The 142,005-nt window shown below is 48.6% G+C and overlaps 5 protein-coding genes and 1 pseudogene across 5 annotated transcripts in view; 3 read left to right on the top strand and 3 right to left on the bottom strand.

The window, feature by feature from the left end:
* CD207 (CD207 molecule) overlaps positions 1–670 on the bottom strand; it is a 5,471-nt gene extending 4,801 nt beyond the window's left edge. Inside the window, exons 1-2 of the mRNA XM_032291812.1 lie at positions 457–670; positions 244–360 (exon numbers count right to left, since the gene is read on the bottom strand). Coding sequence (XP_032147703.1) covers positions 244–360; positions 457–529 — 190 coding nt within the window. The 5' untranslated portion in view covers positions 530–670. The remainder of the gene's footprint in view (positions 1–243; positions 361–456) is intronic.
* A 56,452-nt stretch (positions 671–57,122) lies between these two features.
* On the top strand, positions 57,123–89,744 carry VAX2 (ventral anterior homeobox 2). The gene is made up of 3 exons (XM_032291811.1): positions 57,123–57,403; positions 76,477–76,664; positions 89,065–89,744. The coding sequence occupies exons 1-3, from the start codon at positions 57,169–57,171 to the stop codon at positions 89,500–89,502; spliced, it is 861 nt and encodes a 286-aa protein (XP_032147702.1). The 5' UTR covers positions 57,123–57,168; the 3' UTR covers positions 89,503–89,744.
* LOC116560694 lies at positions 86,648–86,720 on the bottom strand (annotated as a pseudogene).
* A 2,598-nt stretch (positions 89,745–92,342) lies between the features above and the next one.
* ATP6V1B1 (ATPase H+ transporting V1 subunit B1) lies at positions 92,343–117,105 on the top strand. The gene is made up of 14 exons (XM_032291809.1): positions 92,343–92,543; positions 100,007–100,062; positions 109,702–109,800; positions 109,990–110,083; positions 110,682–110,759; positions 111,602–111,741; positions 112,607–112,708; positions 113,282–113,379; positions 114,471–114,594; positions 114,855–115,005; positions 115,263–115,345; positions 116,121–116,225; positions 116,419–116,548; positions 116,641–117,105. The coding sequence occupies exons 1-14, from the start codon at positions 92,432–92,434 to the stop codon at positions 116,802–116,804; spliced, it is 1,536 nt and encodes a 511-aa protein (XP_032147700.1). The 5' UTR covers positions 92,343–92,431; the 3' UTR covers positions 116,805–117,105.
* A 5,959-nt stretch (positions 117,106–123,064) lies between these two features.
* On the top strand, positions 123,065–129,092 carry ANKRD53 (ankyrin repeat domain 53). Its single transcript, XM_032291808.1, is given in 7 exon segments — positions 123,065–123,234; positions 123,434–123,524; positions 123,526–123,702; positions 124,010–124,209; positions 125,514–125,678; positions 126,119–126,239; positions 128,128–129,092. Coding segments are annotated over 7 exon segments (1,692 nt in total). The 3' UTR covers positions 128,896–129,092.
* A 464-nt stretch (positions 129,093–129,556) lies between these two features.
* TEX261 (testis expressed 261) lies at positions 129,557–139,340 on the bottom strand. The gene is made up of 6 exons (XM_032291807.1): positions 139,094–139,340; positions 138,097–138,176; positions 136,212–136,365; positions 133,985–134,052; positions 132,750–132,852; positions 129,557–132,324 (listed from the first exon to the last, which is right to left on the bottom strand). The coding sequence occupies exons 1-6, from the start codon at positions 139,161–139,163 to the stop codon at positions 132,209–132,211; spliced, it is 591 nt and encodes a 196-aa protein (XP_032147698.1). The 5' UTR covers positions 139,164–139,340; the 3' UTR covers positions 129,557–132,208.
* Positions 139,341–142,005: the final 2,665 nt, after the last annotated feature.

The raw sequence follows: 142,005 nt of genomic DNA, 5'->3' as shown, positions 1-142,005 counted from the left end.
AATGTGCAAATCCTGATCCCAATAATCTCCCATAATTGGAGGGAGGGAGGGAGGGAAGGAGCAGCCGCTGACCTTTCTGGGGATGGCACACCCATTACTGCATGTGGAAAGAGGAGAAAGGAGACCAATGAAAAAGCCAAAGGCAGGAGAAACCTGGAAAGCAGGGAAGTGGTCTGGATCTGGAGGGAGCTGGGTGGCCCACAGAGAGGGGCTAGGCCCAGATGATGAAACATGAGGACTTACAAAGGACGGCCTGCAGCAAGACGGAGGCGACCAGGATCAGCGTCAGGCAGATTAATGCAGCACAGACTGTGGATGTTTTCCCCGGGACCAGAGATGGACCAGACTTGGGAGGAGGCTCTGTTGGAAGAAGAAGAAGAAAATGTTGAAGGAGCAGCAAAGGGCAGGCTTGCACATGGAACTTGGAGCAGGTTCTGAGCGATGACTGTTGCTTGCCTCGGGGCCAGAGGGAGATGTTCTGTTTGTCCACAGTGAAGTGTGCGTCAGGGACCTCCCTCTCTGCAGTCATCCTGAGTGCTCACCCTTACCCTGGCAGCACAGGTGCTTCTGGCTGCCTGTCTCTCCAAGGACTCTTATCTAGAGGAAACAGGAAGTGAGTCCCACGGCAGGTCACCATGTTATCCCAACTTCCCTATTCCTGACTAGGTACCTCGTCTGGCTTAATTCCCTCTTCAGAAGTCTGAGCTTTCAGGAAGAGCTCACTTGTTGTCTTCTCTGGGGGTCTGTTACATAGATACATTAACCGTCTTGTCCCAAAGCTCTCCCATTTCTCTTGTAAGACTCTCCTCATCCATCCACCCACCCACTCATCCCGCAAATACAGACTGAGTGCCTTCTAGGTACTGATGCTGTCCCAGGCAGAGGGCCACGGTGGGGAAGAACTCACAGCCCTTGCACCAAGCAGCTCACAGTCTGGTAGGAAAGACAGACATGAGCAAATAAATTGCAAGGTGGTGAGCACAAGAGACAAACATGCCCAGTTCAAAGAAGCATAGGAAATGGAGTAATGGGAAAATAAATAAATAAACTCCAGTAGAAGAATAAACTTTAGTAGAAGGATATGAATAAAACTCCAGTAGAAGGATAAGAAGAAGTTAAAAAAAAATAACTCCAGTAGAAAGATAAGCATATTCCAAAGAATGGAGCATAAGATAGCATGGAGGCCTTGGCAAACTGTAAATAGTTGCAATATTGCTGGAATGTAAAATATACAACCCAACAGGAAGGGGACGCACATGGGGTGAAAGAGGCACCTGAGGTCTGATCATGAAGATCCTTCTGATCGTGTCAAGGAGCTTGACATCTGTCTTATGGATGACATGGAGCCAATGAAGAACTTCAGGCAGGAGAGAGACAAGGACAGGGACATTGTGGAAACAATACTCTGATCGTGGTGAGAAGCACAGACTGGGGGTGGGAAGCCTCTTAGCGGGGAGACCCGCTAGGCGAATATTGCAATAGAATATTCTGCTTCCTATTGTTAATGCGTCTTGGCTGATACAATACCCCTTTGTAATATGTAACTTGAAGATTCAAAATGTAAACCTAAGACTTGGATTCTCCTCCCTGCTTCCTGCAGCATGTGACCTTTTCAAACAAAGTAGTGACGTTCAGCAACGCAGACCAGGAATCATTCAGTTTCTCTGTTTTATCTCTCTGTCTGCACCTCCTCTCCCTTCCTTGTATCCCTAAATAGAGAGTTCCATAGGTGCAAGAAGCTAAGGGCACAGAGGAGCTGATCTGGGGCTCAATGAAGGATTAAATTTTCTCCTGGGTGGCTTCTCATGCTTTGAAGAAGTCTGCCAAATCTGAGAAATTTGGCACATGGCATGCTCTAGACAAATATTTCTTGGAATGTAGGAAAGAAGAGAGGAAAGAGGAAGGGAGGGAAGGAAAAAAGAAGGAAGTTGGTCCAGATAATTGGAGGATGGGTGAATGAATGAATGCATGGATGGAGGATGCATGGATGGATGGGTGAATGGTAAGTGACTGGGAGATTTGATAGCTGATCATGCCACTCTGACATCTACACAGTCTGCCCTGGGATCTGCCTTCTAGAAACTGCTGCTTCCTTCCACTCTCTGCAGAAGTTCTCATTCATCTTCAAAGCAAAAGCACAAGGGGAAGTGTGATTTACACCATACCCAGGAAGGAACAAAAGCTCTGGCCACAGGACTAGAGTGCTGTCCTGGGCTTGCTGAGGCTGAGCCAGTGGAGCTGGATGACAGGCTTTATCAGGGACAAGGGTTAGAGGTTACGTTAGGAGGGCCAAGGAAATACCTACCTATACTTTCAGGGGCTCCTGCTGCCTTTGGTATGTGGGAGGACAGTGGCTGCGCGCTCAGCCTGTGCGTATGTGCAGCTCATTGTAGTGATAGGCCCTCACTGCTCTCTCTCCAGCTAACTAGGCCTCAGGCTGGAGCCACTTCTTGGACTGGATGAGGGAACCCAGAGAGGACCTCACACTGGGAAGCTCTGGAAAGGAAATTGGGTCACAAAGATGGTGTCTCATTTGTTCTGTCTCAACCCTTCCTTACCCAGACTGTCTGTAACTTCCAGGCCTGCTGTCTGCTCTAAATTTTGACATTCGATAGTTCCAGACCTGAGGGCCTGGCTCCACCTCACTGCCTGCCTCTGATCATCCATAAAGATTCCTGCTCTCTTCAGGCTGCTCATCTGGTTGCAGAGCCTTGGTTCCATCAAGGCTTCGACAGGATTAGAATGTTCCACTTCTGGACTCTCACGTTCAGGACCCAGCCTAATTCCAGCGTCATCTCTGCTAGCCCTTCATCCCTAGCCTGTCCTATTTCTAGGCCTGGGGATAGAGAAGAGTCCAAATTACTGAAGACCCTGGTAGAAGGGGCCTTGCAGGGGTCCTGGTCTCCTCCTGTGGCATTTGAGGGAAAAAAGCCACCACGCAATGTGCCTTGGGAGTGTCTGGTCTCTTTCCCTTTGGTCAAGAAGTTGGGTTTTCTCTGCTGGTTTGTGGCTTGAGTTACTCTTTACAGAGCCCCAGAGGCCTTCTCAGTGGTCCCAGGAAAGGATAAGGAAGCCTCAGCAGACTGGGCCCATGACATAGGAAGGGGCTGAGGCAGGGAGAATTTACTCCAGATAATGGAAATGAGGCTTGGGTAGGGAGAATATTGCTAGGCACAAGGCTGACCCAGCATGAGGAAGGTGAGCAATCCCCTTGTGCATGGAATCCTGGGCTGCGGGCCCTCCAGGGTTTCAGAGGAGGTGGATGTAAAAGCCCCAAACCATCAGAAGTTTCATTTCCCACTTTGTGGAGAGGGAGTCACGAGCCATCTTCCCATGAGAATGCTCATCTGCAGGTATTTTCTGAGCGCCTCTCCTGTGCAAACCTCTGGATGCTCTATCTGGCACTTGGCCTGGCAGGAGAAAAGATGGAGCAGCAGGCAGATGCCTTGGCCACACTCTAGTTAGGAAGGTGGGCAGTTCTCCTGGATACTCTGGTGATGCCCTGCTCTTCCAAACATAAGAGGAACTCTGGCCAGACCTAGTGACCAAAAAATCACCCTGGTGATGAGAACGGGAAGTCTGCGTCATTTTTTAAATTTCTCCTCTTCCTGTGCTCCTGGAGTTCTAACACTTTCTCTGGATAAGGATAGAGGAAGAAAACAGCTTGGCCACTTTTTCCCCTTCTCTGGTTGGTACTATGGTCGGAGGACCATGGATTTCTTCAACAAGACTGGAAAAGAGACTGGGATTGTTTGAAATGCTCCAGCAGTGCTGAGAGTCATCTTCATGGAGTAGTCATCCAAGTCCCTCAGTCAAGTCATGGAGGAAACTAGAGTGAACACCAAATTGTGGAGTAGGGACAGGGAAGGAGAAGAGAGGGAGGAAGGGAGAATGATTCTGAAATAGAGGAGATCACAGCTGGTCACACCTGGCTTGCAGGTCTCAGAGGGACTCCTGTCTGTGATGTGATGGGGCATTTGGCCTACAGACTCCAGAAAATCAAGGGATTCCATGCCACCCTCTGGATATATGCCTGGGGCACAGGAGACAAGGCAGAGAAACCAAGGAGCATAGGTGGCACAATTCACTCCTCTAGAGTCCTGCTGTGCCCTAAGTACCAGGATACAGCAAGGAAAAAGACAACCTGCCCTCAGAAATGGTTTTCCTGTAGTTGAAAAAATATGACATCCTTAAATGCTGGGGAAAAGGGAAGATTCCCCCAACACTACAAATGACCGATGACACTATAGAGGCTCCCCAGGTCTCCCTTGACCCTGATAATGGGTTCTTCTTTGATGACATTATATGAGGACAGGTCTCTTTGGAATAATGACAATGAGCCAGACCCTACTGATCAGGGTATTTCACCCAGTGCTGTCATAAATACTGTGATATGTATATGGGTGGGCAAACTAGCCACATGCAAGAACTGCTGTGTACCTGGCAGAGGAGACTGCTCCAAACCAGGTCATAGGTCAAGGAACGCTTGCCTATAGCCTTAGTGGGAGTGGCAAATTTATGTTAGAAAAGTAATGAAAGGCTTTTGGGGGAAAAAAATGTGCATAGTTTCTTTTTAAATCTTGTATTTATTATATAACTAATGATATTAATGATAGAAAATAATCCTAGTAAGAAAAAAACCCACCATAGGGTGGGCACGGTGGCTCATGCCTGTAATCCCAGTACTCTTGGAGGCCGAGGTGGGTTGATCATGAGGTCAGGAGTTCAAGACCAGCCTGGCCAACATGGTGAAACCCCATCTCTACACAAAATACAAAAATTAGCCAGGCGTGGTGGTGTGTGCCTATAGTCCCAGCTGCTCAGGAATCTGAGGCACAAGAATCACTTGAACCTGGAGGCAGAGGCTGCAGTGAGCCAAGACTGCACCACTGCACTCCAGCCTGGAGACTCCAGAGCGAGTCTCTGTCTCAAAAACAAACAAATAAAAAACCACCATAGAGACAAAAAATGTTATACCCATAGTTCAGTCTTCCTAACTACCCACGTGTATACATATGCACATCTACATCTATAGTCATAGCTATGTCTAATCACAACTGTGCATATATTATATACATATTACAAGACAATTCCTGCTTCTTTTCCTGGCATCCTTCCCCACCTCTCATGCATTTCTGATACCAAAAATCCCCTGCCATTGGGAAACATTTTTCAGCTTGTGACTCAGATGGGGCTGCTGATCCTAGTTCCCTCCAGGCATAGGAATGACAACTCTCAGTGATGGGTGACCAGGGTGTAGGTAGGAAGGTAGCTCTCCTCTCTCCCTAAATTGAGGGCTCTAAAGATATGACTATAGGGCAGCTAGCAACCCATTCCTCTGTCATGTGGAAGACCCCAATAGAATAAGACCAGCACAGATACAGATGCTGTAACAAAACATAAAGAGACAAAAAGTGAGTTCTGGTGCCTTTGAGTGCTGGATCCTGTTGAACCTGAGTTCCATTCCCCAAAGATGTGGGTAACACCCCGCATGGGCACTGAGGAAGGAGAACTGTGCAGACCTCAGGCACGATTAGTACCTAAAGTATAACTCACTGCTTACTTATATCTAGCTTATATATATAATCACACTTAGTCCCATATAATCTTTCTATATAATCATATAATAACTTGCTGCTTACTATATCTATATCTAGCTTATATATATAATCATACCTAGGTCCATATAATCTTTCTGTATAATCATATAGGTATTGTAGTCGGAGCTGTACTGACACATTTAGTGCTGATTTATATAATCCTTCCATATAACCATATAGTAGTTTGTAGTAGGAGGAATGCTTAGAGCAGTCACAGAACAGAAGCAGTACTTGGGAAAACAGCCAGACCAGGACAAGAACCAAAGACCCAGGCGGTGGCATCCCTACCTGAAAGGGCATACGCTGTATGGCAGGCTTGGAGCAAGAGCCTCTCCTCCTTATAAAGGAATTGTAGTACCTTGCATCCAGTTCCTGTGGAAAGTAGGCCTCAGGCCTGAGATCCCACAAATAACTGAGGGAGAAGAACCCCTCTGGTGTGACCAGTCATGGCAGCTGTACACCCTGTCAGTCTTTTCTCGCTTCTGTGCTCGCTCAAATCATCCTCCCAGAAATATCTTAAGAGAAGAGTAGAAGTCTGTCAGCTCCCACTGCATTGGCTTACAGTATCTTTCTATTAGAAACCCTTTGAAGTCTCCAGCCCCCAGATAAGAAGTGTTGCGCACAACACCTGTTGCACATAGCCCACCTCCTTGCCTTGGTGATCTAATGGGGGTGGACCCCTTTTCCGTACATGACCCTCTACTACTGCGCATGGCACGGCCCTCTACTGCACATGGTCCACCTCTCTGCCCTGGTGACATACTGGGTGGCCCCCTCGCTTATGACTCACGTGATTATGTATGCCCTATCACTAAGCCTATAGATGACGACCTCACTTACAACCCTTCCCCCTGCTTGTACCTAATAAATACAGACGCTTCTTCTTGCCTGTCTCCACTTATAGGTGGTGTGGCCTCCCGAGTCCAGCTGCTCTTCAGTTCTTCAGTGTCCTGTCTCTTTACTTCTCGGATCCTGCATCTCAGCACAGCATAAGGGACACCACACAACCTTCTGGGGCCAACAGCCCTACACACAGACATCTTGTTTCTTGGTCTGGTTATATTGACACAAAAAACAAAAATCTCTTATTTTCATTTTAACTTAATTGGATCAGTTTCTGTTTCTTGCAACAAGAGTCCTGTCCAATGTACTATGTAAGCATATAATTTTTTTTTTTACAAAACTAGAATTATACCCTAGAATGTGTAAGGTTTTTTTGCTTAATAATGTATTATGGATAATCTTAAAATCAAACTTACATCTGCATAATAACTTTTATTTTTATTTCATACTTTACTACAACTTTATGTTTTCCCTTTTTATATCGAATACATTTGGATTTCATGATATTCCATTTTTTTTCTTATTTCTCATGGTCTTGAGTATTACATGATTTTAGAAAGGAATCTAACTTATCCATTTCTAAATGGGTGGCCTGCTGTCCTAATACCATTTTTTAAAACAAAGCATAATTAAATCTCTGATTATGAAGTACCATCTTCATCATATGTTTCATAATATGTTTGAGTTTGTTTCATATATTCAAAGATCTGTTTCTGAACTTTCTATTGTTTTCCATTTGTCTATTGATATACCAAAACTGTACAATGTTAATTAGTATGGCTTTATAATGAAGGTCCTATCTCCAGACACAGTCACATTGAGAATTAGGGATTCAACATATAAGTAAACAGAAAATACAATTCAATCCATAACTTATAGAGCTGATAGAACAGACTAGCAGAAAAATAATAATAATAAGGATTAAAAACCAATCTACTGAAACTAATCCAGAACTGACAGAGATGTCAGAATTACCAGACAAGGACATTAAAATAGACATTATAACTGTGCTTCTTGTGTTCAAATAGTTAGAGATATGAAATATATAGATACAAATTGAACTTCTAATGATAAAAACTGCAGTGCCTGGTATGAAAAATACACTGAAAGAGATTAATGGCAGATCATAAACTGTAGAAGGAAAGATCAATAAACTTGAAGATATAGCAATAGAAAGTATCCAAAATGAGGCACAGAGAGAAAAAAGAACAGAAGATCAGTGAAGTCTGAGACAACTTCGTGCAATTTCATACACATGTAATTGAAGTCCTCAAAGGGGGTAGAGGGGGACAGAAAATATATTCAAAGAAATAATGGTCAAATGTTTCCAAATTTAAGAGCTATTTATTTATATAATAGCATGGATGAATGCATTTTACTACGCGAAATAAGCCAGACCCAAAGGATGACATATTATATGATTCCATTCATATGAAATCTGAAGAAGGAAAAACTGTAAGGATAGAAACTGCCTAGTGGTTGCAAACAGCTGGCAGAAACAGAAATTGTTGCTAACAAGCAGATGAACAGGGGAAACTTAAGAGTGTTGGAATGCCTTGTATGGTACCATCTTGGTGGATATATCACTCCACGCATTTGTCAAAACCCATAGAACTCTATATAACAAAGAGTGAAATTTTAAAAGAAAAGGACATGAACAGACACTTCTCAAAAGGAGACATATGAAAGACCAGTTAACATATAAAAAATGCTCAACATCATTCATCATCATAGAAGCGCAAATTAAAACCACATCTCACACCAGTCAGAATGGTTATTGTTAAAACGTCAAAAAAAATAATAGATATAGTGAGGGTGCAGAAATAAGGGAACACTTATACACTGTTGGTAGGAAGGTAAACTAGTTCAGCCCCTGTGGGAAGCAGTATGGAGATTTCTCAAATAACTAAAAATAGAACTACCATTTGGGCCAGCAACCCCACTGCAGTGAATCTACCCTAAGGAAAAGAAATCTCTCTACCAAAAAGACACCTGCACTTGTATGTTTAGTGCAGCACTATTTACAATAGCAAAGTCATGGAATCAGCCTAAGTGCCCATCAGTGGCGGACTGAATAAAGAAAAAGTGATGTATATACACCATGAAATACTATGCAGCCATTAAAAAGAATGAAATCCTTTGCAGCAACATGAAAGCAGCTGGAGGCCATTAACCTAACTAAGTGAATTAACACAGAAAGAGAAAACCAAGTGTTCTCACTTATAAGCGGGAACTAAACACTGGGAACCCACAGACGTAAGATGAAAACAATAGATACTGAGGACTGCAAAAGTGGGGAGGGTGGGGGACAGGGTTGGAAAACTACCCATTGGATACTATGTTCACTATTTGGGTAATGAGTTCAGTAGAAGCCCAAACCCCAACATTGTACAATATATCCATGTAACAAACCTGCACATGTACCCTCAAATCTAAAAAAAAGAGTAAAATTTAATATATGAAAAACAAAAAAAAAATAATTCAACCAGGATGTTGGGAATTCCGTATGGAATGCAGACTGTGACAAATGAATCTAATTTTATTACAAATGTATGCAACAACTGCATTAAAGGGGGTGGGAGGTAAACGAGGAGCCTGAAGTAACTTTGTAAATTGGTATTTTAGCTAAAAACTGCAAGATTAAAGACAAAGGGAGCTATACATAAACACTGTACTCTAATTGGCAAATGTGTCTCTCATAGGAGTAGGGTTAACTCTTCTAAAGCTGCTTTGTGTGAATATTAGTGCTGAACAAATAAATAATAAATAATGAAGAGTAAAAGTCTTATTTCTCACTGTTGAAGAAAGAAATTACAGATAAGGAAAGACTAAAATGAACCCCATGGTACTGAATTAGAGTTGAAGGCATCAGTGAGTTGAAGGCATCAGTGTAAACTCACATGTTCACATATATACAGATATGTGTAAATACAGAAGCATAGATATGCATGTATATATGGGTTAGTATACATACACTATTACCTAGCTTTGTTGGCTAAGAGAACCTAGAAACAAAGACACTTCAGTAGCAACAGGCACACTCAGCACCCAGATCTTGCCATTCTCCAATAAGAGAAACTAGGAGTCTCTGAAGAAATGGCTGCTTCTAGGACTGGGGCAGAAAAAGCATGGATGAGCCTGAACATCATATCAGAAAGTAAAGAAGTACTCAAAAAACAGGGATGAAGGCATGTCAAAAGAAGCTAACCCTAAAACGTTCCCAATGGCTAAAGCTGGAAAAGTCTGAGCAACAAATTAAGTGGATTATAAACCAAAGTGTAAAATAAAAGTACATGAGTCCATACTGATCTAAATAAATTCTTTAATAAATAAATAAATGGGACAGAAGAAACCAGTCTTCTAAATAAATCTCTTATACTTCTATAGGAATAATATACATACTCACTCCTCTCTCCAGGAAGCAGAACTTAATTCTTCCCTCCCCCAATTGGATTTTGGATATTGGTCTTGTGTTAGCATCATACAAAACTTACTTATTAATTCTAATAATTTATTTGCAGATGCATTGGGATTTTCTATATATGCAATCATTTCATCTGTGAATAATACCATTTTCTTTCTTCCCAATTCTTTTTAGTTTTCTTGCCCTATTGAATTGTCAGGGATCTCCAATTGTTAAATAGAAGTGGTGATCTGGTGCATCCATATCTCGTTCCTGATGTCAAAGGAAACATTTTCAACATTTCAAATAAAAATGTCTTTTAAAATGAAGTGGTTTATTTTAAAATGCATAACTGTGATATGCATTTCCTGTCTACCTGTCACCCACCTCCCCATAAAGAAGAGGAGGTTTTGCTTCCTGTATTAGTTTCCTATCTTAGGGGCTTAAAACAGTACAAATTTATTCTCTTACATTTCTGGATGTCAAAAGTCAAAAATGGATCTCACTGGGCTGAAATCAAGGTATTGGCAGGGCTGCATTCCTTTCTGGAGGCTTTAAAGGGAAAATCCACCTCCTTGTTCGCTCCAGTTTCTAGAGGTACCTTTACTGCGTGGCTCATAGCCAACAATGGCAGGCAGAGTTCAAACCATAGCCCATCACTCTGACACTGAGTCAGTTTCTGCCTTTCATTTCTACTTTTAGGAACTCTTATATTGTGCCCATCCAGAGAGTACATTATAATTTCCCTGTCTTAAGTTCAGCTGATTAGCAACCTTAATTCCACTTTGCCATGTAAATTAATACAGTCACAGGAACTGGTGGTCTATAGGACATGGACATCTTTGAGGCCCTTATTCTGCCTACCACACTTTCTTACCATATTAAGTTAGGATAGCCTTAGTAGAACCACTCAGAAAGCTTGGCATGCACCCCTAGAGTTTGTGAGATACCAAGTTTAGCACTTGATACATGAATGAAAAGCATAAGGCAAGAATCTTCAGCTAGCTACCTGCCTTGGGACAGCAGAGTAAGGAAGAAAAGCAAAATTTGGAATGGTCTACTCTTCCAGAGTTTGGTGAGGAAAAAGATGTATGCCAATGAATCAGACTTGGACTCTTTCCAGCAGGAAGCTATTCTCAATTGATTAACAGGGCTCATGGAACACAGTGGCTCACACCTGTAATCCCAGAACTTTGGGAGGCTGAGGCAAGAGGATCACTTGAGCCCAGGAGTTCGAGACCAATCTGGTCAACATAGTGAGACTCCATCTCTACAAAAAAACTTTAAAATTAGCTGGGCATAGTGGTGCATGCCTACAGTCCCAGCTACTCAGGAGGCTGGGGCAAGAGGATCACTTGTGTCCCAGCTACTCAGGACCAGAAAGTCAAGGCTGTAGTAAGCCGTGATTGTGCCCCTGCACTCCAGCCTGGGTGATGGAGTGACCCCAAGAGCACACCTAAGAAAATGGATTGGCATTTAGAATGTGCTCCATCTAGAGATCGTGACTACAGGATTACAGCTGCTCCCAACAAGGAAGGCCTTTCTGTCACCTAGAGCAAGGTACAGTTTGGTTGTGGGGGATGGGTAGGAGTGAGGAGGAGAGCAGGGTGGGGAACACTAAAGGTAATGAAGGCCTCCCTCCACTGTCTTAGAAATTCCAAGACTGAGCTTGACTTGTGGAAAGGGAGAAAGACTAATTTGATGAGAGTTCGAGTTTTTCTGGTTATTCTGGATTTTTCAGTATATTAATGTATTAGAAAAGCTATAATACTTGCCTGAGATTTCATCCAGGGGTGAGAAAGAATGAGTCAAGATAGCATGTTTGACAGGGAAATGATGAGAAAGAATCAGTTGGTTTCTAAGCAATCTAGCTCTCAGTAAACTGGTTGTTAGCACTTTTTAGGAGTCTCCTCATGGAATGAGAACCATAGCTTCCTTCATTACCCCACATTCCAGCCATTCTTCTCAGGACCACACAAAACACAAAGCAAAAAGCAACAGGCTCTCTCTCTCTCTCTCTCTCTCTCTGTTAATAGAGAAACAGGGTCTCACCATGTTGCCCAGGCTGGAATGCAGTGGCTATTGACAGGTGCAATCAATGCACTACCCAAGCCAGAACTCCTGGGCTCAAGTGATCCTCCTGCCTCAGCCTCGGAGCAGCTGAGACTACACATGCATGCCGCTACACCTGGTGTAGGCTCTTCTTTGAAGGAGAGTCTGGAAACTATATCTCCATGTCCACTGCATAGGATAGTTGATCCTAACATTCAAAGAAACAAAGTTCACTGACAGAAAAATGGTGTATACTAGGTAGCCTCAATGATCTCTGCCTTCTGGTATTCATTCCCTGTGAGCTTGGAATCATGACCTTCCTTCACCAGTCAAGTCTTCAGGTAGGACCACAGCCCCAGATAATAGTTTGACTGTAATCTCACGAGAGGCCTTGAGCTTGTCGCACCCAGCTAAGCTGCACCTGGATACCTGCCCATAAAAACTGTGAGATGATAAATATCTGTTGTTTAAAACCACTAAGTTTTAGGGTAATTTGTTATGCAGCAATAAATTACTAACACGGGGCAGGGAGGATTATGAATAGGACCCAAGCAATGCATACCTTGTATCCATCTAGTTCAGCCTACAAAGCTTGGAGTTCTGGAACTCTTAACAAACAAGATGATCCATTGGCTAAGTTCCCTCAGATGTGAAGGTTTGGTTCACCCTACCAAGAACCCAGCTGATGTGCTAACTAAAGAGAAAAGGAAAAAAGAATACATAAATATTCACGGAGGGAAGTTGTATGGCTTCATAGCATAAACAAGGACTAAAAGGACTACCTACATTTCCTCCTTACTGTGTTATATATATTTTTATATTTTTAACTCATTTCACTTTTCTTTCTTCTCTCTCATTTACCATTGTATACAACTGTTCAGAATATCCAAATGGAATCATAATAGAACTAGAGGAGGGGCTGGGCACGGTGGCTCGTGCCTATAATCCCAGAACTTTGGGAGGCCGAGGTGGGCCGATCACTTGAGGTCAGGAGTTCAAGACCAGCTTGGTCAACATGGTGAAACCCTGTCTCTACTAAAAATAAAAATTAGCCGGGTGTGATGGCAGACACCTGTAATCCTAGCTACTCAGAAGTTTGAGGCAGGAGAATCGCTGTAAGTGGGAGGTGGAGGTTGCAGTGAGCCAAGATAGCACCACTGCACTCCAGCCTGGGTGATAGAGGGAGACTCCTCCATCTCAAAAAAAAAAAAAAAAAAAAAAACTGGAGGAGGAAAATCAGTTGTTCAGGCAACAACTTAAAAGACAGTGGGCTAGGGGTGCCTGCTCTTAGAAAGAGCATGTGTTTTCTGTTGGATAAGATACAACTGCTCCAGATCAGGTGACAACAGCTTGAGGAAATGTCAGAACAAGGAAAAGTATGTGTATGGGTGTTGGGCTGTAAAGATAGTTGTCTTTTTGGCCTGTCCAGAATACCCCTACTGGTAAAGATGAATCTCAAAAATTTATGGTAGGGAGGACCCCCAACTCCCAATAAGAAGACAAAGAGTCATTTCTTCTTCTCAACTGCCTGGCACCTGGCCCTCAGGCATAGTACCCAGGCTCAGGCAGTCAGATGCCACCACCTGTGTGATTGAAATGATAATGTACTCTTTCTCTCCGAGTTTTCTCTGATGCCATCCTGCTTTGGTCCTGCCCCTTTTTCAAGTCTTCCCACTGAATCTGAGAGCAAATAGCCACCCTCTGAATAAATTCCCTTTATGCTTAAGTTATTCAGACATAGGCTTGTTGTTTCCAATCAAGAACCCTGTGGCTGGGTGCAGTGGCTCACACCTGTAATCCCAGCACTTTGGGAGGCCGAGGTGGGCAGATCACTTGAGGTCAGGAGTTCGAGACTAGCTTTGCCAACATGGCAAAACCTCATCTCTACTAAAAATACAAAAAATAGCCAGGCGTGGTGGCAGGCATCTGTGATTTCAGTTACTCAGGCTGAGGCAGGAGAATCACTTGAACCTGGAAGATGGAGGCTGCAGTGAGCTGAGACCATACCACTGCACTCCAGCCTGGGTGACAGAGTAAGACTCTGTCTCAAAAAATAATAATAATAAATTTTTTAAATGAACCCTGTGTAATATATCCACCGAGTTATCCCTACACATTCTAAGACTGACCTGTGTTGCCTCAAACACTAGTCCAGGGTGTTCTTCCCAGAAAAGGGTCCGAGATTAAATAAGTCGGTGAAATATTTCATGCTGTCTGCTTTTCATGGAGAGTCATATTAAAGTTCCTGAGAAGTCAGTCCTGTGTTAAAGAAATCTGTTTAACATTTTTATACTAGGGGTTTCAGTATCATTTTGCTTTTATACTCTCTTCACAGAAGACACTTCTTGCTCTGAGAAACACTGGCCTGAATTTAAGAAAGCACGATTCAGAGAGACCGAAGTTCTGATTTCCCAGTTCTAGTTTGCTCTATGAGCTCTTGCCACTTCCCCAGATGAATCACACAAACAATCACCACCAGCTTCGCAGGAAGCCATGCTCCCCACAGAACATCATCACCCTTTTATTGAATACTCTCTACCTTCCCCATTAAGTTCAGATGCTTCCTCAGACATTTATAAAGTGTTTGATCCTGGGGTCTGTTTAGGGCCTCTCTATTCTGTTTCAGTGGTCTTCAAATCCTCTTGATATCACTAAGCTAATAGCTGCTTTATAAAACATCTTAAAATACAGCAGGTCTCCTTTTTAACTTTTTCTCAATTAAAATTTTCTTTGCCATTTTTAACTTGTTCTTTCAAATTACCCTTTGGCAAGTCCTATTGGAATTTTAAGTGGAGTTTTAGTAAAGCTGTAAAATAATTTGGGGAGAGTTGATGTCCTTAGGATAGTTTTTATATCCACATGCATGTGGTATCTCTCTATTTCCTTTATATCTGTCAGTCAAAATTGTTTTGGTTTTCTTCTTGTGAGCACCAACCTTTTCGTTTGAAGAGAAGAAGACAACATTATTATTTGTGGATGGTATGATTTCTTTACCTATGAAATCTACAAGAAGCACCTGGAAGAGTTACTTAAATTAATTAGGGTTAATACTCATATAGACAAAAATAATCCACATTAATAACTTTCCTATATACCAAAATCAGCTCATTAGAAACTGTGGCTATGCAGAGCAACTGGGGGGCTTCATATGTATTTAGGAACAGAATTAACAAGACTTGGTAATGGGCTTGGTGTAGAGGATATTGGGGTGGAAGCATCAGTGAAATGTTTCAGAATTTTGTGTGGCCTCGTTTTGCCCCACTGTCCCCCTGCAGGGGAAAACCATGTTGGATTATACATTCTTCTTTCCATTCTAAAAGCCAAATTTCTGCTTCTTGATGACACTTTTCAAGGTTTTTTTTTTTTTTTTTTTTTTTTTTTTTGAGACAGAGTTTCGCTCTTGTTACCCAGGCTGGAGTGCAATGGCGCGATCTCGGCTCACCGCAACCTCCGCCTCCCGGGTTCAGGCAATTCTGCCTCAGCCTCCTGAGTAGCTGGGATTACAGGCATGCGCCACCATGCCCAGCTAATTTTTTGTAGTTTTAGTAGAGACGGGGTTTCACCATGTTGACCGGGATGGTCTCGATCTCTTGACCTCGTGATCCACCTGCCTCGGCCTCCCAAAGTGCTAGGATTACAGGCGTGAGCCACCGCGCCCGGCCTACTTTTCAAGGTTTTTAACATTCCTGGCTTCAGGACTGCTGGTATGGTCTTAGCCACTTTGTTCTTTTCATTTTGGTTGGATGGTTTGGTTATCTAGTCAGCTCCTACTCCACCACTGTTCCCAGAAATCTGCCTGTAGGAATCTCTGCAGCTATTTTGCCTCACTCTTCTCTGGTTGCTTTGATAAAGTGGGAAGAATGATCATCTATGGGAGTTACAAAGAAGAACTGAAAGGAGGACCTAAGATTTAGAACAATAGTAAAGGACAACAGAAGAGGAAACTCACCAAAGAAAAAGAAATGTCGGGCAGCTCAGAGACTGCATACTCACAGTGGTTTGTAAATGTCAAAGGTTCTCAGACGCTTTGAGTAAGAAATCCAACACACATGGATAGACTAGGAAAATACCAAAGCTCCCTTTCTGGGCTTACTTAAAACCTTGCAAGTTATAACCTTAGGAAAAAAAAAAAAAATATATATATATATATATATATATGTATATATATCAATGTAAATATTGCTATAAGGGAATAATATTATTGAGAAACACATCAATCAAAATTATAGACTTTTAGGGTTAAAGGTTACCCTTTACAGTACATAACAACAATCTCTGAAGTCCAGATATCTTAAAAGACTCCCTTGTTACTGGCCAGGCATGGTGGCTCTCTCCTGTAATCCCAGCACTTTGGAAGGCCGAGGCAGGCAAATCACCTGAGGTCAGGAGTTCGAGACCAGCCTGGCCAACATCTCTACTAAAAATACAAAAAGTAGCCAGCCATGGTGGTGGGCACCTGTAATCCCAGCTACTCGGGAGGCAGAGGCAGGAGAATCACTTGAACCTGGAAGGCAGAGGTTGCGGTGAGCCAAGATCATGCCACTGTACCCCAGCCTGGGCAACAGAGCAAGACTCTGTCTCAAAAAAAAAAAAAAAAAAAATAAAAAAAAAGACTCCTTTGTTATAAAACGGAACAGCATTATACACTTTCAACAAGTCCCCCCACTGGGCAAAAGAGTAAAACTGATGCTCTTTGTGGTTATTCTCAATGTACCTCCTTATCAGAACTTGCTTTAGATAGATCTGCTTTTCTATAGTTTTGTGGGACTATTTCTCCTCTTGTCTCTAAGATCTTTTTTATGAGCACCATTCTTAACATTAAGCCTATTCTCAAGGTTAAGACCATTAGTCCAGAAGAAAAGTCCTGAGAAACTTCAATATGAAAAGTAAAAGAGTAGAAGAGAATTTTAAATAAATGGAATATGCAATTGTTCATCAGTGTTTAAAATTGGCCTCTTAGGTTTAGACAGAAAGCTCTGATTTGAAGTTTTACCAGTTATCATTGTGTAAATATCCCCACGATGGCTGATTTCAAGTTGACACGATGTTACTGAACACAGGGTTGTGAAGAGAGTCACACAATATGCTCCTGAAAGCCTGTAAAGGCCAATGCCAGAGCACCACTGTTTCCCTCCCATGGCCACAGTCTATCCATTTGTGTGGTTTTTCTCTAGCCTTGCTCTCCAGAAAGGAGAAGAGAGGGGTTTGCCTATAGGTTTGGAATGGAAGGACAGAGGTATTAGGAGTATGACACTGTTAAATGCTACCCAGGAGACCCAGAATAGGGAAAATATGCAAAGATCCCAGTATAAAATAGAAGGAATGAGCCGCCGGCCCTTTTGAGGATTCTCAGTTCCGAGAACTTATCTATTCAATTTCCACCAACTTCCTCCAACAACCTGCTGTGGCTTTTAAGTTCTGTCTGTAGACTTCAAAATGAACTGTTCCTCTTCCCTGGCCACAAGAGGCCTGGCTGCCACAACTCCCTGATGTGGGCATGGCTCCTTTATGTGATTGTGGCCTATGGTCACTTTCTCGGGAGTGGGTGATTGGCAGGGAAACTTCTGGTGCTTTCCCTGGAGCAAGAACCATCAGGACCACAAAGGCTTTATGTTTGGTCACCAGCTACCTGTCTACAAGGAACAAAATCCCTTTCCATGAGTGTAACTCCAGAAATCCAAGGACGTTTCCTGGGTATGTGGGGAGAAAGTAGATGAATAATGGGAAAGTAAAACATAAATCTGATCCCACCAATCCGTTGCTTCAAAAGAGTCTCATTACCCTTAAAAGAAAATAAAATATCCTGATCATCTAACAAAATTCTTTGGGATCTGGAGCCTATCTTCACTTTCCCGTCTCTTACCACTCTCATCACTGGCTTTCTTTACATTTGGAAATATGCCAAACCCATTTCTTCCACAGGCCCTTTGCACTTGCAAATGTGTATATGTAGGTATGTATGTATTTACATACATGTACATATTTTTTTTCTTGGTGAACCATTTGAAATTAATTGTAGCATTTCAGCATTATTTGATTCTTTAGCCCTTATTTCCTAAAAACCAACAAGGACATTCTCCCCCATAATCCTAATACAATTACCACACCCAAGGAATTTAATGTGGGTAAAATATCAAAGCTGTATATAAAAATTTACAGGCCAGCCACAGTGGCTCATGCCTATAATCCCAGCATTTTGGGAGGCCAAGGCAGGAGCACCACCTGAGCCCAGGAGTTTAAAACCAGCCTGGGCAACATAGTGAAACCTCAACTCTTAAAAAAAAAAAAAATCCAAAAATTAGCTGTGCATGGTATACCATGTGCATAGTCCCAGCTACTGTGGAGGCTGAGCTGGGAGGATCACTTGAACTTAGGAGGTCAAAGTTGCAGTGAGCCATGATCACACCATTACACTTCAACCTGGGCAACAGAGAGAGACCCTGCATCAGAAAAAAAAATTTACAAAAACCCTTAAACAAAAATATTTATTCAAAAGAAGCTAGGTTTATTTCCTGATCCCAGGATCCAATTAAAGTTCACACATGGTATTTGGTTGTCATGGCTCTTCAGTTTCCAATAATCTAGGCCAGCCTCATAACCACAACCATCACTCACACACACTCACCTCTTTTTATCTTTCATCATATTAACATATTAGAGAAATCATGTCCATTGCTTCTAGAATGCCTAAGACTGGATTTGTCTGATTGCTTCCTAATGATTAGACTCAGGTTGTGGTTTTCCTTTAAAAGAAACTTTAATGCAGCTTGACAGCCCTCATGTGAGGGTGGTGTTGAGTCATGGCTTAGCTGGGAACCCAGCAGGTGTGCTCCAACTGTTGCCCAGCCTGGCCTCCAGCTGTCCCCTGGGCTCCAAAGCCCTGATGCTGCTCAGGTTTTGAACCCTCCCCCACTGGAAAAATACTGAAGAATTTTCTGTGCTCCAGAGCAAGTGCTCCAGAGTTTCTAGGACCAACTGTTTATTGTCTTTGGATTACAATGCCTGAACCACTGAAACAAACGTGTTTTGATTAAGAACATGGAAACCAGGACGTACCTCTATCCAGAAGCCTCTGTGCCAGGGACCCTAATCAAGACCAAGAAGATGCCCCACGAGGCAGAGAGACTATTTACTGCCGGTGTTATACCTCAGGTATATCCTTGAGGATTCCACTGGGAAACCACAGAACCAGACGTGCCACCCTCACCTATAATATCAACCAAACCCAGCTGGTGTGGAGACAAGCAATGCATTTATTGAGTGAATCTTGAGAACAGGAGCTGGATGCAAATATACTGAGATACACTAGTACTCCTCTAGTGGCATCTTCTTAATCATCTGGGAATTTGGCTTGGCCTAGTTCAAAACTAGCGTGGTCAAATGAAGATTTGTGTTTCTGGCCAAGATGGAGTAACAGAGATCATGTTTACTCCCACGTCTAAGAAAAAACAGACAATATACAGAAAACAATGGTTTTTAGGACACTGGACATCAGGCAGTGAAGAATAGTGATCCCTGAAATAAAGGAAACAAATGAGGTAAGCCCTATGATTGCCCAGCTTACTACCTGCAGAATTTGCAGGCCACAGCACAAAGAGGAAGGACAGAAAGAGCCAGGCAGACTCTCTGAGTTGGGAAAACAGAACTGAGAGTCCAGGGATACCACAGCAGTTAGAATACATAGGACAGGGCATGTGGCCCAGGCCTCTGGAGCATTCAGCACCAATCAGCACATGTGTGTGAGGAAAGCACCTGAAGCTGGAGAAAGAACCATTCAAAGGGATTCGAAGGAAAAATGTTGCCCATGAAAAGCCTAGAATGGTGCCTGTTCCCATCAGCCAGACTAGAAAATTTATAATTCACAGGGTATTGGGTAGAGTACTCAGGGCTCAGAGGGGAGAGCATCAGGAAAGATAGCTATGTATGCTGGGCTTAATGCCTAGGTGATGGATTGATAGGTGCAGGGCACACAGTTACCTACGTAACAAACCTGCATATCCTGCACATGTATCCTGGAACCTCATAAAATCAAATAAACTGTGTATTTAAAAAATATATATGAGGTCATGTTTTCTACAAACAAGGATAATTTGACACTAGTGGGTCTTGGGGGTGGATCTCTCATAAGTGTCTTCATTAGTGAGCCTGGATTCGCTCTTAGAGAAATCAATTGGTTCCCCTGAGAGGGGCTATTATAACACCAGAATGACCCTCGGACTTTGTCTCTTCACATGTGTCCGTTTCTCCTTTGACCTTCACCATCTTTTGACCTAGCATGTGGCGCTCAGCAGAAGCTAGGCAGATGCTGACGCCATGCTCCTCATACTTCCCAGCCTACACAACTGTGAGCTAAATAAGCTTCTTTTCTGCATAAATTACTCAGCTTCAGGTGCTCTGTTATAGTAACACAAAATGTATTAAGTCAGATAGGTCCATTTGATATAGAGTGCAGTTTAATTCTGATGTTTGTTTGTTATTTTCTGTCTGGATAACCTGTCTATTACTGAAAGTGGGTGTTGAAGTCTCCTAATATTATATTGCAGTCTATCTTTCCTTTTATATCGACTAATATTTGCTTTATACATTTGGGTGCTCTGATATTGGATGTATAAATAGTTATAATTGTTATACCCTCTTGCTGAATTGACTCCTTTATCATTATATAACAACCTTCTTTGTTTTTCTTTACACTTTTTGACTTGAAGTCTATTTTATCTGACATGAGTATAGTTACTCTTGCCCCTTTTTTTATTTCCTCTGTGAAATATCTTTTTCTATCTCTTCACTTCCAGTCTGTATGTGACTTCATAGGTGAAGTGAGTTTCTTGTAGGCAGCATATAGTTGGGTCTTTTTTTTTTTAATGCATGCAGCCATTTATGTCTTTTATTTGGGGATTTAGTCCATTTATATTCAATGTTATTTTGGGTTATTTTGATAGGTAAGGACTTACTACTGGCATTTTTGTTACTTGCTTTCTGGTTGTTTTGTAAGTCTTTTTTTCCTTTCTTCTTTTCTCACTCTCTTCCTTTTGGTTAAGTGGTATCTCGTAGTATATTTTAATTCCTTGCTTTTTATTTTTAGTGTATCTATTACAGGTTTTTGTGGTTGCTGGGTAATTTATAAAGGAAAGAGGTTTAGTTGACTCACAGTTCTACATGGCTGGAGAGGCCTCAGGAAACTTACAGTCTTGGTGGAAGGCAAAGGAGAAGCAAGTACCTCCTTTACAAGGTGGCAGGAAAGAGAGAGAGTGAAGGGTGACAGTTGCACTAAAATCTCAGACTTCACCACCATACAATTCACCCTTGTAACCAAAGACCAGTTGTACTCTCAAAGCTACTGAAATTTAAAAATACTTTTTTAAGAAATGAGACTAGTATCTCTCCTGCTCCCTCTCTTGCCACATGATATGCCTGCCCCACTCCACCTTCTGCCATGAGTAAATGCTTCCTGAGGCCTCACCAGAAGCTGAGCAGATGCTCGTATAACCTGCAGAACTGTATACCACATAAACCTCTTTTCTTTATAAATTACCCAGTCTCGGGTATTCCTTTATAGCAACAAAATGGACCAATACAAGAAGGAAGATGTCCACTCCAGAAAGGACCCATGGCTCATCTCACCCAGCCCTGCCTTGTGAGCAAGGCACAGCACATGCTGTCAGGAGCAGAGCAGGCAGATTCCACAAGGGGGATGTGCATCTCCATTGGGTGGAATGTTACTGGGGCTTTCCAGCCCCACTGACTTCTTGCCCAGTGTTTCTTCCAGTGGAGTAGCATGGAGCAGGGACAAAGCCCCACATCCAGGTGAGACAGGTGACACCGCCTTATGGAGCACTATGGCAGTCACCTCCGGAGACTGGGACAGAGAACAGGAGAGAGGATATCTGATCTCAGCTCACCCTGGTGCTCCATGCCCCTCTCCTCCTTACTTGCAAATCCTTCCCCTAAACCAGTCCCAGAGGCCAGGCCAGGAGATCACACCTGTAAGGGTTCTGGCTTCATAGTCGTTGCCAGGTCTTTATGTCCATTACCCATGAAGACAATCTAAAGCAGTTTCTAAAACCAAAATCGGACCATGTCTCTTCCCTGCTTAACAGGTTTCCATAGCTTTCTTTCCCCTGTGGGGAAAAGTAGACCCAAGAATCCCAAGAGAGCCTTGTAGCTGAGGCCACCTCTCAGTGGCTCCTGAACTCAGTCCTGTATTAGTGCAGTCATGGGTGATCAACATGTTAATCAAACCCATCTATAAATGTTTATTTTATGTTTCTTATGCTCCATTTTAAAAGGCAGATTACATAGAATATATTTTTGAAGGATGTGAAGCAGATGTTAGTAGCAGATGCCAGAGAAACAGGAAAGTGCAGGGGTTAAGACCTGGGCTCTAAAGCCAGACTGAGTTGGAGTCTTGGCTTCCCAGCACTGCATGGCCTTGGGCAAGTGGCTGGACCTCCTTTTGCCTGTGTTCCCTTATATATAAAACAGAGGGTAAGATACCATCTACCTTACCGGATTGTTGTGAGGGTCAACAAGTTAATACCTGTTTTAGAATGCTTATGGTAATGCCTGGCACTGGATAAGCGAATGTTGGGTATTATTAAATAACATAGCTGGGCATGATGGTACATGCCTGTAGTCCCAGATATTCAGGAGGCTGAAGAGAGAGGATTGCTTTAGCCCAGGAGTTTGAGTCCAGGCTGGGCAACATAGTGAGACCCCACCTCAAAAAAATTTTTCTTTTGAGACAGAGTCTCACTCTGTCACCAGGCTGGAATGCAGTGGCACAATCTCAGCTCACTGCCACCTCCACCTCCCTGGTTCAAGAGATTCTCCTACCTCAGCCTCCTAAGTAACTGGGACTATAAGCACGTGCCACCAAGCCCAGCAAATTTTTGTACTTTTAGTAGAGACGGGATCTCACCATGTTGACCAGGATAGTCTCAATCTCTTGATCATATGATCCACCCACCTCGGCCTCCCAAAGTGCTGGAATTACAGGTGTGAGCCCTGCACCCAGCCAAAAAAGCAATTAATTAATAAAAAAAAATGTTTTAAACAACAGAGGCACATAGACTTGACTTTCCACACTGCATTTTGATTGCCTCCAGCCCTAAAGGTATCCCCAAGCTGCGATCCACTGCCTCTTCCCTCACAAGCATATACCCCACCCCTACGACTCCTTTGGTCATATTTTGAGAAAGAATCTTTAAATTAAGTTCCCTTTAGCACTGCTCTTACAGGACATGGACATCCACAAGCTTGATCTTTCTCCCTGCCTAATTCACAGCCAGGTTCAGATATGGATCGGTCCTTCCCTCGTGTTGCTTTTAAACATCTGGTCATTAAGCAGAGTTCACTTCGAGAACCCCAGAGTCCACAAGAGTGCAGGATTCCTGAGACCCCTGCCAAAGCTGGGATTACAATTCCACTGGCGAGCTCTGTCTCAGTGACCTGTAGATGGCGCCATTGCCTCTGCCTGGGGCAGAGGACGCCTGCCACTTGGAGTTCTGTTTTCACCATGCGTGTGAATCTGGGCTTCCTTGGATATTTGTAGGACTGAATGATAGTTATAATGGAATCCTGACCTTCCAGGAATCCCCAACCCCCTAAATGAATGTAGTAGTAATATTAGTCATCTCATTCCTACCTTTCATTCCCGAGGCCAGGACCACTGAGACTTCAGTAAAGGTATAAATTTGCTGAATTATTTGAGCCAAGAGCCAGGTGCTGGTTTCATGGAAGGCAGAAAATTGCTTGCCTTGTCCCCAGTGAGCACACACGGATAATCAATCTTGGTCTTCCGGATGCAGCCATGGTAGCAGTGGCCTCAATCCCACCAGCTGGTGACTATTAAATACGCCAAGCCCTGACAGGTTCACTCCTGAGAGTCGGAAACTTCTAGGAATGCCAGGGGTTCTCATTACAAAGATACCCCAGAAACAGGAGTCAGGTGGCAATGACACTCCATGCTTCCCCCACTCCACCAAAGCTGTTCTTGCCACGGTCATGGTGAAATTGACCCTCCTGTTTACAAATTCAACTGACATTTTCCTATCTTTGTCAATTTTTTAAATCACTTTATAACATTATTTCCCACTCACACCCCCTTGAAGGCACCATTTCTTGGATATTTGTGGCCTCACGCACTTCTGGTCTTCTCCTGCTCACAACCTCCAGGAACTCCTTCTGTCTCACCTCTCCCCTGGATGCAGGACTTCCTGGTCGGTCAGTTCTTATTCCTCTTCCCTGCTCTCCACCCAGATTCTCCCTGGACAATCTCCTTCCTCCCCACCTCACTCCCCAATTCTGTTTCAGTCTAAACCAGTCCCCCAGACTCATGAATCCAGCTTCTACTGGCTCTCTGCTTGCTTGCCACCCAAACTCGTTAATAACAATAAATCCAAACCTGAACCCGGTCCATCACGTTCCTATCCCCATCCTAGCCAACAAGTCTGGCCCTGGTTCTGTGCTCCAGCCTCCTGAGCCAGACACTTGAGTATCACCCTTGACTCCAGTGTTAGTTTTCTGGGGTTGCTGTAATTATCACGAACTAGGTAGCTTTAAACAACAGAAAGTGACCCTCTCATCGTTTGGAAGGCCGGAAATTTGAAAAACTGTCAGCTGCACTGGGCTCCCTCCAAAGGCTCGGGGGGAGAATCCTTCCTTGCCTCTTCCAGCTTCAGGGGGCTCCATGCATTCCCTGGCTCCTGGGTGCCTGACTCCAGCCTGTGCTGACTCCAGCCTGTGCCCCATCTTCACATGGCCATCTCTTCTGTCTCTGGACATCCTCTTCCCATATAAGAAAGATTTCCTTGGATTTAGAGCCCACCCTAAGCCAGTATGATCTCGTCTTTATCTTTACCTCAATCATATCAGCAAAGATCCTATTTCCAAATAAGGTCTCAGTCTGAGGTTTTGGGTGGACATGAATTTGGAGGGGATGCTATTCAACCCACTGTAATTTCTCCACTTCCCTCCACAATCTAATTTAATGCATGCTACCTGGGTTTTTGTGTCTTTGTTTTTGTCTTTGTTTTGAAACAGTCTCACTTTGTTGCCCAGGCTGGAGTACAGTGGTGCAATCTCGGCTCACTGCAACCTCCACCTCCTGGGTTCAAGTGATTCTGGTGCCTCAGCCTCCTGAGTAGCTGGGATTACAGGCACCCACCACCATGTCCAGTTAATTTTTGTATTTTTAGTAGAGAAGGGGTTTTGCCATGTTGGCCAGGCTAGTCTCAAACTTGTGACCTCAGGTGATCCACCCACCTCGGCCTCCCAAAGTGCTGGGATTACAGGGGTGAGCCACCACGCCTGGCCGCATGCTACCTGTTCACCTACATCTCTCCATCCACATGGTCAAGTCATCAATTCCTGCTCCCTGCACCTGGTCAGGTGTCCAGGCCCCAGCCTTGCCTTCCATCCACTCCTCACACAGCAGCCAGCCAGAGGAATTGTTTCAAAACAATTGTGAGGTGAGGAACCATGCTCCTCACCTCACAACCTGCAACAAACACATGCATACACATACACACACATACACATACACATACACACATACATACACACACACATGCACACACATGTATACACACACACACAGATGTGGAAAACGCTCCCGTGTAAGGCCCCCTAATGTGTGGGCCTCACCAGACGGTGAGCTTGAGCCCAAACACAGTTTACTGCTGGAGGCAGTCGAGCTATGGGAAAGAAGGAACTGAGAAATGACTGATGTTGCAAAGGTTTCTACTTCTGACTGCAATGACACTTGGGCAAGGGTCGTGTGGTTTTGTCAGACATTATGTCTCCACTAGGCCTCTGCATGACTTTTATGACTTTGTCTTTCAAGAAGTTCAACCTTATCCGCATGACCGCCTTGAACCCTAGATAATGACTTTATGGCTTAGCTTGTGACTCTTAGGTATTGTTATTTACAAAAGTGTGTTTTGGTAAAAACAGATAAAGCCTACCACCTGCCCACTTTTATGATCCTTGAATGTCATGCTTAAGATTGTTTTTGTGATCTTATATTTTGTAACTTTCCATTGTTGATTGTGTAAACACCTAAACACCTATGATCTTAAGGTATATATTGAGTCCCTGGGCAAAAATAAATTCACTGTTTAGGCATTGCCTTCTCAGTCCTCCAGACCCAAGCTCTTCTGTCTCTCTTTATTTCCTCGCACCCCCTCTTTCAGGTGGGGACCCTCTTGCTGGCCAAGACTCCCCAGCGGATCTTCCGTCGCCTATATACAGAGACATACACACACTCCCAGCAACATTGGGAGAGAGCTGCAGCCCCCAGCCAGCACTCCGCGGCACACTGTAAGTGGTGCCTGCCCTCCTCTCTGGCTTAACCCCTAACAACTGCCCACCCAATTTCCAGCTCCTTTCCTCCTGTTCCAAGCCTACCTGGGCCAAAAGTTCTCCCGGGGGCTGAAGGTGCTACAGTGCCCAGATATCTGCAGATGCTGCTCCCCCTGCTGGAAATGCCCTCTCCCTGCCCCACCCCTCCTCACTGACTCCTTCAAGTCTTAGGTTAGACGCGAATTCCTCGGGTCAGATGTGGATTCCTCTGGTCAGACAGCCCTGGCCCCCAAATCAAGTTAGATTCCTGTTTGGGCTTTCCCAGCTCCCCAGGGCACCCACAGCACAGCCCCGTCACACTGTACTATGTGTGTTCCTTGAGAGCAGGCACTGGGCATGCTCACCACACGGCCTCTGCACCTAGCTCAGTACCTGTCATTTCACAGCAAAAACAGCACACTGTGAGTGCCTAGCATGAGTCAGGGACAGTCCTAAGCATCTTCCCTGCACTAACTCATTTCCTCTTCACAACAGCCCTGTGAGGTGGTGACTTCACATGAGGCCCATTTTTTAAGATGTGGAAACTGGGGTAAAGATCCATTAGGTAACTTATCCAAACTCACAAAGCCATTAAGTAGCAGATCTGGTGTTCCCACACAGGCAGCCTAGGTGCAGAGTCCAGTCTACGCCACAATGCTATACTCAACTATTTATTGAAATAACTCTTTAATGGTTCAGTGAGCTAATGTACAATGGAGCCAGCCTGACCCCAAGAAGTTAGCTAACTTTTCCTGAGGTTGTGTAGTGAGGTCAGAACTTTGACTCAAGCCCTCAAACTTCTAGACCGGCATTGCTTATGAACCCACCAGAAAGAGACCAGGGGGCCAGGAGGGTCACTGGGCTGCTGCAGGTGCAGGATTCTCAGGGGGGTACCTGAGAAAAAGGGGCCCTCTTCCTTTGCTGCCTTGTGCAGAAGTGCTCATTATAATCATGGCAGAAGCCCTCCAGCACAAAAGGACACCCAGGCAGTGAGTGCCTTTTGGTACCCAGCACTATTCATGAGGGAAGAAGGAAGGAAGGAAGGAAGGAAGGAAGGAAGGAAGGAAGGGAGGGAGGGAGGGAGGGAGGGAGGGAGGGAGGGAAGGAACCTTTGTATTTCTGTAGAGATGGGGTTTCACCATGTTGGCTAGCCTGGTCTTGAACCCCTTGACCTCAGGTGATCTGCCAGGGGCATGATGGCGGTGCCTGCAATCCCAACTACTTGGGAGGCTGAGGCAGGAGAATTGCTTGAACCTAGAAGGCAGAGGTTGCAGTGAGCCAAGATTGCGCTCCATCCTGGGTGTCCATCTCAAACAAACACACACACACACACACACACACACACACACACACACACACACCTGAATTCAGATCCAAACCTCAATCTGATCAGGCCTCTAAATCTAATTGCCAGATGAAAGGAAGTACGGAGGACAGTGCAACATGGCGAGTAAGTCCAAACAATGAGAAATGCTAAGGACGGCTGCTCTAGTTTCACACAGACACACACACACACAAAGCGTAAGATAAATGGTCGCAGATTTTAAAAGCCTTAAAGATGTGTCAAACAAACACAATGTATGGCATTTGTTTGGACACTGATTGAAATAAGGTACCTGTAAAAAGACACATATAAGCAAATAGCAAATGTGGACAATGACTGGCTATTTGGTGATATTAAGAATTAGCACTAATTTGTAGGTTAATTATTGTGTTGTTTGTTTGTTTGTTTTTGAGACGGTCTCACTCTGTCACCCTGGCTGGAGGGCAGTGGCTTGTTCATGGCTCACTGCAGCCTTGACCTTCCGGGCTAAGTGATCCTCCCACCTCACCTTCCCGAGTAGCTGGGACTACAAGTATGCACTACCACGCCCAGTTAATTTCTTTATTTTTTGTAGAAATGGGGTTTCACTGTGTTGCCCAAGCTAGTCTTGGCATTCCTGGGCTCAAGTAATTCCCCCATCTCTGCCTCTCAAAGTGCTGAGATTATAGGCATAAGCCACCATGCCTGACCAATTATTGCACTTTTTGAAAAAGAGTTCTGCCAGGTGCGGTGGCCCACGCCTGTAATCCCAGCACTTTAGGAGGCTGAGGCAGGCAGATCACAAGGTCAGGGGTTTGAGACCACCCTGGCCAACATGGTGAAACCCCCTGTCTCTACTAAAAATACAAAAATTAGCTGAGCATGGTGGTAGATGCCTATAATCCCATTTATTCAGGAGGCTGAGGCAGGAAAATTGTTTGAACCCGGGAGGCAGAGATTGCAGCCGTGAGCCAAAATCACACCATTGCACTCCAGCCTGGGTGACAGGGAGAGAGACTCCCTCTCAAAAAAAAAAAAAAAAGTTTTTATTTCTTAGAAATACATAGTGAAGTATTTACAGATAATGAAATAACTTGAGGGAAAAGAATAGGGATGTAGATAAAATAAGGTCAAACGTGGAATCTGGGTAATGGGTACATGGTAGGGGGAGTTATGGTATTCTTTCTACTTTTGTACTTGCTTCTAAAATGCATAAGAAAAGACTAAAATAAAAGAGTCACCCTCACACAGTGAACCAAGCAGCTGCAGCCAACCAGTCAGAGATTATGAATTATGGATCCACTTATTCGGTCAATTCTTTTCTGGACTATGCTGATCCTGGGAAGGAGGTTTTCAAACAGGAAAGAATCCATGAATCATAAGGAGGAGTCAGCTCTGGTAGGATCAGAAGCCTGACGCTGGCTGGGTGAGGTCGCTCATACCTGTAATACGAACACTCTGGAAGGCAGAGGCAGGAGGATCACTTGAGGCCCAGAGTTCAAAACCAGTCTGGGCAACATAACAAGACCCTGTCTCTACAACAACAACAATAACATTTTAATTTGCCAGGCATGATAGCATGATCCAGTAGTCCAAGCTATCAGAAGGCTGAGGCAGGAGGATTGTTTGAGCCCAGGAGTCCGAGACTGCAGTGAGCTGTGATCGTGCCACTACATTCTAGCCTGCCGATAGAGTGAGACCCTGTCTTGGAATAAAAATTTAAAACGAAAGCCTGACCCTTATAACTTGGCTACATGTATAGGATATAGAATATTTCGTATTCTTTTTTTTTTTTTTTTTTTTTTTGTCTTGTGTTGCTATTAAATATTGTTCTCCTTCAGTCTTTGGTAAAAATCTTTTATGAAAATTCCAACTTTTTTCGGATGTGGTTAAAGGAAGCAAGGAAAGTTGGATTTGTTTACCAAATGTTGAGACCCTTAATCGCATCCCTAGCCCCTAAGACACCTGGTCTTCCCTGCAAGCAGGAGACTGGAAGAGCCTTCTCTGGGAAATCTAACCAGCCAAGGAGAAAGATCTTCAAACCCATGAAAATTGATAGATTTTTCTGAAGAAATTGAGAAGAGTTTTAGAGAGTTGGCAGAGTTTGAGGTTGAATTATTTCAAAGCATATAGAAAACTAACCAAATGAGAAAGGAAAAATAATTATTAATTTTTAAGTAGTATAAGAAAGGAAAATATCGTAATTCAGCTGTAAATGTTAACATATTCATAGCAATATAATTACTGAATGCTGATACACCAACTGTTATTTATTGGTTTGCAACACCCATTTCCATTACTGTTATGTTCTTCCCTTTATCACAGCAGGTGGGAGGTTAGAAACTATACTTCCAAACACAAAAAGCTGGGGATCTGATTGTGATTTCCGATCTACCACAGAGATATATATTTTTTTCTTGTCTGTTTGGCCTAGCAATGATCTAGAAGTGTTTTAAAATCCCTCACTAGGATAGTAAATGTGTACATTTCTCCCTATAATTCCATTTGTTTTTACATTCTCATTAGAAACCATGTTAACTGCATACATGTTTAGGGCTGTTGCAGGCTATGGTGGCTCATGCCTGCAATCCTAGCATTTTGGGGGGCTGATGTGGGAGAATCGCTTGAACCTAGGAGTTTGAGACCAACCTGAGCTGCAGAGGGAGACCGGTCTCTACAAAAAAATTTTAAAAATTAGTGGGTGTGGTGGTGCACGCAGCCCCAGCTACGCAGGAGGCTGTGGTGAGAGAATCACTTGAGCCGCACTCCAGCCTGAGGGACAGAGAGAGACCCTATCTCAAGAAAACAAAAACAAAAACCTGTTTTATCTGCTTGGTGAATATTTTGTCACGATCTGTTGTTCCCTCTTTATCCCTCACGATGGAGCCTTAACGTCCCTTTGGAATGATGTTAATATGGGCATGGTTGCTGTTTGTTTGTTTTGTTTGTTAACAAAGAGACATTGTCCAATATATCTTTTCCCTTTCTTCACATTCAGTTTGTCTATATCTTCATGTCTCATATCTTCACTATCTTCGTGTCTGTTTAAAATGACATATAGCTAGGTTTTCTTTCTCATCTTTTTTGAGTTCTTTCTCCAAAAGTGTTTTCAGCGTAGGTCATCCTACAGCATATATTGAGAAAAATGTTTAGTATGCCCTCGGATTTCAGTGACAATCTGTCTGGATATAAAATCATAATTTTCAAAAGAGTCACCCTCACACACCCCAGCAGGGTTTATGTTCTGCCCTGATGATACCTGCTATTAACTGAATATGTCCCTCCAAATTCATTTGTGTTAACCTATGCAGATATTGCGGCGGTATGAAGAGGCAGGGCCTTTGGGGACATGGTTAAGTCGTAAATTCTGCACCCTCATGGGTAAGATTAATGTCCTTAGAAAAGGGGTTGAAAGGAGGTCCCTGGCCCCCTCCACCAGGTGATGACTCGGCAATAGGGGCAATATTTGAGGCAGAGCAAACCCTCACCAGACAGAATCTGCCAACACCTTGATCTCAGACTTCCCAACCTCTAAAACTATGAGCAATCAATTTCTATTGTTTATAAATTACCCAGTTCATGGTGTGTTTATTTGTTTATTTGTTTGTTTGAGACAGAGTTTTGCTTTTATTGCCCAGTCTGGAGTGCAATGGTGCCATCTTAGCTCACCACAACCTCTGCCTCCCAGGTTCAAGCAATTCTCCTGCCTCAGCCTCCTGAGTAGCTGAGACTATAGGCATGTGCTACCACCCCCAGCTAATTTTATATTTTTAGTAGAGATGAGGTTTCTCCATGTTGGTCAGGCTGTTTTCCATGTTGGTCTTGAACTCCCAACCTCAGGTGATCCACCTACCTTGGCCTCCCAAAGTGCTGGGATTATAGGTGTGAGCCACCATGCCCAGCCTTTTTTTTTTTTTTTTTTTTTTGAGATGGCGTCTCACTCTGTCTCCCAGACTGGCAGACTGGAGTGTAATGGTGTGATCTCAGCTCACTGCAACCTCTGCCTCCCAGGTTCAAGCAATCCCCTTGCCTCAGCCTCCCAAGTAGCTGGCATTACAAACGTAACACTACAGACAGATTTTTTTTTTTCTTTTTTCTTTTCCTTCCTTTTTTTTTTTTTTTTTTTGTAGTTTTAGTAGAGATGGGATTTTACCATGTTGGCCAGGCTGGTCTCGAACTCCTGACCTCAATTGATCTGCCCACCTCGGCCTCCCAAAATGCTAGAGCCCTAATGCCCAGCCCTATAGTTCATGGTATTTTTGACACAGCAGCCTGAATGGACTTAAGACAGTACCTCATGGATATTTTTCCAAACCTTCTGGGCCATTTTCAGAGGCTGAGGGAGTACCCAATGGGTATCCCAAAGCAACAAGGCAGGGCAGGGCAAGCCACAATTAAAATAATAGCCGCCCAAAGTTAAACTGCCACCTCCACTCTTTCAGCTTTTAAATGACAGGGTTGCTGCAGGGAATAGGTCCAGCTATGTTTCAGAAATCACAGGGTTTTATTCTTGGCTTCAGCAAGAATGCTGCTGGCATTTCTCCAGCAGGCTCCAGGAAGTTTTCCACTTACATGGAACCCTCTCCTAAGCAATTTAAGTGAACAAGCAGGGGCAGAACACTGCTGTGTGCCTAAAAAGGGTGGCATATGTGGCTGTGGGTTTGTGCATACACAGGATGCCCCTGAAAGGCAACACAAGAAACTAACACTATTGAGTGCCTCTGAGGTGGCTACCTGGGTGACTGGGCCCTACAGCAGGGAACTGAAGCTGTTCCATTGTTTTATAACTCTTGATTTATATTTTTTTCTTTCTTTTTTTTTTTTTTTTTTTTTTTTTTTGAGATGCAGAGTCTGGCTCTGTCACCCAGGCTAGAGTACAGTAGCATGATCTCAGCTCACTGCAACCTCTGCCACCTGGGTCAAGCAATTCTCCCACCTCATTCTCCCAACTAGCTGGGACTACAGGTGTGCACCACCACACCCGGCTAATTTTTGTATTTTCAGTAGAGACGGGATTTCACCATGTTGGCCAGACTGATCTCGAACTCCTGACCTCAAGCGATCTGCCTACCTTGGCCTCCCAAAGTGTTGGGATTACAGGCGGGAGCTGCCACACCCAGCCAACTCTTGATTTTTAAACCATATGATGTTTTAAAGTTAGTAAATATCTCAAACATGCACACAGTGCCTGACCTTCATGTTCCAGGGAACTTTCCCAGCCTCTGGCCCACCTAATGCCTTGAAGGGTATAGTGCTGCCCATACCATCTCAGCCTGTGGAAATCCTCCTCATTTTTCACAGCTGGTTGAAGTGCCATGTCTTTCATTAAGCCTTCTCCGAACACCACTACAAGGTCCTCTCCCTCCTCTGAACTCTTAAGCCACTTTGGGGGCAACTATTTTAAGGTCCTGACCACTTTCTATGACATAACTTGGTTTATTTGCATATCTGTCATATCTCCCATGCTCAGTCATTCATCTGGTCTTGTGTAGTAGGCTGCCACTCTATGCCAAAATGGGCCCAGTGACCCAAATACCACAAATCCCCAGTGGCATCCTCCAGGCCCATTTCAGATGATTCTCTCACATGCAAGCCAACATCTGCCACGTAACCGTCTCCCAGTAGCCACTATCCCGATCAGGGGTCCACCATATCCTGGGTCAGTGACCTAGGAGTACAGGAATCCCATAGTCGGATAGGCCAATGCACTGATGATCAAAGGCCATTTCCTATCATTTTGCACATATAACAAAACCAAGCCACAGAAACAGTCAAAATCAGCCAGATTTAGGGATGTGCCTTACTCTGTTCAGGCTACTATAACAAAATACCTTAGACTGAGTGGCTTATAAGCAACAGAGATTTAGTGCTCATAGTTCTGAAGAATGCGAAGTCCAAGATCAAGGCACCAGCAAATGTGGTGTCTGATGAGGGCCCACTTCCTGGTTCATAGACGGCTGTCTCCTCATCATGTCCTCACATGGCAGAAGGGGGAAGACAGCTCCTTGGGATTTCTTTTTTTTTTTTTCTGAGACGGGATCTCCCTTTGTCATACAGGCTGGAGTGCAGCGGTGTGAACATGACTCACTGAAGCCTCAACCTCCCAGGCTCAAGAGATCCTCCCACTTCAACCTCCTGGGCAGCTGGGATACAGGCATGCACCACCATACCCAGCTAATCTTTGTATTTTTGTAGAGACAGGGTTTTGCCAAGTTGCCCAGGCTGGTCTCAAACTCCTGAGCTCAGCCAAAACACCAGCCTTGGCCTCCCAAAGTGCTGGGATTACAGGCGTGAACCACCATTCCTGGCCCCTGGGGTCGTTTTGATAAGAGCACTAATCTCATTTATGACAGCTGTGTGCTTATGATCTAATCACTTCCCAAAGTCCCCAACTCCCAATACCATCACATTGGTGATTAGGGTTCAACACATGACTGTGTGGGGACATAAACATTCAGACCATAGCAGGATGAGAGCAGCATCCTCTCCCTTCCCACTCTGGGACTGTGCTTCTGGAGAACAGTTGGCTGGGGATGCCCTTCGCAAGGAACAGAGATTGGATTGGGAAGAACCTGTCATCCTCCTGAGCATCAGGGATCCCCTTTCCCAATACATTTGATGTTCCATTCCTGTTGCCATGTTTCATCTGCTCAGGTAAAGCTAATGATGGTCCTCTTACATTGGCAAACAGCAAAGAAGAAATATCACCCCCTATCTCCAAGGGCCTAATCTCTGGCAGCCTGCCAAGAGTAGTATTGGAAGCTGGAAAAAGTTTCAGGCTGTTTGCAGCCTGAAACAGCAGATGCAGATGCACAGAGCTGAGCTGTCCTCCGACTTTTCTCTTCCCAGGGCCTCCTGCCTAGGGAAAGCCCAATTCCTATAGATACTACCAAGCCTTGCTCAAGTGCAAGCTCTCCCTGGCTCCTGATCCTCCTGGAGCCACGATCGTCCTTTACAGCCACAGTTATTCTCTTAGGTATCACCTGTGTCATTTTCCTATGTCTGTCTCCCCTACAGACACTCAAAATGGCTTCTAGTCACTAAGAGGAAGAGGACAGTGACGTCTGGCCACAGGGATATCCTGGGGTGAGAGCTGCCATTGTTCACTACAGCAAAGTGGGTGTTTGCATTATCATTGTGCCCCAGTACTCAGGGGGTATTTCGGGAGCAAATAAAGGACTCCTCTTGGGCTTCTGATCCTAAGGGGTCCGGCCCTTCCCAGACCCCTTAAGATGGACCAGGATTAAGGATCGTGGACTGCTGCACTAGGCACAAACAGATGTAACCAGAGAAATAAGACACAGGGCCAGCTTCCCGGTACTGGCCTCGTTGGAGACAGCACCCACCCTCCCTCCTCTTCCCACCCCCATCCACCCCTTTCTGGACCCTAGGGAGCCAGGGACCACCACCCAGAGCGCCTGCGCAAGGAGTGGAGCGGAGCCTCTCGGTGCTGTAAGTTTGAGGCCAGCAGGGGGCAGCACAAGGCCGCCTCCCTGGAGGTGGCTGGCGGGACCGCAGCGGCAGCGCTGCTGCAGCGCGGGCTGGCACCGACTGGGGGCGACCAGGGAAGGGGAGCCCAGCCAGTGTGAAACTACCCTGAAGACTGGGTTGTGGTATTAGTGCGTAGGCCAGGGGCACGTCCTGGTCCCTGACATCGAGGACACTGTCGTTACCGCCGCCCTCCATCAGTGCGGTACCAAGGGCCGTGTGGGGCAGTGATGGGGGCATAGGCTCTGCCATGAGGCTGAAGGGATGTTTACATTCCACTGTTTACTGTGTGACGTTGGGCCAGTTTCCTGACCTGTCTGAGCCTCAGCTTCCCCATCTATTAAATGGCCTAATACAGTCCACCTCATTGGGTCGTTAGGAAGCTCATAAGCACACCAGTAAGTGCTTAATAAATGTTCGCCTTCATCAGCCCTTTTCTTATTGCATCATAATTGCCCAACTGTGCATCTCTCTCCTTGTACAGGTTTCCTTAGCACTTGTGGGAGAATATGTTTGGGATCTGTATCCAGGAGCGGGATTTCTGGGTCACATGGCATGAAAAAGTCCCCGGATGCCTGAGCTGTCTGGGTGCATACCTGTCCGGCATTTTGGCATTAAAGTGCCCAACCCCCATCAAAGTAACTGCTCCGTGAGCTGGTGTGACGCCGAACTGAGTGGGGATGCGGCTGCCACAGCTCTGCACTTGGCCCTACACAACCCTTGACTCAGACCTCAGACCAAGTCAACCACTTGACCCTGTCCAGATCTCCTCAGACTCCAGCCCCCTGGACCCCCAGGCAGCCTCAACTTCTTGCTGTGTGAAAGGAGGGACTGTTCTCTCCCCAAGCCCACAGTGGTCCTAATGCACCTTGGGAGTTTGGGCCACCTGAGAGTGCCTGCCCAGGGCCTAAGTCTCCATGCACTTCTGTGTCTGTCGCTGTAGGTGCTTGTTTGTTTCCGTGACTGCAGTTGGGGATTCCTAAAAGAGAAATAAGACCCCTCCCCCATCTCTTTCTGGTTTCTTTGTTTTTTTCTTAGAGACAAGGTCTCTCTCTCTCTGCCACATAGATAGTGGCACAATCATAGCTCACTGGAGCCTCAAACTCCTAGGCTGAAGCAATCCTCCCACCCTGACCTCTGGAGTAGATGGGACTACAGGTGCACACCACCACACCTGCTATTTTTTTTTTTTTAATTTTTTTGTACAGATGGGGTTTCACTGTGTTGCTCAGGCTGTTCTCAAACTCCTGGCCTCAAGCCATCCTCCAACCTTGGTCTTCCAAAGCAGTGGGATTATAGACATGAGCAACCTCCTATGGCCTTCTGTCTCCTTAACAGCCAGGAGTTGATGCGTATAATTAGTCCTCAACTCTTCATCAAATAAAACAAGTTTGAAGCTCAGCTCAGTTGCCCCAATCTGCACCCCATAAAAATGCTACTCTTCTGCTCACTGCACAGTCCCACATAGGCCCAGCCCAAAGGGGAACAGGATGGAGTCTCCCCAGGGACTCTGGGCTGCCTCCCTAAGGGAGTGCTGCAGAGAGAGACATGTCCTCTTCAGTAGGAGATAGCTGGTCAAAGAGTGATCCTGGGGACTGTCCCCTGGGTAGTTTTGTGCAGCTGACCTGAGGCCAGGGAGCCCTAGCACTGTCTTCCTCATGACTTAGAGACAGGGAAAAAAATCTGTGAGAATTAGCTCAGGGTAATTTTTTCAGTCCCCATTTACCTTCTAGGCCAGGTAACCTTGTGCAACACACAACCTGCCCAGCTGTATATGGCAGAAACCTACATCCCTGCAGTTCCATGGGAAGTAAGATCTGAGACTGTGAAGAAGACTGTGACCAGGCAGGTGTGCACTTGCCAACCTTTGCTCTCTGGAGCCATCAGGGGAAGGTGGTGGTCAATGTTCCTGTGGACAAATAACACTGCTCACTCCTGTCAGTGGACTCACAACTCCCTTGTTGCTCCCTCCAGAGCAGCTGCCTCCAGGCCTGGTGGTGTCTACGGGGCAGTTTCAGGAAGCTTGTGGCCTCCCTTCCCACTGTGGCACATCCTAGCCAACATGGCTGACTACCCACCTGTGCTCAGCACTGTCTCCTGGCTAACTCACTACCTAACTCCAGCTTCAATGCCTCTTCCTATTTCTCAAATCAGGAGCACTTCGCAGTGATACCTGTTTTCCTCCCAGACGGTGGCCTTCCACTGAGTCCCTGGTCTCCACCACAGACTTAAGTACACTCTTATATGTGGCAAAATATGGCATCTTCAAACATGCATGCTAAACTCAAAACACCACTTCTAAAAATTTATCTGAAGCAATTCTGGCATAAGTGCAAAGATGCATGTTTTAAGGAGGGTTATGGGAGCATTCATTTCTGGTAGTGAAAAACCTCTGAAGAGTCTAGATGCCCGTTAATAGGGAAATGGCTTAATACTTTATGGGTCACTCAAGCTATGCACTTCCATGCGGCTGATGAAAAGCTTTTCAAGACATTTAAAGGGGTGGGGGCTGGGAGGATTGGAAAACAATATGAACAGTCAGAGCCCATATAGGTTTTAAGAAAATAGAGGATTAGATGAAGCTAAATGCATAAACCTGGAAAAGCCAAAGGCCAATGAGCACTTGGGAGGATGCTCAGGATCATTGGTCATTTCCAGAGACATAGAAATTAGAGCAACGAAATATCCCTGGATGCCTAGCTGACTGGCAAAATCTTGAGAGTGGCAAAATACCAAGTTGACAGTGGAGAGAATGTGTGGATACACAAAACTATGTGCACATTGGTGAGTGTGGACTGGAGCAGCCATTCTGGACAGCAAGTGGGCAATGTTTAGACAAGTTAGATGTTTCTGGTGACCCAGAAACTCTACTCCTGGTATAGATCCCAAAGATATTTTCCTGCAGGCGCTTAGGGAAACCTGTACAAGGATGTTTGTTACGGCCTTTTTTTTTTTTTTTTAAGTCTTTCCGTCACCCAGGCTGGAGTGCAACGGCACCATCTTGGCTCACTGCAACCTCCACCTCTTGGGCTCAAGTGATTTTCCTGCCTCTGCCTCCTGAGTAGCCAGGACTATAGGCACATACCACCACACCTGGCTAATTTTTTGTATTTTTTGTAGAGACGGGGTTTTGCCATGTTGCCCAAGCTGGCCTTGAACTCCTGAGCTCAGGTGATCCACTCGCTGCAGCCTCCCAGAGTGCTGGGATTACAGGTATGGGCCACCACGCCCAGCCTGTTATGGCATTATTTGACGTGGCAGGGGAGTTATTGGAGTCACCTAGATATCTAACCTCGGGAGAGCAGAGAAGTAAAATGAAGTGGTCACACACCATGGAGAGTTATACAGCCATCTAAATCAACAGAGATGGATCTTTAAAAATGTAACATTGGGCTGGGCGTGGTGGCTCACACGTGTAATCCCAGCACTTTGGGAGGCTGAGGCAGGCAGATTGCCTGAGGTCAGGAGTTTGAGACCAGCTTGGCTAATATGGTAAAACCCAATCTCTACTAAAAATACAAGAATTAGCCGGGTGTGATGGCACAAGCCTTCTGTAGTCCCAGCAACTTGGGAGGTTGAGGCAGGAGAATTGCTTGAACTCAGGAGGCAGAGGTTGCAGTGAGCTGAGGTCGCGCCACTGCCCTCCAGCCTGGGTGACAGAGCAAGACTCCATTTCAAAAAAAAAAAGTGTGTGTGTGTGTGTGTACGTGTGTGTGTGTGTATACAAACACACATATATGTATTCCCTTCCTGAAAAAAAAATATATATATATTTATGTATATATGTATATATATTCCTTTCCTGAAAATTTCCAAAAGTCATTAGGTAGGGCCAAGCAAGGTAAGCATCCCCACAAGGGAGAGTGTCTGCCACAGTGAACCAGCATGGGCGTGTTGGGATCCAAGCAGGGAGACATCCACACAGTGTCAGCATCAGATGCCTAGCCACAGTGGGGTAAACAGAGCCTCCTCAGTGCGGGTGGGGCACAGAGAGGGGATGCAGCCACAAGAAACTGGTTATACATTGGGAAACTGATCAAATAAACATACTGAGGAAAATAGGCAATGGATTTCTCGCTGTTGGAGAAGGCAGCTCTAAATACAGAAAAGAAGAAAACTAGAAACAACCCTTCCAGCCTGAGCAATATAAGAAGACTCTGTCTCTACACAAAAATGAAAAATTAACTGGGCATGTGGTGCATACCAGTAGTCCCAGCTCCTCAGTAGGCTGAGGTGAAAGGATCACTTGAGCCCAGGATTTCAAGGCCGCAGTGAGCTATGACTGCACCACTGCACTCTAACCTGTGCAACAAGAAGACTCTACCTGAAAAATAAAAATAATAAATAATAAAACTCAATAATATAAAAACAATCCAATATAAAAATGAGCAAAGGATATGAATAGATATTTCTCTACAGAAGATATACAAATGGCCAAAAAACACAAGAAAAGATGGTCAACATCATTAGTCAGCAGGAAAATGCAAATTAGAACCACAGTGAAATACCACATCACATCCACTAGGATGGCTATAATCAAAAACACAGATAATAAGAAGTGTTGGTAAGTATGTGGAACAATGGGAATTCCTATTCATTGCTGGGGGGCAATGTAAAATGGGACAGCCACTTTGGAAGGCAGTGTGGCAGTTCCTCAAGAAGTTAAACATAGAGTTAGTTGTTTGACCCAGCAATTTCACTCCTAGGTATATACCCAAGAGATATGAAAATATATGGCCACCAAAAACTTCTCCAAGAATATTCACAGCAGCATTATTCATAATAGACAAACAGTGGAAACAACCCAAATGTCCATCAACTGATGAATAGATAAACAAAAAGTGGTATGTCTATACAATGGAATTATTCATCCATTAAAAAATGAAGTACTGATTTATGCTACAGTATGAATGAACCTTGAAAACATCATGCTAAGGGAAAGAAGCCAACCACAAAAGACCACATATTGTACAATTCCATTTATATGAAACATTCAGAAGCAAATCTATAGAGACACAATGTAAATAGTTACCTAGGGCTGGCAGGGATAAGAGGATTGGGAGGTGAAAACTAACAGGAATGGGATTTCTTTTGGGGATGATGAAAATGTTCTAAAATTGACTAGAGGGATGGTTGTACAACGCTGTGAATATACATATTTTTAAAATTACATCGTGTACTTTAAATAGGTGAAGTGTGTGAAACACGAACAATATCTCAATAAAGCTGTTACCCCCCAAAAAAAACAAAGAAGCTAGCTTGAAGAGACTGTCACATTTGGGACAATTTGCAAATTAAATAAACAATATAGTAACAAAATATAACTCATTGAATACAACAGGAATCAATTTGTTGATATTGATCTAAACAATGCACAAAGAGTTTGATGAGGGGCAAGATACATACATAGTCTAAAACTTCCTCCCTGCAAAATACTTATTAAATGCAAAGGAAAAAATAACCTTACAGGGAGAAACTTACTCCTTACTCAAACGATCAAAGTTAACATCACCAGTACAGGATACACCAAAATCAAGTGCCATCTGATAGTATACAGTGAGAAGAATTCAACATCGCTTCTGCGATATTCCTGCCAACGATGCATAGTCTGAATTGAATCGTGAGGAAACATGAGACAAACTCACACTGAGGGGCATTCTACATAATAACTGGCTGTGAAAGTCAAACAACTTTCACAACCAGTTATTAGCCTGGAACTAACTGTCACAGATTGAAGGAGACTAAAGAGACATGATATCTGACCGCAATACATCTTTACTGCATCCTTTTGATAATAAAGTACATTTCCAGAAGTATTGAAAAGGCTTCATGAGTTCTGAGGAGGCAATTGTGATAGCGTTAATTTTTGAATTTTGGTGATTGCATTGTGATTTCAAGGGAGAATGTCCTTGTTTGTTAGAAATACAAAATAAAGGACTATGTCAGCAACTTGTGTTCAAACAGGTAAGTAGGGGAGGGAGTTTCTTTGTAATGCTCTTGAAAATTTCTCTGTAAGTTTCAGATTGTTTAAAATAAAACAAGGAACTCTAAAATATACAAAATAACTGGCCCATATTCTTCAGAAATGTCTGTTACAAACAAACACAAAAAAGGTTGATAAACTGTTTACAGGTAAAGGAGACTAACAAGAACTTTAAAACTAAATGCAAGGGATAATATTGAATTGAATCTTGGACTATAATAAATGATAATAATATGAAGGACATTATTGGGACAATTGATGAAATTTGAATAAGAGCTGAAGATTATATATCAATGTTAAAAATTCCTAATTTTGATCATTGCAATATGGCATGTAGGTGATGGCCCTCTTTCTTAGGAAATGTAGGCTAAAGTATTTCATAGTAAAAGGGCATGGTGTCTGCGATGTCTCCTCAAATGCTTCCATAAAAATTGTTTTACAAGAAAATGCCAATGCCATTGCAGCTAAAAGACACCTATACTACTAAAAAAAAGAAAGAAAAAAAAAAAGACACCTATACTAGAGTTTTATAATATTCTTGCAACTTTTCCATAAAACTGAAATTGTTGTTAAAATTTTAAAATAATATTAAAATAAAATAGAATATAAAACTCAATAGCATATATATAAAATAAAAACACCAAAAAAACAGCTTATTTTGTGAGAATATATAACAACAAAGACCAACACAACCCAGTGGTTTGGAGGACGGGGTTGTGAAATTCAGGGAGGAGGAGAATGTGAGTGCTCAGTTTAAAGAGATTAAATACATTTTTTTTTTTTTTTTTAAGCGACGGAGTTTCACTCTTGTCACCCAGGCTGGAGTGCAATGGCGAGATCTCGGCTCACTGTGACCTCTGCCTCCCGGGTTGAAGTGATTCTCCTCCCTCAGCCTCGGGACTAGCTAAGATTGCAGACACTAGCCACCACTCCCGGCTAATTGTTGTATTTTTAGTAGAGATGGGGTTTCACCCTGTTGGCCAGGCTGGTCTCTTCTGACCTCAGATGATGCTCCCACCTCAGCCTCCCAAAATGCTGAGATTACAGGTGTGAGCCACCATGCCAGGCCTAAATACACAATTTTTAAAAAAGACTCAGGAGGGGAGCTGCCGAAACAACCCCTAATTTCTCACCTTACACTTCTGAGGAATGAGATAAGGTAGGAGTAGGAACACAAGCATGAAGGGAAGTTTCATGTATTTTCTTTATCTTTTGACACTGTTTGAACTTTTATGATATAAAATACAACCACATAATTATATATGTAATTTTTTAATGCAGAGAAAAAATGGCGGAACAGCTAATAGAAATGAGATAGAGATACTTCCATTAACATATTAGAAAACTATGACCTATACTTTAAGGCAATTTGCAGAGTGGTAGGGAATATGAATCATTGTTGCAAAAAAAATCTGAATAGTTCACATATGCAACATTGTAACTACAAGCCATCCTACTTCTAGAGAGAGGATTAAGGAAAGACTTGTATACACTTGGCTGATTATTTTACGAGTTTGTGTTGACATAATTTTTAAATTAATCTTATGTCAATATATTCTCATAAAAAATAATATATGCATTGCTTTTATGATTTAAAATACATATTACTGTGGTTTAGAGAAGGAATTGTTTCTTCAAGGACAATTCCTAGTTCTTCAAGAGTCAGAAGGCAAGACAATTAGTATTTTTAAATAAGGAAATGTAAACTACTTTTCAGCAAAACACAACAATAATGATTATGTAATCATGCTTCTATTAGTACAGCAACCATTTAAAATAATGCAAATGCACAATGATGAGGCTGTCTGTTTCCAGTTTCCTTGAACTGGATGGCGAGAGTCTCACTTTCCTGGACTTTCCCACCCATATTTACGCTCCCGCGCAGCGGACAAACCACTACCAAACTAACAAACTTCGCAGAAGGTTTCCCTGTTTCTCCCTCCATTTCTACTTGACAAACCCCTGCCTGGGGCTGCCCTCGGGAGTCACCTTCACTTCTTGCTAAGTCAAGTGAAGACTTACCCGACTTTCTTCAGGCTGGGAAAGAACCCCCACACCCCTCACCCACTCCCAGGCTCTCCTACCTCTTCTTCCCTCTCCCTGCGGTGCGTCCCACTATGCGCGGTAATTCTTGCTCCTGGGGCCTGCCTCCCAGAGACTTGGGGTGCAGGGAAAGTGCTCTAAGGGCCGTACTGATTTAGTCTGGACATTCCTGACCGGTAGCACCTCGCCCATAATGACCCGATAATACATGCCTGCGCAAATTGCTTTGGGAAGCGGTTGGGCAATTTATTAAAAGTCGTGAAAATGTTCCCCTCCTGCTGAAACAGTAACAATCTTGAAGAAATAATCCTTCCCAAAGGAGAAAACTAAATACACGAAGATTTTGGGTTGAGCATCATTTTCATGCAGAAAATCTGGACACGCGAAAATATCTAGTAATTGAACGGTTAGGTAAATTACACAGTAACATAATAGAGCATTACTCGGCCATTGAAAAGTATACTTATGAGGATCATAGCACATAGCAAATACTAAAGTGTGGCCTCAAGTAGAAAAGGCTAAATGCAAAACTACACTTTGACCAGGACTAAAATTATGCAAAATAAAGATGCACATTTAAAAAAAAAAAAAAAAAAAGGCTGGGCCTTTTAGGGAGAGCACAGGGATATTTTTCCTGCTTTCAATTCTGTAATTGCTGTTCTAGCCTTGCGAACAGTGCGCAAAGGTTGGAAGTGGCATCAAGAGGAGTCTCAACATTGTGTGTATAATGGTAGAACTGAGACAAATTGGGTATTTTCAGCCTGGGGAATACAATTCTAATGGAGGGACTTCCTCCACCTTGACCTGCCAGTCTGGGTTGGGGTCCGGCAGTGGCATTCCCAGAGGCGGTCCCCGAACCAAACGACGGCCAAGAAGAGTCCACCTGGACGAAAGGGCAGGAGAGGGGCCCCCTCGCCCTTGACATTTGGGCTCCGCTCCGGCCACTTGGAGGTTGCGCAGAGCCGAAGGCTGTTTGGTTGAATGCGTGGAATTTCTCCAGCGATCGATCCCTTTGGACTGACTTCCCCACCAGCAAACTGCGCGTCCCCACCAGAATCAGCCGGCTGGCCGAGCGAACGCCGGGATTCAGGAAACTTTGCGGGGACAGCAGCCAGCCCTCGCGGACCCGGCCGCGCTTTGTCTGGGGCTCGCGGCCGCCTATTTCCGGCCACGCCCCCGGCCCTCGCCCCAGCTCGTCCCTCCCCCCGACCCGGCTCACGAGCGTCCGGCCTACGCTTCTTCCCCTACTTTTCAGCCGGCTTCCCTCTCCGCCTTCCTTCCCTTCCTGCACTTTCACACTTGCGCCCCAGTCCCCGTCACTATCTCCCCCAAGGACTTACAAACTTAGCCCCTGCGGAGCGGACTCTTCTGTTCTCTGTAGAAAATCAGACAGACCCAACACAGAGGTCCCGGGGGTGGGGAGACCACGCCGCGCGCCTGAGCATCCGGGCTCCATTTCTCCTGGCAACATCTCCGGGAAGGAAGACCGAAGGGCCTAGGTTTGGGGAAGAGCGGCACGTGCCTGGGATGGAGGATGGTGGAGATGGCGACGGCCGCCGGGCTGCCTGCACCCAGCCACCCCAAAAGTGCCGTTGTATCCATCCTTCTGGGTTTTTGTTTTTGTTTTTTTTTTAGATCATCCACCAAGGCCGGGGTTTCCGGGTGAAGCGCCCACTTCGAATCCCACAGTATCCCACGTGTGTTCCCCATGAGTATCCAAGAGCTCATTAAGAGAGAACCCATATAATATATGAATACCTTCTCCAGTAACTTCAGGTCAAGGGCGCGCGCACGCACACACACATACACACACACGCACACACACATACACACACACGCACACACACACGCGCACACACACACACACACACACACACACATCCAAAACATATTTCTTTCGTGAAAGAGCCTGTCTCGCTTGTCTGTCCTTCCAGCTCTCACTTGGTGCATGTGCAGGACGCACAGAAGGATGGAAGGTGGGTTGCGATTATTTTTACACAGAAGATGTCTCACTCTAGGATCTGTTAGGGAGGCCACAGGTGCCAGGGGATGGGGAGAGACTTGCTCATGGCAAAAAAATTCTTTGCATTGTTCAGTGCAGTTTTTTTTTAACTATTTGTTTGCCTAAGAGATGCTATCCCTTGCCAGAAAGAAAAACAAAAATATGTTATAAAAATAAAAGGAAACGGGATTACAATGTAAAGAATAGATAAACCCGGTTCTGCAGATCTGCGGCGTGCGCGCCTCGGGACCTCGGATACATTCATTGAAGTAGCCGCGCACTCGTACCCGGGTTCATTCAACTCGCCGCTCGCTCATTCCTCCGGACCAAGGCCCAGGGTCAGAGGTGCCTTCGCCCTGCGGCCGTCGGAGGATGCGGCCTAAGCTCGAAAGCTGGCCAAGCCCTCCGCGCGCTCGGAACTCGGGCTTCCCAGTGCAGCCTCACCGCGATCGCAATGACCGCTGCCTTTCCCGAGCCCGGCCCGGAACCCGCCTCTCTCGGGGACCTTGACCTCGCGCGGACCTCGCCGTCTCGCTTAGCTCTCCCTGACCTGCTTTTGAACCCGCTAATCCCGTCCCGAACTCTCGCCCCGCGGCAATCCCTAGCCCCGGCCCCGGCGCGCTAATTCCCGCTGACCCCGCGGCCCCGCCGCCTCTCCCGGCTCGCGCGGCTGTGACTGGGATGAGGGCTTCCAGCCTCTGAGTGCGGGTGTGATCTGGTGCTTAGGCCCCGACTGCCACGCATCGCCCACAGCCCGCGCTCTCGGCCCTAAGCAAACCGTCTCTTGCCTCGAACATCCTGCCCTTCTCTTGCTTCCTCTTGTTTCCCTAGCATAATTCGTGTATTTCTTTAAGAAACCCATCGGACTCACAAAGATCCAAATCTTCCGTAATACACTAAGCTGGCGACGCTGCGGGTAAGCAAGCACTCTCCCACAAGGCTGGCGCGCAATGAGAGCGCAGGAAAGGTAAGCAGAATACCCGTCGCCAGGATCCAGCGCCAGGCGCGGGCGAGGCGAGCAGGCAGGAAGAACCGCGGACAGGGAGGCCTCGATCTGATTTTTAAAGCGGGAGAATGAGATGGGACGGTAGCTTGAGCTTCCAGGGATGGGGCTGAGATTCTGGAGAGACACTTACTAGTCATTTCATAATATTTTGTGCTGCTTAGAATTTTTTCTCAGATGCATGTTTTCCTTTTAAAAGAAAAAGAAGGCCGGGCGCGGTGTTTCACGCCTGTAATCCCAACACTTTGGAAGGCTGAGGCGGGCGGATCACGAGGTCAGGAGTTCAAGATGAGCCTGGTTAATATAGTGAAACCCCGTCTCTACTAAAAATACAAAAATTAGCCGGGTGTGGAAGCGCGCCTGTAGTACCAGCTACTCGGAGGCTGAGGCAGAAGAATCACTTGAACCCGGGAGGCGAATTTTGCAGTGAGCCAAGATGGTGCCATTGCACTCCAGCCTGGGAGACAGAGCCAGAATCCGTCTTTAAAAAAGGAAGAAAGAAAGAGAGAGAGAGAGAAAGGAAGGAAGGAAAGAAAAAGAAAACGCAGAGCAAGATGATTCACACCTGTAATCCCAACACTTTAGGAGCCCAAAGTGGGAGAAGCTCTAGAGGCCAGGCATTCCAGACCAGCCTGGGCAACATAACAAGACCCCCATCTCTACAAAAAAATAAAAATGAAAAATTAGACGATCGTGGTGGCCTCCACCTGTGGTCCTAGCTACTCAGGAGACTGAGGTGGGAGGATAGCTTGTGCCTAAGAATAAAAGGTTATTGTGAGCTGTGATAGTGCCACTGCAACCAACATGGGCAACAGAGTGAGACCCTGCCTCTTTTAAAAAAAAAAAAAAAAAAAAAAAGTCATTATTTTTAAAGTTGATTAAATTAGTTCATACCACACGCATTTACAAACACAGGTCACACATACATATACACACCTCCAAGGTGTGGGTCGGCATGTTTGCTTGGGATTGTTTTGCTTTGTTTTGTAAGCGAACTGAACCCAGCACAAGGCGCTGTACTTCCCTTCTTGGTGTTTCATTATTACAGGACCATGGAGGCTTCGTAAAAAGCATTTCTTTAAGGGGGATTATTTTCAGAGGCTGTTTTCTAGCCAGGAAAACAAATCAGATACTTAGGCTTATCCCCTGGTGTATGTAATATGTAAACAACCAGGTAGAATCCTCCTCTCACCCCAAAGATCAAACTCCACAGATCCAGCCTTGACTCTGTATCAGTCTGACCATTCACGGAAAGGTGGCCATCTCCAGTGATTAGGCTGCATGACCAAGGATTTGAGTCTGTTCGGCTCACAGCAGTCCCTCAGTGCCTGACACACTGTAGGAACTCAATAAACATTTGTTAGATGACAGATATTTCAAGGAATGTGCAACAGCTCCTGGAGAACTGTTTCCAGTAGATATAAATTCCTAACAGCATCTTGGGGTAAAAGGACAGGTCCTCTAGGCTGCCACCTCTAGAGGGCCTTGGCTAGTGGCCAGCACCTTCCCACAGAGGCCCAACAGTCACCCAACACAGGCTGTCATTCAGCTCCTCACCCTTGCATTTTGAAAGTCCTCTCCCAGGGTCAAGAGATACAGAATTCCTCTAGTCTGGTCCCACCCAGGCTGGTGGCTCCTGGAGACCCAGTCCCTGGGAAACCCCTTTTATTCACCATGGACAACAGGCCACTCAGCAGAGAGGCCGTGGGTGCTTCTGTTGGGACCCATCTGGGTCCAAGAGCAGGGCCTCAAGCTGACATGGTGAAGGGGAGACTTCAGAGAGAGGGTGACCTAGAAAGAGGTGCCAGAGATGCCTGGCTCCTGATTGCCAAGCTCAGCCTGGAACCCACTTGGAGGTGACACTGATCACTGATCACAAATGATTATTGCTTGAGGCAACAGGACCCCAAACCTGAGGGTTCCCCAGCACTGGGGACATGGGAGACAGGTGGTTGGTGACCTTGAATGTCCAGTGTTCTGGCTTACACAGAAGGCATGGTAAAGACAAAAAAGAGACCTGCCTGCATGGTAAGTCACTGTAGGCAAGCTGTCTGAGGCACAGTCAGTAAGAAAAGGTGAGCCACTGCCCTTTATGGAAACATGGAAACAAATGCTTCAAACCCATTCTAACAATGACATTTAAATTTGTGTTGCACCGGATTCATTTGACTTTTAACACACTACAAATTCAAAAGGTATCAAAGAATATAAAGTCCACCCATGCTGGCCTCCAGGCCCCTCCCCAAAGATAGCCTAGGGAGCAATCCCAGTGATCCCAGCTACACCCTATGCTTTCCAGGCACACCTCACGGGAAATGATGCCTGCCGCCGCACACACACATCCTTTGAAATCTCTCTTTGCCTCTTGGCCAGAGGACTCAGATTTTTCTTGGGCTTGAGATGCTGTTCCTTCCCTGAATTGTTCTTCCCTAGGCCTCAGGAAAGGTTGATGGATAGGATTGGGTCCTTGGGCTGGGAAAAAGTCAGGATCTGGCTTTGGGTGTAAGAGTAGAATGACAAACTCAGAATGTTCCCCAGTGTCTTGCCAGGGCCGCATTGAAAGAAGGAAGACAGGGCTCCAGCCCAGACCTCACAGTACACTGTCTCCTGAGCTCGATGGCCACTTTTGGGACACAGAAGATTGAGCCAAACTGGAAGGAGAATTGCTGTCCCTCAGCCTTGGCAGCCAGTTGCATTTCTCCTGCACCCACCACCTGGAACAGCACTAAGGTAGCCAATGCTGAGGGCCCTGGAATCTGGGTTCACAACCCACATGCAGCACAGTGTCCCACTGCTCCCCTTGGGTGTGGCTAACCTCATTTCTTCATTCACCCTGGCGGGAGGAGGAGAGGGACCAATTAGGGCTACAGTGTGCTCTCAGCTTTAAGCCTTAAATGTTACAAGCTCAAATCTTTCCTTCAGCACCCACAGAGTGCCAGGTAAAGTACACTAGGTAAAGTGTTCTAAACATATTAATTTACTCCTCTTAACATTTCCAGAGGTTGATACTAATATTACTCCCACTTAATGGATGAGAACACTGAAGCATAGAGAGGTTCAGCAGCCTGTTAGCAACTAGTTAGTGGTAGAGCCAGGATTTGAACCCAACTTAGTCAAGAGCCATGAGTCTGAATCATTGCTCCAGAGACTTTATTCCTACAAGGCTGCAGTCCAGGTGGCTTCTCCCCATTGGACAAAACTAGGAAGAATACTTCCAGAAGGTGACTGATTAGCTGGGGACCCATAGCTATCCAGTGGCATTTCCCAAGCCTTGCTAGGCTCCTCTAGCTGCTCCCAGGAAACCTTCCCTGCTCTCCTGGTCAAGCTGCTGAGCTGCTGGCTGAACACCAGTTCGGGAGTCACAGACATGCTCACACAAAAGGTAGAAATAATCCAAATGTCCATCAATAATGAATGGATATACAAAAAGTGAGCTAATCATACATTCAAATGTTCTTCCGTCAGAAAAAGAAATGAAGTACTGATACATGCTACAACATGGATGAAATTTGCAATGTTGTGCTAATAAAAGAAGCTAGGCACAAAAGCCACATATTATATGATTCCATTTATATGAAATACTTAGAATAGGGAAATCCATAGAGAAAGAAAGTAGATTAGTGGTTGCTTAGGGCTGGGGGGTTGAGGAGATAGGAGGTTGGGAGATCCAGATTTCTTTCCGAGATGATGAAAATGTTCTAAAATGGACAGTGGTGATGTTTGCTCATATCTGTATACAAAAAAAACCATTGAATTATATACTTTAAATGGGTGAATTATATGACATGTAAATTACATCTCAATAAAGCTATTACCAAAAAACAAAATCAATTCACAACACACACACATAGTTCTAGAACATAAGACTGCCACCCAGCCAAGGTAGATCCAGGCTCTGCCCTGCAAGTGTCCATGTCCTTGCAGTCCAAGTTTCCTTCAGTCTCTGTAGAGGCTGAAGCTTCCCTGCAGTGCATGACACTGCCCTTCAATTCAGTAGCCCCCTCCTGGGCTGTGCCTGGAGGCTGGATCCAGCCTACTGAGAACCTCTTAGACTGGGAGAGAGCCTCATTCACCGAGTGAAGTTGGAGGGAGGGGAGGAGATTTTTGCCTTGGCAGGGCCCTTGGGGTCCCACACAAATCAGTTATGTGACCTTGGTCTGTCTCCTCTTTTGCAAATTGAGACAACTAAGTCCCCACCCTAGTCTTGTGAGTATTTCATGAAATTATGAGTCTAGTACAGCTTCTGGCACTAGCCAGTGTATTCCATGTTAGAAAACAGATGAAGAATCGACCGAATTTGGAGGATAATCTAGATAAAATCAGAGAGGTGGGAGTGAAGGGATTTAATTTGTTAAGAAAGAAGAACAAGTTTTAGAAAATTGTCGCAAGTCTCTTGCATCTCTTTTGATCATTTCAACTCCGCACCTAGCGGGACTGTAATTGCCTGAAATGAATGAGTGAAAGAGGGCATTCCTGCCCCTATAGAGAGAGGGCAGAAGAGGAGAGGGGAAATAAGGAAGCAAGAAAAGGGAGAAGGAGAAAGGAGAGAGTGTTGGTGGGGAGGATGCCAGGGAAACTGCCTCAAAGACTCAAGAGACAGGAAGGACAGAACTGCCCAGGGAAAGGGTGGCTGAGGGGAGGAAGGAAGGCCAAAGAAGAGAAGGAGAAATGGAGGCAAAGGGAGGGGAGGTGGCCAAATCGTCAGGTGAGAGATGAAGAGGAGGAAGAGTTACAGAGAACCACTGGGGAGAAGAAGGAAGAAGCCAACTAGCCTGGGATCAGTCTGGAGAAGAGAAGACCACCAAGACAGGAGTCCAAAGGCCGCCTTTCCAGAACCTGGGGACACTGGTCTCCATTGGCTGACAACTGGGACCTCTCTCCCTATTCTGGCCCAACCATCCTCTCCCTGCCCTTGGGCAGCCTGGAGAATCCTGAGTACCTTGGATGGAGAGGGCTTTGCAGATTAAGCTGGTCACCTGGAGGTTGGGTCTGGTCGTGTCCTGCCTGGGTCTGCTCAACCATCCTGGAATGAACCTCCTCCCCCAAAACTTCCCTGACCTCCCAGACCCCATCACCCCTGACTTGTCTCCTCCCTGACCCCACCCAAAGTCCTGACCATTTCTCATTTCCTGAAACAGAGCATGCTGATCACCACTGGCTTTTGCTCCAGCAAAGTGCCAGCTTCCCCAGCCCTTGTCCAAATTCAGTGGTTCCCAACCAGGCTTCATCTGGAAGCCTTTTAAATATATGGATACCCACTAAGGAATTACTAAGGAGCCATTTGGCCTTCACTTGAGCACCAGTCATTTTAAGTTGTCTGGGTGATTTAATATGTGGTAGGTGTTAAGAACTCCAGTTTGCCTCCTTCCTTAAGCCTTCCTGGCCCTGGGCTAAGGCCATAACCAAGGCAGTACTGCCTGATGCATACTTGCCTGGTTAGGTACCTAGAGGACCTCCTCAGGTCTGGCATATTAGGAATCTTCATTCCAGTGTGGCCTTCTTTACAGCCCATCCTAGACCCACAGCCTCCCCCAGGAAGCCCTCCTAGATAGGCCCTGGGGCTCAGCAGCCCAGGAAAGTTGCCAGCCCCTTGCATCGGGCCTGGCGCACAGGCAGCAGATTTTGAGCTCTAGAGCTCCCACAGCTTGGCTGGGATCCCTGCTGGAGCAGAGAATACTGAGCAAAAATGGGCAAAGCAAATAAGTACTGCTTTAGGGGGCTCCCTGCTGTGCCCTGGAGGTGTCTTAGGGGAAACTAGGCCCAGAAACCCACACCGAGGTGGAAGAGGGAAGGATTCTGTGGCAGTTGAAGTTACTGTCCTGCAGCCCAGAGAACACAAGGCCAGCTAAAGACTGTGGCCTAGGCCAGAGGTAATGCCAGGTAAATGCCAGGTTGGATAGGTGATGAATCCAGAGGTGGCACAGTGGCTGGAGTTTCTGGCTTCTGACCCTGGACCAGGCAGCTCCAGCACAGCAAACTTGGGTTCCCTGTTCCCCACTCAGGGGTAACCTTTCACCCACGCTCATGAAGAGTGCCCTTACAACCCAAGGGTCCTTCTTCTGCATAAACCCCAGAGTGCAACACTGGCATCTACTCTGAAATGAGCAATGACTGAGCCTGCAGGGGCCAGTGATCCAGGAAGGACCTACACAGTGGAATTCCAGGAGCTCCCCCACCTCTCCCAACACCCCAAGGAGCTGCCTATGGTCTCACTGTTGGAGCTGCCTCCTTCACTTTCAGTGCTGCTACTTTTCTCAGAAATAAATATATTTTTATTGTTTTATAAAAATAACAATATTCATTGTAAAAAAAAAAAAATCTAATAGCATCACATCTTAAAATGTCAATCCTTCCCTAGCAGTGGGTGGGACAGTGGGTCCCTCCTAAACAGGCCAGCACAGATGTCAGGATCCAGGTACTAGAGCTGGGGCACAGGCCCCCTGCCTGGAGAAGGAAGTGGGGTACAGGGCCTTTCTGCCAACTAGGTCTTAGGCTTCCTGAGCAGTGTCTTTGGGGATTGTTCCTCTTTGCTCATCCCAAGCTCCCAGCTCTCTTTAGCTGCAGGAGAACTCCCATCCCCGCATGATGGCTGAGCAGAATGGCAGGCCTGGAGACTAGATTTTTTGGGAGGAGGGCAAATGCTGTCCAGGATCTCCCAGGGACCTTAAGGTGGACCCCAAAACCAGCGAGGAGAGAGGAGGGCAGGAGACCCAAAAAGAAAGTGGGCGGGGCAGAGCAGAGGAACCCAGGCTGCCTGAGCGTTTGTGCTCTGGGCCTGAAATGGCTAGGGAGATGCGCAAGCTGAGAGAGGCGATGGGGTGATAGAGGCAGAGGAGTCCCAGGGGAAGACAGGAAAGAAGCGGGAGGAGCCCCGGAAGGCACCCCACACCTGCGAGCACCGCGGGAAAGAGTCCAGGCCCCAGCTTCAGCGAGAGGGAAGTGCACCGGAAGGAGCAGGCTGAGTAGGGTCCAGGGTCTAGGCCTGAAGAGCCGGCCTGCTGCACCAGCCAGAGCATCTCGAGGGATACGGAAGAAGAAAGAACGCCGGACACAGGTTCTGAGCACCTGAGCCTGATGCTGAAGGCTCTGCTAGAGCTGCACGAGGACTGGCAGTGAAGGACAGACCGGCTCCGCAGAGAGGTACTGGGGAGTACCTGGGGGAACCTGGCCTACGAATTCCACCCGCCCACACACTTCCTTTCGCTCCCCTAGCACCCAGCACAAGCCTCACAGTGCCGATCCTAGAGAGGGCAGCTGCGGGCCGCGGTGTTGGGGGAAGAGGGCAGGGGAGTGTATTTATCCACAGGCACTCGGGATCCACTTCTCAGCGCCACGGAGGCTCAGGAGGTCTGGCCCTCCCGCTGAGAAGGTGAGAAGGTGAGAAGGTGGATGGGGCTGGGCTGGAGGGTTCTCCTGGAATGACCGGAATCGTCCCCCGCCCTGAAAAGGCAGCAGGAATTGGAGGGTAGCGGAGGATGCTGAACAAGGCTGACGCCAGAGAGGATGGCCTCTTTCCCGGATTCCAGCTGGGCTTTGGAGAAACCCCAGGGAATCCCAGTTCTAAAGAGCCTCGAAGGGGAGCTTGGAGAGGGGGTGGCCCTCCCTGCGTTGATCTCCCCATTCCTGCCACTTAGAATGGAGGACCCGCACCACCATTGCCCTCCCCCCACCGTCTGGCATCCCCCTTCCAACTTCCCTAGGTTCAGTTTCCCAATCGCCTTACCAAAACAGAGACGAAATAAAGAGTCGGAAGAATTCTCTGGGCCCCTGGGGTCTTGGCGGGTTGGGATCACAGTGAGGCCGCAGGTGGAGACTGGCAGTGAAGAGGAAAGCAGCAGGCCCAGGACTCAGCCCAGAAAGAGGAATCCCCGTTCCCAGTGAATTCGCCCAGGCGGACTCACCACGCCTCTAGCTCTGCGACCCTCCGTCTTGCACTGGGCAGGAGGGTTCTTCTAGAGCCAGGCAGGGACACTACATATGCACGCTTTGTTCCCCAACCCATGCACATATTCTGAAGGGCCGGTACCGACCCCCTACATCTCCCAGTACACCCTCACCACTTGTCTGTACCCCGGAACAGGTGTGCCCAGCCTCACCAAGGACCCGCGGGCCAGGCCATAGCGAGGCAGGATGTCCTCTGCGTCTAGGAAGGGGAGGACGCCGATGGGAGCCTAGTAGCTCCTGCACAAGGCGCCTCCTTGGTGCCAGCGAGCCTAGGGTTCAAGAACCTGTGTTCCTGCGGCTGCCCAGGCTCCCAGCTTGGCCAGAAAGGGGTCTGACTGGGTTAGGAAAGGGCTTGGTGAGGATACCTAGTCCTTCTCTCCACTCCTCCTCCATACGCACCCCCGCACCTCTGTGCACAGAAGTCCTGACTTCCTCACCCCATCCCCATATGCAGGTGCACTGGAGCTGGAGCCCCACTGCCCAGGCCTGGCCAGAAGAGAGAGTCAGGATTCCTGAGGGAGGCCGAATCGTATACCTCCCAGAAAGAATATGAGAAAGGAAGAATAACGGGTGCAGAAGAAAGAAGACTGGAACACCCAGCTGGCTTGGAGCTTAGCGATGCTCGCTGCGGTGCTCCCTGCCTGGCTCCCTGGAGCAGACAGGGAAGGGAGAGCTGCCAGAACCTCCAGCGTCTTGGCTCCGAAGGACTCTGTGGGAGGCCTCCGACCTCTCTCAGGAGTGTGCTCACGCCCAGAAGCTCATCCATGGGCCCTGGAAAAGGACTCCGGGACTGAGACTGGCATGGAAAGATGCCATTTGCAAAATGAAAAATTAAAACGATGACAACAAACAAAGCCTGACACGGTACAGCAGGTGCTGTTTTTCCATTTTTGTCTGCACAGAAACTGAGGCCTGCAGCAAGTGGAACCGCTAAAGCTGGGGGTAGGGGTGCAGTGTCCAGCTAAGCTGAATGTTTGCTTATGTTTCTGTTTATAATTTTTGTATACTGGATGCAGAGAGGCAAAAAACTGAAGTGCAGAGTAGAGGTGGTGGTTGGGTGGGGAGCAAATCTTTTGGTGAGCTTGGCAAGTGGGGAGAAAGAGGGTCTGAACTGCATGATGGTCACTAAGGAGTTTGCTGCCACTCCAAGCACCAGGCCGGGAGGAAGTGTGGAGAGCTCACAGCAAACAGGCAACATGGATTCCTTCAGCCCAGCTGGGTTCCACTGGGTCACACTTTCTCAGGGACTCTCCTGAAACTCTAGAAACCTTTCTCACCCCTCCCTCCTATATGCCTACACACTCCTACAGGACAACAGACTCTCAACACCTACCAGTAGTTCACACTGCTCTCCCTCTGAACACCCTGACTTAAGCCTTGGGCTCAATCCCACCCGCCTTTCCTGCCACCCACCCAAATCACTTTGTGGCTGCATTTCCCTCCCTCCTTCCCTTCCTTCCTTCGATCTTTCCTTCCTTTCTTCCTTTCTTCTTTCCTACCTTCCTTCCTTCCCTTCCTCCCTCCCTCCTTCCTTCCTCCCGCCCTCCCTTCTTTCCTCTCTTCCCTTTTTTCCGTTTGTATTACCAGCAAGACCTCCCGACCTGCCCTTTATACCCTCCCCTTTTCCTAGGTCCCACACCCTAAGTGGAGTAGCTATTAATCATTCAATTAAATAATTGGTGTGTCCCCCCCCAACCTCACCTTCTGCCGGAAACATCTTGCATCGGAAACACCCAAGCATTCCCGTGCACACTGGACACACTGGCACTGACACACGCACACACTCATATGCCTGCTTTTCCACTCGCAGGTTAATGGAGGCTGCACCAGAGACACTGAGCCATGCTGCAGCTACGCCCGCTCTCGCAGACACCCTTAACCAGATTCTTGGACAGGCTCAAGCACCCTGCTCACGCCAGCAGGTCAGAAAAACGAAGGAAAGTCTGAGATTGTAGTGCTTTAGGGGAAGGGTCACAGGCCTTGTTGCGCGTGCACACATTTGCACACACACGTCTGTCCCAATGATTCGTCAGGGCCCCCTTCTGAGTCAAAGAAAGGGAAATCTGGGCCCGGCCCCTCCTGGCGCTGTTGAGAGGAACGCTAGACTCGGGTGAGCCCTAGCCTCTCCGGTAAAACCTGGGGAGGGCTACGCCCCGGGACCCCAGTTGCTCAGCTCCTCACAGCCTGACCCTGCTTCACTTCCAGCCGTGCTCACCTTCAACCTTTACCTCTCCGCAGCCTCGGAGAGGGCGGGACCCGGGACAGCGACAGAGCTCGGGGGAAGCTCCGCGGAGGGAAACGAGAAAATCCCCACCTACTATCCCTGACTCTTGGTGCGGTCCCCCGTGACGGCCTCAGACCTGCGGGAAATCCAGGACTTTGCGGTCTACCACGGTCTCAGCCTCACTCTAGAGCCTCTCGCCTGCACCGGCTGTCTGCCAGTGCGCTGGCTCACTCTCCCCGGGGGACGCGGGTGAGCCGGTCTCCTTGCCTCACTTTCCTAGCCTCATTCTCCTACTCTCGCCCTTGCTCTTCCATGAGGACCGGGGGAGAGAGTCCTCCGGGCCGCGTTCATGACTGTGGGTGTGAGTACAAATTTAGAGGTTGGCGCACCGAACCCAGGCCTGCGCCCCCGCCTCCAGCACCCCCACCGACCCAACCACGCCAAGAGCCCGAGCAAGGCCAACCTCCTGTTCTCTGGTAGGTCTCGCCGAGGTCGCCTTCTTTGCGCACTTTGGTTATTGATCCTGTGGAACCCGCTGGAGCGCAGCTGCTGCGCTTCTCTGGGAACGGAGGGAATGGGGAGGTGAGTAGGCTAGGGAATGGTGGAGGGGGAGGAGAGGTTTGTCAACTTTGGGAGAGGGTGTAGGGCATTCCTTAGGGCCGCCTCAGTCTCCCTCTGCCGGGCTCGGAGCGGGGCTACACTAGGGGTGGAGTGGGGCCAACGCTCCCCTCCCCCTCCCCCTCTCCGCCGAGCCCCGGCGCGTCTGGGAGTCCTGAAACCCTGACTCCCGCCCAATCAGCAGAGAGGGGAGGAGCAGCGGCCGGGGGCGGGGCCTGAGCAGGTGTTGGGCGGGGGCGCGAGGGGCGCGAGGGGCGGGTAGCCGCGCTGAGGGCCAGCCTAGGCTGGCTCCGCTGTAGCTGGGTTGGCAGTGGCGGTCGGCATGGGCGATGGGGGCGCCGAGCGCGACCGGGGCCCCGCGCGTCGGGCGGAGTCTGGTGGCAGCGGTGGGCGCGGCGGAGAGGAGGACTTGCGAGCTGATGGCGGTGGCCGCAGCCCAACCGAGGTGGCCGGGACGTCGGCCTCCAGTCCCACCGGCTCCAGGGAGAGCGGCGCGGACAGCGACGGACAGCCCGGGCCAGGCGAGGCAGACCATTGCCGCCGCATCCTGGTGCGAGGTAAGGGGACAGCCCGCCGCCCTGCTCCACTGGACCCTAACGTTACCCATACTAGGGGCCCCGACCTTCGTGCAGCTGACACCTCCCAATGCATATATTCATTCATTCCTCACCCAGTCATTCATTCAGCAAATATTATTTTGAGCGTCTATTGTGTGCTGGGCATTGAGCTGAGGGCAGGGGACAAAGCAGCGAATGGGACCGAAGCGGTCCCCGTTTCTCCGCCTCTCTGGCCAGTTCCCTAGCCCTAGGCCCACCCCGGACCGCAGAAACCGAACGCGGGTTGCTGAGAGCCTGGTCTCCGTCCCGTGACCCTCAAGGCAAGTGCGGAGAAAAGCGTCACGCGCGCTCCGCGGGGACAGGACGTAGAGGGAGCAGCGTCGGCAGCCGCGGGAGGAAAAGGCCCCGGCTCTTCAGGGTGGCCGCGTTGCTTCCTCGCCTCCAGCACAGCCTCGTTTCCTAACCCAGGCAATCGGGACCAGTGCCCGGGGGAAACCACGCGGGACTCGGAGGGTGGCATGCGCGGCGCTAGCCCGCTGTGCTTCACTCTCTCGGTTCCCACTTCCTTGCGGCAACTGGGCCCAGCTGGCTCTCGGCGCCGCCTTCCCGAGGCCTGGCTTTTCACGTCCTTCCCTTTCTCCCTCGGCCCTTGTCCTCCTCTCTCCTTTCCCCGCCATTCCTCTCAGCCGAACGCGCCTTCCCAGCACCTTCTTCCTGCAAGCGCCTTGATCTGGACTGCGGCCGATTCCCAGCTCTGTCCGGCCTCCTTGCCGCGAGGCCGAGGCTCCCCAGGCCCCCAGCGCCAGCCTCTCGCAATGCCGAGGGCTCCGCTTTCCCTCGATCTGGGCCTCGCTAGGCGAGATGGGAAGAGAAAGGGGTCTCCGGGGTCTTGTCCTCAGCCCGACCCCCAGTCCCCGGCCAAGCCTGAAGTCTGTTGCCTCCCCCATCCCGAAGCCCCAGGACCGATAGACCCAGCGCCAGAAGAGGACACTGGCGGTAATGACTCCCCTAGGCTCCTTCCTGGGCTCCCTCCCCGCGGCTTCCTTCTCCTGCCTCTTTCTAGCCTCTTCACACGCGCTGCTCCGGAAAGTCGCGGGGCCTCTGGAGGCCACCGGCCCGAGCTAATTTCTTTGGCCTCCACCTGGGGAAAGGGAACAGGCTAGAGGCTGGCCCTGGGTCGTTCCAGCAAGGGGATGCTGTTTGATCTGAGCTCGGGTACCTTCAAGCTGACTGGGACACCCTGGGCCAGTTGGGCACGACCTCTCTGCGGCGCTCGGTGTGGGTGGCTCTGGGGACTGGAGACAGGGAGAGGGTAAAGCATTCATGCAGCCCAATATGAAGGTGACTGATGACTGCCTTGAACAAGGAGGCAGGGGCTCTAGCTCTGGGAAACATTCCCGATGCCAGCTGTCACTGGAACAGTGGGTGCTCACTGCCACTCATAGCTGACACTTGAGTCAAGGCAGTTATACCATCAGGAATTCCAGCAGGTGTGTGGACCTGTTGGGCACCAGGGATTAAATCCGATTTTATTCTTTAGGCTGTGAGGTGTCCTGAGCGCAAGGCATAAGCAGCCCTTTTGGTTCCATTAAAGGAATCTGTAGGACCACCAGAGAAATCAGTCCCCCAATTCCATATTCCCAGGAGAAGATCTAAAGTCCCTGCCTCTGACACTTATTACCTTGAAGCCCACCTATGGGTGGGCACTTTCTTCTGCCAGGACAATTGTGAGTTCTGTGCCCACCTAACACCCTCTCCACTCTACTAACCCTCTATGTAGAGCAAATAAGTTTTGTGTACAGATGTTAATTAAATAGGCTTCAGGAGTAAACTCATAGAAGGTGTAATTCAAAAGTGACCTTTCACCCTGTGAGGTGAGGCCACCCAAGCTGGGAGCAATTCACAGCCAGGCAGAGATGGGCTTGCACTGGATGTGAGACAGCCAGTGTGCATCTTCAGGGGGTGTACTTTTATAAATGTATGGGCACACACAGAGGTGCCATTGCATTAGTAAAACATAATAGAAATACTAATATAAAGCATAGATGATATATTTACACACCTAACAGAAATGAAAGGCAAATGGGGCTTTTATAAATCCCTCTGCCCTTCCCCATTTAATGATGAGGAGGTTATTATGGGCCTGAAACGCTCAGGCTGTGATTTACCACTAATCTCTCCTAGCCGGGGTCACCTGTGTCACTGGCAGTCCCGCCATGGCTCAGGGCTCTGATCAATGAAACAGGCCTGGCACTGGTGAAGGAAAGTCTGAACTGCCTTGGCCCCTGAATGAACATCCCTTCCATATATAGGGCCCTCAATACAGTTTGCCCTTGACCTCTGAGAACGCATCCTCCCAAAGGACCTTGGAAGGAAACCACTAAAAGGTAAAAGGGAGGCATTTGCCTTTGCAGTCCTGTGTTGATGCTGGGTTGGAGCCACCCCAGAGCCTCTCCTTTCTTGGGGAGGCCTCACCCCTTCTGGATCCTTTCTACCTCCTTAAAGTCTGCACTCCTCTGCCTAAGGGCATACCATAGGAAGGCAGGTTTGTCGAGGAAGTAGGGGGAGCACTTGGGCACAAGAGTTAAGCAAAGTTGGTTTAGATTACTGGCCTTACAGCCCTTTAAACCTGAACCCAGTTTCTTTGTTTCTCTTTGCTTGTTTCCTCATCTTAACAAAGGGACCCATAGTCCTTACCTTGTCAAGAATCAGAGATGATTTCTGTAAAATTGCAAACACCCAGCAGGATCTCCATATATATTTGTTGGCAGAAGGAAAAGCGTAGCTCTGAGATGACCCACGAACCACTTTTGATGGGTGGGGCAGTGGACCTTGCTTGTCCGAGGCCTCTCCCAAGTCATCCCGTCCCCTCTCCTTCTGGCTCTGGGCCCAGGGCCTGGGCTATACTGGGAGGTGAGCACCTAGAGGTCAAGAACCCACTGATGGTAAAGGAAAATCGGCACCACCTTGCAGACCGCACAGTGCGTCCTCCCCAATCTCCTTGGTGGGACCCAGGGAGGCCAAACCTGCAGAATCCCCTGACTCAAAATGAAGTCTCCTTCACATCACACACGGGCACAGACTGAGCTGCTGAAATGATAGGCCCGAAGCACAACAGATACCCAGCACATCCCACCGCGGACACAGAGAGCCTCCCCTTCGGATCCTACCGCCTGGGAAGGCGGCTACGCACCTCCGAGTGCACAGCCCCTTAACCAGTGAGGGCGGGGAAGGGGGAATCCTTTTGTTTTATATTGGAAACCGCTGGCCAAAGGCAGGCAGGAAGCAACCAAAGGAACAGGCCCCCTCTAAGCCCTGGCTCAAACAGCACAGGGCAGTGGCCGAACACCAGTTTTTCGGTGGAACTAGGATCCCGGCAGGCAGAAGAGGTGGACAACTCTGACCCCAGACTTCCTACAACCCCCCGGATCCAGGCTCGCACCCACACACTCAAGCGCACCCTTTTCCTAAATTACTTTGGATGCGAATTTTACGACCGATTTTGATAGATCCGTGAAAGTCTGTCCACCAGCGTCACCCAACACAGCAACTTTTACAGACAATGCGTGGCGTCGGCTCCTGCTCACCCAAAGCGGCCTCTCCAGGCTAAGAGCCACCCTGCCGGTCCTCAAACCCCATTCGAAACCCTGAACCCCTTTGTCTGGGAGCGGAAGGACGAGATGACTGAAGGATTCCTTGGAGAAGTGACTCACTGCAACCCCACCAGCAGCAGCAAAAACGCTTTCGACCGACCGGGAACTGGATGAATGTGCGGGTGGCTGGGGACAGTAAGGGGACGCGTGAAGCCCAGTCTTCTGGCTTGGGCTGGGTGATTCCCGCCGTGGGATGGGTGGGATTGACTTTAGTGGGGTCCAGCCCCTCGGAGAATCCGCGGGCAGCCGGGTCCCAAACTCCAGAAACACTCAAGTCCGAGCACCTACACGCAGCACAATGGCTGGCGTGCAGCCACCGGGGCCCTCGCTCCGAGACGCATCCGAAGAAGCCATGCAAGTCGCCACTGCTTTGGGGATCCGGCTGGGAGGTTACTGCAGGGACAGATGCCTCACCTTCAGCAGCCGCGTCCAGGCTCATCACCGACCGGCCTCTGGTCGCTGTTTAGATTTCCAGCAGCCACTGGGCTTGGAGAGATCGGCCCGGGCCGCAGACCTGGCCCTGCTGAGCAGGCCTTTAGCAAGGGCCATGGGACTTTAGTCTCAATATCTGAGTCTGTTAATAGACCTGATAACCCAGGACTAGCCCCCAGGCAGACGTGGAAAGGTGTAAATGGCTCATGCAAGGAACTGCACTTTGAGATTTTTATATTTGTTTTTAATTTTTGGTTTTAGCATTTCTGGAGGGTTTCTTTTTTGTTTTCTTGGTGTTGCTCTACATTATTTTTTCCTTTTTGTTTTCGGCAGGAGACCCACATTCCCGTAGTGGGCCTATGCGGGGCCCTCTCATTCGGGTCTTCTTTTGTTTCACCCGTTCCATACCTCCCACCCCCCACACACACACGCTGAAGTAGACCAGCAACCTGAAAAACCATCTTGTTGGTGTGTCTTGTGCACCCAGTTTTCATTTTCAGGGAGCCGTTCAGGAAGATTAGACGGCTCCTTCCCTCTTCAGGCGATTTCTGTTCCCCCGCCTGGTCTGGTAGACCCAGGAACCCATGGAACCGGCACTGCATTCCCCCGCACCCACATCTTCAGGGATGGGAGATAGCAGTGGCGTTCGACCGCAGCCAGTCAAAGCCACCAGGCTCAGGTCTTCTTCTTTTGTGCACCACCTGTAAGGAGAGAGTGTGTCTATGCATCACCCTGGCCTGGGTGCCATTTCCCCAACTCTTCCTTGGCCCCAGGCTCCCTTCTTGTTGGCTAAATTTCTTTGATTTTTATTTTAATGGTGGGAGATGGAGCATATGAATTTTGCCTATTTGCACTTTGCTTAATATAAAATCACAAATAATGCTAGACCTGACTACCCTTGGAGAACAAGTAGCCAGTTACCTGGCTGTGCATCCCCAGATTCTGTACCCCAGTTCAAGATGCTCTGGTAGAGGACACTAAGGCTGAGTGGGCCTGCCTACCAATCCCTGGGGCCAGACAGGTCTAGGAGCCTAGTTTATCCCTCACACCCCCAACCCCAACTCACTCCGGAAGGCAGTTGGGGGTTTCAGTGTCCTGGGTTCTCCCCCTGCTGGCAGATGCTGCCTGGGGACATCCAGCACAGCAGAAAGAGGTAGAAGCCCCAGGCTTGGATGTGGCCTACAGAGCCAGGGTGAATGCACCCGGAAAGTCAGGGTGAGTGCTGGACCAGAGGGGTGTGCTGTAAGGTCATACCCTTGGGGGCTTATAAGGGCTCAGGGCCCTCCTTGACTCCCCCCCACACACACACTGCCTTGACATCTTTTGTCCTTTTGTTGTTGTTCTTCTTCTTTTTTTCTTTTTAAATAGAGTGGTTGCTCTGTCTCCCAGGCTGGAGTGCTCCGGTGCAATCAGAGTTCACTGTAACCTTGAACCCCTGGGCTCAAGCGATCCTCCCTCCTCAGCCTCCCAAAGAGCTGGATTACAGGACTGAGCCACCCCACCTTTTCGTTCTTTAACTTATTCCACAAACATTACTGCGTACCTACTGTGTGCCAGACTGATTCTGGCTGAAGCTGCCTGCACGCAGCTTCCCAGGGATGTGTGCTGTTTCAGCCCAGCTCCCGCAGCCAGGCCGGGAGCAGCAGGGTAGAGACTTCTGCATTCAGGTCCAGGGGAGCCGGTGCCCGGAGACCGGTTCCCTAGACACCAGGCGCATGTTGGAGGTGGTCGCTGTGCCCACCAAATCCAGGCGATCTCCCCGGATGTTTTTAGCGCACAGTAGGCACTCAATAAATACTTCTCGAATAACCTAAACGAGACAAAATTCATCAGCATCGCATATTTCTGTGGGTACTAGGCGGCCAACTCCTTCTCCCGGAAGAAAGTGTGCGTTCTAAGATTATATTACTTTTTGACGTTGCAATGTCCTTGTATGAAACGGTGATCGATCATAGCAGAACATCGAATAATTGGTAAAACATGAATTGACAACGCCATAGTTTTGGAATTTTGTTTGTGTAATCCGCAGCTTTGGTAAGCACTGAAATACAAAACCTGAAAACCCTCATATATGTGGCCGCTTACCTCCTGGCCCAGGCTGGAGCGGAGGTCGGGGGAAGCGCTGGGCCGCTCCTAAGGTCAACCGCGAGTCTCCTGCTTTCGGCGGCTGCCGGGTGTGAGGTTCCACGGGCAAAAGCAGCCAGAGAGTTGACAGAAATAACTGGATAAATCTGGGACCCTGCCCTTCCCAGCTCACACGGCTGCAGCCCACGGCTGGAGCCAAAAATAGCCGCGCAGTTGAAGCCGAGGTTTCTTGAGCGTCCTGCTGGAGACTGACTTTCAGAGCGCCTATCCCGCCGTCCATTCCCCACTATTCTGCAGCCCACCGCGTCCACCCGCGGAGCTGCGGGAGCCAGGGCGGGGCAAAGGACACCCTGCTAGGCACAACAGGGCCACGCTTACAATGTAGACAGGCAAATAGAGGATTTAAATACAAAAAGTAATACGAGGTCGATTTTTTTAGAAACCGGAAGCAGAGAAAGATCCCAGAAATAGCCATTGTTTTCAATTCTGGGTGAGTCCTTCCAGGCGATTTTTCCACGCTCCTATACGATTAAATAAATATTTCATTGGCTGTTTTGCAATTTACCATTTCAAAAAATTTAATCTGCAGTGATCATCTTTTCTCCTGAATTAGTTCTTGCGGTCTCTTGACTGCAGAGTTAAGTATTCCTTTGGTTGGGGAAAGCCTAATTCCCCTAACGACTGGTGGGAACTTGGGGTTGTTTTTCTTTAATATAAACACTGTAAGTAAGCTCCTAAGGCAGGGGTCTTCTCGATCTTTGCGTGTTTCTGTGGGATAAGTTTCTAGCAGTGCAATTGCTGTTTCAAAAGACTTACACACAATTTAAATATATTTCATTTACTGTAAGAGATAATTGTAAAATAGGTAATTAATTCATCAAAACATCTTTTTTTCAGACATCGGGATATGGGGGTCCCACTATTTTATGGGTTCAAGCTGGACTCAAACGCCCACATAGCTGGGATTACAGGTGGAATCCACTGCCGTTTTTAAAAAGTATCCGGTGAAAAACCTCTCCTATCCCTGTCCCCATCACCCACTTCCCACCTGGCTCAAAGACCTTCTAGTATGTCCTTCCAGATAATGTTTATGCTTACGGAAATCAGTGCAGCTATATAATTGTTTCCTTCCAATATAGCTTGGGATGTAAATAACTCTTTGTTTGTTTTTTATAGATGCATAATATTCCATTTAAATGGACTGGGTGGATCATAATGTATGTCATATAACCAGTACCCTCTTTGTGGACATTTGGTTATTTTCTTATCTGTTGCTAGTATGTGTAATCCTGCAATAAATAAACTTGTTTCTTGGTCATTTCCACATGTGTGAGTATATCTGTCAGAGAAGCTCCTTAAAGTGGGTCAGTGGGTCAAAGGGTATCTGTGTTTGAAATTTGGAAGATAATGTCAAATTGCCCTCCTTAAGATGGTAACAATTTACACAATGCCTGAAAGTGCTTGTTTCTTCAAAATTTGCCAGCACAGTTCACATTTTATATTTTGATAAATATTATCAAATTATTCTGCAGGAAAAGTTCAGTAATTTATGCCCACCCCTTTGCCCTGTCCCCACATTGGATGTTTTATATCATTTCTTCTTTGTCAGTCTTCATATTTAGTAGCTAGTTGCATTTCTTCTGTTTGTTCATTTCCTTTGACCAGTTTAATTTGCAAATATCCAGTTTCCTTATTGATTTGTAGAAACTCTATGTATTGCTTTCAAAATGCGTTGCAACACTTTAAAGTTTACAATTTATCCTTTAACTTAAAAGGATGTCTTTTGTTTTCAGAAGTATAAAATATCTTTTATTTTGATTATGTCATTATATTTTATTTTTTTAGAGACTAGGGCTCTCTCTGCCGCCCAGGCTGGAGTGCAGCGGCCCAACAATACTGCACTATAACCTTGAACTCTTGGGCTCAGGTAGTTCTCCTGCCTCAGCCTCTGAAGTAACTGGGACTACAGGCACTCCCACCATGTTGGCCTGGCTTTAAATTTTTTATTTTTATTTTTTAGTAGAGACAGGGTTTCACTATATTGAGGAAGTCAGTCTCAAACTCCTGGCCTCAAGCAATCCTCCCGCCTGGGCCTCTCATAAAATATTTTTTTAATTACAAAAGCAATCTATACTGTTTTGCTATGTCATGTAAAATTTAAAAGTTTCTCATTTCCCCCACATAATATACTTCCACTTCTAAGATTTACTTTCTAAACTTTACCTAACAAATAAAAAATATAAATATGTAAGTTACATATTACAAAAATGGGATTTTTTTTTTTGCAATGGCTCTTTTTTTTTAATTTAAAAAATTTGTCAGCTTGAAAGTAGGGTAAAGAATATTTTTGGAAATCTTTCTTTCTAGAACTCCCTCATTATTTTTAACCACTGCGTGGGATTCCACTATGTAGATATCATACAACTTATTTAACTGGTCCTTTATTGATGGATATTTAGGTGGGTTGTACTTTTTCATTATTACAAAAAATGCTGTAGTGAACACCTTTGTATCCTAATTTGAACAAATGGTTTGCTTTATTTTTAATGATTCTTATCTTTGTATCAGGAAACACCTCATTTATGCCGTAGAATGAGTGCTCCCCTGAACAAATGGTTTTTTTTCAAATCTTATTTATGCCATAATTTGCAAAGTGTAAAACCAGGGGAATATTTTATTATATTAAGGAATAATTGTCTATTTTTATTGTGATAATAGTATTGTAGGTGACTTTTTAAAAAGAGTTCCCTTTTTTTTAGAGATACATGTTGAAATACTAATAAGTGAAATGTTATAACTTCTAGAATTTGCTAACAATTATGGCAATGTAGAAGAAATAAGGTTGTTCCTGCGTTTCTAATAGTTAAAATTGGGGGGATAGGTATATCAGAGCTCATTATACTGCTCCCCCTAATTTTGTAAATGTTTGAAATTTGTCATAATAAAATGTTTAAAATAACAAGAATCATTTTACATATACATGGTATCAATATAATTACAGGATAAATTCCTAGAAGAAAGCTTTTCAAATCCAAGGAGATACATTTAAAGTTATGATAGGTATTTTCAAATTTTATACCAAAAAATCTTATGCTGATTTATACTACTAGCAATCTTGTTTAAAAGTACCATTTCTCTACATCCTCCCAACTCAGGATATACTTAATTTTTTAGAGTAAAATCTTTTCAAGTGACAAAAAAAATCTCATTTTATTAGTATTTTAAATTACTAGTGAGGTTAAGCATATTTTTATGTAGTCATTCTTATTTTAAATTTCTCTTCTGTGAATTATTCATATATTTAGCCATTTCCCTATTGGATCACTTATTGTTTTCTTATCTTTGTAAGTACCATTTATATAATAAGGAAATTAGCCCCTTTTCTGTGACATACTTTACAAACAACTCCCAAGTCATTAAAAAAAATTTTTTTTTTCTTTGTAGGATTTTGCTTTTTTCTAAACTGAAATTTAAACTGTAATCACATTTAATGGTTGTTCCTTTTCGGGCTTCTAGATTCTAACTTCTAGTTAAAAAAAGCTTCATCCAGAGTTTAAAATATTATATATACATGCACAACCATATTAAAATTTTTGTTACCAAAAATTTTTATAACCTAGTCTTTGCAGCAAAATAAATAATAAAGAAAGACACAAAAATGAGTAGAATCTTTCCTCCCTGACCAGTTTCCACTCCTCAGAGGCAAGAGAAGAGTGGTGCTTATTTTGCCAGACTTGTTCCTGTGTGATTACAAAAACACAGACACACACACAGAAAGAGTTTAGTTTTACTGTTTTTTTAAATATAAAAATGAGTTTATGCACACTTGCCATTTCACTTGGTATTATATAATGAACACCAGGTGATGTGTCTCATTCTTGTTAATGTCTATATATAGCCAAAGTTATTACTAGACTGATTTTATCAACAATTTTCCTGTTGATAAACATTCAGCTTTTTCCCTTTTTTCCCTCTTACAAACTATGCTGCAAACAGTGAATCTGTCTTTATCAAGTATGCCAATATTTCTCTGTGATAGAAAACACCAAAAAAATTCTGGGGAAAAGGAACAGTGCATTTTAAATTTAGCTAGGCATTATTTCTCTTCAAAAACCATACATTACATCAATATATGTTTTTATTAACAGAGTTTGAGAGAACCTAATTCTGCTTACCCTTGTCAGCACAATTTTCCCAGTCTGATAGCTAAAATATGGTATCTCAAAAAACAAACAAAAAAAAAAAAACAAGATATCTCATTGCCGTTATAACTTTCATTTCTCTGATTCCTCTAGCTCGAGTATTTTTTCATATTTATTAACCACATGTTTCTTCTCAGAATAAGTTGTTCAGTTTCCCGCTAGACTGCTTGATTTTACTCATTGGTTTACAGAGGCTGTGAGTATACCAGACATTAGGACTCTGTTAAGCGTTCGTTATGAATATTTTTCTCCCAATCTTTATTTGTGTTTTAACTGTCTCTTGCCCTACAGAAGCGTTTATTTCACTCAAATATGTCATTTATTTTCTTTTTTAAAAAGTTCTTTTGGGCTGGATGCAGTGGCTCACGCCTGTAATCCAAACACTTTGGGAGGCCGAGGCGGGCGGATCACAAGATCAGAAGTTCAAGACCAGCCTGGCCAACATAGTGAAACCCCATCTCTACTAAAAATACAAAAAAAATAGCAGGGCATGGTGGTGGGCACCTGTAGTACCAGCCTGCTTGGAAGACCAAAGCAGGAAAATCACTTGAACCCAGGAGGCAGAGGTTGCAGTGAGCTCAGATCACACCACCGCATTCCAGGTGGGCAACACAGCGAGACTCTGTCTTAAGAAAGAAAAAAAAGTTCTTTTATATTTGCTCTTCAATTAATTTTTAGAGCTTTTTTTACATTTAAATTTGTGTTTATTTTGCTCATAGTGTGAGAGAAATAAATTTGTTCCAAATAATTAACTGATTGTCCAAAAGCCATGTCTCTAATAACCCTGTCTTTCCTCCAACTAATTTGAAATATTGTCTTCATAACATACCAGATCCACATAGACGCAGGGGTTTGCTTCATAATTCTTGTGCCAGCATCATACCACTTTAGTTGCTGTAGATTTGTAACATATTTGCTGTGTGATAATACTAGTATTCACTCCTATTGTTTAACATGTTTTTATTGACTATTCTTTCCTTTCCTTTCCTTTTCTTTTCTTTTTTTTTTTTTTTTTCTTTTATTTTTTTTTTTTTTTGGGGGGGAGGGGATGGCATTTCACTCTTGTTGCCCAGGCTGGAGTGCCATGGTGCTATCTCAGCTCACCGAACCTCCGTCTCCCAGGTTTAAGTGATTCTTCTGCCTCAGCCTCCCGAGTAGCTGGGACTACAGGCATGTGCCACCATGGCCCCCCAATTTTTTTTTTTTTTTCTTTAGCAGAGACAAGGTTTCACTGTGTTAGCCAGGATGGTCTTGATCTCCTGACCTCGTGATCTGCCTGCCTTGGCCTCCCAAAGTGCTGGGATTACAGGTGTGGGCCACCATGCCTGGCCTATTCTTCCATTTTCAATGTTTCCAATAAACTTGAGAATGAATTTTCCATAAGGAATTTTTGGAGTAATCCCATTATATTTGTAGGTGGGGCCAGGAAGGACCTTGCCAAGAGACTACCCGGTGCCAGGTAGGAAGGAAAGCGAGATAGGGTTTTGGAGGTGGGGGGTCTTTTGGGAGAGGTGCCAGCAGGGGTCTTTTGGGAGAGGTGCCAGCAGGGAGTAATATTTGGTCCTGGAGGTCGGAAGCAGAAGCTCTTTGGGCAGAATTCACCCTCCCATACACCCCCAGAACCCACCCCTCTTTGAGGAAACTTGAGGGGCAGCAAAATGCAGGGCTCATTCCATTTCATCCTAACAAGTGCTACCTGCAAGGAATCCCTGGAATGAAAGCTGTTTCTCTTTCTTGATTCTTCCCCCAAACTCCTCCTAGAAAAGGAGTAATTCAAAAAAGGGGCTACTTTAGTAAGATAGGCTATATTTTGCCGCAGAGACAACCCCAAATTTTAGAGGGTTACAAAACACAAGTGCATTTATCACTCACATGATAAGTCCATTGCAAGTGGACAGGGGCTCATGTTGGTTCTCAGAAACTCAGGCTAACGCAGCTTCTTCACTCCTGCTTCCAGAATCATCACAGCAGAGAGAAAGGATACGGCAACACACACACTCTCTGGTTGTTGGGCTTTGTTATTTAGGGGAGGAACAGTAATATCCCCTTACCTTGTTATATTATTTCCCATAGAAATATGGATTACTTACATATTTTTAAAATTTATTTTTTATTAAAAATAAATTTCTTGAAGGCCGGGTGCAGTGGCTCACACCTGTGATCCCTGCACTTTGGGAGGCTGAGGCAGATGGATCACTTGAGCCACTTGAGACCAACCTGGCCAACATGGTGAAATCCCGTCTCTACTAAAAATACAAAAATTAGCAGGCATGGTGGCGGGTGCCTGTAATCACAGCTACTTGGGAGGCTGAGGCAGGAGAATTGCTTGAACCGGGGAGGCAGAAGGTGCTGTTGAGCCGAGATCATGCCACCGCACTGCAGCCTGAGCAACAGAGGGAGACTCTGCCTCAAAATAAATAAATAAATAAATTACTTTACGTTTATTATCTCTCTCCCCAGTACAAGGTTTATGGGAACACGTGCTTTTCTCTTTTGCTCATTTCTGTATCCCCAGGCCCTGGAATAGTATTTGGCACATAGGTGCTTATTAAATACATGTTAATGATTGAATATATTCAATTGTTTGAATCTACATAAATGAGATTAATCTACACATATTATTCTTTAACTTACTTTCTTGCACTTAATACCTGTTCATATAGTTTATTGCCTCATTCTTTCCAATTGCTACATGGTACTTTATAATATGAACATACCACAATTTGTTCAGTTGTGTCTCTTGTGGAAAACATTGAGGATGCTTTCAAATTTTTGGTGCTTTGAGCAGTGCAGCAATACACATCATCGTTGTATACACTTTGGAGCACCTGAGCCTGTGTTTCCCTAGGACAAATACCAGGGAAAATAAAATTAGGCTGGGTACAGTGGCTCACACCTGTAATTCCAGCACTTTAGGAGGCGAAGGTGGGTGAATCACTTGAGGTCAGGAGTTTGAGACCAGCCTGATCAACATGGTAACTCTACTAAAAAATTACAAAAATTAGCCAGGTGTGGTGATGGCAGCCTGTAATCCCAGCTACTTGGGAGGCTGAGGAAGGAGGATCGCTCAAACCTGGGAGGCTGAGGCTGCAGTGAGGCAAGATTGTGCCATTGCACTCCAGCCTGGGTGGCAGAGTGAGACTTTGTCTCAAAATAAATAAAATAATTGGAGTAAAAGTTATGTGCATCTTTAATCTTGATAAATGCAGCCTTAAAAGATGGACTAATTTATGGTTCTACTAATAGCTTATGGGAGTGTGGATTTCCCTACAGTGCAACATTGTTATTAATTGTCATCATTGTTCTTAATCACCTATTAATGTCCTTTCAATATTATGGGAGATAAAGGATTTTCCATTGATGCTGGAACTTGTATTATATCAATTACTGTGAAGCTATGCTTATCCTTTCATATGTTTATTGGCCATCTAGCTGTCTTTTTCTGTGAATGACCCAGATGAATTACTTGACCATTTATTTTATTAGGCTATTTACCCTAAAAAAAATTTTAGTAAGTGCATTTCATATATTCTACATACTATTTCTTTGCCTTGTTTATTTATTTATTTATATTTATTTTTAGACAGAGTCTCACTTTGTCACCCAGGCTGGAGTGCAGTGGCATGATCTCAGCTTACTGCAACCTCTACCTCCCAGGTTCAAGTGATTCTCATGCCTCAGCCTCCTGAGTAGCTGGGATTACAGGCACACACCACCACGCCCAGCTAGTTTTTATATTTTTAGTAAAGAAGGGTTTTCACCATGTTGGCCAGGCGGGTCTCCAACTCCTGACCTCAAGTGATGTGCTTGCCTTGGCCTCCGAAATTGTTGGGATTACAGGAGTGAGTTACCACACCCAGCCTCTTTGACTCTTAAAAGTATTTTTTTTAATCTGTTTCTTGTACTTTATCTTGGTTTTGGTGCTTTTGTCATCCAAGTTTTTAGCTTTAATGTAGTCAAATGCATCTTTTGTGTTCCTTTACAGCCTCCAGTTTTGTACCTTGCTTAGAAAGCTCATCCCAAGCCTAGGATTCTAAAAACACCCTCCTATATTTTCTTCTAATGCCCTTATCATTTTATCATCTATGACTTGCTCTTTAATCCACTTGAAATGTATTGTTATTTACAGAGTGAGACAGGAATTTAACTTAATTTTATTCCAAACATACAATGTATGGTCACCAATCTGCTTAACATATTGACTAGACCACCCTTTTCCCATCTCAAATGGCTCTCTACGGCAAACTCTATCACTATGGATACATGCATCTAATATCCCCTTGTCTTGTACTTTCCATGCCATTGTTTCCCCATATGCAGTCATTTGAGTCCCATCTCATTTGGTATATTCACCTTCCATTTATTTTCTTAACATTTTAGCATAACACACTTTAAGATTAAATTTCTGCTTTAGCCACATCCTAAGCTTATAAAATTATAGGTTTAAATTTTTTCTAGTAAGCATTAAAATAAATGCCTAACTTTTGAAATGACATGTGCTTATTTATGTACCATTTTAAATCATCTTACAAACTACAAGTGGAATACAGAGACACTACTTTGTTTTCTCTACTCATGGATTTGTCAATTTCTGTGACAACACTTCACTCTAGCTTTATGCCATGCTTTTGTTGACAACTTTTGATTTTGAAATTTTTATAGACTCACAAGAAGTTATAAAAATAATACAGAGAGGTCCTGCGTATCCATTACCTGGCTTCTTTGTAGATGGCTTCTTACAAACTGTAGCACATTATCAAAACCAGGAAATTGACATTAGTGCAATATAATTAACTACACTACAAACCTTCCTTAGATTTCCCCTGTTTTTCTTTTCAGTTTTTTCAGTCTTTGTATATAGTTCTATGGCATTTTATTGCATGTATAACTCCACGTCACCATCACCACAGCCATGACATAGCACTGTGGTGTCACCACAAAGGAACTTCCTCTTGCTACTCATTGATGGCCAGGTCCTTCCTCCATCCCCAAATCCTGGCAACTACTGATCTGGTCTCCACTTCTATAATTTTGTTACTTTTATATTAAATAAACAGAATCATATAGTGCATAATTTTGGGGACTGGCTTTTTCCCCTCAGTATAATTTCCTGAGTAAATTATTGTGTCTATCAATTATTATTCCTTTCCTTCCCCGAGTGGTATCCCAGAGTACAGTTATACCACAGCCAGTTTAACCATTCACCCATTGAAGGATGTCAGATTTGTTTCCAGTCAGGAACTATTACAAATAAAGCTACTATGATCATTTGTGTATAGGTTTTGGTATGAACATAAGATTTCAGCTAGGCATGGTGGCTCACGTCTGTAATCCCAACACTTTGGGAGGCTGAGGCAGATAGATCACCTGAGGTCAGGAGTTCGAGACCAGTCTGGCCAACATGAGAAGCCCCATCTCCACTAAAAATACAAAAATTAGCCATGCATGGTGGTGGGCACCTGTAACCCCAGGTACTCAGGAGGCTGAGGCATCAGAATCCTTTGAACCTAGGAGGTGGAGGTTGTAGTGAGCAGAGATTGTGCCACTGTACTCCAGCCTGGGGAGATAGAGCGAGACTCTGTCTCCAAAAAAACAAAAACAAATATTTCATTTCCCTAGAATAAATTCCCAGGAGTTCAGTCACTGGCTTGTAAGGTAAGTATATGTTTAACTCTTTAAGAAACTGCCAGGCTAGTTGTACTATTTTCCATTCCCACCAGCAATGTAGGAGAGATCCAGTTTCCCTGCATCCTCCGCAGCTTTTCCACTCTCAGTATTTTTTCTTTTGGCTGTTCTGATAGGTGTTTCTTATTGTGGCTTTAATTTGCCTTTCCCTGATGGACAGCAATGTTGAACATTTTTCATGCGCTTATTTGTATGGCACGTTTTGATATCTGGTGGCAAGTATGGGGTTGCTTTCTCCCAGACCCTGAGGGAGACAGCTGTGCTTGGTTGCTCACTGAGGTGGCAATGCTCCTTTTAGGTCTCTTATAGAGAGGGGTGGCTTGGTGTCATGGTTAGGGGCTCAGGCTCAGATGCTGCAGGGTGGGCTTCAGCAGGGTGGGCTTCAGCAGGCTGATTACGGGGAGGGTATGACACCAGATGTAACACACCCTTCTCTTATACGTACCCCACAAAACATGTTTGATAAAATCAGTGCCATTTGAGATGGATTCACTTGGGAGTGTTGTAACAAAGTTCTGAGACTGCTCTCACAATTGGAAATTATGTAACCTGAGCGAAGGGGACTGACCCAGTCACAGTGGAGTCACAAATATTACCCTATCTTTTTGTAATGTGAACAGAATTGGAGTTGGGGAGTTTGAGTTGTCCTAAGAGACCTGTAGTTCCTGCAACACATCCTTTTGATAAGCTCTGCCCAGCACCCTAGCAGGACCTGGAAGGGGATGGAGAGGGAGGCCACCTCTGAGCAGTGACACATCCTCCATCCTGGCTCATCTTCTCCCTGAGGCTGACCGTGAACAGGACCTGCTTGAGAACCTGTGAGATCTGAGCCAGGACTCTTAAGCCAGGAGCCAGCGCATACCCTGGGGGGAGGGGTGTCAACTGGCACGGAAAGGACCCAGAGTCAGTCTCCAGGGGTGGGGCACTTGAAGGGAGGGGCTCAGGCTAGCCCTCTAGAGCAAGGATTTTCAAGGTAGGTCCCGTAGTCCCTGAGGATCAGAAGGAGCCTCCTGGCAGATAGCACATCCCAAATACAGCTCTTTCCATTATGTCCTCCAGGGGAGGGATGAACCCATCCAGATGAGTCCATCTTTTACTCATGATCAAGTCCTCTTCATTTCAACCTATCAATTGAATTATTAAGAATTACCAACCGAGGGTAGGCAAAAAGTAAAATGATGGTGTTTCGAGAGTTTCTTGGACACTGCCAGTATGACCTTGAGTAAATTACTTAAAGTTTGTTACTCCATTTCCTCATCTGTAAAATGGGGATCATAATGGTTCCAGGTTCATGGAAGCATTGGAAAGGTTTAAGCACTTAAAACAGTAGGGTGAAGTGGCTCACACCTGTAATCCCAGCACTTTGGGAGGCTGAGACAGGATGATCACTTGAGCCCAGGAGTTCAAAACCAGCCTAAGTGAGACCCCATCTCATTTTTTAAAAAACAAAGACAAAAATTAAAAAATAAAATAAGGCTGAGTGTGGTGGCTCCTGCTGGTAATCCCAGCACTTAGGGAGGCAGAGGCGGGCGGATCACTTGATCCCAGAAGTTACAGACCAGCCTGGGTAACATGGTGAAACCCTCTATGTCCCTGTCTCTACAAAAAAAACACAAATTAGTTGGGCATGGTGGTGCACTCCTGTAGTCCCAGGTCGGGAGGCTGAAGTAGGAAGATCAATTGAACCCCAGAGGTGCAGGCTGCAGTAAACTGAGTTGGCACACTACACTTCAGCCTGGGTGTGAGAGTGAGTCCCCGTCTCAAAAAATAAATAAACAAAACAAAATTTAATTAAATTTAAAAGTGCTTAGAACAGTCCCTGGCTCAGGCCAAGTACTGCAGAAGTGTCAGCCTTTGTTATGGCTGGAATGTCAACAGCCACTGCCCACTCTGGCCGAATTGCAAACTCCGACTGCGTGCGCCCCCTGGAGGGTATTAGAATTCCTGCACCTGTGGAGGGTTGCTTTCTTCCCTGGGCTCCCTCACCGTGGCCTTAACGCTAAGTAATGGAAATTCCTGTTAGTTTATCTTCGTTATCATAGACATCATTTGTTAGGAGTGATTTTGTGAAATCCTACAGGATGTGATGCTGCGTATTTCCACAATCTAATTTGTAACACAAAATATTCTAATAACTAGATTTCAAGCCGTCAGTATGTGTGGGTCAAACATGGATCATCTCCACCTCTATAGTTAAATGTTACTAAGTTCTTTATTGGGAATGTGTAGGGAACATGGGCTTCTGGGTTTTCAATCCCTCTTCAGTGGGCTGCAAAATATTGGAGACCTTGTGCATGGAGGGCATTGGTCAGAGTCCAGGAGTGGCCCTGCTGTTCAGGACCAGACACATGGGGAGTGGCAGCAGTGCCCACTCTGGAAGGCATGCCAGCAGCCTGATAAGGCAGGTGTTGTCCTTGGGCCCTCCTGGGGACCTCAGCTCCCTAGTCTGTCCCATGTCCCACATCAGTTAGCCTCCTCCTCATGGAGCCCAGGTCTGTGGGGAACACTCCCCCATACACACACACACACACACACACACACACACACACACATACACAGAGAGAGAGAGAGAGAGAAAGAGAGAGAGAGAGAGCTTAGGACCTGGCTCTGACCTCTCCAGTAAGCCTTACCTGATTAATCACACTCAATTGTAACCCACCATTCCCTGTGTACTTGAGGACCCAGCATATTCTTCCCATTTGTTCCTTACTCTGCAAGGGCCCAGAATCCTGGCTGGGTCAGAGTGAATTCTTTCTTCCCAGACCATGATGGTGGACCTGGCATTTGTACTGAGGCCTATTCACATACATTTACCCACCCATTAGATACAATATCCTGCACTGGGTGATTAAGAAATCTGGGCCCAGAGAGGGTGAGCAACTTGTCACAGGTCATGCAGCCAGATCCAGGCCGGAGGAACTCTGTGATAGATCACACCACCTTTTATTAAGATGCTTGCTGGTGATCTAACTCCCCAGCTAATGAACTAACCTAGTTCCTTTCATGGCCCCTGCAGATGCCAAGGGGACAATTCGGGAAATTGTCTTGCCTAAGGGCCTGGACCTGGACCGGCCCAAGCGGACGCGTACATCCTTCACTGCCGAGCAGCTGTACCGCCTGGAGATGGAGTTCCAGCGCTGCCAGTACGTGGTGGGCCGCGAGCGCACTGAGCTGGCCCGCCAGCTGAACCTCTCCGAGACCCAGGTAAGAGACCAGGGCCAGGCCACTCCCGTGTCCTGGCGGCCTGGGAATCCCTGGGGAGAGGGGGCTCTGTGAACTGCTACAGGGAGACCCAACTTTGGAGGAGTTCAGACAAACATGAGGGAAAGACTTTAAGCTGCAGGTAAACCAGAGCTAAAAAGCAAATAACTAGAGTGCTGAGCACAGTCAGGAAATGCCAGTGGGGGCTTCTGGATACCTTAGGCACTTTTGGATGGAATATGGGAAAAGTCCAGAGGACCTGGGGGAGAGCAGCCCTCGAGGTGCCGGGAGTGCCTTAGGGGGGCATTGGTATGTAAGAGGAGCGACAAGAAGGGAGGATGAGGGCTTGGCTTGTTGGAAATAAAGATTCTGGGGAAGATGAAACATTACAAAGTTGGGCTGGGGACCTCTCGCTTCTCCATTCCTGGTCCTTTCCCACCCTCCATCATCTTCCCTTCATCTCAGGGTGCCTCCGTCTCATGTTGGAAAGGAGGAGTCTGCATACCCCCTTCACCTGGGTAGGGCTGGCATTTTAACAGTAGTATGCTTAACTCAAAAGAAAAAAACTCTTGTAAATTAAGCACCTACCCTGTATGAATGGAGATACTTCACGCTGGTAATAGAGCTACAAAATACTACTGCTACGACGACTGCTAATACTTCGTTCTTACACATGTCAGGCACTAAGTGCTTTGCCTATGTTAAGTAACCAATCCCTCCCATGAACTGGATGACGTCATTCCTGTGTTACAGGTAAGAGGAAGTTATGCCCCAGGTCAGACAACTCATGTATTCCAGAGCTGGGCTTTGGACAAGCAGGCTCTCATCTTTATGCTGCCTATAAACTGGGCGACCTTCCTTGAGCTTGTCACGGAATAACTCAGAGACCCTTTCTTCAGCCACAGCTCTAGTAGTTTCCTCTCATATCTGAGGGAGATCTATCAATCAATGTATTGCAAATAGTGGCCAAAACAGGACTGATAAAGTGGAGCGGAAGGGAGGAGCGGAGTGAGGAAGCGCTGGTCTGGAGCAGTGTGCTGGTTCCTTCTGGGGAGCTCCGCGGCGCCCTGTGCTGGAGTGAGGGCTTCCCCTCTGTTCCCCTCTGTGCCGTGTGGCTGCTGTCCTTCCCTGTGTCCCTGTTTCAGTGAGGCTGGCTCTCCCGGCTTCCCTCAGCAGAATTCCTCCAGCTCCTCAAATCCCACCACCAGAGTGCTGTGCAGCCCACCCCTGGGGAGGGGGTGGTCAGATGTGCCTGGAAGTCCTGGTCCCTTTGAGGGGTGAGCAGGTTCCTCCTGGGGCACACCAAGAGTGGGCAGAGGGAGAGGCAGGAAGGGGAGAGAGGTGGAGGAGGGGCAGGCAGGGAGGAGGTACAGGCAGGGAGGAGGGGGCCTGCTGGGGAGGGACAGCAGCTGCCTTCCTGCAGGGCCGGGTCATCTCCACCTGCACTTGTTTTCCCCCAGCTGCCACTGCAGAGCTCCCAAACAACCCTGCTGGGCCTCCCTCCAGCTGGGCTCAACAGGGGGCTGGGAAGCCAGGCCTGTGCTCAGAGAGGAGGCTGCAGTGGCAGGGCCAGGCCAGAGCTCCTGGGGATGTCACAGAGGCCCTGTATTCCCTACACTGAGCTGCCCTTGGAGGTCAAGCCCAAGCCCCTCCTCTTCCAGGAAGCCTTCTGCAGGCCCTTTGCCTTCTTCCCAAGAGACCTTTCCACATGGCTTGACCTGGAGGGAGAGAGAGAGTGTGTGAGTGTGTGAGGGGTGTGTGTGTGTGTGTGCATGTGCATGTGCACAGGTGTGTTGTGTTCGATCCCCACCAGTATTTGCTTCCCAAGGACAAGAATGTGTTTAGAGGCCATGGCCCCTCGTCACACTCCACAGGGAGCCCAGAACACAGCTAGACACACAGTAGGCCCTCAGCGAGTCCTCTGCTCTGTTCTCGCTCACCACCCTCCTTTTCTGTCCCCAGTCCTGGAGTTGACAGATAGTATAAGTATGGGCAGCTAATACTTACTGAGCACTTCCCATGCACCAGGTCCTGTTCTGAGGGTGTGACATAGTCTAACTAGTTTAGTCCTCACCACAACCTGTGGGATACATGTGAGATTTTTCTTCCAACCCTGAGTGTGTGGTGTGTTCCAATCACCAGCAGCCAGTGCTGCAGTCCTCCACCATCATCCAACCACCAGCAGCCAGTGCAGCAGTCCTCCACCATCATCCAACCACCAGCAGCCAGTGCAGCAGTCCTCCACCATCATCCAACCACCAGCAGCCCGTGCTGCAGTCCTCCACCATCATCCAACCACCAGCAGCCCGTGCTGCAGTCCTCCACCATCATCCAACCACCAGCAGCCCATGCTGCAGTCCTCCATCATCACTGAGTGTATCCAACAGTTCAATACTGACACTAATTCCCAGAGCTAGCACAGACCCTACAAGTTAAGGGCTCAGTCCACAAGACAGTGTAACAGCAGACGCAGGTTCCAGGAGCCCACCTGTGTTTTGAATGAATTGGCCTAAAACTGGAGGCTCCCATATCGCCCTCCTCAGGTTTGACAATTCACTAGAATGATGGAAATTCACAGAACTTAGGAAACAACTCCCCTATACTTGCTGGTTTATTATAAATGACACAAGTCACGAACAGCCAGATGGAAGAGATGCACAGAGCAAGGTAAGGGAGAGGTGTGTGGAGCTCCCATGGCCTTTCCAGCACCTCCGCTCCCAGCACTTCCATGTGTTCACCAACCAGAAATTCTCCTGATCTCTTTATTCAAGACTAAATCCAGGCAGGCCAGGCGCAGTGGCTCACGCCTGTAATCCCAGCACTTTGGGAGGCCAAGGAGGGAGGATTGCTTGAGCCCAGGAGTCCAAGACCAGCCTGGGAAGAACAGGGAGACCTCAGCTCTAAAAAAACTTTTTTTTTTTTTTTTTTTTTTTTTTTGAGACGGAGTTTCACTCATGTTACCCAGGCTGGAGTGCAATGGCGCGATCTCGGCTCACCGCAACCTCCGCCTCCTGGGTTCAGGCAATTCTCCTGCCTCAGCCTCCTGAGTAGCTGGGATTACAGGCACGCGCCACCATGCCCAGCTAATTTTTTGTATTTTTGGTAGAGACGGGGTTTCACCATGTTGACCAGGATGGTCTCGATCTCTTGACCTCGTGATCCACCCGCCTCGGCCTCCCAAAGTGCTGGGATTACAGGCTTGAGCCACCGCGCCCGGCTAAAAAAACTTTTTTTACCTTTTTTTACAGTTTACACTGTAAACTGCAGGATGTGGTAGCACACACCTATGCTCCCAGGTACTTGGGAGGCTGAGGCAGTAGGATTGTTTGAGCCTAGGAGGTCGAGGCTACAGTGAGCCATGTTAGTGCCATTGCACTCCAGCCTGGGTGACAGAGCAAGACCCTATCTCAAAAACAAACAATAAAAGACTATAATCCAATCTCCATTTCCCCTCCCCTCCCTAGAAGGAAAGGAACGGGGGCGGCTGAAAGTTACTACCCTCTAATCACAAGTATGGTCTTTCTAGAACCAGCCCCAGTCCTGACACTACCTAGAGATCCACCCTAAATCACCTCATTAGCATACGACAGTCAGTCTTATTTATTTACTTATCTATTGTAGAGATGGGGTCTTGCTATGTTTCCCAGGCTGGTCTGGAACTTCTGGTCTCAATCCTCCTTCCTAACCTTCCAAAGTGCTGGGATTATAGGTGTGTAAGCCACCACGCCCAGACACTAAGTATATATTATTTCCACTTTAAAAAGAAGGAAACTGAGCCACAGAAAAGTTAAATAATTTGCTTAAGATTTGCAGCAGGCACATTCATGAGCTCATTTAACCTTTAGAAGAAGATGGCTTTATGGGTACTATTACCCCATTTAAGCAAACTGAGCCTCAGAGAAGTTAACTAACTTGCCCAAGTTTCTATAGCTAAGGAATTCTGTGGAATTCTCAGTATGTTCACCCATACTTTTGTTCAAAAATGTTATTGAATACCTACTGTATAGCAGGTACTCTTCTAGACACTGGGGCTACAGCTTAGAACAAAGCAGACCAGGCACCTGCCCTCATGCAGCTAAGATCCATGGAGACAAAGACAAAGCGCGTTTCCAAGAGTGATGAGTGTTAAGAGAGGGCTCAAATGGGGTCATAGGAGAGAGACTAGGCAGCAGTGTTTTATCGGGGTGTTCAGGGAAGACCTCTTTGAGGAGATGACATTGAGCTTAGGCCTGAGTGACAAGCAAGAGACAGCCAGATGAGGAGCCAGAAGGAGACGTCAAGGCAGAAGGTAATGATGAAGACCTGAGGGGCAGGAACTGGGCATAGAAAGTTCTAGAAGTGTCAGAAGGCCAGAGGCTGGAGCTACATGGTAATTGGGTAGGTAGGTAGGGGAGGATCATGCAGTGCTTAGAGACCATGGTAACTCATTGACGAGAAAGTGACAGGAGATGATTGGCATTTTACAGAAGTTGCTCTGGCTGCCACCCAGGGAAGGGACCACAGGGGACAGGAGTGGACAGGTAGGGACTACTGACATGGTTCTTGAACAGAGAGGTGATGGAGAAGAGAAGCGCGCTGATGTGAGAGGTGCTCTAATTTAGAGCCGGCACCTCTGAGGACTTCTTGTGGATTACACGCACAGGCGAGGGAAAGGAAGTGGTTTGGGTTGAACAACTGGGAGAATGGTGACACCATTCAATGAGTCGAGAAAGTGGGAGAGCAGCAGGACGGTGGGAGCATAATCAAGAATTTTGTTTCAGATCAGTTAAGTTTGAGATCCCAGCGGAGATGTCAGGAAGGCATGTCAGGTTTTTCAGGGCAGGCTAGTTTTTCTCTGATTTGAGTTATCTGAGGGTCTCTGTCAGGGCTCTTTTTGGGGGAAATATAAGAAATTCCTTCAGGTGCCTTCAGGTAATGGATGATCTCCCCAGGGAGAAAAACAGGGGCCACAGCCTGTGGAAATTCAATAACAGGAACCGTGGTGTAGCCAGGATTTGGCAGAGACTGGAAGCCAAAGCTCTTTTGGGCCCAAGAGATTCAGCATCAGGCACTCACAGAAATTCCCACCAGTGCTCCGCTGAATATGTGCTCCAACTGCTGTCCAAAATGTCTGTCTGCTTCCCTCTCCTCTCCTCTCCCCTCCCCTCCCCTCCCCTCCCCTCCTCTCCTCTCCTCTCCCCTCCTCTCCTCTCCTCTCCCTTCCCCTCCTCTCCCCTCCCCTCCTCTCCCATCCCCTCCTCTCCCCTCCTCTCCCATCCCCTCCTCTCCCCTCCTCTCCCATCCCCTCCTCTCCTCTCCCCTCCTCTCCTCTCCCCTCCCCTCCTCTTCCCTCCTCTCCCCTCCCCTCCCCTCCTCTTCCCTCCTCTCCTCTTCTCTCCCCTCCTCTCCCCTCCTCGCCTCTCCCCTCCCCTCCTCTCCCCTCCTCTCCCCTCCCCTCCTCTTCCCTCCTCTCCCCTCCCCTCCTCTCCCCTCCCCTCCTCTCCCCTCCCCTCCTCTCCTCTCCCCTCTCTTCCTCTCCTCTCCTCTCCTCTCTCCTCTCTCCTCCCCTCCTCTTCCCTCCTCTCCTCTCCCCTCCTCTCCCCTCCCCTTCTCTCCTCTCCTCTCCCCTCCTCCCCTCTCCCTTCCCCTCTCCTCTCCTCTCTTTTCTTCTCTCTTCTCTTTTCTTCTATCTTCTCTTCCCTCTCTCTTCTCTCCCTTCTGCCAAACAGTATCTCTACCTTCTTCCCCAGATACTCAGAGGACCCAGGCATGGTCCCAATTCAGGTGGAGAAAATGCAGAGCTTGCTCAAGGCACATTTCCATGGCTAGTCTCTTCTTTAATCCAGCATGCCCAATTCAGCTGTCTGCAGATTTAAATCAGAAACCCACTTACAGGATTGGGCAGGCAGAATGGTGAAGCCCTTTCCTTGGCTCGCCACCACCCACAGTGCTCTGCAGGATGAAGGGTCCACCAGGTGCAGGAACAGTGAACAAGACAGAGTGCAGCTGATCTCTGTCCTGGCCTTGCCCAGACTCCATGGCTGTGCAATGAAGGCTGTGCATGGCTGCCCTGGGGCAGGGGCAGGGGCAGCCTCAGAGGAATCTCTCTCTTAAGAATATCAAAAGAACCCTCTGCCCACCTTTATCCCCTGAAGGGGAGCATGCACTCAAAGCTCTTCTCATGCCGGAGAACAGAGACAGCCCCACCTAGTCCAGTTCTCCCTGGTTTTAGAAACCTTCTGATACACCTTGTCACCATGCTTTGTTTTAAAAAGAAAGTTTGGTGTTTGATTAAAGCAGCATTTCTCAAGATATAGTCTGGAAACCAGCTGTAAATACAGCTTCCCTGGGATAAAATGCAGATGCCTGTGCCACCCTCAGCCCAGGGATTCCCAATCAGATTTCTAGGGAAGACCCCACAACCGATATATTTCTCATTCCAGGTGATCTAATGCACAGTGATGTCTGAGAATCACTGGCTTTGGAAAGGTGAGCAAATCCGACCAGATGATGTGATCACCACATTGCTCAAAAGACTTCATTGCCTACCAGGCACTTTACTAAGTCCATGATTTATAGCCCACTAAGTCATCACAACAAAACTGAGGAAGAGTTATGATCCCCATTTTACTGATGAGGAAACTGAGGCACCAAAAAGTTAAGTAACTTGCCCTAAGTCATCTAGCTACTTAAGGGAACCACAATTGAATCAGGGGCTGTTTGACCTCTGACTCTCCACTATACTGTTTGCTACTCTATATTGTCTTCTCTGCTGTATTGTTTGCTACTTCTCCCGAAACACTTACCGTATTGTAACACTTGCTGCCTGCCCATGACCCACCCTGCTAGTGTCTGAGAGCCAAGAGGGTCAAAATGGAGTTTCATTTTTGTTTATTCAGCACCTGGCAATGCCTGGCTTGCATCAGATACTTGCTATTTCTATGTTGCCTGAACGAATGATCGGAGTACCAGGGTCCGAGCAGGACATAAGAGGATGTGGCTGCAGACGAAGGGAAGGGGAAAGGCTGGCTCAGGACCCCTCCTGCAGCTGGCCTGGAGGATGTTTTCGGGCCAGGAGCCCAGGAGCCAGGTGGAGAACAAACTGCCAAGTCCCAATACCCACCCAGGGTGCCCACCCAGCTTGGATAAGAGCTGCTCCAGCCCTTCAGCAATTGCTTCACTCACGCTTGATGCCTCTGCCCCAGATGACTTCTTCCAGAACAGCAGAATAGATGGTCCCTTCCTAGTGCAGGTGACAAAAACCAGGCCACCCTAGATACACAGATACTGCTCATCATGGTCATGGGAAACAGTCTTTAAACGATGAATGCCATTTCCAGCATCAACAATGAATCTTGGAATTTAATACTGACCATGAGCCCAAAGAAGCTGATGGATAATCTCCTGAAAAATGCCTCTGTAGTCCTCGCAGCCAAGTGGAAACCATGCCCATCCCCTGGTGCGCAGCAATGGGTCACAGTGCAGCCCAGCAAGAGATCGGGGAGGGGGACAGTGCAGCCACCAAGCACTCACTGAGTCCCAGGGAGTCAAGATGGCAGCCTCCAGGAGGCCACACTGGGCCCTGAGAAGACAGGGAGGGAGAGAGCCCAGAAGTCACACTGGGCAGGTGAGGGGAGAAGCACACCTCAGGCGGTCACTGGCCCCGCCACCCTGTGAAGTCAGCTAGGAATGGTTTCCCAGAAGAGGAAAAGAACCAATCACTTTGGATTTAACCTTGAGAAAAGGATGACCCTGAGGTGGAAGTGAAGGCTTCTTGGAGGAGAAGGGACACATTCAGAGAGCTGAGTCTATCTGTCCTTCAGAGAGACAGAGAGACAGCATTTGCAGGGCCTTATGAACCTACCCCCAAGGGCTTGATGGGCCTGATAGGACTGACGGTGGGAAGTAGAAAGTTGAGCCTTCTGACTCCCGCCCTTGAAGTTTGCAATGCCAGGAATCACATTGGAATCACCCACAGAGCTTTAAAATAATACCCAGGCCTCAGCCCATTCCTTAGAGACTCTGATTTAATATGGGTATAGGATGAGGCCTGGGCATCATCCCAGAAAGTTCCAATGTGCAGCCAAGGTTGAGAATTCCTGACCTCACCTGCGTGTGGCCAAGAAACAAGCACCCCTGGTCCCAGCCCCTGCTCCATCTGCCTCTGACTTCTCCTCTCCTAGGGCCCAGGCTCACCTCCCCAGGAGATGCCCAAGCCCAGCACCAGCCCACACCCACCTCCCCTTGCTACACCCAGAGCCGCAGGAAGATGGGATGTGTGGAGAGCACCTTGTAAATGCTTGGTCATTCCTCATCCGTCACACCCCGTGACTGCCACTCCGAGCACGAATTGCCCTCTGTTTTTCAGGAGTGAGTCAGTGCCGCTACCCCCTAGACCCTCAACTTCCTGAGGACCAGAATCATAATGTCTGTGTCTCCTCTCCCTCTGTTTCAGAAACAGAGCTAGAAACAGAGAAAGCAGGCGATAAATAACTACCAGCCCCCTACATGGGTTTTCTTCTTTCATCACTGCAATGGTCAAGTATTTTTGTCCCCATTCTAAAGATGAGAAACTGAGGCTCCAGGGTTCCTGGAGGTGGTGCCTGGCCTCAGGTCCTAGGACAGACAGGTGCTGGCTTGGCTAAGAGGTCAGGAAGCTTCCAAGCAGGGAGGGGGAATGCAGCAGTGTGCAGCGCTATGGTCCTTGAGGATCTGGTGAGACTGCTTCCCTCAGCAGTCCGATTCCAGAGGTGACGAATGGCAAAGGGTTTTCTTCCTTCCAGTCATTGCCTTTAGCTAGACTTGGGCTGAATCTCCCTTGACCTCCCTTACTGATATTTTCTTCAAATGCCCCCACGTCAGGGAGGCTGTATGTGCCATGCCATTAGCAAAATAGTCACACCCTCCTTCCTCCCCTGTATCCTGCCACCTTTCTCTAAAGCAGTGCCCCCCAGAGTGTGGTTTTTGGGCCACTGCCAGCCCCTAAACTGTTACCTATCTGTAACATACTAAGTACAGAAATAGAGAATAGGTATTTAGAAAAGACCGGCATGGTGGTTCATGCCTCTCATCCCAGCACTTTGGGAGGCCAAGGTGGGCAGATCACAAAGTCAGGAGTTCCAGACCAGCCTGGCCAACATGGTGAAACCCCATCTCTACTAAAAATACAAAAATTAACTGGGTATGGTGGCATATGCCTGTAATCCCACTACTCAGGAGGCTGAGGCAGGAGAGTCACTTGAACTCAGGAGGTGGCGGTTACAGTGAGCCAAGATTGCACCACTGCACTCCAGCCTGGGCTACAGAATGAGAGTCCATACCAAAAAAAAAAAAAGTTTATAGCAATCTTTCCAGTAATTCATTTTAATTGTATTTTTTAAAAGTATTGGTCCTCGACAAAACTGGACACTTTACAAAGCGATCCTCACCAGAAATCATCTGGGAAACACGGCTCAAAGCCCTTGCTGCCAACCAACACACACGCTTGTTTGTGTCTGCTGTTATCCGTCTGCCTCCCCAACTCCTCTGCCCACTCCACACAGCAAGGATTCACTCAGCTTTGTTCACTGCTGATTCCCTGAGCCTAGAACAGCACCTGAACACAGTAGGCACTCTGTGTATATCTGATGAGTGAAGAAACAGGTAAATGAAGCAATCAAACTCAAGTAGATCCCATAACTCTCCGGTCACTTTTGGTTATTGAATCTCCATTCACCAGGTGCGGTGGTGTGCACCTGTAGTCCCAGAACTCAGGAGGCCGAGGCAAGAGGATTGCTTGAGGCCAGGACTTTGAGGCTACAGTGAGCTCTCATCACACCAGTGCACTCCAGCCTGGGCAGCAAACCGACACTCTGTCTCTAAAAACAATGAAAGTAAAGAAATAAACTCAATCCAATATCCTTCAAAACACCAAACTCACATCTGGTTTAAATAACGTCTTCTCCCCAAGCCCCACGCTGGCTTCCCCACTTGGAACAGGCTTGGCTCACTGCTTGCCAGCAAGGCTTGAGGTTTGAGGGAAGCGGATCTCATGTAGGAGCATGAACACCCAACCATCCTGCTGAAGAACTACAAAAGGACCTCCAAAGGCAACCTCTGGAGGAGAGTGTGATCTATCTCAGTCACCTGCTCCCTCTTCCCCTATCAGCCACCTCCTCCAGGATCAGAGGGCAGGGGGTGGCTTCAAGGAGGCAGAGATCTTTTTAAAAGACTGGACCTCTTCTGGTGTGAGGAAGGGAGGCATCCAGGCCTCACTTTCTGAAGGCCTTTGCTGGAGGGCCGGTCACTCCCAGGAGGTGGTGATGCCTGGCATGATGATATCTGCCATTGCCCAGGTGACCCGGTCTGCCTTGGCTCTGCCAGTCTACTTAACCTGGGCAGCCCTGTGGCTCCAGCCTCCTCCTCCACCCATCTCTTGGCACCTTCTCAAAACCACAGTGGTTGCTGGACTCTTAAATCTTCCAAAAACTGGAAGGAACCAGCAAGGTCTCCCTGACCTTTTCTTATTGGGCCCTCCCATCTCACCCTCCCTCCTGGCACACCTGCCCCAGCTCCAGGCAAGGAGCAGGGTGGGCCTCTGTGTTCCCAGAGAAATAACTCTGAGTGCTCCCATGGTGGCCCCTATGACATGGGCCTGTAGGTGCTCTGGCCTGATGAGTTCCTGGACTGGGGCATGAATGCCAGTCTCTCCTTGTAGTGCCTGCAAGTGATTCTTTTGGGCCCTCCCCAAACTTTCCTCTGTGGGGCAGCACTCCTTTCTTCCCAAGAGGCTTTGCAGACCCTAGGGGACTGAGCCTGAGCTTCCTCCTGGTTCCCTTCCCTCACGTAGACCAGGAAGGGGGTTGGAGCACTGGGTGCTGGGTGGTAGAGGCAGGGCCAGTTCTGCCTCCTCTGAGAGGCCCTGAAAAAGGCCTCTTCCCTGATGCTGGTGACTCTCTTCAGACTGTGGTACATCTTTGTCCTCAACTTTGAGTGTGTGGCCATCAGAAGTCCCCCCACCAACCTGCCACACCTAGTCATACTTGGTGTCATGTTGAGAAACTTGGCCTTTATAGGGGATGGGGTGGGAGGGTGCTGGTAAAAAGTTCAAACAGAGCAATGGTCAGATTGGGTTAGAAGGAGGAGCTCCCTCCAAAGGCAGTCTGGCGGCCAGCATGGAGGCAGAGACCTCACCATCTTCAGAAGGGCATCTGGTCCCTCCTCTGGCTATGCCCCTCCCTATGGGATGAGAACTCTACAGAGCCAAGGGGTCTCACCTGCCAGAAGCCTGTGCCCACCTTTGAGACCACCCCTCCCTGCCACCGAAGTGTCCAGTTTCAGAATTCCCAGCCAAATGGCCCTGAGCCCACATCCAGCACCTGCCTGGGCCTCTCCAGGGTCAGTCCTCCCAAGGGCACACCACAGACCTTATTCAGCACTCCAGGCCCAAGAAGCAGCCATCCACCACTCTGCCCCTATTTACAGAGCATGTACAGACTGCGGTGGCCACATGTGGGTAAGAGCCAGAGTGGGCCATGAGCCAGAGGCTTCCATTTTTTCTCTTGCCCCAGCCTTGTAGATGTTAACAGTTTAGACCTGGGGCAGAGAGACCTTTAGAGCACTGGTTTCTCCACCTTGGAATCACCTGGTGAGCTTTAAAAACTACTGGAGTCTGGGTCCCAGGTTCTCCCATACTGAGTTTATTGGTCCAAGGTGAGGAGTGAGTTAGGGGCTTAAAGCTCCCCAGGTGGTTCTCATGGGCAGCCAGGGTGGAGAGGCGCTGCTGTAGAGACAGTGCCATAGTCCCGGTCAGAGAGAACAAGGGGAAAGAGGACGGTTTGCTCTAGGGAGTGGGGAGAGGGGCTCCTGCCTGGGTGAGCCGAGTGGCTATGATGGAAAAGGAGGGGCTAGAAAGCCTCTGTTTGGAGGACAGAGCTGCACATGTGGGGTCTGGGGTGTTTATTGAGATATCCATGGGGAGATGCATAGCAGACAGGTAGATATGTGGCCTGGATCTCAGTTCAGAGCCCTGGGTCTGAGGTAGAGTGGGAATTCCCAGCACATAAATGGCAGCTGAGGCTGTGAACTTAACTTTCAGCCAAGGGCATGTGGACCAAGAGGAGAGCATCAGTTATACCCCCAAACTCTATCCTCTGTCTGTCAATCTGTTCCTCCATCCTAGGCCAGAGTCAGTTTAGCAGTAGAGGGGCCTCCATAATTTGGGGGACAAGGGTCCCTGATCAGTTGGCCTAGAGCAGGCTGGTTGTGGGGAGACCTTAACAACGATCTGCTCTTCTTTCCCTCTCGCTCCACCCTCACGCCCACCCCCACCCCCACCCACCACCTGCCCAACCCATGCCCTTCCTTTCCTTTCCTCCTCCCACCTGCCCCCACTTTGCTTTGCCTGTCTCATCTCCCTCCTTGACACCCCCTTCCCTACCCCAAGGTGAAGGTCTGGTTCCAGAACCGCCGCACCAAGCAGAAGAAAGACCAGAGCAGAGACCTGGAGAAGCGGGCGTCCTCGTCAGCCTCCGAGGCCTTTGCCACCTCCAACATTCTGCGGCTGCTGGAGCAGGGCCGGCTGCTCTCTGTGCCCAGGGCCCCCAGCCTCCTGGCGCTGACCCCTGGCCTGCCAGGCCTACCTACCAGCCACAGGGGCACCTCCTTGGGTGACCCCAGGAACTCCTCCCCTCGTCTCAACCCGCTGCCCTCGGCCTCGGCGTCCCCCCCGCTGCCGCCCCCTCTGCCAGCTGTCTGCTTTTCCTCGGCCCCGCTCCTGGACCTGCCTGCTGGCTACGAACTGGGCTCCTCAGCCTTCGAGCCATACAGCTGGCTAGAACGGAAAGTGGGCAGCGCCGGCAGCGGCAAGAAAGCTAACACTTAAGACTCTCACCCTGTGACACTGAGTCCCGAGCACAGCAACTCCCCAGCCTCCTGTGCCCCAGCGGACTGCACTGAGCAGGCCCCGGAGAGGAGGGGCGGCAGCCACACACTCCTCCCCACCTGCCCCCCAACTCAGAGACTCGCGACCAAATGGCCTTGGTCCCACAGCTTGTGTGTGTGAGTGCAGTGTGCGTGTGTGTGTTTCTCACTAAAATAAAAGGAAAACAATGACAAGAAGGGAAACAGTCCCCACAGCACAACTACTTGCCCCTCAATCCCTTCTATCCCTCTTGTCACTGGAAGGGAGAATGGGCTTAGAGTCAGAGGGGCCTCAGATGGGAGGGGGCAGGGGCAGGGGACTCCCACTCAGTAGAGGCCCATGGCACCAACACAAATTTTTTGGTTAAATATTGCCCTTTACAAGCTTCCCTTTCGAACATCAAAGTACTTGAGAAAGGGAAACATTGTCATCTTGAAGCAAGTGAATGATGAAAGGTGAGACCAGATCGAGAGACAGGGAGAGAGAGCATCAAAGGAAAACCCAAGCAAGAGTCCAAATGTTTAGAGAGGGCCTACCTATCACAAACTGCAACATGAAACTCTTTTATATATATACATGCACACAGCCTGGCCAACATGGTGAAACCCCATCTCTACTAAAAATGCAAAAATTAGCCGGGTGTGGTGGCACGCATCTGTAATCTCAGCTACTCAGGAGACTGAGGCAGGAGAATCACTTGAACCCAGGAGGTAGAGGCTGCAGTGAGCCAAGATTGTGCCTCTGCCCTCCAGCCTGGGCGACAGAGGGAGACTCCGTCTCAAAATACATATATATATATTTTATTGCTCAAACAATATGAAATTTTTTAAAGTTAAAAAAGTCTCGCTCAAGATCCTTTTATTCAACCTTTTGTTTTGTTTTGCTTCTTTGTTTTATTTGAGACAGAGTCTCGCTCTGTCGCCAGGCACCAGGCTGGAGTGCAATGGCGTGATCTCAGCTCACTACAACCTTCGCCTCCCAGCTTCAAACAGTTCTCCTGCCTCAGCCTCCTGAGTAGCTGGGGCTATAGGCACAGGCCACCATGCCCAGCTAATTTTTGTATTTTAGTAAAGACGGGGTTTCACTATGTTGGCCAAGATGGTCTCAATCTCTTGACCTTGTGATCCGCCCACCTTGGACTCCCAAAGTGCTGGGATTACAGGTGCGAGCCACCGCGCCTAGCCTTATTCAACTTTTTGTTTTGCACTAATTGTAGGTTTATAGTATGAGATAGATAGGTCTCATCTTACGTAACTGCAGCACTGTATCAAAACCAGGAAATTGACATTGGTACCATGTGTGTGCATAGTGCCATGTCATTTTATAGATTCTTGGACTCACCACTGCAATCCCCATACAGACCTGTTCCATCACCACAAAGATCTTCCTCATGATACCCACAACCACCCCCGCCCTCCACAGGAGAGTTCCTTGAAAGGATGAGCATTGCAAGACAGGAACCAAAGACCTGAAATGGGTCTTCAGGCGGGAGGATACAGGGTGAGATTTTGACTCTGTGAACAGAGATAACAAGCATAGTCTCCTCCAGTCTGCTCAAGAAACATAGTAGCTGCTGCTTTGGCTTCAAAGTGGCTGCCCTGAGTCACCTGGATCAGGTGCCTGGGGACAGTAAGCCCTAGACAAACGCACTTCTGCCCTTCCCTCTGCTCAGTGGTATGGTTTTGGGAGGAGCTTAGAAATGTAGGTGATCTGGAATCTAGAATGAGGCATGGGGGTGACTGGGGAAGACCTTGGGTCGGGCAGGTCCAGCTACCACCCAGGGTCCACCCTGCCTTGCCCAGCAGACCCATACCACACTCCACTCGCCAGGAGAAAGCATGACTCTTGGTTTCGCGACACGAAGAGAGTTCCTGGGAAGCAGAGGTGAGGTCCTGGGTGGAACCCAGGCCAGGCTGTGCACAAAGATTGATTGATAACTCCAAGTATTTAGTTATACAATACAGGGATCTCTGTTTTACTTTCTGCCCTGGGCTGGAAAGGTCCGTGCAGTCCTGCTGTATAGAACACAGAGGTAAATGTGAGGTGAGAAGTGGTTTTATGATCAGATGCAGAAAGACCAGCCCTCGTTCTCAAGAACTCTCAACAGTATGAGACAGGCTTCCAGAAACCCAGGTCTGTGGGTAGAGACAGAGGCTCAGCTTTTGGGGCTCACAGCCCAGTGGCAGGGACAAGAGAGGGCTCTCCTAAAGGGCATGACACAGGAAAGAGACTAGACATATAGTGAATCTAGTGTGCTGGAGAATCCAGAGAAGGCTTCCTGTAGGAGGTGGCACTGAAGCTGACCAGGAAATAATTCTCTACAGATGTTCAAAAAGATGACAATGGAATTGTGGGGGGTAAGAAGTATCCAGGTATAGCCCGGGCAAGCAGTGAAAGGTGAGATCAGGTTGTGAGAACAGTGAAGAGAAGGCAGGCTGCCAGAAGTTGGGTGTGGAGAGACCGGGAAGAGCTGTGGTGAGGGGTGGGTGTGGGAATGTTGACAGCACCTGAAGATCTAGGGGGAGGAATTGAATTCACACAGTTTGGGGTTGGCGGGAGGAACCGCCTAGCACCGAAGCAGGAAAAAGCCAGCCCTCCCCTCTGCCCTTCTCCCTCCATATCCTCCAGCTCCCAGGTGGCTGGGGCCCCTCCCAGACCTGCTTGCACAGCTCGATGTGGTTTGGTGAAGGCTTGGGAGCCAGAGCCCCAGGCTTCCTTGTTTACTGTCAACCTAGGGGAGGAGGGGAGGAAGGGGAGGGGGAGAGGGGAGGAGTGGCTGCAGGGTAAGGCTGGGCGGCTCTATCCAGCTCCAGCTGGGCCTGAAGTCTTAGAGCTGCCACCAGCAGCAGGCTCAGGCACTGGGCTCCCAGCCTGGCACTGCACCTTGGCCATGGAGATAGACAGCAGGCCTGGGGGGCTCCCCAGCAGTGGCTTCAAACTAGGCGCAGCCCGGGAGCACATGCAGGCAGTCACCCGAAACTACATCACCCACCCCCGCGTCAGTGAGTAGCCCCTCCACCATGGTGGATGAGGTCAGGGTGGGGAGCTGGAGTGGGCTGCCGGTTCCTGGGCCCTGCTTCTTGCCTCAGAAAAAGAGGGGGACCAGAGACCTGGGGAGACCCGGAGAGCTCTCTGTCCAGCAGAGTGATGCAGTGGGGCCACCTCTGCAGGTGAAGAGATGCAGGTCCCCAGCCCAGGCTACCCCAGAGGAGAGGGCTGGGGAGTAGCTGTTCATCAGCCTGATCCTGCCATAACACCCAAGTCCAGAGACAGCTCCCAGTTACCCCTGAGAGTGCTGTGTGTTGTTCGCTTGCTCTTGTGTAAACGTGCATGTGTGAGGAGTGTGCGCCCAAGCACTCAGCGTGGGGGGGGTGTGATTAAGTGTACTTGGAGTGGCATGTGTGGCAGTAAAGAGTGTCAGTGCTCTCAGCCTAATAGGTGCCCCGGTGTGTGTCACGTCAATGGGTGCATGTGTGTGTGTGTTCTGGGAAGGGCATCTGTGCATGAGCAGGTAGGAGCAGGTGTCTAGGGGGTGCTTCCACCTTCACGTGGAGTGAGGAAAAGTGTGGCTGTGCATGCTTATGCACTGAAGGTAAAGGCACGTGTGTGTGTGTGTGTGTGTGTGCACGCGTGCGCGCTTAGGTGTGATGTGCGTGTGTGCATGTGCGCTCACAGAGCAAGCATGTGTGTATGTGTGCCAGCAGCATCACATATCTGAGTATGACGAGCGTGTGCAGTGGGGATGGTGGTGAGTGTCCAGGTGTGGGGCATGTAAGTGTCCACAGGAGCAGGGAGGTACCCTGGTCAGTTTCAGAGGGGAGGGCCTATATGTGCGTCCTGTGCCTGTCTTGCAAGGCTGGCCCAGATGTCTGGGGCAAAGTCCAGAGGACAAAAAGGAACCCCTGCATCTCCTTGTCCAAGGTCACTCTTCCTGGCCGAGTGAATTCTCAGGCTGCCTTGCTCACTGGAGTAAACCAGCTTGGCCAGCCACAGCTAAGCAGAGCCAGCAACTCCTAACAGGGAGTGTGGCGTGAGGGGAAGTGAGCCTGACACAGCCACCCCTCTCCCTCTGTCCCTCTGTTGCTATTTAGGCCAGAAGAGGAGGTGGGGTGGACTCAGACGGCAGCTGAGGGGTGAGATCAGAGCAAAGGGGCCCAGGGGCGCATGGGAGGAGAGCCCTGGGGTGCGGAGCACCTCCTGAGGCCTGAGGCAGGTGCTGAGGGTGGAGCACATTCCAGCTGAGGAGAAATGGTGAGAATGCGGTGGGTCAGATTTCTCAAAGAAGCCCTGTAGGCCCTGCCCCATGGAGGTGGAGGGAGGATAGGAGGTCCACATTCTCCCTAGGCCAAGGCTAGGGCCACTAAGGCCCAGAAATATGCAGTCACTGGCCACTTGGGTCCAGAGCCCAGGTCTGGAGCCCTGAGCTGGGATGTCTGACTCTTGCCGGTCTGTCGCGATGAGCCCCGCTCCCTGCAGGCTGTCCCTCTTCCCTGTGGCCACCAGGGAGCTGCCAGGTCTTGAGTGTGGTGTGGGATTCCCCACCTTCATGCTCTGCTTTCCTTCTTCCTAGAAAGTGCCCCCACCTCCTGACACCCAGGGACCCCGGAGATACCACCTAACCCCACACTCCTCTGGGCAGGATGGCCCAAGCCTGGAGCCACCTCCAGCCAGCTCCTTCCCAGCCAGCCCCTTATTTATAGGCAACATGCCCTGGAGGTTCTGACCCAGACTGGAACCCAGGGGTGGCAGCGCCCCCTCACCCCATGTTTGCATGCCTCCCATGATGCTGGCTCCATATGGCCTCCACCCAGGAGAATGAGTTCATCCCAACAACTCAACAGCAGACCCAGAGCAAAGGTCAGTGCAGGGGAGCCCGTCCAGGCTCTGCTCTCTGCCAGCACCTGTACTTCTGCTGTCCATCAAGTGTCCTCACAGGATGCATCAGGCCAGCCTCAGCCCAACCCAGATGCCGTCCCACCCCCAGGGGCAGGCTGGGATTCCTCAGTGTACCCCTTTACCCACAGTGTCTCCCAATCCCCTGCCCCCGCTTCCTCCTCAGGTGCTGGGGTTTTCTCCCTGGGGGCTGTGGACAGGCGCAGGGCTGGAAGGGTTTGGAGATCCAGGGCTGCACCCTCAGTACACTGGCAGCAGGGCTGCTCTGTCCCTCTCTGCCTGTCTCCTCCGCAGCCTGGCCTCCTACTCTGGGTCTCCAAGCACTTGCAGACAGGAGAACTCTGGGTAGAGACAGAGCCCAGGAGAAAGGCTGGGGAGCCTAAGGGCAAGGAGGCCCCAGGGCTGGCTGGGCCATGGGTAAGTCCAGGTGACTTAGGCATTCCCTTACCTGGAGAGGTGGGTTAAGAGGCCTGAGACTTTAAGAGCGATTTCACTGCAGTGGCTGATAAAGGATTGGCCAGAACAGCAGAGGCACCAGAAAGGCTGGAAGCAGCATGGGGAGCTGACTCTGGCAACATCCACCTTGGGAAAGAAGGGTCCTGTGTGCCTCCCGTGGAGCTAGAGTTGTTCCCCAAGGCCCTTGGCTCCCTGGAGCTTCGTCTGTTTGGTCAGATTTGGGCTTGGAGGGTGGAGGTGCCCAGCAGGAGCAAAGATCAGAAAGGACAGGCTGGCAGCCTGGTTGGTGGGATGAGGACAGGTCAGATCCCCGAAGATCCCCCAGAGGCTTGAGTGCCAAACCACTGGCTTTGCTGCCTCGGTTTCCTCAACTGGAAGGGGAAGGAACTACACGGAGAGAGTCCCAACCAGCAGGGTCTTGGGCTGATGAGCCCTCAGCTTCCAGCCCCTGCCCTCCCTCCCCTAATCCCTCCAGCGGGATCAGGGAGGAGGTGCGAGACCTGCTGCCCTGGGCTTGCCCCCACCCTGGCCTCACGCATGGGCGCCTGTCTCAGCCCTCTCCCAGGACGCTGCAGGTGTGGCTGGGCCAGCGCTAATTAGTGGACCGCGCGGGAGCCCCGCTGAGCCTTTGACAGAAAAGGCGGTAGGGAGGTGGGGGCAGGGAGGCGCTCCACCAGCCAGAAGTCCAGAGCGCAACCCAAAGTGTCAGCTAGGACAATGGAGAGGGGGTGGGCCGGGCAGCTGGAGGGAGTGTCTGCAAAGTCTCTGGAAGGCTGAAGGAAGGAGTGCCCCTTGGGTCTTCTGATCCAGCCGTCTAGGTGACCCTCCTAGGGTGGCAGAGTGGCCATAATCGCTGAGCAAAGCAGGATACCGTCCTGAGCTGTGGTGTGTCCTAGGAGAAACCAGCCCACTTTCTGGGCCTCAGTTTGCCACTCCATGCAAGGGACACATGGAGGTGGGGGTGTCGATGTACAAACAAAAGGCCTGGCTTGCAGTCAAGGACACCCATGTTGCTCAGCCCCCACTTTGGCTAGTGTCCAAACCAAACAGCCTATAAGAAAAGATCAGCCTGTCCTAACAGGAGAGGCAGAGCTCTAAGATGTCTGAGGGGAGAGACATAATCCCTGTAGGTTCCCAGTCTACAGTACTGTGGGGCAGCAGAGGGGAAAGGGCCAGTGGGCTGCAGTAGTCAGTCAAGGGCAAGGCCTTGTAGGATGTGCATAGTCCGGTGCTGAACACAAATAGCTGCCTACGTGGATTATCTGCAATGAAGGGTCCAGCCCATGAAGCGATGTGTTCACCCAGAGTCAGGCCTGGAGGCTGCGAGAAGCCGGGGAAGGCAGCTCACAGCAGAGCCTGATGTGCTAAGATGCTGAGCTTCAACATTTCACCCAGGTCACCCAAGTGGCCTGGCCGGGGAATGCATCTGACTCCCAGAGGGCCTGCGGCATGCACTTTGCAGCTGTCTCTAGGCCCCTTCCAGCCCAGCCCCTCCTCCTGCAGAAGGGCTGTGTGGATCCCCTAATCCTCTGTCCCCCATCACCGCTCTGCTGCTGCCCCCCCTCCCAGGTGGAGTTACTGGCTGTCAGGGTTAATGGGGATTCTACATGACAGGGGCTGTGAAGTGGGGAGCAGCTGTGAAGGAAAGGAGGAAGTTGAAAGACTTGTCTCCGGAGGCGTTGGAATTGGAAATGATTCCCTGGATTTTTCTGGTCCTTGGGCCCCATCCCCTCCCACACCCCCACATCCCTATCCAGCCCACCCACCCTGCATCTTTTCCTCACTGCTTTCTTTCCGCCCCCCACCCCCAACCCTTTGGCAGGTATAGCATGCAACAGGCCAGCTCTCACTGGGGCTTATAAAAATGAGGGTCTCCCCTGCCTGCTTGCACAATCCACCAGCAATCCAGACAATCTCATCCAAACACCCTGGATGCAGGAGTGCTGTGGCTGTCTGGAGGTTTTTTATTGGTGGGAAGGGTAGTGCCCCAGCCTCTGTCTCCTGTCCTTTCTCGTTGATGGGGGTCTTCCTGTGCCCACCAGCGCCTTAGCCTGGTGTATCCTCTTTCTCCTCTCTTCTTCTCTCTGTCTTCTCTGGAAGTATGGCTGGTGCTAGGGGTGCAACCCTTCAGGCTCGTCAGCGGGACTCTCATTTGGTTTGGAGGCTTGGGAAGATCGGGAAGGGGCACACAACAGTTCTGATGTGGGAAGTATGGGAAGGAGCAGATGGGGTCAGTTAATGACTTTCCTAATCCATCCCACAAAGATTTCTTTCTTTCTTTTTTTTTTTTTTTTTGAGACAGGGTCTTACTCTGCCACCCAGGCTGGAGTGCAGTAATACTGCGATCAGAGCTCACTGTAGCCTCAACCTCCCTGGGCTCAGGCCTCCTGAGTAGCTGGGACCACCTCAGCCTCCTGAGTAGCTGGGACCACAAGCATGTTTCACCATGCCCCATGCCCAGCTAATTTTTTAATTTTTTTGTAGAGACGTATTGCCCAGACTGATCTCGAACTCCTGGGCTCCACCCACCTCAGCCTCCCAAAGTGCTGGGATGACAGGCTTGAGCCATTGCACCCATCGAAATATTTCCTGAGTATGCACCACATCCCCCGCACTGTTCCAAGAAGTGCGACACAGTGATGAGCACCACAGACGATGTCCTGCCTTCCTGGAAGTGACAGGTCTTCCTGCACCGAAGGGAGCCTGTGCACGCCAGCCCACTGCCCTCCTTTCTGTTCCCCAAAGGCTCTGGATGAGTTCTTTCTTGCCTCTGCCAGAGGTGCCGTTTCCCCAGGTTTCTGGGGACTGGCACCCCTTGACCCTGAAGGCTCAGCTCAAACGGCCTTCCCATAAGATGCTTCCTCCAAGCGCACACAGCCTGGTCTTCCCTCCCACTCTCATTCACCCATCCTGATCGTTCCCTTAGGAGCACCCACTGCAGTTTGTAATTATATTAGTTGCTCTGTATCCTTCTTTTAACCTGTAGGTGCTTCACATTTTCATTTGTCACTTTCACTTTCCTAGCTTAGTACATAGAAGGCATCCATGCAGTTTGAAGAAAGGAAGCCAGGAGGGAAGGAGGAAAGCAGATCTTGGAGGAAAGGAGAGGGAGAAGTGGAGAGCCAGGTGGGGCCTTGAGGTCTTCCAGCACCCGAAGGTCTGAGAGTGAAAAGTGTGAGTCTTCAGAGGAGGCCGACGGGCGGCCCCAGAGGGAAGCTTCCAGAGGGCAGTGTGTCCAGGCTCTGGGTGTAGCCATCGGAGGCCACTGAAGCCAGAGTGGAGAGGGCCAAGGAGAGGGTGGAAGGTGGGGAAGGAAAGCCAGCAGTGAGTGGGGGGCCATGCTCTTGTGAGGAGAGGAGCTGGAGAAGGACTGGGACTAAGCAAGGGTTCTTTAGGACTGGAAACATCAGGGCTTAATGGGAAAATGAGAGAGAGAGAGAGAGAGAGTGAGAGAGAGAGAGACAGAGAGACAGAGACAGAGAGAGAGTGTGAGAGAGAGAGAGAGTGAGAGAGAGAGAGAGAGAGACAGACAGACAGAGAGAGAGAGAGAAAGAGTGAGAGAGAAAGGGGGGCTCTGGTCCTTCATTCCATGGAGTCATCTCTGGGCCTGGCTCCTGGTGCAGGGGAGGGATCAGCTATGAAGGAAGCAGGGACACCCCCTTTGTAGGAATAGGAAGGAAGAAGAGGGTGGTTCAGGTGCAGGCTGGGCAGGTCTCTAGGTGGGTTTGAAGGCAGGGCTGAGGGAGTTCCCCCGCTGTGGCAAAGCGCAAGCTGAACTTGTCTTTGGCAGTCCTTGAGGCCTGGAGTTTTCCAAATGGTCCTTATACTTGGAGGATCCTTGTAAAGATCTGTGCAAGAATCACCATGCCCAGTGGTCTTCCTAGTCGAAGTCTTGGTGAAAAGAGCTTAGATCAGACAAAAATAAGAAGTTTGATTGCAGATATCCAGAATGGAAAGGGGGGTGACCTTTGGTTTTTCTTTGACACAGGGTGGCTCAGGGCCAGGCTTGCCCAAAGCAGGAGGGCAAGTGAGCCGAGAGCCAGTGTGGTCCCTCAAGAAGCACAAGGTGGGGTCCCAGCCCCAGCTCGGCCACAAATGTGCTGTGTGGCCCTGGGAAAGGCTGCTCACAGTTCTGGGCCCCATTTTCCTGGCCTGTGAAAGAAGGGCTGGGCCACTCTCCCCTCTGTGTCCTGCCAGCCTGTGGCTGACCCAGCGGCCTCACAGACCCCCTGCCCACCTTGCCAAGTGCCTTCATCTCAGGAGTCTCATCTCATTGGTGCCTCCCAAGAAACCCAGAGAAGGGCACTGGTATCCCAGGACTATGGGCAAGGGACTGTCCCAGGTCTCTCAGCCAGCCCCTAGCAGAACCAAACCCAGGCTTCCTGTCTGCCAGTCCCCAGCTTCTTCTATGGGAGTTAGGAAGCATTTCTTGACATCTAACCCAATTCCCCCTGCAAGCTGAGCTCATTTCCCATGTGTGAGTCCCTGCAGCCACCACATCTGCAGGCATTTCCCTCCTCCTTCCCCTGTCTTCTCACTCCCTCCCCTCCCACACTGAGTACCCAGTGAGCCTGGGAGTCCAGGAACCTTGCAATGAGAGCAGAGGTCCTGTTTGGTTTTTCTCACTGACACCTGCATCCCCTACACACACACACACACACACACACAGCGCTCAATCAGTGTGGGGTGAATGGAGGGAAGTGCCGTCCTGGTGAGGGCAGAGGAGGGCACTTTTCGGCCACAGCTGGGGGCCAGAAGCTTTTGGAAAATGCTTGGAGTGAGAGAGGAGGGAGTGGGTGGGGTGGGGGTGGAAGCCGGAGAGGAAGCAGCCTTGGGGATGAGAGGCCTCTGTGTGGTGGGGGCAGATCTCAGGAGGCCTCTGCCCTCTGCCTGGCCCTCCCCCAACCTCCTGCAGGTGTCCGAGCAGCGGGGGCCCTGCGGGCAGGGGCATGACCCTTACAGCAATGGTGGCTGGCCCTGTCACAGCTAATGACCCTGACGGCCCAGGCTGGGAAGGAGGTGGGGTGTGGAGAGGAAGGGAAGGCAGAGGATGCCTCTGTGTGTGTGAGCAGGGTGTTTGGGGTGAGACCCCTACTCACCCCCGCCCCTCCTCCAGCCTACAGGACTGTGTGCAGTGTGAACGGGCCCCTGGTGGTGCTGGACCAGGTCAAGGTAAGACTCTCCCGCTGCCTCCCTGGCACTAAGACCAAATCCCAGGGCTCCCCTCCCCTGCCCCACAGGATTTCTTCTCAATTACCCTTTCCCTTGATGGCCCCCAAGGCCTGCTCTGTTCTCTCTGTCCAGGCAGCCACTCCCACTCTCCTTCCCTAGCTGTATCGCCAGCCACCCAAGCTTTCTCTTCCCTGCCTTTTCAGTGAAAACATAAAAACCCCCTGGAGGCCCAGCCCTCACCCTTGGGAAACCTGCGTCTACCCCAAAAGAGCTGTCCTGCCTCCATTTTCCCATCAGTAGCATGGGCATACCTAACCTTCACAGGGGAAGGCACAGTTGTACCTAACCAACTCAAGGGCTAGACTCTCCCCACCCGTGACTCTCTCAGGATCTTCTTTTTAAAGGGGAAGAGGAGGAGGTGGCAAGTCAATGCCAACCAAAACTTCTAGGGATCTTGATGGCTTCCAAAGGCCTGTGGAATATCTCAATCTCAGCAACATGGGTGGGAAGTGAAGTGGGTCCCACAGAAGGTAAGTGGGCTGTGGGCTATTTTGTATCCCCTGGGAACCTGGCAGACACTGATAGCATCTTGAGTCCTGAGATTGGGAATTCTTGAGCTGTAAAGAGCCCTGCAAAGGTAACAAGATCACTCTCTTATCCTCCCTCCACCAACCAGTCCCAATCCCTCAGTCTCCCACCCCAACTCCTAGCTGAGCAAACTGGAAGTCTGGGTGCCCCTTTGACCCCTCTTGTCCCAGACCTGACACTTGCTAGTGCCCACATCTGTAGCTCCCTGCCACTCCACTGCTACCTTGCTATGGCGATGGCCCTCCTGTCCTCTCTCCATCCTCTAGCCCTTCAGATCTGACCCTTGCATCAAATTCACCTAGGGCTCCCCAGTGCCCTCAGCTTACAGGCCTTTCCTATGAGGGTGGCTGCAAGCCTTTCCACTCACCCTCATTACTCTCCCTTCCCTGTTTGGAAACCCATGCTGTGTCTGCATGGGGCTGCCATTTGAGATCTCTGGGCATTTACATATCATTTTTTTTAAATGTGTTCAGTAAAGTATGTTTATTAACAAATTAAATAATGAGCTCTCACCTCCAGTTTCACTGCCATAATTTTAAAGTAGTGATGAGCACAAATACTATTTTGAGATAGCTGCAACAATTATAATGTGATATGAAAACATCTGTGATTTCTGACGGTGACAAAGTCCCAGGTACTGTGGAACCGCTAATCTACTGTGGTTTCTTCCTTACCTTCAGAACTAGAGGAAACACTAAATTTCTGTAAAGGTTAATGAATATAGAAATGTCATTTTCCCATCCAAGATCACAGAACCCCTGAGTTCTCTCTGTAGACTCTGAGATAGGTTCCAAGCAAAGGACCCTTCTCACGATTAGTTGAATGAGAGGATAGAGTAGGTGAAAAGGAATGACAAAGACTGGAGTGTCTGTGCATTTTACAATGGACACACAATAATTGTACATATTCCTGGGGTACACAGTGATGTTTTGATATACACGAGGCATAGTGATGTCAGGGTAATTAGCATATTCATCATCTCCAGCATCCTTTCTTTGTGTTGGGAATATTCAGTATCCTCTAGCTATTTGAAGCTATATATGTATATATATATTTGTTATCTACAGTCATTCTATAGTGGTTTAGAACACTAGAACTTATTGCTCTTGGCTAGCTGTTATTTTGTGCACAGACTTTTCCCTCTGCCTCCTAGACTACCCTTCCCCCTATTCCCTCCCTCAACTCATCCCCAGGGTTGAGAGGTCACCTTCGCCTGGATGCCTCTCCCTCTTCTCTACTTTTTGTCATCTTATTAGTAGCATCCATTGAGGCATTTGGTCAAGATCTGGCCACGTATCTCCTCCCTGCCCCTCCCCACACACACCGTGCCCTGTTATTGGCCATGAACTGTGTTTGGTTCATCTTTATCTCCAGAAGCCCAACACAGTATTTTTACTGAACACGTAGGCTACAGTAGGTGCTCAGCATGTTTGCCCAAAGGAAAGGTGAGTACATTGATGAGATAAATGTATGAATAAATGTTAGCATGACTAGCTGTGGACCTGTCAAAACCTAAGCCAACTATGTTAAAAAAAATCAGACCTGGCTGGGCACAGTGGCACATGCCTGTAATCCTCAGCACTTTGGAAGGCTGAAGTGGACAGATTACCTGAGGTCAGGAGTTTGAGACCAGCCTGGCCAACAAGGTGAAACCTCGTTCCTACTAAAAATACAAAAATTAGCCAGGTGTGGTGGGAGGCACCTTTAGTCCCAGCTACTCAGTAGGCTGAGGCAGAAGAATCGCTGTAACAGGGAGGCGGAGGTTGCAGTGAGCCAAGATCACGCCACTGCACTCCAGCTTGGGCGACAGAGCAAGACTCCATCTCAAAAAAAAAAAAAATAGACCCATTTGTTGCTAGCAAACAGATTCTGAGTTCACATGGACGCTACTGCTTGGCCCCCTAGTGTAAGGGATGCCCCAGGAGGAAGTGTGGCTGAGTAGTTAAGTGTGGCACAGTGGGGTTTTGATTTTAATCCCAGCTCCATCCCACTCTTTTCTACTAGCTACCTGGCAACCCTAGATCAACAGCATCCGCACCACCCAGGAACTTGTTAGAAATACAAATTCTCAGCTCTACGTCAGACTGACAGAATCAGAAGCTCTGGGGATAGGGCCCAGAAGCCTGTCCTCACAATTCTTCCAGGTGAACTGATGCTCAAGTTAAAGAACCAGCAATCCAGAATTGTAAATCCCAGTTTCTTCATCTATCAAATAATAATACGGTTATTGTGATGGTCACATCAGACAAATGTAGTATTATTCTCCCTTGAGAACAGCCAGCAATATTTCTGCCTGGAATGCCGAAATGCCATTAAGCCTGATTAAACAGTTGGTGCCACCTCCTGCCCTCTCCTCGCCCCCACCACACTCTCCACCAGACCTGCCATTCTCCATGGGACCCAGTGTGTCATGGAGTCGGAACCTATACAGATGTCCACTTTCTCTACTGTAAAATGAGGCAGACCTAGGAAACCAGAACTAGGTCCCCAGGCCTGTGATTCTTCGACTATCAGATGCATCTGTAGCTTTGGCAGAGAAAAATAACTGGGTGGTGGAGGCACCTCTCCTCATCCCTCTCCACTGCCCAGTACCTCTTTCTCTTTTCCGGAGTTTGGCAAATGCTACAATTCTGTTTCTACAGCGCCACCTTCTGCCCACATTGAATCACACAGGCAATTACTCTTCTGCTTCGGTCCTCAAACGTAAGAACGTTTGAGGGAAGAATTTTGGGTAGATCAGAGGTTCTTAGCTCAGGGAATTAGGTCCTTGAAATTGTGTGCAGCCCTTTGAAGGTACGTATGAATGTGCCTGTGCATTTTTCTCGTAGGAGTTTCTACAGTTTCGTCTGATTTTCCAGGGTTTGTGATCCAGAAAAGGCCAACTCTGATTTGTAGAATTTGAACAAGCATCAGAATACCGGGAAGGCAGAGGAGGGGTGGAATCTTCTGTGTTAACAGGAAGATTGCTGGGCCCCACCCCAGAGCTCTGATTCAGCATGGTTGGGGTAGGAGGCACAAGAATGCACATTTCTATCAAGTTCCTAGGTGATGCTGCTGGTATGGAGACCACACGGAGAACCTCTGTTCTGGAAAATCTTCGCACTTCTGTAGCCTATGACTCAAATTGGTCCCTGTGTGAGAATTGGAGTAAGCACTCACCTTAACCACCAGACTCGATCCCCAATGCCTGTGGCTACTTTCAAAAGAGCCTGCATCAGCCCTGAAGACAATTTCCAAAGAGGCGTTCCCACACTGCCCTGGCCACTGTCGGCAGGAGGGACCTTAGAGGCAGCACTCCTGGGCACAAATCCCGAGAGGCTTGCTAAGAACTTCCAGTCCTCCGTGGGCACGCAGCAGCTCCCATGCGCCTGGCCACGTGCCGGCTGCGAGCTGGGTTGACCCTCCAGCACGGGGTTACATTGCACGGAATCGTCCCCTCTCCCTGCAGCCCTCCTAGTAACCGACAGTGAGAGCTGATAGGCTCAGGCCTGCTCAGTATGCGGCTGGGAAATAGGGCGCCTTAGGATAGAAGCTTCTGGACTCGCCATCCCACCGGAATTCTTCCTGGCACCCACTGCCCTAACTGGTCATGAGACCCCACCACCCACAGGAACAACAAACAGCCAGCACACACTTAGAGCCTGCAGCTTTTCCTAAGGGTTCCCGCACTACACCCTCCATGCCTGGCCGGAGGACCTGATGGCTCTTCCCCAGATCTGACCATCATCTTTTCTATTTGAAGTTCATTTTCTAATAGCTCACGCCCCTACCCTGCTCACACCTTGCTGAGAAATCGGGCTCTCCGCCCTCCCCTCAAGCCCTTAGGGTATCCTTCAGGGACACACGACGCACCACTATCCTCTCCACTCTCCTCTCCCGCCACCCTCCTGCCCTCACCCACGTCAGCCCACATGAAAATGATCACTTTTAATTACTCCGCCGCCTGAGTTCTCTGGAGCACCCTCTTGCCTGTGCTCTGTACAGCAACTTTTCCCCTGAGGTTAAAACAGGCTTCCGTCACCTCCAGAGAGGTGACAATGAGGCAGGGCCCGTTTCGAATGGAGACACAGGTCAGCAGAAGGGAGAGGAAAACGGGCTGAGACGAGTGTCCCTCGCGTTTCCGGGTGCTCCTGGGCTCCCTCTTGCGGTTGAGAACCCAAGACGCCTGGACATTCGCAGCTCCTCCCGCCTCAGAGCCTCCCTCCCGGGCCGGCCTCCCGCTGAGGCCCCCACTCCGCCAGGCTGAAGGGTGGTTTGGGGAACCACAGGGGCACCTTCCTGGCATCCTCTTCACAGGACAAGGAGGGACCCAAGCTAGAGCTTCCTTCTGTGTGACTGTCAGCGCTGCAAACCTTCTGGTCTCAAGTTCGACCAGCAGGGGTTTCCCTGGCGGAGTGGGCCCTGTCTTGGTCACACCTTCCTGGAGAATTGGACCCTCCGCCCTTCCCCTCAAGCCTTTAAAGTCACTAGTTTGTGGCCAGAAGATGATATAACGATAGTAATGATAATGATCATCACCAGCACTGTGCTGTAACATGTCCTAAAACATGTATTATATTTTAATTGTAAAATAATACATGCTCCTTGTAACTTAGTGAAAGCAAAAAGACACGTAAAGTTAACTATCTGCCCCTAATCGCTTTATTCTCAGCCCCAAAAGATCTTGCTGGATACACTCAAACACAGGCAAATATGTTAGAGGTTGACCTTGGGATCAGTCCCGTGAGAGCCAAGATGCTCTCCGTGTGGGTGGCGCATTCTTTTGGATACCGGCATAGCGGGCAATAGTATGGGTGTACTGTAACTTGCTCAATCATACATTTTTGATAGACATTCGTGCGTTCCCAGGTTTTGCCATTACAAATAGTACAACAATATTGTATCCCTTTTAAACGGACGCTTTTGTGGTTATAGGATAGATTCCCAGAAGTGGAATTGCCGGTTCAAATACTTTTTAATTTCAAATAGATATTGACAGTTTGATATTGGAACAAGATGGCTTGCCCAGAAAGGTTGTGGTAATTCACATTTCCACCAACCAGGTGTGAGATGACCCACTTCCCCACATCCTTGCTGGCCCTGAATATGTTCTCTCTCTGTAATTTTGCCTATCTAGTAGATGAAAACTAGTACTGTCTTGCTAATTTTATTTATGTTTCTCTGATAACTACAAAAGTTGAGTATCTGTCCATGTGTTTACCATTTCGATTTTGCTTCCTCAGTGAAAATCTTCCTACGAAGCAAGTTAGGCATACGGGGGTCCTTGTTTATTGCTCACAGGCTGTTTTGCCTCTTTGTTTCATTTATGGTATCTCTGCCATACCAAAGTTTGAAATATTCATAGGATCACATATTTTTTGTTTAAAGCTTCTGAATTTCTTGTCTTGCTTAAAGACATTGCTCATCCGTCTTTTAATGGGATTATTCAGAAAGACAGGAAAGAAGAAAAGCTCTTCCAGCATTTTTTAAAAATTGTTTTGGCTTTTTAAAATTTTTCACATGCATGGAACGCATTTGGGTTTATGATGTGGTTATCTTTTAACAGGATACCCTCTTATGTTCTATATATTCTTTCCCCTGCAAATTAATCAACATACAACTTTTGTTCTATAATAGTCCTGTAAGATCTGGGATCTTTTTCTGGACTCATGTCTTTTTACTGATCTGTCTACCTCATATCAATTTATTGTTTGACTTTAGTAGCTTTATAGCAGGTTTTAATACCTGATAAGGCAAGTCCTCTATCTCTGATCTTTTTCATATCTATTTTGGCTATTCTCATTTATGTGAACTTTATTAAATTTTAAAATAAACAATAATTCATTAGGGATGTCATTCTGTCTTGGAAGACAAAAATGTTCTTCATTTGTTTAGGACTTGTTTTATGTTATCCCATAAGATTTTGGGTTTTTCTTGTACCTTTCTTGTTATATTTATTTCCAGCTATTTTATGAGTTTTGGCCCTATTGTGGGTGGGATGGTTTTTTCCATTGCCTCTTCTAACTGGTTACTACTAAAATAGAAAAAAAAAAATCAGGGGAGAATGATTTTTATATATTTATCTTATAAACAGCCAAATTATGTTATTCATTCTAAAACATTTTTCTAAACCAGAGCCTCTTGAGTTTTTCTAGATGTATAATATAATCTGCAAATAAAGGGAGCTGTTTCTTTTTCCATCAGCATACTTTTACTTTACTTTTTATTTCAAAACTATTTCAATTTTATGAAAATTTGCAAGCGTTACTGTGTGTGTATAATTTTTTCCTGAATCTTTTTTTTTTTTTGAGACAGAGTTTCACTCTTGTTGCCCAGGCTTGAGTGCAGTGGTGCAATCTTTATTTATTTATTTATTTAAGACATGGGGTTTCACCATATTGGCCAGGCTGGTCTTGAACTTCTGACCTCAGGTGATCCACCCACCTCGGCCTCCCAAAGTGCTAGGATTATAGGCGTGAGCCACCGCGCCCAGCCTAGTGGTGCAATCTTGACTCACTGCAACCTCCACCTCCCAGGTTCAAGCAATTCTCCTGTCTCAGCCTCCTGAGTAGCTGGGATTAGAGATGCCCTCTACCACACCCAGCTAATTTTTGTATTTTTAGTAGAGGTAGGGTTTCACCATTTTGATCAGGCTGGTCTTGAACTTCTGACATCAGGTGATCCTCCCACCTCTGCCTCCCAAAGTGCAGGGATTACAGATGTGAGCCACCGTACCCAGCATTCCTGAATATTTTGAGGGTGCGTCATGCTCAAGCACTTCAGTGTGTATTTCCCAAAATTAAGATATTATTTTATATAACCAGAGTAGGGCTATCAGCTTCTGAAATTTATGCTGATACAATGCTTGAATCTACCATCCATATTCCAATTTATCAGGTAAGCTCCATCCTCAGCCTCAGGTAAGCTGATAAATTGGAATACAGCATTTTTTTTCCACTCCAGTATAGGATCCAGCCTGGGGTCAGGTATTGTCATGTCTGACTAGCTTGCTATTATCAGGAACATTTTCCCACAGCTTTTCTTTGTCATTTGTGAAGAATACAGTCACCTCCCACCACCACCTTTAAAAAAATAGAACATTCTCTGCTTATGTTTAATTTTCTTTTTTCTTTTTTTGGTCTTCCTGTATAAACAAAAACTTCCAAAACAATATTAGGTAACAATTGTAATATAGGTATCTCTGTCTGTTACTGATTTTTATGTTATTGGAAATGAAAATGACTTTAGCATTTTACCATTTACAAGGATGTTGCTGTTGGTTTTGGTTAATAGTTTCGTGTTCAAGTAGTTGCCTTCCATTTCTGTTTTATATGGAATTATATTAGAAACAGATGCTTGACCAGGCACAGTAGCTCATGCCTGTAATCCCAGCACTTTGGGAGGCTGAAGCGGGCAGATCACCTGAGGTCAGGAGTTCGAGACCAGCCTGGTCAACATGATGAAACCCCACCTCTACTAAAAATACAAAAAAATTAGCTGGGCATGGTGGTGCATGCCTGTAATCCCAGCTACTTGGGAGGCTGAGGCAGGAGAATTTCTTGAACCCAGGAGGCAGAGGTTGCAGTGAGCCGAGATCTCACCACTGCACTCCAGCCTGGGGGACAGAGCAAGACTCTCTCTCAAAAAAAAAAAAAAAAAAAGAAAAAGAAACAGAGGGTGAATTTTATCAAAAGCCTTTTGGCTTCTATTTACATAGTCTTATAGGGTTTTTCTTTTAATGTATGTTGATGAACTCTCTATTATTATGAATTTTATCATCTAATATTGACAAATTCCCTAATGTTGATTGCTCTAGTCCTGCATTCTTGGATTAAAGCCTACTTGGTCATACATGTTTATTTAATACACTGCTTGATTAGACTAGTAATTTATTTCTGTATCTACATGAATAAGAGAAATTGATCTACAGTTTTCCTTTTGGTACTATCTTTATTGGATTTGGGAATTGGGGGGCTTTCTATTTGGTAGTTGTTTCCTTCTCATTGTTATTCATTTTATTTTATTAGTTTAGCTAATTCCTCCAGTACAAGGCTGAATAGAATGAGAATAGCAGGCATTCTTGTTTTGCTCCTAATTTTAAAGGGAATGCTTTGTGCATCATATCATCGAATATCATGTTTCCTGTAGTGTTTGTTTGTTGTTGAGACAGGGTCTCACTCTGTCACCCAGTGCAGTGGCTCAATCTCAGCTTGCTGCAACTTCCACCTCCCAGGTTCAAGTGATTCTCCTACCTCAGCTTCCCAAGTAGCTGGGATTACAAGCACCCACTACCACACCTGGCTAATTTTGTGTTTTTAGTAGAGACAGAGTTTCGCCATGTTGGCCAGGCTGGTCTCGAACTCCTGACCTCAAGCGATCTGCCCACCTCAGCCTCCAGAAGTACTGGGATTACAGGCATGAGCCACCACACCCAGCCAAAGAGTTCTGTACATATGCTGGCTGATCCCTGGAAGGACTACTTGAGTCAACTCCAGTCCCACGCCACGGGTACTGAAGAACATCTGGAAGCAGAGCGTCTCTCCTGGTGTCAGCAGAGGGAGGCACTTTGCCAGTGTGTTTACCCCTAGTCCAGAGGGGCAGAAACAGTTATGCTGTCCAGGAGCTGAGGCAGCCCAATCATGACTACATCTTTATTGAGCTTTTGCAAAGTTCCAGGCACCATGCTAATACGCTTGTATATATTATCTCACTTTCTCCCGGCAGCAGCTATGGGAAGTAGGCATTATTATTATTACCCCCGTTTTAAAGATGAGGAAACTGAAGCTCATTATTTAGTAACTCGTTTAATGAGTTACTGAAATCATAAAGTAACTTCCACAAGGTCAGGCAGCTACCAAACTTCAGAGTTTCAATTCTAACCTTTGGCCTTGCAACTCTAAAGTGGGTGCAACTGCCTCCCAAACAGAATTCAAATGTTCACGTTCATTTCCACAAGTGTCTGGGAGCAAGAGGGGAGAGAGCAGCTTGATACTGGGCCAGGGAGGACCGCGGGAGAAGAAGGGACTTTGCCTATGGTCTCACTGCCACGTACCTGCTCTCCCCTCCTGCCAGTTCGCCCAGTATGCAGAGATTGTCCACTTCACCCTCCCAGATGGGACTCAGAGAAGCGGGCAGGTGCTTGAGGTGGCTGGCACCAAGGCAGTTGTTCAGGTGAGTGGGATCAATGGGATATTGGCTAGTTAAATCAATGAATGAACCCATAAAGTTCCCATACTATCTTACAAACTCTGAAGGCCGGGAATGGTCCATTTCCCTGAGAGCACAAAACATGCCCAAAATGGGTAGCCCCATTCCCTCCAGCAAGCCCCTAAGTGGAGAAACACCCTCTTCTTCCCACAGGTGTTTGAAGGAACATCAGGGATAGATGCCAGGAAGACCACTTGCGAATTTACAGGGGACATCCTACGAACTCCGGTGTCGGAGGACATGCTGGGTGAGGGACAGGGAGGGGCAGGGGTGGGGTTGCTCCTTTGCCCTCAGGGCCCAGCTTCTCTGACCAAGCCCTCAGCCCACTACACTGTCATTTCCCATTCATATGCCTGTCTCCCTGGTGTGCTCTTTGAGGTCTGGGGTGTGTCTTCTTCTCTCTGATCCCTGACCCCAGTTCAGGGTCTGACATACAGGTATTCAATAAATGAGGAAGGTAGGTTCAATAAACTAGAGACACAGTAGGTAGCCAGCTATTTGGAGCCAGACTGAAAGGGACTGCTAAGCCTTGAATATCTTCTAATTCTTTCCCAAGACCTGCTGTACCTGGCCTGGCCCTGTCCTGTCTCCAGTCCTGGAATCCCCAATTAGTCATTGTCCTGGGCCAAGGCCTTGCCTGTAAAGGTTTCCAGGAGAGGAAGGAAGACTCCCATGGGAACAGTCACTGTAGCTGGCTCTCTGGGTTACCTGTGAGCTGTGGGGGAGGGGGACACGGGGCACTCCTTTGCAGAGTGGGTGGAAGCTGGTGGTCTTGTGGAGGGTAGGCAGCACTGAGGGACACAGGGCAGCCTGAGCACCCTCCAACACTTCTCATCCACCCTCAGGTCGGGTTTTCAATGGCTCTGGCAAGCCCATTGACAAGGGGCCAGTGGTCATGGCAGAGGACTTTCTGGATATCAATGGTGAGTGACTAGAGGCTCTGGATGGCTTCAGGACCCAGCCCTAACACCTTCCCCACCCTTGGAAGTTCTGCCCAGACTCACAGGCAGATCAGATGTGATGGAGAGCAGCAAAGGCCTCTCTATCCCCAGGTCTTCCATCGAGCCTCAACTCTGCTACCAGCACTCCATGTCCATCCCCTGTAAAATGCCATCATCATTGGGCAGTGTTCCACGCCTGCCCCAAGGCCATAATCCTCCTACCTTTGGCTCCTGTCCACAATCCTGAGAGTGAGCTGTGGTGCTCTGCTGGCTCTCGTCCATTCAAGTGGGCATCTTCCCGAGTCCTCAAACCCTATCCCACCTGTTTACTGAGGACACGCTGGAGGCCCATGGGGGCCTGTGGCTTGCCTTAGGCCACACAGAAAGTCCGTGGCAGAGCACAGAAGACTAATCTGCTCAGACAGGAGGTGGAGACACCCGCAGGCCCTCCGATCCCCACACCAGTACCTGGAGGTACTAGTACCAAGAGGGCTCTGCTCCCTCAGGCCCTGGAGCCTCAGCCTGAGTTTCTGCCTGCCTGCCACTTCCAAAGCACAAGGGCAACACTGTCCAAGGTAGCACTGGGCCTGCGGCTATTTAAATTTAAACTAATCCAAATAGAAGGAAATCCATTTCAGAGCCACATTTCACGTGCTCAATAGCCACTTGTGTCTAGGGCTACATCAGGCAGCACAGCCAGAGCACGTTTCTATCATCGCAAAGAGTTCTGTCAAATGGCGCTGCTCTGGAGTCTGCGGCAGGGTGGAGGAGGGTAGGGAAGGGTTTGAACCCCTGAGCATGGCTCTGTGATCACCCTCTCCCAGGCCAGCCCATCAATCCACACTCCCGTATCTACCCAGAGGAGATGATTCAAACGGGCATTTCTCCCATTGATGTGATGAACAGCATTGCCCGTGGCCAGAAGATCCCCATCTTCTCAGCAGCTGGGCTGCCCCACAATGAGGTGAGGCCTGCAGGACCAGCAGGCACGGCTGGGGGAGGGACAGAGAAGATGCTGGGGCTGCTGGGCCAGTGAGGACGGCTCCTATGCCAAGCAGGCAGGGGGCTGGTTGGGCTGCGGTCACCAGCATCCAGACTGGCAGCTGTCCCCGGGCAGTTCAGGGACTCGGGGCTTCACAACATTTCCTCCATGTCCAGTCTTCAAGCTGCCTCAAGTGGGGGAGCCACGGGGAGCTCCCAGAATAGAAAGTCCTGCTTGGGACGCTCCCCAAGCAGGGGAGCAGGTCCCAACCCCGACCACTGTTCTTGAACTTATCTTTACTCACCCTCTCCTGCTTCTCTCCAACCACCAACAGAGAACAGCCGCTTCCTCTCAGAGCAGCTGGTGTGACAAGGTCTCTAGATGCTCCTGCAGCCACCCAGCATCCTAACCACTCAAAATGGTCTGAGTGATCAGAGAGCATAAGTGCCCCACCCTGCTGCAGCCCCTCCTTCTTGGCTCTGGGCATGGTGTCTGGGAGGCCCACACACTGCAGGCCCAGGGCAACTCTGTGCACAGATAGCCCCCCAGAGGCTGTGGAGAGGTGTGGGGCTGCCCTATGACAAGCCGCCCAGACCCGTGCGGAGGCAGTGCTCTTTGGAACTGTTACTCTGTCCTGCCTCTCATGTCAGGCACCCCCAGCCCACTAGCAGCCACACAGTAGCCCCCACCCTCACCCTAAGAAAGACTGTAGCACCGGGAGCAGCCCCTTCACCTCTCTGGGCTTGGTTCCCTCCCACCAAAGCCCATGGGTCAGTGGTGCTCAGTGGGCGGGTGTCGGCTCCGGCTCCGGCTCTGACGTCCTCCCCCCCAATCCACTCTGCCCTAGATTGCTGCTCAGATCTGCCGCCAGGCAGGGCTGGTGAAGAAATCCAAGGCTGTGCTGGATTACCATGATGACAACTTCGCCATCGTCTTTGCAGCCATGGGGGTGAGGGGACTTAGCAGACTGGCAAGTTCTGGGGCTGTGAGCAAGCAGCCTGTCTCCCTCAGCCCCTGTCATAGCCTGATCTGATGGGGAAGCCATCAGAGTCCAGGTCAGTCAAGAGGGGTGAGGATGAGAGCAGTGACCAGGACCATGTGTCCCTTAGGGTGTCCCAAACGCAATCACAGTGGTAATATGGGTCCTGGGTGGCCCGAAGGAGGGGAAGCCAGGGGATTTGGGGAGAAAAGATAGCTTCAGGAAGCGGAGGCCTTGGAGGCCAGGGAGGTGGGCAGAGCAGCAGCTGGTGACAGGAGGGGACGGGGATGGCACTGAGCAGAGCTGGACTTGAAGAAGTCTCAGCCTCTCCGGGAGCATCTGACGAGGCCCTACCAGGACGGGGGCAGCAAACCCAGTCCCTGCCTTTTCAAGCCCCAGGGTCACCCTGTAGCCATGATGACTTCACCCACTGCAACTGGTAGCTGTTCAGTCCACAGGCTTTCCTGAGGACAGATGGGAGGGTCCAGGCCCTGCCCTCAGGCCACAGGGCCCCACCTCCAGCCCACCCTGCTGTGTGTCCAGGTGAACATGGAGACAGCCAGATTCTTCAAGTCTGACTTTGAGCAGAATGGAACCATGGGGAATGTCTGCCTCTTCCTGAACTTGGCCAATGACCCCACGTGAGCTCTCCCCTGATGCCCAAATTGCCCTCAGGTGGGAAGATGCTGTTCCCTTCCAAGACCTAGAGTACCAGGGCTCCTGGGCATCCCAGAGCTACAGCCATGGGCCAGAGCTGAGAGAACAACCCTCATTGTGTAGATGGGGAAACTGAGGCCTGGGAGGGGCTAGGGAAAACCCACAGACAGAGGGCGCCAGACCATGACTCTGCCTGCTGTCTGCTCTTTCAACCCATGTCCAGCCCCCATCCCAGCTCAGGGCTTTTCATCTCCCTGTCGCATCCACAAAGTCATCCCGGGGAGATCATTTCCCTAAACATTTATTTAGAAACACTGCTATTTTCAAAGTATAAAAAATGTGAGTTTAAATCTGGGGGTCAGGTGGCTGAATACAATTCTAATAAACTGTATTTCTGGAGGGTACTCCAGATAGTAAATAATAGAATTCTGGAGGCTTTGGTGACATCCCCAAGGGGAAGAGCCACAACTCCAGAGCTGGGAACTGAGAGGGTCTGAAGCTGAGGTAGTGTGTTCAGGAGCCCTCCATATGGGAAGGGTTCGTAGGGCTGGCAAGCAGAGGGACAGACACATTAAGTGTGCTTGCAGCAGTGAAAAGGATAGTGAGAGGAGCAGCGAGAGGGACAGGGCCATGCAGAGGACACAGAGGGAGAGTGCTCCAGCTGACCCAAGTGTGGGTCCCCTAGGGTAAGACAAAGCTAAAGCAGGTACCCCCAACTCATCTACAGGGTGATAAGCCTGAGTCCTTCACCTTCAGCCCACGGAGGACAAAAAGTCACCCTCGTCTTCATCAGACACTCCTAGCCCTGCCTGGCTTATCCCACGCAGCTTGCCTCCTGGCCTCAGCCTCTGTCCCCTTTCCTACCTTGGACAGTAGGCAAGGCGTGTGTTGGAGTCTGCCACTTCCCAGGAACAATTGCCCTGGCCTAGAGGATGGGGGCAGGGGCTCATCTTCTCCATTCCTATGCCCCCATGCACAACACCAGCTTCCCAGTTCACCTTGCATGCAGCCCCCAGGCTGTGCGGAGCATTAGCCCAGGCCTCCAGGCTCCCTAAACACCTGGCCTCACCTCCAGGATTGAGCGGATCATCACCCCACGCCTGGCACTCACCACTGCTGAATTCCTCGCCTACCAGTGTGAGAAGCATGTGCTGGTCATACTGACGGACATGAGTTCCTATGCAGAGGCCTTGCGGGAGGTGAGGTGGATGGCAAGGGGTATCAGATTCCTCCCTAACCCTCCCTAAGCCTGACACCCAGGGGGTCACCCTGCAAATACAGGGAAGCTGGTCCATCCAGGCCTGCCCCACTCCCATTAGTTCCAGGACTTAGTCTCAGCCTGGCCATTCCTCTCCTGCTCCCTACTCGATTTCTCACAGGGTCACTGAACCTCCTACCCACCCTTCCTAGCTTCAGCCTCTCGCCCCACTTCTTACCCCAATGCCCATGGATATTGCAGGTCTCTGCTGCTAGAGAGGAGGTGCCTGGGCGCCGAGGCTTTCCTGGATATATGTACACAGACCTGGCCACCATCTACGAGCGGGCGGGCCGCGTGGAGGGTCGGGGCGGATCCATCACGCAGATCCCCATCCTCACCATGCCCAACGACGGTAGCCTCCTCACAGCCCACTACGCTCCAGGGCTCCCCCGCCCTCCCTTTTCCAACCAGACACTTAAAGGGCCCATGTTGCTTGGCACAGATGTGCAGCAGTGCTTTTCCTCCATCAAGATAGCCACTGCCCTTTCCTTCACCAACCATGCCTCCCACACACCCCTATCACTCCCATGAGGGACACAGAACTCAGGTGCCCTGAGTGATTGGAGACCTGGGCCCCACGCACACTGACACCAGTGTGTTTTCTTGTAGATATCACCCACCCCATCCCAGACTTGACGGGCTTCATCACAGAGGGACAGATCTACGTGGACAGACAGCTTCATAACAGACAGGTACTAACTACCCTGCCCCTACCCATTTCCTGCTCTGACCAGAGAAACACTGAGGAGCAGATATTCCACTGCCCGCAGGCATGAATTAGGAGGGGCCAGCCAAAATGAACCCCAAAAGGAGACAGCCACAGGGAAGACTGCATGGTTCACAGAAAGAAGACAGGCCTGAACGGAATTTGGCTTACCTGGCTCTGGGATCTTGAGAAGATAATTTCATCTCTTGGATCCTAGGTTTCCTCAACCATAAAATGGGAATAATAAAATGTATCACCCAGATGCATTAGGGAGGATAAAAATAAGTTGGCATATAGAAAGCATTTAGCAGCTAGTAAATACTAAATTAATACCATTTGCCTTCCCTTTCCAGTTATTTGCTTTGGTGGGCAGAAAACAACTGACACACTTCCATCCTATGTGTAGGTTAAAGGCGACCCCTATGACTTTTTTCTCTTTGTTTGGCAGGTTTTTTTCTTTGCAGCCATTAACCATTAAGCTTCAAACTGGTTTTTGCCCACATTATCAAAAGTTTTGAAATACTGAACCTTTTATTAACTAATGTCATGTCATCTACCCCCTCCACTGTTCTGCCTAGGGCCACATGTAAGATATCCGCATGCCCAAGCCCTAGAATCTGTGGGAGATGGGAGAGGCTGGGTGTGGCTGTTGACCCCTGGAATGTAGGATAAATGAGGAGCTTCTCCTGAGAGCAGTGCTGGGACAGGGAGAGGAAAGTTTGAATGCTGCTCTCCACCACTCCCTTTTTCTGCTCCCTCAGATCTACCCTCCCATCAACGTGCTCCCTTCGCTGTCTCGGCTGATGAAGTCGGCCATTGGGGAGGGCATGACAAGAAAGGACCATGGAGATGTCTCCAACCAGCTGGTAAAGAGGAGAGGGCCAGGGGGCTGGTGGGTCCTCTAGTTTCAGAAGCCGAAGGTCTGAGCCCCATCTGAAGGACAAGCTTTTCTCCTGGCTAAATTCCTCCCCAAAAGGGGTCCCAGCGTAGCCAGGTTGAGGGCTGCTGGACTCCCGTGGTAAGCCCGCAGCGGCCACCGACGCCTTGTCCCTTCCCCAGTACGCCTGCTATGCCATCGGGAAGGACGTGCAGGCCATGAAGGCAGTGGTTGGGGAGGAGGCGCTGACCTCCGAGGACCTGCTCTACCTGGAATTCCTGCAGAAGTTCGAGAAGAACTTCATCAACCAGGGTAAGGCGCGTCGCTGGCCTGGAGCCAGCAACCTCATCACCTTCCTCCTGCCCCACACACATTCCTAACCCTCCCTCCCGCTCTATCCCTAGGCCCTTACGAGAACCGCTCGGTGTTCGAGTCGCTGGACCTGGGCTGGAAGCTGCTGCGCATCTTCCCCAAGGAGATGCTGAAGCGCATCCCGCAGGCGGTGATCGACGAGTTCTACTCCCGCGAGGGGGCGCCGCAGGACCCCGCGCCCGACACTGCGCTCTAGCCCGGCTCGCCGACGCCGGCCAGGACCCTGCCCTCGGCGCCCGGGTCTCCGCTCCCTCGCCACCCCAACCAGCCGCTTCTGCGCCGCCCTCCGCCCTCCGCCCCACCGGCTCCGAGGTGCGAGGGCCGCGCGGTTTGTCCCTTTCCCTCTCTCGGTTCCTTTCCCCGCGCCCCAACCTCCCCCTAGACTCCCGGCGCTGCGGAAGATCCGAAGGTGGTTGTGTCTTGCTCTGACTGGAGCATCTGTATTTTTATGTTAAAAACCCACTAAATAAAAATAAAAAGTAAGTGAGACGAATTTATCTTCGTTGAAAACAAGAATGGCAAAAGAAACATAAATGAAAAGATAATTGTTGAAGCTGGGAGCTGGGGTGATGAGTACATGGAGTTCATTAAACTATTCTCCGCACTTAAGAAAAAAAAAAAAACCAGCGCGGAAGCTGAGCCTGTTGTCCCAGCTACTCTGGAGGCCGAGGCGGGAGGATCGCTTGAACTTCTGGGCTGTCGTGCGCTGTGCTGACATGGTGTCCACACTAAGTTGAGCATCAATATGGTGACCTTCCGGAAGCCAGGGACCAGCAGGTTCCCTAAGGAGGGGTGAACAAGTCCAGGACTGAAACCAAGTAGGTCATAACTCCAGTGTTGATCAATAGCGGGATCGTGCCTGTGAATAGCCACCGCACTCCAGCCTGGGCAACATAGAGAGACTCCATCTCTTTTTTAAAAAAATTAAAAATTAAATTTAAGCCGGGTGCAGTGGCTCAAGCCTGTAATCCCAGCACTTTGGGAAGCCAAGGCAGGAATCACTTGAGGTCAGGAGTTCGAGACCAGCCTGGCCAACATGGTGAAACCCTGTCTCTATTAAAAATACAAAAAAAAAAAAAAAAAAAAAAAAAAAAAAAAAAAAAAAAAAAAAGCCGTGTGCGGTAGTGCACTCCTGTAATCCCAGCTATTAGGGAGGCTGAGGCAGGAGAATCACTTGAACTCAGGGGGCAGAGGTTAGTTACAGTGAGCTGAGATGGTGCCACTGCACTCCAGCCTGGGCAACAGATTGAGAATTTGTCTCAAATTAATTAATTAGAAGCTACATTAAAGTCTTAACAGTTGACAATGAAATTTTTCTTAGGGAAGTAATTGAGAAATCACCTGACAGACTGGGTGTGATAGTTCAAGCCTGTAATCCCAGCACTTTGGGAGGTTGAGACAGCAGGATTACTTGACCCCAGGAGAGCTGAAGACCAGCCTAGGCAACATAGTGACACCCCTGTATCTACAAATACAATTTTTAAAAATTACCTGGGCCTGGTGGCACACACCTGTAGTCCCGCCTGAGGTGAAAGAATTACTTGAGCCTGAGAGGTCAAGGCTGCAGTGAGCCAGGATGGCACTACTGCACTCCAGCCTGGGCAGCAGAGTGAGACAGGGTTGCCCTCTGTCTCAATAACCAACAAACAAATATCTTGATAAATTTCATGTGGAATGTGAGCTCAGGAGCCTTGGAGGGGACAACCAAGGCCACAAAAGATGTGTGTGACTCTAATTATCTCTGCCTGAGAGATGCTAGGGAGAATTTGGTTTGCTCCAGACAGGAAGGGAGGAGAGTTGCTAGGGAGATACCCTGAAGGACATGGAGGGCATGAGTGCAGAAGGCTGAACAAAGATCCCCAGTTAAGAAATGGATGAAGAGCATTCTATAAATTAGGCTGCCTGATGTTCCTCTGAAAGCTGCTAACTTTTCTGTAATATCAATCCCTCCTCCGTCTCCCCTGCCCCATCTACAGTGAAACCATGAATGCTTCCTAGGAAGGGGAAGAAGGGTGATTTGGGAGGATAGAACTTCAGCAAAGATCTGAGTTTTGTTTCTAGGTAAACGTGTTATAGATGAGGTCAGAATTATTGAATCAAGAGCTAGCACCATAGGAGGCCCTCCCCATTCCCATTCCCAAGATAATTTACAGCCATCTTGGGGAAAGCTTTGGGTGTCCATAGGGCAAACAGTTGTTTTTATTTAATAACAGCTTTATTGAGGTATAATTCCCATACCATACAATTTACCTATTTATAATTGTATGAGTTAAGCTTTTGGTATATTCATGGAGTTGTGCATCCATGGCCACAATCATATTAAGAACATTGTCATTACCCCAAAAAAGAAACCCTGCACCCCTAGCTTTCACCTCTCAACACCTCCCACAATCCATTCACTCTCAGTCCTAAGCAAATACTAGCCTACTTTGTGTCTATGGATTTGTCTGTTCCGGATTTTCCATATAAATGGAATAATACAATATGTGTGGGGGGGTTGTTTTTGTTTGTTTGTTTTTTGAGACACGGTCTTGCTCTGTCGTCCAGGCTGGAGTGCAATAGCACGATCTCTGCTCACCGCAACATCCGCCTCCCAGGTTCAAGCAATTCTCCTGCCTCAGCCTCCCAAGTAGCTGGGATTACAAGCATGTGCCCTCCACCCAGCTAATATTTTTTCTTTTTAGTAGAGATGGGGTTTCACCATGTTGGTCAGGCTGGTCTTGAACTCCTGACCTCATGACCCTCCCACCTCGGCCTCCCAAAGTGCTGAGATTACAGGTGTGAGCCACTGCACCTGACAATATGTGGTCTTTTGTGACTGGCTTCTTAGCAAAATATTTTCGAGGTTCATCCATGCGTGCGTCAGTGCTTCATTTCTTTTTATTGCAATATTTCACAGAATGGATTTACCACCTTTTGTTTCTGGACATGTGTTTCCACTGTTTTTGCTATTATGCATACTGCTACTACGAGCATTCCTGTGAAAGTTTTTACGAGGACATGCTTTCATTTCTCTTAGGTAGATAACTAGCAGTGGAATTGCTGGGTTGGATGGTAACTCAGTTTAATGTTTTGAAGAACTGCCAGCTGCTTTCCAAAGTGGATGCACCATTTTCCATTTCCCCCAGCAGTGTATGAGGCTTCCAGTTTCTCCACATCCTCAGCAACGCTTATTACCTGTCCTTTTCATTACAGCCATAATAGCGGGTACAAACTGGTATCTCATTGTGGTTTTGATTTTCATTTTCCTACCAATGAATGATGTTAGCCATCTTTTCCTGTGCTTATCGATCATTTGTATATCTTCTTTGGAGAAATTATCTATTCACATCCTTTGCCCATTTTAAATTGGGTAGTCATTCTATTATTGAGTTGTAAGATTTGTTCACATACTTGACATACCAATTCTAGTCCTTCACCAATGAATTGCAAATATTTTCTCTCATTCTGTGTGTGTGTTGTCTGTTCACTTTCTTGATGATGTCCTTTAAAGCAAAAAGTGTTTAATTTTGATGATTTATTGCTTACTTTTTCTTTTGTTGTCATATCTAAGAACCTACTGCCTAATCTAAGGTCACAATGATTTATGCTTATGTTTTCTTCTAAGAGTTTTATAGTTTTTTGAGGTGGTGGTGGTGTTGTTGCTATTGTTGAGACAGAGTTCTCACTCTGTCACCAGGCTGGAGTGCACTGGCATGACCTCAGCTCACTGCAACCTCCACCTTCCGGGTTCAAGTGATTCTCCTGTCTCAGCTACCCGAGTAGCTGGGACTATAGGCAGGCGCCACTACACTCGGCTAATTTTTGTACTTTTAGTAGAGACGGGGTTTTGCCACATTGGCCAGGTTGGTCTCAAACTCCTGACCTGAAGTGATCCACCCTCCTTGGCCTCCCAAAGTGCTGCCGAGGTGGGTGGATCACGAGGTCAAGAGATCGAGACCATCCTGGCCAACATGGTGAAACCTCGTTTCTACTAAAAATACAAAAATTAGCCGAGCGTGGTGGCACACACCTGTAGTCCCAGCTACTGGGGAGGCTGAGGCAGGAGAATCTCTTGAATCCGGGAGGTGGAAGTTGCAGTGAGCCGAGATCGTGCCAGTGCACTCCAGCCTGGTGACAGAGTGAGACTTCATCTCAAAAAAAAAAAAAAAGAAAGAAAGAAAATAGATGGGGAGCATCTGGCCTTGGGTACTGGCCCTGGAGTGCACAGACAGCGCCTCTCTAGGTCCTGGCCCCACTTCTCCCTGATGGGCCTGCTCCCCTCAGCCTTCCATCCCTCTTGCTTGGAGCTGTAGAGCCAGTTACTCTGGAGCTATACCCTTACCATTACCTTCCAAAGAAGAAATAAAACCTTTCTCTGGGCATTTTCTGCTGTCTGCCCTTCTCATGGTCCAGCTTCTGTTGTTCCACTGGACGTTATCTGTTTGCCCAGCTGCATGGCTGTGGCCAAGGGGTCTTTAGGGGGACACACTCTCTCCTCCCAGGGACTTTGCTAGTTTCCCATATCTTCCTGCCTTACTCTATTGACCCTTCTCCCTCAAAATCACCTGAAGCCTCTTGCCTCCCTAGAAAGAGGACTGAGGCAGAAAGGCCTCAAAGTGGTTCTCAACCCTGGCTACATACAAGAATCACCTGGATTCTTGTACCAACACCCAGGCCCCAAACCAGATGAATTAATCTAAATCTGTAGGGGTAAGTCCCCTGCATTGGTATTTGTACAGCCAGGGTTGCAAAACACTGGTATAGAGATGTAAGATAGTGACGATGAACTTGGAGAGGCACTGAGATGCTGTCTCCAACCCCACCACATACACAAGGTCCTGTCGTCATTATTAGAATCATAACGCTCCAGAAGCAACAATAGCCCAGGAAATCCTCAAACTTTGTCCCTGCAAAGCATTTCACTTTACCTCAGCTTGAAGCCAGTTGCTAAGGCCCTACCTGGAGCAGATAGCCAGCATGATTTGCTAGTTTTGAAGGTGTTTGGCAGGTGTGCTGGGTCCTGACCCCTGGGGTTGGGGGGCAAATGGGTTCCCTGGAAAGGGAGAAAGGTGCTTATGGGTGGATAATCTGTATGCTTGTCCCTCTCTGCAGATCCCTGTGGTTTTAGGGGACTTTCTGTCCTTTTCTTAGGGAACACCTGGAATGTTGGGGTACAGAGGAAAGAGCATAGTAGGGGTGGAGAGATGTAGTCAGATATGCCCAGAATTGACCCTGGAGCCACAGGAGCCTTCTGACAAACTTGGGGTCATTCCTGTTGAGAAGGGTAAGAATGTGGACGGCTCAGGAAGACAACACTGACTCAAGCCGCAGTTATTGCTTGGTTACTATCTACTCTAAAAAGTCAAAAGGCGAACTGGGGAAAATATTGACAACAAATATAACATACATAAAGGCTCACTATGCTAGTAAGTTTTATAGTGGGAAACACAGGAAGGCCCTCAAAGAACAATGTGCATAAAAAGAGAATTCCTAGAAGGAAAAAACACCGATAATTACATGTTGAAGCTTGTTGGTGATTAAAGAGCCGCGCTAGAACATCATTTGCGCTGCAAGATGAGTGAACATTTACTTAAAATCCTAATATCTGATGCTAGCAATAGTTTGAATAGCTCCTCTTTGAGTAACAGCAGATTCGCAGGTAGTGCCTCTCGGCTAGCTCGTTGTTTGAATTCCTTCATTCCTTATAAAGTAGGCTCTATTATCCCCATCTTGCTGGTGCAGAAACTAAGGCAAGTAACTTGTCCAAAGCCACATGGCTGATGTGCAGCGCACCCACTTCACTGCAGGTGGAAGTGGAAGGGAACATATAATCTTCCTGGAAGGCAGTTTCCAACCCCATATTGACAGCTAAAAAATATTCATTCCCTTTCACCTAGTGATTCCACTCCCAAAAATCCATTCTAAGAAAACAACCAGAGTTGAGCCATTTTGTTCTTGGCAGCACAGGTGAAACAATGGCACAGCCATTATGACGTTGGGCTGTGGTTGTATCATAATGTACGTTCAGTATGTAGAATAATGGGCGCTAGCTCATAATATAATGCTATTAAATGAAAAGAGATGCAAAAAAACAAAAAAGAGTCATGATATGCATATATATTGCAACAGACCGTGATTTCTGTGGGTGGTAGGATGGTCATTTTTTATTTCCACGTTGAACATTTCTGTTTTCTACTTATTAGTTTGATAATCGGAAACAAAAGCTAAGAGTCTTTGTTGTTTGCGTGTTTGATGCTGAGTTTCCCCGGCAGCAGGGCTGGGAGGTTGGGTGAGGGGTTTGGCTCCGGTTGGGAGCGGAGCGTCGGGTGGGGCTGCAGGCGGGCAGGGTCCCCCGAGGCGCCGGGTCTCTGCCCCTCCAGCGAGTGAGGCGGCCGGACCCTGGCGGCCTGGAAGGGTCGGGAAGGAGCGGTCCCTGGGGGCGAGGCGCCGGCAGGTCCGAGTTCCAGCCCCTTGATGTCCTCCGCGGGCAGCACAGCTCGGCGGGCGGGCTCGGGAAGCTGGCACTCAGAAAGGGGAGAAGGAAGAGGGGCTAAGCCGCAGCCAGCTCCACTTGGCTCCGTGCAGCGGGAGAACAAAGTCTCCTTGAAGGCCACCTGGACTGACGAAGAGTCCAAGCAGCCCAGGTGGGTCAGGGGAGAGGGTGTCCCGCTGCGGGGCGCGAGAACCCGGCCCAGCGACTCCTTGGTCCTGCATGGACCAAACAGGCGGAGGCCGAGGCTGCGGCCGGAGAAGCCCGGAGAGCCGGGCGGGGGCCAGAGATCGCCTCCCAAGAGGTGCCCGGGCTGTGGCCCAGGGTGGATTCCCCACTGCCCTGCCCACCAGCCCGCCCCTGCCGGGCCTCGCCGACCGCCTTCGAGCACAGGCTACTGCCCTCGCCACGCGCCCCCCCGCCCCCGCCCTGCCTCGCTCACCAGCCCTGCGCTGACCCCAGTCCCAGCAAGGAGTCCGACCAGACAGCGATCCACCAGACTGCAATCCACCAGACGGCGATCCGGAGCTACTATCAGCTGATCGCGGCCACTGTGGGCAACGTGGAATGGCTGCGGTTCTGTCTGAACCAGAGCCTCGGGGAAATCCCCACCAACAACAAGGTAAGGCCTTGAGTGTGGGGGCAAGGACCGAGGTCCCTCTCGCGCTACCCAGCTCGGAGTGGTCACCTGGAGAAGAGATGTCCTTTTCTGGGTACATTCTCCTAATTTAACTCATCTTCTGGCTGTGGAAGGACCATTTTGGGGACAGGGAGATTGGGTGGTCTGATGAACACACACTGGTTAATTAGCAAAGGGGTGTGAGCATTCCTAGGGACACAGGGAAGAGAGTAAATTTATATAAATTAAGTTGTAGACCCTGGGACCTCAACCCCACTCAGCCTCCTCCTGCCTGCTCTGGACCTCACAGGGCTTTACTGCCATCCACTTCGCAGCCCAACGGGGCAAGCTTGCATGCCTGCAGGTCCTGGTAGAGGAGTTCAAGTTTCCCGTGGACCTGCTGACCAATGATAGCCAGACCCCCCTGCACCTCGTCATCCACAGGGACAACACTAGTGTGGCCCTCCCCTGCATCTACTACCTGCTGGAGAAAGGGGCAGCCCTCAATGTGTGAGTCCAGCCTGCTTCAGGAGGGAGGCTGCAGACTGGGCACAGGAGCCCGACTTGCAGGCAGGCAAATCCATACAAGACAGGCAGAGGGGCTGTGGGAGGTGATAAGGATTGAGTCCCACATAAAGCAATCTGGAACCCACATGGTGTAGTAGTTAAAGAGACTGGGCTTTGGGAGAGGACAGACCTAGTCCCCATCCCAGCTCTGCAACTTGCTAGCAGACAGCAGGACCTTAGGCAAGTCACTCAATCTCTAAGCCCCACTGCCCTGGTTCCCAAACTTCCCTGGTTCCCAAACTTAAGTGTACACTGGAATCACCTAGGGAGCTTAAAAATATGAACACCTGTGTTCCAATCCAAAGGCTGTGATTTTGGGTCTGTGGTGTGAGCTGGGCTTTGGAAGTCAGAAAAGATCCCCAGGTGCTTCTAACTTATAGCTAAGTTTGGGAACCTCTGTCTCAATGTCTTCAACTGAAATTTGAGAGAATGGTAGTGCCTATCACATGGGACTGCTGTGATCACTGAAACGTGCATGGCATACAGGAGACTGCATGCATTCAAAGTATCAAGCATGCACTATGTGCTAAGCACTATGCTAGAGTCACAAATGGTCCCTCTCCTCATGAAGCTGACATACTAGTGCAGGAGCAGACAGCAAATTAGCAAACAAATAAGTGAACAAAATCCTGACAGAGCATGGGAAGTGGTTATGAAAAAAATAAACATGGTGATGGAGTGGGGAGTAAAGCGGGTAGGGGGAGGATCTATTTTGGATGAAGCAATCACCTCTAAGGAGGTGACATTTAAATTGCAACCTGAAGACTGAGAGTGAGCCAGCCATGCAAAGAGTCAGGGAAGCAGGGAAGTGTTCCAGATAGAGGGAACATCATATGCAAAGACCATGTGTTGGGAAAGACTGGGCAAGGTCAAAGGATAAGATCGAGGAGGTTAGGCTCAGGTCATGCAGCTCTTGTGGGCCGTGGTGAAGCATAGGGAAATGGCAGAGGGCTAGTTGGTTTAAGAGTGGATGAGGTTAGTGGTCTCTGAAACAAGCCAGCTCTCCTTCCAGCAGTTCTTAACTGTTACATACCTCCTAAAGTCAGTTTTGTACTATTCACATAGTCCAATCCCTCCCTCTACAGTAAAGGAAATTGACATACCGAAAGGGGAAGAGACAGCTAGGGTCACCCAATAACCCTAATGGTAGAGCAGGGCCTGGAAACTGGTGTGTCCCTCTATCTGATGGGCAGATGCCCTTTCTCTTTCCTTTCTGTCCTCATCCCCACTGGCGGGGACTTCCACAGTCAGACCTGCAACGGCTCCACGCCCCTGCACCTGGCAGCCCGTGAGGGCCTGCTAGACTGTGTGAAGGTCCTGGTGCAGAGTGGTGCCAACGTCCATGCCCAAGATGCTATGGGCTACAAACCCATTGACTTCTGCAAAATATGGAACCATCGTGCCTGTGCCCGGTAACAGTGTGAGAACCACTTGCAGCCTGCCACTCCCTTCCCCTCCCCCAGCCTTTTCCCTAGGGCCCTCACCACGGCTGAGCCTCTAAGGGGAGGGTTGGGAAGCCAGGCAGCTGGGGGATGCGTCTACAGCCCAGGATATTTAGAATGAGGCAATTACCTCATCACCTGGGCTGGGGGGTAAGTCTGCCCAGGTCCCCTGCCCTCTAGGTTGATCACTGCCCTCCTTCCCTGCCCTGGGGTCCCTGGCTCGTTAGCAGGAGGGTGGTGACCAGGTCATCAAGGAATTTTCCTCTTTCACCTAAAGTAAGTAGGAAGCCAGAGACCCTCTGGCAGCTCCCCTCACCCCCCTCCAAGCTCTCAGCAGCAGCCAGTCTTCCCAGCCCAGGTGGAAGCTCTGTCACTGTGGGATGACACCCCCACCCCGACCTTGGTACCAGGTTCTTGAAGGATGCCATGTGGAAAAAGGACAAGAAGGATTTTGCCCGTGAGATGGGGAAAATGAAGACATTCAAGAGCCAGCTGGCTCTCATGGAGCACAACTACCTGATTGAGTATCAAGTAAGGGGGAAGCAGGGGGGGCCAGGCGCCAGCTGCTATCCAGGCATGTGAGCGGAGGGGACAGTGACCCACATATTGTAGAGGAGTAGCTAGAAGCACACCCATAAAGAACCACCCTTTCCCCTGTACTAACCCCCCGTACTCTGACTGAAATTCTACTCTTTTAAATAAGCCAGTCTTTTGGTCAAAAGTCTTATCTTGTGTTAGAAAGCCAATTTAAGCAAGTTTAAATTTGCAAATATTTCTGGGCCCCTCCTAGTGCACTTCCTCCTTCAGGATGAACCTGCAATGAGACCAAGGCCCTGCCTGTAATTGGGTCTCACACTCTGGTTAAAAAGATCCACCCTTCCTTCCAGCAGGCACTGGGCATTCACTCTGCGCCAGGCACCTGCTAGACCCTGAGGTCCAAAGATGAATATGTGACCCCCATGCTCAAGGAGCTTAAAGTCTAGCAGAGGAGGCAGGTTACATCCCCATCAAGGAGGAGAGGGTCCAGCAGGGTGTCAGGAGGGATGATGCTTCAGAGGAGTCTTTAAACATGTGCAGCAACTGGCTACATGAAGGAGGGAAGGGCTGACCTGCATAAAGAGCAGCCATGTGGAAAGGCATAGAGGCACCTGGGAACATGATGTATGCAGAGAACTGAAAACTCAGAGCAGCTGAGGATCAGATGTAAGTTAGAGGCTGACAAGATTTGGCAGGAGCCCAGATCAGTGAAGGACCTTGACTGGGCAAGAAGGGATTTTAAGCAGGTGTAATTATATAGGGTGCAAAACCCAGAAAACTCAGAAGATACTGGGAATCTTAAGTGAATCCTGAAGTGGGGAGGGCTTTGGAGCTGGTGACTCCAGCATGCCTGGTCTGTTTCAGTGGCATTACTCTCCAGGCCTTAGCCTATCCTCCTCTGATGTCAGGGTCACCAGTCCTCAGAGTCACACACTGTCCGGAAGAGGCAAGGCCCATCTGTTTCCTGTAGCTCTAACCTTTTTCAGAAGCTTCTTACATCTCCCCTCATCTCTTATGGCGTCAATTTGCTCAAGTGCCCGTTCTTGTTCCTTGGCTAGAACTAAAGGAAAGCCATATGCTGACTGACTTAGGTCTGGGGCAAGGTCTGATGGAATTATGGTGATTGGCTTAGCATAAGCAGAGCCTGCCTCTGGAGCTGGGTCAATCTCCAAAGCCCCTGATTGCTTAGCAACAGTCTGGGAGTGAGACAGTGAGACAATGGGAGTGGGGGAGGTTCTGTGACAACATATGGAAGGCTCCAGTGGAGGCAAGAACAGAGCTAGATTGAGTTGCTGCCACCGGACCTGGAGAGCCAGCCAACTGTATCCTCCCTACCTGACTTCCCAAGGCCCACCACTTCCATGACGTGTGTCCACATCAGGCCATCCGGTCCTTTCTGCTGCCTCCTTCCAGGGTCAAGGATGCTGTTTGCACTTCCCATTTGCCTTTCCCCCCAACACACCAGAGACTCTCTTATGGCAGGACATGTCTCCACTATCAGACTGAAGATTCCTGTGGAGGGAGAAGAGGGGACTTGTCTTTTTGTAAGACATGAGGATTTCCGTAGGTCAGGGACTGTGTCTCCCATGTCAAGTTGGAGGCTCACCTAGGGCAGAGGCTATATCTCCCCCATCAGATTGGAGATCTCCCCTGTGGGAGAGGTGCATTGTCTCCCCCATCAGCCCAGGGGCTCCCTTATGAGAAAAGCTGTCTCCCCCTTTGCAACACAGGCTCCCATGAGGTAGGTGTTCCTCTCATCAGACTCAGGGTTTCCCTCATCCATCAGATCGCAGTTTCCAAAGGCTATGGATACAGGACCTCCTTGCACAGAAGCAGAGGGCAGCAGGCCTCCATGACTGTCTTGTGCCCTCTATTGTTACAGAAAGAGCACAAAATGCTCAAAGAAGCTGCTATCAGAAAGTGGCTCCACAGCAAGCTGCACCCAGGCCACTCTCTGGTCTCTAACACCAAGCAAGCCAGGGTCACCGCTCTCTCCAAGACCCCCGAGCAACGGAGATCACAGTGTTCCAGGAGCTTCCAGCCCTCTGTGGAGATGCGCCTGCAATGCATGCCGCAGCCCACAGAGATGCCCAAGCCCATCTATAGGAACCCCACCCACCCCTCTGTGGAGGAGCGCCTGCAACGCATGCCACAGCCCACAGAGATGCCCAAGCCCATCTATAGGAACCCCACGGTCAAGCGGCCGATGATGTGGAATGTTAGCAACAACCCTGCCAGATCCCCCATCACCCAGATCAGCCATCCGCAGGGCATCCGCCTGGGCGTGCATCCAGACCCCAGCCCGGAGCACGACTTCAGCAGCTTCCTGGAGGTGACACCTGACGGGCACGGAGGTGCGCAGCTGCACACAGTGGATGGCCACTGGGTGGCACCAGTGCCACGGCTGCCTTTCGAAGTGATACTCCGCACGCTATATCCACGTGTGTGGCCTTACAGAATGAAGGTGCCCCAGGGTTTTTACCCCATCAGCATGAGGGAAGTGCCCCGGAAGAGGCACCTGGGTAATGACACCTTCTGGACCGACACTCTGACCATGAACCTGCGTGACACATTTGATGAAGCCTTCCTGGCAGCTGTGCGATCTCATCAAGGGCTCCCCGCCCTGCCCTGCCCGCAAACCCACCCATAAAGTTATTATGGCTACCTCTCCAACTGAGGCAGTCCAGTGAAGGCTGAGGTGTGGCGATTCATGTTGTGGAAGGGGAGGAAAGGGGGAGAGATGCCTATAGGCTTCCCACTCCCAAGCTGAAGGAGTCTCCCTTTCCAATCAAAAGCCCAGACCCCAGGCCTCCCTTCTCTCTGCAAGTAAGTCTCTTGCTCCCCCAACCCGCCACCACCCCCTCCCCACCGCCCAGGAAATCCAAGTTAGGTTCAGAGTGGGGGGGCGGGGTCAGTCGCTATCCTTCACCCTGGCATTGTAAAAGTGATACTTCGGCACCCTCACTGCCCTCCCTCCCAGAATGGCCCAGGCTTCCAGGATGGAAGGACCTACTGGGAAATTCTGTTCCTTGTTCAGATTAAGCCCTTCCTGCTGCAGGCTCTAGGCTGAGACCCAGAATGGGGTGGAGAGCAGCTAGTATGTCTCCCTGGCATGGGCTTCCCTGCTACTATGGGCTGCCATCCTTATTCCCAGCGGCCACTGAGGTTTCTGCAGTTCTGGGAGGCATGGGCAGCACAACCAGGGAGGCGAAGGATGTGTGGTTTCCATCTGAGTCTATGAAAGCACTTGTATTTCCTCCAGAAAATTAACTGGCTCCCCTGTATCCCCTTGTACACATCACTACAATTCATTCATTAAACAAACATTTATTGAGTGCTTTCTAGGTGCCAGGCATCAAGCCAGGCACTGTTAATACAAAAATTCCAGGACAGTCCTTGCCCTCAAGGAGCTTACAGTCTAGTGGAGAGATGACCATGAAGCAGGCAAGTGAGTGCAGAGTGATCTGTGTGGTATGCCGGGCTGGGGGTTGGGGAGGAGAGGGTATAGCTAAACCTCCTTGGAGGAAGTTTGAGACTTGACAAGCTGAGACTTGACAGAGAAAGTACCCTTTCTCTGTGACCAAAAGAAAAGCAGAATCAGTGGCAAGACAGAGCCACAGTATCTCTGGATACAAGTGGGGCCCAGAATGCAAGAAGGCAAGTGATGAGGCCAGAGAGGTGAGCAGGGACCAGGACACCATGAGTCTCACAATCCATGCTGAGGGGTCTGGACTTTATCCTGAGGGCAGTGGGAAGCCATGGAGGGTTTTAGGCCAGAGAGTGACTTGATCAGCTATGCAATGCATTTTAGGGAGACAGGTCTGGCCAAGGGATAGAGAAGCAGCAAGAGGCTGTCACAGTAATCCAGGTGAAAGCTGATGACAGTGGGAGTGGCTCAAATCAACAGATGTTAAGGTAGACTTGACCACTTTGAGAAACTGGACATGGTGGGCAGAAAGAGAAAACAGGAATAGAAGACAGGTGTCCTGTCTGGCTCCTGAGTGATCTCAGGGCCAAGGCAAGTACCCAGAAGAGGCAGGTTTGCAGAGGACAGCACGTACCATCTGGGCCGTGGACTTGAATCATCTACGCACCCAGAAGGCAGCAAAACTGTGGTTCAGGTAATCAGGAAGGATGTTGGGGCTGGAGGTCAACTCTCAATGCCTCTGCAGTCCCTGAAATCCTCCAGATGGATGGGCTTCCCTAGGGAGCCCACAACAGAACTCTGAAAGACCCTACTGTGCACAGGCAAGTGGAGAAGCTTGCACAGGAGCCTGAAAGAAACAGCCAGAGAGGTAAGAGGACAACTAGCTACAGGGGTGCCAGGGAAGTGCGATCCAAGAAGCAAGGGGTGATCAGCCATGTCAGATGCTGCCCAGATCCAGTAAGATATGAAAGGGGTCCGTTGGATTTAGCAACCCCTGGGAGAACACTGGCAGTAGAGTGGAGGGGGCAAAGCCACATCATCAAGGTGAGGAACCAAGCAGCAGAGGGAGAAGGGCCAGCTGTCAGCCCAATAGGAGGATGAGGCTGGCCTCCAGTGTCCTCTGCCTTGTGTATCCTGGTCTGCATAGGAAAAAAGGGCCTAGCCGTCACAGTTACTGTGAGAGAAGACCAAAATGTGCTCTTCCTCTTGGTGAAAGGGAAAGCTGGTATTAAGAGAAGATAAATGCTAAAGTCAAGGAAACGAAGGGCTATGATAGAACTTCAGGCATGATATAGAGGAAATATTTTCAAGCACAGGGGTTTTTCCAGTGGCTCAAAGATATCACATGTGTACAGTTCATCTCTGCACCAGCTAGCCTCACTTTGAGGTATAGAACATGGCCAGAAATGGCTCTCATGGGGACTTCATTCCAATATTTACGGTTGAGCACTTGCAAGGCACTGTAGTTGGAGTGCAAGGTCAACAAATGCTGGTCTGTGCCGAAGACCTGGCCTGCCTTCTTAGAAGGCAGAGATATCTCCCCAGGAGCCAAGAGTGCACAGAAGAGGGCCAGACCTCGGACGCTGTTACAGGGACAAACAGCTTCTCCCATTAGTCCCATTTCTTTAAAAACAGGCTGCCTGGAAGCTGATTTTTATTTTGTTTCTCCTTGAGCCTAAGATAGCATTCAGCCAGAAACCACTCCTCTCCCAGAGGAAGATTTATAAATAGAATATTATAGATGTTCTTCTGGAAATCTAGCCCAGTCCTGAATTGTCCCCTCTCCTACTCCCAGTTTGACAATCATAGAGCCTTGGGGAAAGAGATAGAAGAGAGTGCATCAGAGAGGCTGCCTCTAGGCCCACTTCCCACTCCCTGACCAGGCTCAGCTCTTCACCCCTGCCCCCTTCCCACTAAGGGCTAGAAGAACAGTCCCTTAGGATGGGCGAGACCCAAACCCAGTAAAGGAGTCCCTGGGGCAGAAAAGTGAGTCCAGTCCAGGGCAGAAGGTTAGCAGGAAGAAAGGAAGATGAACTGTCAGGGTATTAAGGCAAACAGTGCCACCTAGAAGCTTTATTCAAATGGAAATCCGCATTTGGACAGAAATCACGGTTCGACAGCAAAAACTATTTCTGTTGGACATGCCAAGCCATGGCCCCTCCCCATGGCCACCTGCCCAGAGAACTTGTCACCATCTGCTCTTCAGCCTCACAGACCCTGCCCTGCCTGCCCCAGCTGGGCCAGAACCTCCTGACCCACCTTGGAAGGGACAGGGGAGAGCTGCAGGACCTCGGCCTCCTGGCTAAGCAGGCTCTGCCACCCTCCCTGGTGCCCTCTGAGGTTATAGCCTCCTGCAGCATCAGATCTGAGCCAAGCTGAACCCCCACCAAGGAGGAAAGGGATGGGGCATCAGAGTTGAGGGGAGGAAAGCCGGGGCTGGTGTTGGGTGCCTTTCCGGCTTCCGGCCCCCACCTGGCATAGAGGCCCAGGGGCCTGACTCTCCTGATCTTGCCCCCACATCCTGCCCGCACGGGGGTCAGTATATCTTCTGACGACTGGGTAGAATGGCCTCTTTGATGAAGGAGAAGACAACCAGGATCCCTAAGCGTTTGCCCCGCTTGCCTTTGGTGAAATAATTGGAGACGACGTCATCTGTGGAGACACAGGCAAGAAGATGAAAGTGAGAGAGAGAAAGAGACAGTGTATGTGTGTGTGTGAACACAGCTATCCCAACTGTGAGTCCAGGTGTCTCCAACACACGGCTATGGCTAGACTCTGGTTCGTGTGTGTGTGTATGTGTGTGTGAACACAGCTATCCCAACTCTGAGCTCAGGTGTCTCCAACACAGGGCTAGACTCTGGTTCGTGTGTGTGTGTGTGTGAACATAGCTATCCCAATTCTGAGCCCAGGTGTCTCCAACACAGGGCTAGACTCTGGTGTGTGTGTACACAGCTATCCCAACTCTGAGCCCAAGTGTCTCCAACACAGGGCTAGACTCTGGTTCCCTCAGTGGACCCCTGCCAACCCAAGCCTTGCTGGCTTGCTCCCACCTCAGCCCCTTAAAAACCCCTTCTCACCTCCTGGCTGCATGGTAGAGGGCAGGACATTCTCCCCAGCCGAAAGTGACACAAAAAACGCAAATGGAATTATCCACAGGCAGAAAGTGAAATAGGCCAGGACCTGGCAACAAGAGAGACTAAGAAGAGGGTACCCTGGAGGTGCAAAGAGTGGGCTGGGTGTGGTCACTGCGTGTTGGTCAAGAGTACACAGAGGGCCACACTTAATCTCCAACGGGGGCCCAGACCTGGGAAGTGGGGAAAGCCACCCTCAGACATCGAAATACTTCTCTGGGGAAAGGTGGGGGCTGAAGATGACTGAATGCGACCACAATCCCTACATCTTGGTCACCAGGAAGCAACTCCCCTGGACTGAAGGAGGCAGATTAAGTGCTAAGCCATGACTGACTGAACCACACTCCCCAAAGAAGTGACCTTGCTCTTCCCAGAGGTTCAAACTGGAGCAGCAGGGTGTGGAGAAATTGTGAGGGAAGAAAACCTTGGTAGCCACTGGGAAAAGCTGGGGCTCAGGACTGCAGCCCACCCTTGCCCTGTGAGGACTGTGTCAGAGAAGGCCACCCTAGTGCCCCTTCCTGACTTCAGGATGACCCCCCCAGGGGAACCCAAAGGACTCACTTAGGAGGAGCAGTGTCCTCCCTGCCTCAGCCAAAGGTGCGCTTTCTGTCCCCACCCACACTGCTCTCTCTAACCATCTATACCTCCTGTTCCCATCCACACTGCCTTCTCTTCTTTTTTTTTTTTTTTTGAGATGGAGTCTCCCTCTGTCGCCCAGGCTGGAGTGCAGTGGTGTGATGTCAGCTCACTGCAAACTCCACCTCCCAGGTTCAAGTGATTCTCCTACCTCAGCCTCTGAGTAGCTGGGATTACTGCTGCCCACTACCACACCCAGCTACTTTTTGTATCTTCAGTAGAGATGGAGTTTCCCCATGTTGGCCAGGCTGGTCTTGAACTCCTGACCTTGTGATCCACCCACCTCAGCCTCCCAAAGTGCTGGGATTACAGGCGTGAGCCACTGTGCCCGGCCTCTCACACACACTGCCTTCTCTAACCATCTATGCCTTCTGTCCCCATCTACACTGCTCTCTCTAACCATCTATGTTTTATTTTTTTTTCAAACATATAATCCTTGAACAGCTTCAGTTTCAAATCATAGCTAAGTTCACAAAGTAAACCATGCAAGTTCCCTTTTACTCCCCTGTCACTGTTAACAGCTGAATGTACCGGACACTTCTTACCTCTGAGAAGGGATAATATTCTTCTGCAAAAAACTGAAATGCTAGGTAATGATTCACCACCACTAATCCTGTTGAGGGAATGAACAGTCAGTCAGTTTAAGGGGAATAAGAGAAAGCTGTACTTTTCACTTCAAAAGGTCGTCAGAAGTTGGGAGCCTCCAGGGAGTCTTAGGCCTGACTTTACACTCAACTCAGGGTAGGCTATTGCCTAGAACTATTTCCCATTCTTCCGTTAAAACGGGAGAATGAGCCTCAACTTGCCCACTGCACAGGGCATTCTGAGTAAAAGTGGAAAGTAAGAAAGCGCCTTGCATGTTATAAAAATGAGACTTCTATGTTACATAATCCAAAGCATCATGACAATTAACCTCATTTTTAGAGGATATGAGTGCTAAAGAAAGCTCTCCCACAGTGGCAGGTAGGCAGAAGTCACGGGTGCGCAGATTAGGTGCCCTTAAGAGGCTCTACTCCAAACTGGGCAGCAGGGAGAAGTCCTGCTCAAATCAAAGGCTCTCACTTCCTCCGGAATGAAAGGGTAAAACTTGCTAGATGCTATTAGGAGAAACACCTAATGTAGATGACGGGGTGATGGATGCAGCAAACCATCGTGGCACATGATGTTTGTTACATAGTGTATACCTATGTAACAAACCTGCAGGTTCTGCACAGATACCCCAGAACTTACAGTATTAAAAAAAAAAAAAAGACTTGCTAGATGCTTTGAGGTGCAATCTTTGGGTTCCTCAGTGTTCTGGGGGAGGGGGTCCTTCCCCATCCTGCCCCGAGGTAAGGCATACTGGTATGAACTGATATGTTCTGGACATACACAGCTGCCCCTCCTTGGTGTGCAACTGAGTTTACAACAGAGGGCACATGTGCACATCCTGGACACAGGCTGCTCAAGAGACAGTCATCCCTGCCTGTTCCCATGGTGAGGTGAAGGGCAGGCACCAGAAAGAACATGGCTCCTGAAACTGATTGTCCCCTCACACACACACCTGACAGCAATGACCATGTCTCCTTTCTTCTCCCCTGCCTCTCATTCTAAGGCAAAGACTATAGTTCTCCTATGCCTAGCCACACTCTAGGGCTAAGAGATAATGGGAGGTAGGATAGTGGCTGGTGCCCACAAGATCTTTTGGAAAAACTCTTTTAGGCATCAAAGGGCAGGTCAAGGGAATGACAAGCGTCAGGTGAGCCTGCTGCTGAGGGGTTGGGGGCAGGAGTTTTTCCCTGGGACAGAGGGGCCTGGTCTCCTTGGAAGGGCTCCCTAAACAAACCTCTGCTGAACAAATTTTTTGGTGAAATCACACCAAGCGCCCAAGGAAGAAACCAGTTTGGCTTTAATAATATGCCCTCTGTGTGGATAATATTCACTCTCCAGGCTCTCTCACAGAAATAGAAAAGTCACTATAAAAAGCCCCTAACTCCATCTGATACCCTGACCACAAGCTAGGGTGGGCAGTAATGATGAACAGGAGCAATGGCAATCTTGGCAACCAAAATACTTTGCAAAGCCTTTTCCAAATATCTGTAAATATCTATACACAGCTCCTATTTGCCCACTGAGTCTCCCAACAGTTCTTTCAGAAACATCCTCTCTAAAGAGATGGAGAAGCTAAGGCCCAAAGAAAGGCAATGATTCCCCAGGGTCAGAAAGTGGTGGCCAGGCAAAGCCAAAGAAGACTGGGTCCTCCACACCCAGGTTCAAGCCCGAGGGAGCAGCAACCAGTGAGAATGAGATGGGAAGCTGCAGCCCTCAGGAGGCATTCACACCAGGCCAGTCTGCAAGGCACTCACAGCCCCATGAGGCTCCAGTCCTAACCATGACTTTGGGTCTGAAGACTGGATGGGGAGCTGCCTGCCTGTCTACTAAAGAAGGGCTTTGAGCTTTTTCTGGCCAAGTGATTTTTTTGAGGCTGGAACTGCCCAGCTAGGGGCCCTGCCTCAGCCAATCCACAACCTCTTATTTCCCAAACTATTCTTCAGACTTACCTCTCTGGGAAAGCCCTCCCTGTCTGAGCCCCCAGCTCCAACAAATTCTACTCACTAGAGCCAAGGTGGGCTCTAGAGTCCTCAGGAGTGACAACCACATCTTCCCAATCTGCCTGGCCTCCTGGAGGACTTCAGCGGCTGACTTCCTTTCTCTGTATCCCCTTTAGTGCCCAGGATGGAGATCAGCACACCCAACCACGTCCGCTGCCTCCCCAACCCTGTCCCCTCTCACCACACGACAGGATGAAGTTAGGCGAGGTCAACATGATGAAGGGGAAGGTCTGGAGGAGGCCAAAGTAGACGAGGTTGGTGAAGAGGCCCACGCCAATCATGCTGGTGGGGAAGTGCTCAAAGATGTAGAGGCCGATCAGTACAGCGGTGGAGAACTGAAACAACCAGAGGCAGACAGTGCAGGGCGCTTCTTCCAGGCAACCTTCCTGGACTCACCAACTCCCAGCCTGCTAAGGGCAGCACTAGGTTCATGCTTCAATCTCCTCATTTCACAGGTCAGGCCTCCCCAACTAGATACTCTGCTCCCAAAGTTAACTTTTTTTTTTTTTTTTTTGAGATGGAGTCTCACTTGGTCATCCAGGCTAGAGTGCAGTGGCATCCACGCTATAGTGCAGTGGCAAGATCTCCTGGGTTCAAGCAATTCTCCTGCCTCAGCCTCCTGAGTAGTTGGGACTACAGGCATGTATTACCACGCCCAGCTCATTTTTGTATCTTTAGTAGAGACAGGGTTTCACCATGTTGGCCAGGCTAGTCTCAAACATCTGATAGCCTCCCAAAGTGCTGGGATTACAGGTGTGAGCCACTGTAGCCAACCCATTTCTCAAGTTTTTTGACAGCAACCCACAGTAAGAAAAATATCTGTCAGGCATGGTGGCCCACACCTGTAATCCAGCACTTTGGGAGGCCAAGGTAGGGGGATCACCTGAGGTCGGGAGTTCAAGACCAGCCTGACCAACATGGAAAAACCCTGTCTCTACTAAAAATACAAAATCAGCCGGGCATGGTGGCACATGCCTGTAATCCCAGCTACTAGGGAGGCTGAGGCAGGAGAATCGCTTGAACCCAGGAGGCGGAAGTTCCAATGACCCAAGACAGTGCCATTGCACTCCAGCCTGGGCAACAAGAGCAAAACTCCATCTCAGACAAAGAGAAAAACATTTAACACTGTGACCCCCAACACATATATACATACATATGATCAAAGCTCAAATTTCAATTCTATTTATGTTCCTTTTAAATGCTGATCATAACCTACTGAATTAATTACATAGCCCAATAAGGAATCGAGCCTACAGTTTGAAAAACACGACTCAGAATGACCTACAGATCAGAGCTTAACAAGTGACAGTTGGCTGAATGAAGGGCTAATCCCTGTGCCAACATCCACAAGCTGGGCCTCTGGACCATAGCTGAGGGCTACAGTCTTGTCTCCACTGTGAACTCCCAACCTCAGGCCATGCCCAGAGTGCAAGTGGCCGCCGACACCAGGCGACCTAAGCGGCTGTGGACGCTTTCTGTCCAAGGGCACCCCTACCCACACCCCTACCCCCAGCCTTTCCTGCAGCTGAACGAAGTCTGTCCACCAGCAGTCACCCTATGGCTTTGACATCAGTGGCAAGGACGGTGTCTTCAGTAAGAGAAGCCTCCCATTAGACCAAGGGAGAGCGAGGCCAGCGAAGCTGTGCCTCTCTTAGGACAAATCACTTGATCCGATTAGAAAGACAGCAATGAACAAATACTCAAAACTGTCTTACGGCTCCTCTAAGTTCCAAATGCTGTGAACAGAGCAAAGGGCTAAAGACAGTAGAAGACAGCTAAGCAAAGTCAAAGCCATGGTCCTGTCACCAGAGAATGTACACTTGACTGTCACCTTAAGGACTAAAGGAGAAGGTCTGCGGTGAAACAATGCCACTTGGGAAGGAGGTTAGGGAAGATCTGGGCCCAGGAGTGCAGACATAACAGCACTCAGGGCAATGAGGTAAGAGTGTATGCTTAGGAAACAGCAGAGGCACAGGCCTCATCATCCATGCCAAACTCTCCTCAATTCCTGCTTTTGAGGCAGGGCAAAAGAGTAAGGAGGACTCCTAGAGAAAGTTGCCACTTACCCAGATCATGTATTTTATGATTCTGCTGGTGGCCACTGTGTATTCTTCTATCAGTTCTGCCAGGTAATAGAGTCCAGCCGCTGGGGGGTGGGGAGAAGGGCAAGCAGGGAGACCATCAGCCAGGGTCACTCCCACCATCCTGGTCACCCCTCTCTCTGCAGCCCAGTCCCCATCCACCCTTCATGGACTCCAGAAGGTCAAGAACAAACCAAACATCCCATGTGTTTGCTCTTCCAAGTCTGGAGAAGCAAAACTTTGTTAGGGCAACTAAGGAAAAATCCCACAAAAACAATGAAAGTCTGCATTTGATGCCTCAGTACAATGCTAACCTCTGCCTCAGAAAGCGGAATTTCAATAAACACCTGCTGGGCACTTGGCAAGAGCCAGGTCCTTGGGCTGAGGATATAGCTGAACAAGACAGACAAGGATCCTTCCCTGACTCAGCTTGGGAAGGGGAAGGAGAACAAGTAGGGAGGAGAGACAGACGAGTTCAGCGTGAGAAATGCTACTTTAGGAAAAGGACAGGGCAACTGCTGGACCATCGACCCCTGTGGACTTCCCGGAGGAGATGATATCTCAACTGAGGCGGAGAGGGAACTAGCCAGAGGGGAAGTGTCAAAGGTGAGGAGAGAAGCAAGTATCAAGGGCCAGAGGGGCAAAGGCGGCGGTAGGCGGCGGGGAAAAGTTCCGCGCGGCGGGCCGAGGAAGAGTGGGAGCGGCAGCGGTTAGCGGTCCGCAGGCGCGGGCGGGGCGCTCGAGTCAGCCCGTCCCGGGCACAGCCGTGGCGGACTTTGTGACACCTGGAAGGAGCCGCGGTCAGGCCGGGCTGCCGGGCTCGGCAGAAGGTGCAGAACCAGGCGGGATAGGATTGGGACGGCGAAGGCTGGGAGCGCAGGGCAGGGGACCCCGAGTGGCCCCAAAACCCCCGCGACGCGACCCCCAACGAGCACCGATGCTGGTGCGGGAGCCCGCGCGGGCCGGGGTCGTGCAGTCTCACCGACGGCCAGCGTGATGAAGGCCACCTGGATGAAGAGCGACAGCCAGCTCAGCACGTACATGAACCACATGGCGCCCCCGCCCGCTCCCCGGCCGCCGGGACGGGCCTGCGCGCTTCGGCTCCGGCGACACAGAGCCGCCACCGCCGCGGCCGCTGCGTCGCCGCCCCGCAGACGGCAGGACTACGGTGCGCCGCCGCCGAGAGGAGCCCGGCTCGAGTGTTGCTGGGGAGTCAGGCTCGTGCTAGCGCCGCCCGCAGGAGAGGAGGGCCAACCGCCGCTGCCCTGCGCTCGCGGACCACCAGGCTCTCTCGCTCCACTCGGGGGAACGAATGCAAGAGGCGGCAGACCAGGGGAGGCGGGACTGTCCCCAGGGGCGGGGACCAGGCGCCCGTATTGGGAGTCGGAGTGCAGCCTCCAGCCTCTCCCTGTACACTCCCGCGCCAGCCTGGAGGGGTCCAGGGCGGGACAGGGCCGCCTGACTGCGCCCCAGCAACCTCATCAGAACCTGCTTCCTGGCAGGTTGCGCACAAAACTGTTTCTTGCTTTCGCAGGTGACATAGACAAAATTATTGAATTCCTAACATGTGCCACGCTCTGTGATAAAGGCCAGGTGTATTCTTGCCGAAATTTGAGCAGGTGATGTAAATCATTTTATGGATGGGGAAGCTGGGGCCAAAGGAAATTACCTTGCCCTGGGTCATACATCCAGGAAGCGACACAGTCAGGAGTTGGGGGATTTTAATCGGTCATCCTCAGGCCTAATTCCCCTCTAGGCTGTTCTTTTGGGGTACGTTCCGCACCTTTGTGTCGCCCGCACCTCACCCTGTGCCGGGCACGCAGAGCGCCCACTAGGCGCTGGATACATTTACTACACCTCTGGGAGGGTTCCTGGCGGGTACCTGGAACCCGTTAGTCCTTGTCAACAAGTCTCCCATCTAGTGGCCGAGACAGGAATGCAAAATAATATATGAAGAGTAGGAGTCTAGTAGGCTTATTTCCGAATCATATTTTTCATGCATAAAAATAAATACATATTCCTAAAAAAAACAATTACCATATGATTCAGCAATTCTACTTCTCGGTATATACGCAAAAGAACTGAGAAAGCAACGACATTTGTACACCAATATTCATAGCATTATTCACAATGGTCAGAAGACGGAAACCAACCCAAAGTCCATCGGTTGACGAAAAGACAGACAAAATGTACTATAAACATGCAATGGAATATTATTTAGCCTTAAAATGAAGTGAAATTCTGACACATGCTACAACATCAATGAACCTTGAAGGCATGATGCTAAGTGAAATAAGCCAAATGGGAAAGGACACATACTATCTGATAACACTCAAATTTATTTATTTATTTGACATGGAGTCTTGTGCTGTTGCCCAGGCTGGAGTGCAGTGGCACGATCTCAGCTCACTGCAACCTCCACTTCCTGGGTTCAAGCGGTTCTCCTGCCTCAGCCTCCTGAGCAGCTGGGATTATAGGCAGAAAGTTAAATGGTGCTTGCCAGGGTCTGGGGGAGAAAGAATGGGGAGTTACTTTTTAATGGATACAGAGTTTCAGTTTGGGATACAGTTTAATGTTTAATGGATACGGTTTAATGGATACTGAGTTTCAGTTTCAAGACTGAAAACAACCTAAGTGTTCATGAATAGGAAACTGGTTAAGTATATCTTGTTACATCATGAAGCCAAGCCATAAAAACCAATGAGGGTGTTGTTTATATGTCTATATAGGACTATTTTTGAAAAAAAGCAAAAGGATGGGGAGAAAGGATCTATATACACATTTTTTTGCAGGGAGGGACAGGGTCTCACTCTGTCACCAAGGCTGGAGCACAGTGACGAGATCATGGCTCACTGCACCCTAGACCCCCGGGGCTCAAGAGATCTTCCCACCTCAGCCTCCCAAGCAGCTGGGACTACAAATGCACACCACAACACCTGGCCGATTTTTTTATTTTTATTTTTTGTACAGATGAGGTCATGCTGTCCGGGCTGGTCTTGAACTCCTGGGCTCAAGCAATCCTCCTACCACAGTCTCCCAAAGTACTGGGAATACAGGCATGAGCCACATCACCGAGCCTACACATTTCTTTTTACAATATCTCTGGAAGGATACATTAGAAAACAGTAATATTGTTTGCTTCCTAGGAAGAGAAGGGGTGGGGTTCGAGAATAGGAGAGAGCATTCCCACTGTATGTCATTTTATACCCTTAAAACATTGAACTATGCAAATATATGAAAAGTTGTTACCTATTCATAAAAAAGAAGTTTAAAATTAAAATGTTTATAGTGTGTTGGACCTGCTAGGATGTCTCAAATCTCCTGTGGTTACCCAGTCCTTTGTGAGAAAAAAAACACTCTGTGGTGCCTTACTAGTAAGTTTGCTAACCTCGGGTCATGTGACTTGGTCATCCCTGATTGTTCCAATAGGGGAGCTTCGTGCCCTGATCTTTTTTATTGAGGAGTTTGTATTTGAGACACAGAGGCATCAGTGAGTAGAAGCACAGTAAAGCCTCTCTCTCTTATTTATTTATTTGACATAGAGTCTTGTTCTGTTGCCCAGGCTGGAGTGCAGTGGCATAATCTCAGCTCACTGCAACCTCCACCTCCTGGGTTCAAGCGATTCTCCTGCCTCAGCCTCCTGAGCAGCTGGGATTACAGGTATTCACCACCATGCCCACATAATTTTTGTGTTTTTAGTAGAGAAGGGGTACTCCATATTGGCAGGCTGGTCTCGAACTCCTGGACTCAAGTGATCTGCCTGCCTCAGCCTCCCAAAGTGCTGGGATTACAGGCATGAGCCACCACACCCAACCAGTAAAGTCTCAGTTGGTCATTTTCTTCCTAAACATCTTCCCAGGGAAGGGGGAAACTATAAAAATATCCCCCACCTCT

The sequence above is a fragment of the Sapajus apella genome, unplaced genomic scaffold (assembly GCF_009761245.1).
Source record: "Sapajus apella isolate SASKATOON/1434 unplaced genomic scaffold, GSC_monkey_1.0 scaffold26, whole genome shotgun sequence".
In the NCBI taxonomy this organism is placed as follows: domain Eukaryota; kingdom Metazoa; phylum Chordata; class Mammalia; order Primates; family Cebidae; genus Sapajus; species Sapajus apella.
Note: the sequence above shows the minus strand (reverse complement) of the source record. Positions and strands in the feature narration are given on the sequence as shown.

Bases quoted from the DNA above. Each gene is read 5' to 3' on its own strand.
- VAX2 (XM_032291811.1), top strand. From the start codon at position 57,169: ATGGGCGATGGGGGCGCCGAGCGCGACCGGGGCCCCGCGCGTCGGGCG. The intron at 57,404-76,476 runs GTAAGGGGACAG...TGGCCCCTGCAG, and splicing joins CCGCCGCATCCTGGTGCGAG to ATGCCAAGGGGACAATTCGG. The intron at 76,665-89,064 runs GTAAGAGACCAG...CCCTACCCCAAG, and splicing joins TGAACCTCTCCGAGACCCAG to GTGAAGGTCTGGTTCCAGAA.
- TEX261 (XM_032291807.1), bottom strand. From the start codon at position 139,163: ATGTGGTTCATGTACGTGCTGAGCTGGCTGTCGCTCTTCATCCAGGTG. The intron at 138,177-139,093 runs GTGAGACTGCAC...CCCACCCCCCAG, and splicing joins CTTCATCACGCTGGCCGTCG to CGGCTGGACTCTATTACCTG. The intron at 132,325-132,749 runs GTGAGAAGGGGT...GTGTCTCCACAG, and splicing joins CTCTACCATGCAGCCAGGAG to ATGACGTCGTCTCCAATTAT.
- ATP6V1B1 (XM_032291809.1), top strand. From the start codon at position 92,432: ATGGAGATAGACAGCAGGCCTGGGGGGCTCCCCAGCAGTGGCTTCAAA. The intron at 110,760-111,601 runs GTGAGTGACTAG...ACCCTCTCCCAG, and splicing joins GGACTTTCTGGATATCAATG to GCCAGCCCATCAATCCACAC. The intron at 115,346-116,120 runs GTACTAACTACC...CTGCTCCCTCAG, and splicing joins GACAGCTTCATAACAGACAG to ATCTACCCTCCCATCAACGT.